Source organism: Cupressus sempervirens, chromosome 10 (assembly GCF_028749045.1).
Source record: "Cupressus sempervirens isolate cs-2001-9-10 chromosome 10, ASM2874904v1, whole genome shotgun sequence".
NCBI lineage: Eukaryota > Viridiplantae > Streptophyta > Pinopsida > Cupressales > Cupressaceae > Cupressus > Cupressus sempervirens.
The window spans coordinates 690,807,739-690,951,917 of NC_143127.1; the positions used below are offsets into that span (position 1 = coordinate 690,807,739).

The window sequence follows — 144,179 nt, forward strand, 5'->3', positions numbered from 1 at the left end:
TGTGTCCTTTTGTTTGATTGTGTTACTCGAATTGTTTAGCCATTTTGTTGATCATTGTTGTTGAGACTTGTGTGTGTGTTATTCTAATTTATGTGCCAACGGTGTGTTTTTAAGGTACCCAAGATGAAAATGTGAACTAAATGAATGCAACTAACTATCACTTTTTGTAAAGAGATGTAAATTAGATATCATCATAGAGCATGTACTAAAAAATGACCAACTACAACCACCACTAGCTCAGCTATGGTGCTGAGAAGTACCACCAAACACAAACAATGTGCATGAAAAATATGACTACTAAAAACAAAGTTATAACTACAATAAATAAATAAAGGCATGCAAATAGTCACATGGAAGATAAAGAACCTTACCTAAGATATTGTACAAAATTGGTCAAGGTACACATGGCCTTCTAGATGAGAGGAGGCACTTACAAGTGGACACCAATGATGTAGAAAATCAAAGGATCACTAGAACAAAATAATGAAAAACCAAAGGCAAATAAAATATCATGACTTCATCACAACACCTCTAATTAATTACATCATTGACGTACTAGAAGTTCATAACAATAGAAAAATAATTATTTGTGGACTAGTAGTGCTAATAGTTGTGCATAATAGCATCAAGTTTTTCCAATTCATTCTAGGTGCAACTGTTGTAGGAGTCTAGTATCAAAATGTGGGATGTGTCAGCTGTGACTCAGTAGTGAATTCTAATTGGCGATATGTGTCGGCATGAATTAGGGTTTCTGAGTGAAAAAGTTGAGTGGAAGGTGTACCTAGTACTAGTGCGGCAAGATGCAAAGATTGGATGCATGGAAAGGGTGGGGAAGTGGGAGGTGTGGCGAGTGATGGTCATAAATAGGTGAATAATATGCAAATGAAATGAAGCACGATAAAGGATAAAAACATAATTTTTGAGTTTATTAAGAAGTTTGAGGAAGTGTGTAAGTGAAAGCATGTCAGGATCACCAGATCAATCACAACAAGAGGGTGATGCTAGCTAGGAAAGGTGGGTTATGCAAGGACAAAGGGAAAAGTCCAATCCATTAACTTCTAGGGAACTAGTGTATCAGTCTAAACTTCATGTGTTATTTTAGGAGTAGAGTAAATCTAGTCATGTGAGACAGGGCAAACATAACCTGAGAATGCAGAGATCAAGGTGGAAGAAATGCCCTTGTCAATATTAATGATGTTGTTAGGGAGTGCAGTGTAACATGTATTATAGGTGGTATTGGATGATGAACCAATGATGTAGGAAAAGAAAATTCCACTTGGGGTGACAAAGAGTGTTTCACCAGTGATGATGAAGGTGGGGGAGATGAGCTCACCTGAAAGTCCATAGGAAAAGGTCAAAGAGAGGTGGAAGGCACTAGCATGGGTGAGGTGATGAGTGGAGCACATCGGTTGATTAGTCTTAGGATTCCAGGCCAAGGGGCAATGAAAGAAGGAGTTGGCAATGTGAATGTGGAGGAGCCCTAGTTAGAGGTAGGAGGTGGAGATCAATCATCAAGTGACACTGAAGAATTACAAAGAATGTTGGCCGCACAGAGAATCTGAGCAGAAAATGTGGAATAGGAAGTAACATTTTTTGCTAGGGTTGATGGACAAGGCACGAGAAGATGGAGCACAAATGGAGGAAAGACAACTCCAAGTGGTAGTGAATACAGAGCGAGCGTTGATACAACCATTAGAAGTAGAACTACAGGTGGAGCAATCGTGAATAGAAGGAAATGATGTGGGGATGTGAGCTAAGAGATTGCAATTGCAGAGGTTTTTCGAATCCCTAAAGATAGCGCAAGTGGGTTTAGAGAGTGCACAAAATGAGTTGGTGTTACTACAATCATAGTCTGGGTAGTTTAGGGAGGCAATTGCAAAATCAAACACCTTGGCATTGCAACTGTAGGAGTGGTTGGCATTGAGTGAGTCAAAGGTGAGACAATTGCAGCAGTGGTTGGGCGAGACAAAAGTTGATGTGGAGCATTAGCAAATGGTGACTAACCAGATGCAATAGGAGTGGGATGTGGCCCAACGAGCAATCACTATACTAGGAATAAACAAGTTGGTGGAGAATGTGTTTGTGGATATGCAATAGACTATGAAAGTACACTAGGAAGCCACTTATTATATGGGACTTTATCATCAAGCATTCCCAAATGATAACTAACAGGAGATGTAGTTTGTGGATAGGGAATTTATGCAACTATTGAATGTGCAATTACATGGTGGTAGATTTTTTATTTCCATGAATGTAGTGTGGATATGAAAATGATTGACACCAAGGGCCTCTTCTTCTAGAACGGGGTTAGGAGAAACACCCTTGATTGGACATCCTATCCTAGCACCTCCCTAGGAAGGCCAGAATAAATGATCTACCAAATGTTATTTGAATGTAATGTTGTTGTTGCCATAATAATAGAATAAAAGTAGTGTTTATTTTTGTGGCAAGCAAAAGGGGTGATCATGGCTCGCATTGAAAATGTTGGATAAATGTTGTTACATCTGTTCTTAATATTTTGGGAATGTATTTTGATTTTTTTTTTTTTGAAATTTTTAGGAGTACATATATATATATATATATATATATATATATATATATATATATATATATATGTGTGTGTGTGTGTGTGTGTGTGTGTGTGTGTGTGTGTGTGTGTGTGTGTGTGTGTGTGTGTGTGTGTGTGTGTGTGTGTGTGTGTGTGTGTGTGTGTTTTTGGAAGTTTGGATAAATATTTGACTATTTTTGGAATTTTAAGGAATATGTGAATGTTTTTGGAATTTTTGTAAATATTTGAATATTTTTAGGATTTTTGCAAATATTTGGAAAGGTGTCAACCTCCATAAAAGTGAGAACAATAAGATTTGTAGAGGAGGAAAGGCCTTCCCTTATGTGTGGGTAACTGAATTTTAGTGTGGGCTCTCAATAAAAGATGAGTACAAACTTGTGTAACATTCGGAGAGCCATGGTGTTTAAGGTGAAAAAAGTAGGAAATGCTAAACCATGAATCGTAAGGCACAATTCTGTATATATTGATAACCTTTATAGACAAGTTTAAGACCAAAGTTAGGATTTTTCTCTAGGTCTGTGCTGAGATGGATGCTCATGAGGCTTGTGAAAAGGAGTTGGGGCCCATGGGAGGCATTGATGGCCAAAAGAGACCCAATGGACCTTGAAAAAGGTGCTTGGGGGTTCAAGAAAGACATTTGGACTTTCAAAAAGGTGCCTAGGCCAAAAAAGGCTCTTGAGGGCCTAAGAAGTCACTTTGGCAGCATGAAAAGGAAAAATAGGGCCTTGAAAAAGATGTTTGGGCCTAAAAAGGCACTTTAGGGGCCTAAAAAGGCACTTGAGTGGGGCCTAAAAATAAAATTAGGGCCTTGAAAAAGGAATTTTTTCCTAAAAAGGCATTCAAGGGCCTAAAAAGGTGCTTGAGGGGCTTGAAAAGGGCGAAACAAGGCCTTGAAAAAGGCGTTTTGGCCTAAAAAGGCATTTAGGGGCCTAAAAAGGTGCTTAAGAGCCCAATAAGGGTGCTTGGGCCTTGAAAAAGGTGCATGGGGCCTAAAAAGGTGCTATGGGGGCCAAAAAGGCAAGGAGATCATTGCAATCTCTCAAACTTATGCTTACTTATTCTATGCCCCTTGTTAGGTGATGATGAAAGAGTCCAATGAATGTCTAGGCCTTTTGGGATAGCACTAATATATTTGTTGAAGGGGTATAGATCAATCATGGCCACTGCAACATAAATTTAGACTAAGAATTGTTGTTCTTGATAGGAATAAAGAAAAGGGGACTCTCCCAGAGCCTCTTGTGCTATTCACGTTGTGCTAGATTTTCCAAAGCCCAACGAGATGTTTCAAGACATAACTACGTTGCTTCTTAATGTCATTAGGGAACTCTTTATTGTGTTTCCAGAGGTAATAGAGTCATAAAACATGCCATAAAATATTTAAAATATTTTTCAATATAGTGGGCCTCACCATTGATTTCATATAAAACCATTTGAGGTATGCAAACGTGTCCCAAAGGAGAAACAATTATAGATGGACACTACTTAAACATGAAATCAATGGATCATCGGTTTGAAAAATACATCATTAATCCATGCATAATTAAATAGCTTATTTGAGTTGAAGTGAGCCATGTTTGATTGGAATTTTGTGGGGTTGTTAGTTTTTTTGGATTTTTGACTATTTTTGGCAATTATTACCCATTTCTGAATAGTTTTGCTGATTTTGGACAATTTTTTGGAATTTTTTTTTGAGAATTTTGGATAATATTTTACTATTTTTTAATGTTTTTGGAAAGTTTGATAATTTTTTAATGTTTTTGGCAAGTTTTGATAGTTTTTGAATGTTTTTGACAATTTTCAACAATTTTTGAATTTTTTGGAAATTTTTGATAATTTTTGATAATTTTTGAATTTTTTGGCAATTTTTGATAAGTTTTTAATGTTTTTGGAAATTTTTGACAATTTTTGAACTAGTGGGAGTGGAATGAGGATGTGAGTGAGATTTTTTGGAATAGGGAGATAACCGGGGCCATGTGGAGGCACCTAAAGAGTCAAGGAGACCAAAAATGGGCCAAAAGGTGAAAAGTGGGCTTAGAGAACTAGATTTGAGATAATGGAGGCAAAGGGAATTTTGGGACTTCAAATAGATTGAATGAAGGCGAAAATGGATATTGTGAATTACTGGCCATGGTAGATAGCTGAGATGTGCACAAATTTTCCTATAATTCATGTCTGTGGTATCTTAATACATAATCTAACTCAATGTTTCTTCTAATTTGTTGTTCTTCCCATTGTCATTGTTATGTTGACTGTCTCTACTGCTGCAAACTATGTCTAATGCTAAGAAACCACTGAACTATAACCCACATGTGTTTCTCAATTGGGTAGGTGTGAAATCAACTCAACTATACTAGGTAAGGCACAAACAAGAAAAATTTATCTTTGAGAGAGTTTCATGAGTCCTACCTTGGTTGTCTTTCTACATTAAAAGACTTTTGTTATTTAGGGAAGTCCAAAGGTGCTATCTCTCACTCCTTTTAAACCAAAGGTGGTATTTCTCATCTCTTTTCTACTGGCTTTTTTTTTTTTTTTTTTTGGGTATTTTTGGCGATGAGGTGGTTCCTCAAAGCTTTAAACATAAAACCTTTTGAGATGGATGTTGCTGATGGACTCTGCTAGGTCTTCACTATCACAATCTGAAAGTCTATAAGTACCAATCCCGAATGATTATGTGATGATGTAAGGACCAATCCAATTAGCTTCCCATTTTCCTTTCTTTTCCCTAGTAGCTTGATTCTTAGGATTTTCTCGAAGGACTAGGTCGCCAATTTCAAAAATATGTGATTTTACCTTTTGTTGTAATGTCTTGATAGCCTATTTTGATACACTTTGAGGTGTTCATGCACTGCATTGTTGATGTTCTTTTAATAGTTCTAGTTGCTCTAGATGGACCACTCTACAGTCCTCATTTGATAGGATTTCATGAAGAGTAACTCTCAAGGATGGGATCTCAACCTCTTAAGGAAGAATGGATTCACAACCATAAACCAAGGAGAAGGGTGTTTCTCCTTTGGGTGTCCTAACACTCATCCTATAATCCTAGAGGACAGGGTTTAGCTATAAATGCCAATCTCTACCAATATCATTGATTGTTCTTTTAAGAATGTAGATAATGGTCTTGTTTGTGGCCTCTGCTTGGCCATTTCCTTGGGGATAATAAATTGATGAGGAATGATGTATAATGTGGAATTTCTCACATAATTTGTCAATTATTTGATTTTTAAAGTACAAGGTGTTTTCTGTGAGAATGGCATGAGGTATGCCAAATTGGAAAATTATATGGTTTAGGATGAAGGAAGAGATTTGTTTTCCTATGCAGTTGGCCAGTGGTGTCATTTCAACCAACTTGGTGAAATATTCTATTGTGGTAATAATCCATTATGTCTGCTAGAGGAAGATGGATAGATGGCTCCAATCAAATCAAAGCCCCATTGATAAAATGGCCATGGTGTGGACAAAGGATTGAGCTCTTGGGCGGATGCACATGAATAAGGTTACCATGGATTTGACACTTTTTGCAAGTTTTAACATAGTTTATAGAATCCTTTTCCATGGTTGGCCAAAAATAACCTATCCTAAGAATTTTATTTGCTAGTGTAAACTTTCTCAAGTTTGAACCACAGATGCCTGCATGGACTTCTTGCAAAGCAACTCTTGACTTGTCCTTTTCAAGACATCTAAACAAAGTATTGTCAAGACCTTTCCTATACAATGTATCAACAACCAAATTGTAGTGTGAGGTCTATTGAATGAAATTACATATTTGGTTCCATGAGAGATCAGAGGGAGTTGTTTTATCATAGAGGTAGGTAATGATGTGGTTATACTAGAGGGAATCAGGGTTGTCTAAATGGAAAATAATAGGGAATCAGGTTGAGTAAACATGGGTTGAACCACCTCTTCTACTAAGAACTCATACCACTAATGATGCTCAGGTAACTAAAGCAAGGAGGCCAAGGTGGCCATGGCATCTACTACTTTGTTCTTATCTTTGGGAATTTATTCAAAAGTAATGTGAACAAAAAATGGCTTAAGTGTGTCAACCATATGTTTGTAAGGAAATACCTTTTCATCCTTGGCCTGCTATGTGTTGGTGACTTGATTGATGTTCAGCTAAGAATTTCCATAAACTTCTAGCGTTGTTAGTTTCTATTCTAAAGTTAGTTTGAGGCCCAAGACCAAGGCTTCATATTATGCCATGTTGTTTGTGTTGGGGAAAAGTAATTTTTAGGACTTGGGGATGGTAATGCCCAGAGGCGTAATGAACAAAATACCAGTGCCTGAACCATGGTGTGTATAAGAACCATCAAAGTAGAACTTTCAAGTTACTGTCTTTGTTTGAAGAATGTGCATATCTAGAAAATTAACTAAGATTGGATTTAAGCTTTTTTTGGGCACATCTACCAATTGGTTAAAAATTGCCTATCATTTTATTGCTTTACTATCAACATACTTAATATCAAACTTACTTAGGATCATTACCTATTTGGCCAATCTACCCGTTAATGATGTCTTGCTGAGAAGGTACTTGAGGGGATCAATCTTGGAAATGAGCTTAACCTTATATGTCAAAAGATAATGGGGTAAAATTTGGGAAGAAAAAACTCTAGCTAAACAAGCTTTTTTAATAAAGGTGTAATTGAGCTCAAGTTGACCAAGGTGCAACTGATGTAATAAATGGCCCTTTCTTTTCCCTGGTCATTTTCTTGTGCAAAAGGGATCCGATTGATTTATCTATTAGGGAAATATATAGCAAAAATGGTTTGTGTGATACTGGAGGTACCAACATAGGTGGATTCATCAAGTAGTTTTTGAGTAAATCAAAGGACATTTGACATTGATCATCCCATTTAAAAATTATGTCCTTGTGGAGTAGGTCATTGAAAGACACACACTTTTTTGCTAATTGGGAAATGAAATGACAGACTGATTGAAGTCTTCCTTGAAGAGAATGTAGCTGACTTAGGTTCTTCAGAGGTTGCATGTTGACTATAACTTGCACCTTTTCATGATCAACTTTTATTCCTTTGGCCGAGACAATATATCCTAGAAGCTTGCCAGATTTGATGCCAAAAGTGCATTTTTTTTGGATTTAGCCTAACTTTGAATGCTTCTAGGTAGGTAAATATCTTGTCCAAGATGGGGAGACGTTCTTCTGTGGTATGAGATTTGGAAAGGATATCATCAACATAGTCTTCCATAAGAATGTGCATCATGTCATGAAAGATAGTGGTCATGGCCCTTTGATAGGTGGCCCCTATGTTCTTTAGCCCAAAAGGCATTACATTCCAACAAAATGTGCCCCATGCATAGGTAAAAAAAAAATTCTCTTGAACTTCTGGTGCTATCCTAATCTGGTTGTATCCTAAAAATCCATCCATGAGTGAGAACATGGACTAACCCACTGTCAAATCTACAATTGTGTTGATGCTGGTAAGGGGGAAATTATCTTTAGGACATGCTTTGTTGACATCCCATAAATCAATGCAGATGCATATGCTACCATATTTCTTTGATATGGGTACAATGTTTGATATCCATGATGCATATGCTAAGGGTTGGATGAAGTTGGTGTTGAGAAATTTCTCTAATTCTGTTTTGACTAGCAGGGCTATGTAGGGATGCATTTTTTATTAAGTTTGTTTAACTGGCTTAGCCTCTAGAAAAATATTGACATGATGAAGGATTAGAGTTGGGTCTAACCCTGGCATGTTTGCATAAGATTATGCAAAGTCTATTTTCCTTTCTTTGAAGATGTGAATGAATATGCTTCTTTATTTTGTATTTAAAGACTATACCAAATGGATGATCCTTGGTTCCTATTCTATTCCAATGTTGATCTTTTCTATCAGTTCAATTAAGATAGATGATCTTTCTTCTGATTTCTCAAGTAAGGTATCAATCATCTCATCTGTGGGTGTTGTAGTTGGGTTTTCACCTTTGGATGCACCATTTCTATTTTTTTCTTATTTTTTTCTCAAGATCAACTACAACTTGATGTTGGTCATTAAGGACTTGATGTGTTTGACCTATTCTGGTATGACCAAGATGATTTATATCAAACCCATCTATGTGAATTTCTCCTATTCTTTGTGAATGAGATGGTTCAACCATGTTAAGATAGATGAAGACATCGTGGTCAATGTCAAAATTGGGAATATGGTGAGGTCAGTTGTCTCCCAATTGATGAGTTTGGGATGGACTAAGGAGAGTGGTTCATAGTATGGATAGGATTCGATAGGGTTTAAAGACATGACCTCATTTTATGGTTCATACGTTGTATCAATTAGGTCTATAATGTGTGATTCCTCTAAAGTATTCAAAAACATAGAGCTAGAGAGTGGCTCATAGTAGTCATCTTTGACTTCTACCAGAAAGAAGTCAGGAAATAGGGCTTGAAATTGAAACCCTTCCATAGGTTCATCATCCTCATATAATGTGATGTGACATGTTTTTTCTATATTGACCTCTAAATTAATCTGATGTGTGCTAGCTCTTGGTGTAGTAAAGTTCAGAGGAGAGGTTGATCCTTGTGCAATGAAACCATTGGATGTGGGAATGTAAACAACATCACATTCTTTTTCATGAATGGACTCTTTGAATAATGATGTGAATTCATATTTGGTAGAATCATCATCATCTTCATTATTAGAGGTGTCTATGAGTGGTTCTCTTGTGTGATGTGAATTTAGAAATGATGGATTCACATTTTTAATGTTAGCCACTTTATGGTTACTACCATACCTTTCTTTAGGTGCCCACACTAAGGTGAAGGAGGAGGAAGCACTATATTTGGGATGAAACCTAGAAGTGATATGTTCATTATCTTGTTTAGAGTAACCTACCCCTATTTTTGATCTGTTAGACCTAAACTGTGTTGCTAGGGGTTCGACAATGCCTTTCCCTTTCCCTAAAGGGCCATCTCCTATATATCCCATTTTTTTTATTAAATCAAAACCTTTTCCATATAGGTGAGGGGAGATGTCAATATTTTGTTCACTAATTTCTTCTATGGATCATGAAGGTACACCACCTGCTTTGACAACATGTGCATGGTAAGGCATGATGGTGGATGATGGTTTTCCATGAGATCTTGGAGAAAGTGGGTGACCAAATAATGAGATTGAGTACTCACCTACCCCTTTGTGTTGTAGTTTTCACTTCCTATCAAACTCTTTCATTAGTCTATATATTTCTTCACAATGTGACTATTTGGGGTCCTTTGATGATGACAGTGAAGGAAGGGAAGAACTTGAACAACTAACTTTCTCTTTACCCTTAGTTGATGTAGATAATTGGTCATTATCTCAACTGATAGAACATTAAGTGTCTATTGATGTGGACTAGTTTTTGTTATCTATCGAGGTCCCAGTTTCTTCCCTATTATGAGGAACGAGGGAGTTATAATATTGGGCAAGGATTTGATCCCTATGTATGGTCACCTCTTGACCCAGGTATGGAAATTTGAGACATTGATGGTAAGTGGAAGGAATAGCTTACATTTCATGAATCCATGACCTTCCTAACAGGATATTGTAAGTTAATTATAAGTCCAAGACTTGTCAAACAATTTCTTTTGCAACTAGACCTACCTTGATTGGCAAAATAACCATGCCCTTGGAGGATCTCTCCTCGTCATCATAAGCCTTAATGGTGATTTTATTTTTGGGGTCAACAACATCTTCTATGTATCCTAAGGCTTTTACCAAATTTAGCGTGCAAATGTTTAGTCCTTCTCTGCCATTGACCAAGGCTATTTCTAACTCTATTTCTATGAATAAACACTTCAATGTGCAATTGGGATTATGGCAATGAATGGATGACATGTCATCTTGAGTGGAAAAGGATACACAATGATGTTAGATTATGGTGACTGATCAAGAAAGTATTGCACATACTTCATAATTAGTGGGGTTCGGGGCATTGCCCCAAAAAAAAAAATTTGGTACTATTCGTAGATTCTCCATTCATAGATTTGCCACTAAACTTATGGCTAATTTATGGCTGACATGTTATAACCCTAAAGCAATTTAATACTTGTATAAAAGGGTTTAGGGTTGGGTATTTTCATTATGTGATGCGAAATTGGTTCTTGCAACGGTATTGAGTTGTAAGGGATTGCGAATTGTAATCAGGTTGTAATCACTGGATTGTAATAAGAATGGACTTTCTATTTGGTGAATGTAGCCTAGGGATTGGGTGAACCACATTAAATCTTGGTGCCTTGTGTTCATTTCTGTGTGATCTATTATTTTCTGTTATTGGTTATATTTGCATGTAGTTTTTATTTATGTCTGTGGTTTATCCTAACAAATGAGGGACAACAAGGTCGTTGACCATGTTTTGAAGTCTACTAACATCAAGGTTTTTTGGAACTAAGGCTTTGGTGAGGATTTCTTTATGCTCAGGGGAAAATCGCAGTAACTCAAAAATAGAGATATGGGTGAGAGTCTTGAGTAACTAGTTGACCAAGCTACATTTAGGTAAGGAGGAACTCATAGTTGCATGATTGGAATTTGTCATGAGCCCTAGTAAAATGACTTTAGAGGCTTGGCCTCAGGTAACAACATTTGATGATTTTTTCTTGTTTTTATCTTTAATTATGATGGCATTTAAAACATTATCAAATCCAAAGATCATTTTGATGGTGTTATCATAGTGATGAACATAATTAACCTTATCATGAGGAGGTGCATTCTGATTAGCTCTAAAGGATTCACCCTTTTCATAGCTAATGAAAGGGTTCTTGAAGGCCGTATGGTCTTCATTGTTGTCAAGGTTATTCACTTCGATAGTTCCATTATTGATTAATTTTTGTATGGCCCCTTTAAGGGAAAAAAAATTGTTTGTTAAGCATCCCCTATTCTAGTGGGAGGAAAAAAAAATGCTTGTCACTCCACCACTTTGGTTTAACTTGTGGTTCATAGGGTTTGGCCTCGGGGAGTAAAATGAGTTCATCAGCCAAGAGGGTTTGCAAAGCACTCTCATAAGACACCCCAATAGGTGTATACTCCTTGGGTTTGTCAAAAGACTAATATCTTCTTGGAGTAGGGGCTTGATTATAAGTGACTTGTTAATTAGACATCAAGGGATTTGTCGTGTTACATCAGTAAAATGGATAGGCATTATCTTATTAAGGTGTGTTTGGATTGGTGTTATTGACAATAGGATACTATTGATTTGGATGGGGTTAGGTTTGTGGTTTAACATGGTTAGCTTCAACCACCCCATCGTTGACTATATTTTTGTTGTTATTTATCCACCATGACTTTTGTTTATCAATGGACCAATTAGATGAATTGTGAATTTGTGAGGAGTTGTTTGAGAAACCCTTACCATCTTTTGATAACTTGATGATATCATTTTTTATCAGGGTCTCTTCTACTTTGAAGGAATTCTCTAGGGTAGTCTTGAAGTCTTTAGGCCCTTGGAGCTAGAGCCAATAGTTTATGGGTTTAGAGAGACTATTGATGAAGACGTCAATCTTCTCTTTGTCTAGGATGTCTCTGTGGTATTTGGAAAATGTGAGTCTCCAAATTTGTAGGAAGACTTTGAGTGACTCTCTGGGAAGTTGTTTCGTGTTACACAAATTGATCATCGTAACTTCCCTTTCAATATTATAAGAGTATTGGGCAATGAAAATGGAAGCCAATTGATCAAAGGACTTGATGTTGGAGGGTAGCTTTAAGAACCACTCCATGTCTTACCCACCAAGGCTTCTAGGAAATAGACGCATTAGGTATATTGTGTCATGAACAAACTCCATACTCAGAGTATAAAATTGTCTAAGATGATCTTGGGGCTCTTATGTACCAAAATATTTGTCATATTTTTGTATTTTCACATTCTAAGGGAAAGGTGTGAAAGTAATGCTTTTATCAAATGGAAGGGGACACACCTTTTTGAGGCTAAATTCTACGAGTTATATTTTTCCTCGCTTCATCCTTTCTATTTCCAATTGTAGGTCTTGTAGTTTATTTGTGACAATGTCTAAAGGTAATTCTTCTTCATCTCGTTTAAGGTGGGTTACATCAAAGTCGAAGGGCATCTTTGCACCTTGTTGTGCTAATGCGAGTATGTAATATTCTTTTTATTTTTCAACAATGATATCGACAAGCTTAGGATTTTGCTAAAAATCCTTAATTTTGGTTTTGATGCTTTTTTGGTCCCATGCATTGGATGAACCCATTTTGGAAAAATGTTCTAAATTTTGTTTGAATAAGGGTGACTCATGAGTAACTGTATTTAATGAGAAATCCATTGGTGTGATAGGTTCAACAAAATCCAAAGATTTTGTGTGTTTGATGGTTCTATTGGCTATTCTAGCACTCACCTATATTGGTGATCATTTTGGTTTTGTGACTACACTAGTTTTACATAGTGGCATGAGACATGGATAGGATTCCAATAAATCTTATGCATTTTCACAATATGAGGGTTTCTATTGACTGTGGTTCATTTGGAGTAACAAGCTAAATTTAAAAAAGGTGTTTGGTATTATTGATAATGGTGAGCTCACTTTCGAGAAGTCAAGTAGGGAATAGATGTTTATCTCTAGACATTTTTGGTTTGATATGTGAGGTGAAGCAACAAATATTGTTGGATAACAATCTTTGAATATAACTTGTAACTTTTCATTTTCCAAAAATGGTGAGGTCAATTTCAGAATCTCTCAGTCTTGGAAAATATCAATGAGGAAAGAGGGTCTCTGAATTTGTTGTCTGTTTGCCAGTGGCATGTATAAGGATAGCCTCTATTTAAGCTTTTTTCTCAAATGTGCTATAGGATTGCTCAAATGCACTATTTTTGTTGGTGTATGCAATATTCTTTTTTTCACCATGTGTTTTTTTGTAGGGAAAATGTGTTGCTTAAATGTTCAAATGCATTGTTTTACATATCAAATGTGCAGTACTGAAGAGTAGATGCACTATTTAAATGTTCAAAAGTGTTGTTCTACAATCAAATGCACTATAAAAGAGTTCAAATGTGTCACAAGATATGACAAATGCATTTTTTAATGTAGTAAATGCACCATTTCAAGGTCTTCACTAGCATTCTTGTATTGAACTTGATTTTTTCATATCAGTTTATAGTTATGTCTCTTGGAACATTGTGATCTTAACTAGAGTTTATTATTAAGCTTTAAAACACATAAAAGCACAATAATAGTAGAAACAAAAATAAAATATAAAACCACGCACACCTAGAAAATGGAAGAAAATGGCTTTTTTTATATCTTAAATCTCCCACTAGAATTTGTAATTTGTATTGCCCTTCCCGCCTTCGAAATACCCATATTCAAATGCATGTGAAAATATTATATTAATGCCAAAGTTCAAACCTTGTAAAAGTTCAAATGGCCCACAAAGTTCTCTGTCATTAGATCTAGGTCAGATCTATGGCTGGTGTTATCTCGCCATCGAAAGCCGCACGAACTTTATGTTCGTGACATAGCACCGGGAAAACATGTGTCCGGTGGGTCCAGTAGGGGGCTACAACGAAGGACGGGTCAAAAATTTTCTGCGGTGCCGTAGGCGTTATGTCACTATCACGCATTGCTCAAGAAATTCCCATGGCGACATAGCGCTCGTCGAAAAGGTGTGCCGACGACGGTGAGTCAGCGTGTTCGACGGCAAGGTTTGGTAGGCCGGAGAAGATAAGCGACGAGGTTTCAGGCAAGCAGTTGGGTCACGTCAGGTACTTCATTTTCCCAGTTGGCAGAGTCTGGTGTCACGACAGCAAATCAGAGGGAGCCACGTGCGCTAGATCTTCAATTCAGCCAGCACAGTCAAGAGACGAGTCCTCATGATCGTTAGATCTGCAGAGATCTATGGCTGGCGCTATCTCGCCATCAGAAACCGCTTGGGAGATAACATCAGCGACATGGTGCCCTTTCGCCAACTGTCCTGGTGTGATCGTATTTCATGCCGCCAGCGCAGTAGGGATTAAAAAATTGACGGACCAACAGGGAAGTGCCACATGTACCGCGGGCCCAGCGAATTACGAGGGAGGAAGGTCATAGGGAAGTGGGTCTTTGTGACCGTTAGATTAGAGAAGATCAACGACTGTCGCCATGTCACCATGGTGAAGATGTGTGATCTTTACCATAGCGACATGGCACCCTTTTGCCACATGTCAGTGGGGCCAGGTCTTGCCAGGGTGCAGTCGTTGAGATGTTTCCAGGTGTCATTTAGGCGTAAGTGGTTGTTGAGGTGGCACCAGATATGATGGGCCTAGGGTAAGGATAGCACAGAGCAGTACGAGGCAGTTCTGATCATCAGATTGAGACAGATTTATGATGGTCCCCATCTCGCTATGAGGAATTTCTCAGAAGATAATGTTAGCGACATCGCATCCTGATGACACGTGTCTCACTGGCCCTGTCAGGAAGGACGATCGGTGGTTGGCGATTAATGTAATCGTCACAGTTAATATTAATATATGCAAGGGTGGCGTAGTTAGTTCAATGACGGAAGGTCAACCATGAAAGACTTCCCCAGGTGGCAAAATGAAGAAAGGTGATTGGCCCACATGACCCAATTGGCTCATATAGCCTATTTGACTTGCTTCAACCCTATTGATTCATGAACCAGGAGGCAAAGATGATCAATGTTATCTTGCGATTTGATCTTTGCGATCAATTCTAACCTACCAGAAATGAATGCAAGGCATAGGGAAACACTCCACTGTCTCAGTCGATCCATCTACTGTGTTAGGATCATTCATCGACGCCGCTTATGTCTACTCAAGGCATTCCTTCAGTCGAATATCTGGTTTTGTACTTCAGAACCATGCTCAAGTGTGATCTTTGATCAGATATTTTTGGGGTTCAATGGCAGTAGTTGAGCAGTTAATGCAGAATCATTTTTTTCAGTTATGCCTGAACTATAAAGGCAATTTTGTGATCTTTTCAAAAGGAGGACCCTTCTCTGTTATTCTCTGCTACTAATCGCAGGTTTGCAGTGTAAAATTTCCTGTGTCTCTAAATTGTATAACATTCTATATCATCTCCTTCAGCCATTGATGTGCATGTGCGTTCATCTTGCCTTCTCATTAGTGTACTGTTGAGATCTGTGACTGGCATACTGTATCTATTCTTGGCCTACTAGATAATTCATAAGTGAAACTCTTTTTCCTTGTGTTATTCAGCTGGTTCTCTGATCTGTATGTGGTTATTGATTGACATAAGTCTGAGTGTGTATGTCTTTGAATGTTATTCTGGTTTTGTAGTGCATATATGGGTAGAAATTTGTCTGAACACTCTATTTTGGTGCATCACCTCTGTAGTTTAGGTAGGGTAGAGTTGTTTTCTGCATCCCCTTCTTCCCCTTTTCTTTTGAGAGTAGTTAGGTGCGCCCTGATAGTAAGAGGAAGCTGGCCTTCTCCGGAGACTCAACCTCACAGTTCAAGTCCCACAGCTTGGAGGTTGTTTCCATGTTTCACTAGGTTGTCCTTGCGCATAGGCCTTGGACAAGGGTGCAAACCTAAGTGACAACAATTTTTAGCACACCCGGTGGGACAATCCTATTGAAGATTTAAAGTCTACTGGTGTCAAAGAAGGAAGAGTTTCAGAGATTAATGCTGAAGAGGTAGTGTTGGCTTCAGTATTCAAGCCTTCAAGAGGCTGGTTCTTCAAAGTACCTGGGGACTTTGAACATCAACAAATCTGGTTCTAGGCCAAAGTTGCACTGATTCATGCCCAGAACTGAAACAAGGGCATCTTCCAAAGGTAAATTTCAATGTCAAGAGCTTTCTCTTTCGAATCCTAGAAGAAGGAGGATTAGAACTTCATTATCACCAGTTAGGGGTAGAATAACAGTTAATATACCTATAAGATCTATCTCTACTCATCCTACTGTCCGAACTCAGCCTAGATTGCCATCAACACTCATCAATAGAACACTTGTTTACATGGCACAGCCAAGAGTTCATGCTTTTGCCACCTTTAATGGTGGGAGTCCTCTATTGTTAGCCCAAAGACATGATATACCAGTATCTGCACTAAAATGTATACCTGATTTTACTGGTGAAACTTCCATCTCCCCTTTAGAGCATATCCAAGAAGTAGCAAATGTCTATAATATTCATGGTATTACAGAGGATGATGTTGTTGTTAGACTTGTAGCCTCATCTTTAAAAGGAAAAGCATTACAGTGGTATAGAGGCTTAGCTCATGGTTCTATAACTAATTGGGATGAACTAGGAGTAGGATTATGCAAACATTTTGAGGATAGAAGTGACCATCTGTCACTATTAGAGCAGTTGACTACAATAAAAAGAGCCCTCCATGAGTGTATGACTGATTTTAATTATAGATTCCAAAAGACATGGGATAGAATACCTACTGCAGTGAAACCTACCCCTGGTAATGCCTTCTTGCATTACCTTAGAGCTTTTAACAGTGATATTGCCACTACAATCCAAACTATGGGAGGAGATACCTTGCCTAATGCTTATGAGATAGCCATAAAAGCTGAGAACATCCTAATACAAGAAGGAAAATTGGCTCCAAGGCCCCCTATGCCTTTCTTTCCTGATGTTCCTAATCACCAACCAGCAATGGCCCCTCTTCCTACAACTTCTACATCACAAACCCTTACTCCAATTCCTCGAGCTTGTACATCCTCAAATGGGATAGATGAGCTCAAAGAAATGCTCCAAGGTCTAGTGCTGAATACAGATAAAAGAGACAAGACCCTGGATAAAAAATTGCAAGAGCAGGGGAGGGAGTTGAAGGACCAGGGGAAGAGATTAGAGGATAGTTTCTCTATGATACAAAAAATGAGTAACAAGGTGGTGGCCTTAGAAAGGAAGCAAGCTCAAAGTGGCAAGCCTCCCCAACTGCAATATAAAGCTCCAAGTGGTGGTAGGCTTCCTAATCAGTGGAATAGCTCCTTTGATCAGGGTAGGCAAAATAGTCATGCTTCTGCTTCAAGCTAAAATCAGAATAGAGCTATAGTCCCTCAAAATAACTTGGCCCAATATCAAGATTTTTGTCCTTCTTGCAACTATTCTTATACCTATTGCATGTGCCAGAAGGCAAAATCTTATATGGCCCTAACTGTCCAAGAACCTACAGCAAAGCAATCATACAAGGAGGATCATCCCAAGGAGGCATCATATATTCAAGGATGTGATGATTGCTCTTTCATGAATCATCAGGTTGGGGAGCATTGTAATGTAAACCAGGATTATGTTGCTCACAACACAAGAAGCAGGAAGAGAGCTATGGAACATGCTGCCCCTCCTTCTCCTAAGCAGGCCTCAACTTCAAGTGCTACACCTCATATACAAGCAGCAAATGAACAAACAAGTACTTCACAACAGCAAAAGCAAGATCCAAGAAAGAAAGATGCAGGTGATCCTTATTTTGCCCCATCTCAACCTCTTATAAGTGCAGCTCCCAAAGTTTCTACCAAAGTTCCTAATGCACCTTTCAGTGTGGTAGAGCAAATGAAGAAAACCAATGTGAATATCTCTATGTGGGATGTTGTTGCTACCATACCAATGCAAAAGAGGATGCTGCAACAAGAATTAGAAAATATTGAACTCAAGGATCAGCCATCTATCATGGAGAGTGCCACAAGTTTAGTACAACTAGCAGAAGATGTGGAAACAAGTAAAAAGGTTAGACCTCCCCCATTCTATGTTTCTCTGATCATAGGAGGCAAATTAGTCCATAATTGCATGATAGATTCAGGGGCTAGTAGCTCAGTAATGCCTAGGTGCGTTGCTGATGCTTTAGGAATGAAATATGAGCCCATTGTTAGGGATGTGTTAAAACTAGATGGTAGTACCATCAAAACCATAGGTATCCTTAGGAATGTGGAGATGGCCCTACATGCATGCCCTGGTTGCACTGTGATTCAAGATATATCTATTGCTGAAGTCAAGCCTATTTTGCCATCTATCTTTCAAGAGACTTCATTGCTCAGATTGGTGGATTCATATCTGTTGATTGGTCATATATGTCATTTAAGACCAGATATGGAGCCAATGCCTCAATTAGAGCAGAACCTCAAGCCTTTCATCACACTAAATCTTATACCCCCAACTTCATCAATATGAATTGCCCTATTCTAGAGATGGGTGAAAATGACATAGTAAATGAGCCTATCACTTCCATAGCAGAGATTCCTGATTTCTTCTTGGATGAGTGGGAAAATGCATATCAGTTTGAGCCTATGTCGGAAACTCTTGAGACGAGCCTTAGTACATATTGCATAATAGAGAAAGAGGCTCAAGTTCCTGATCTTGTTGGGACTAATGATGATATAAATGGAATATGGAGTATGTACTTTGATGGATCAAGGAATAGAAATGGATCAGGGGCCATTGTTATGTTGGTCTCTCCTACACAAATAAGATACTACTTCTCCTTTAGGCTCCAATTCAGTTGCACCAATAATGTAGCCGAGTATGAATCCTTGATTCAAGGTCTCCTACTTGCCCAAAAGAGAGGGATTCAAGCCTTGAAAGTATATGGAGATAGTGATTTGGTAGTCAATCAGGTGAGAGGCCAAAATATCACCAAAAATGGCCTGCTCAAGTCTTACAAACACAGAGTCTGGGATTTTCTTGAGGGTTTCAATGCATTTAATATTCAGAACATTCCTAGGAAAGAAAATAAACATGTTGATAGACTTGCAGCGGTGGGTGCAGCTTATGATGTACTAGGGGATCTTGAGGAGGAGAAGAAGCAACAAATTAGGGTGGTAATGAGGCCTGTCATCCCTGAAAACAACACCCATTGGCAAGTGTTTGACTCTGATGAACAAATTGTGAGTTTCTTGCAGAATGAGGCAGAATTCTCAGATAGAAACCAGTTAAGGCTGCAAGATCAGTATGGTGATCAGATCATTCACCTTAGTTCTAACAAGTTGCCCAAGGGTCTCATTACTTTGGAGAGTGTTTTTAATCCTGATGATCAAACAAGAGGCAAAGGAATGAATCTAGCTGCAGAAAAGGATGATTATGCCTCAGTTACAATTGCTGATGGAAAATCTCTAAATATGGGGAAGGTATGTTCTGAAACTAAGCAAGAAAACTTCATTCATTTATCTCAAGAATTTAATGATGTATTTTCTTGGACATATGATGACTTAAAAGGGTTTGACCCTAGTTTGTTTCAGCATACCATAGATCTAGTTGATAAGGCCAAACCAGTAAGGCAAAAACAGAGACCAGTGAATCCTAAGATTGAGCCCCTAATGAGAAAAGAATTATCCAAGTTGATAGAGGCCAATATAATATTTCCTGTCAAACACTTATCATGGGTAGCTAACCTTGTCCCTATAAGGAAGAAGAATGGGGAAATCAGATTGTGTGTGGACTTTAGGGATCTTAATTAGGCTTCTCTTAAAGATCACCATCCTCTCCCTTCCATGGAGAAAATTCTATCCAAGGTCAGTGGGTCAAGGAGATTCTCTTTTCTTGATGGATTCTCTGGTTACAACCAAGTGTTGGTTAAAGAATCTAATAGACATAAAACAGTATTTACTACTAAATGGGGCACCTATGCTTACTACAAGATGCCATTTGGACTAACAAATGCAGTTGCCACATTTCAGAAGGCAATGGAGATGGCCTTCAAAAAATTAATTGATAAGTTTTTCTTAGTATACCTTGATGATATAACTGTATATTTAAAACATGTAGAAAATCATTTTGATCATCTAAGGCAGGTATTTCTAAGATGTAGAGAGTGTGGGGTTTCCCTCAATCCAGCCAAGTGTGTCTTTGCTACAAGCCAAGGAAAATTATTGGGACACATTATATCTGAGGACGGTCTGACCATTGATCCAGAAAGAACAAAGGCAATACTTGCCCTTCCTCTTCCTAAACACAAGAAGGGGCTGCAAAGTTTCCTTGGTAGAATAAACTTTGTGAGAAGGTTTATCCCTAATCTTGCTACCATGGTGAAACCTCTTACAGCAATGCTTAAGAAAGACATGGTCTTCTCATGGACCAAGGAGGGGAAGGATAGTTTTGAAGAGATCAAGACAGCCATAGCCTTAGCCCCTACTCTCATGAACCCAAATTTTGAGAAAGATTTCATCCTCTACACTTTAGGTGGTGAGTCAAGTATCTTTGCTGTCTTGACTCAAACAAATGGCAAGGATGAGGAGCAGCCCATAGCTTTCTTTAGTGAAGGGCTCAAAGAATATGAAGATAAGTATAGCTTTGTTAAGAAGCAAGCCCTTGCAATCATTAGAGCCTTGAAGAAATTCAAGCACCTCTTATCCCACAATAGGATCCATTTGTTGGTGCCCCATGCCAGTGTAAAAGATTTTCTGTTAAGCAAGGATATCAGTGAAAAGAGAGCTGGATGGATCACTAGGGTAATGGAATATGATGTTGATATTCAGATTACCAAGCTGGTAAGAGGGAGAGGATTGTGCAAAGAAATGTTATTACGTCAAGATTCTGATGAAGAGGCTGCTATGGTATTAACAGAGCAGCAGGAGGAAGGAAATGTTAACGGCCCAAAGAGCTGGATAAATAATATGAAGAGCTTCTTATCAGGGGATGGATACCCTTAGGAATTGGACAGAGCTAAAAGAAGACAATATAGATTGTAGTCCATTCCTTATGTTGTAGTTGATGGTATCCTATTCAAGAGGGATTTTAATGGGACCCTATTGAGATGCATTGAAGAGGATCAGGCTGAAAGGATGATTAAAGAACTTCATTATGGCCCTGATGGCGGCCATTTCTCTGCAAGAAAAACTGCCATGAAGATCATGAGGGCTGGTTATTATTGGCCATCTCTATTCCATGATTGTTATAGGTATGTTAGAAAATGTGAGAAATGTGCTTTCTTTTCAGGCAAACAAAGGCTTGCAGCTCTCCCCCTTCATCCTATTCAGGTGGATCAGCCCTTTACCCAGTGGGGGTTGGATTTTATAGGCCCTATTAATCCTCCATCTAATGCATGTCATAAATGGATTTTGGCTACTACTGATTATTTCACTAGGTGGACAGAAGCAATTGCCTTGAAGGATGCCACAAAACCATCAATTGTTGAATTCCTTGATGGGATTGTGTCTAGGTTTGGTGCTCCTTCTACTATCATCTCAGATAATGCTAAATCTTTTGTTGGAACCCAAATTTGTGCATGGAAAATGAATCACAATATCTACCTAAGCACATCATCAAATTATTATCCCCAGGGAAATGGTTTGGCTGAGTCTTCCAACAAGAATCTGATCAGAATCATAAAGAGGACAATAGAAGACAATCAGAGGGTCTGGCATAAGAAATTAAGAACTGCTCTATGGGCTGATAGGATAACACCCAAGAGATCTATTGGGAATTCACCTTTTGTGCTGGTATATGGTAGGGAGGCTAGACTCCCAATTTCATTGGAATTCCCTTCCTTGGAGTTGGCTCATCAGCTGGAACTGATTGAAGATAATGCCATGTTAGTAAGAATGGCAGAGCTGATTGAACTGGAAGAAAAGAGAAACAAGGCCATGCAAGCCCTGGAGATGCATCAGCAGCAGATGAAAAGGAGTTTTGATAAGAAGGCAAGGGCCAGAACCTTTAGAGAAGGAGATTTAGTCCTCAAGTGGGACTCAAATAGAGCAAAACCAGGAAGACATTCTACTTTGACCCACTATGGAGTGGCCCCTATTTGATTGCCAGTCGCAAATAGGCTAATGCATTCCAACTGAGCAGACCCAACGGTGAAGTTCTGCCCATCCCAGTTAATGGGATTTATCTCAAAGCTTGCTTCTGATGAAGATTGTGAATCCATGTACATTAGTAGTTTAGTTCTTTCTGTTGTTTCCTGCTTTTCATGAAGTGCACGGGCACAGTCGTCTCCCTGTGAGGTAGCAGATTTTGAGGTGTCTCAGGTTGTAGAGGAAGTTTTGTTTTGTTTCAGTTACAGAGGTAGATCTAGGGTTTTTTAATGTTTCAATTTCTTTGCAGAAGGGTTAGGGTTTTGTAGTTCTTAGATTTGTACCTTTCAAACCCATTTTTGACTCCATAGCCCAATGGATTGTTTACAGGCACTGGTCATGCATTGAGCAGGCTCATGCCCCCCGCGAGTCGCCAAAAATGTTATATCTTAAATCTCCTGCCAGAATTTGTAATTCGTATTGCCCTTCCCTCCTTCGAAATACCCATATTCAAATGCCCGCGGAAATATTATATTAATGCCAAAGTCAAGAAGGATGGTTGGTGGCTGGCAGTTAATGTAATCATCATAGTTAATATTAATATCTACAAGGGTGGCACGGTTAGTTCGATGACGGAAGGTCAACCACGAAAGACTTCCCCAGGTGGCAGAACGAAGAAAGGTGATTGGCCCGCATGACCCAGTTGGCTCATATAGCCTATTTGACTTGCTTCAACCCTGTTGATTCATGAACCAGGAGGCAAAGATGATCAATGTTATCTTGCGATCTGATCTTCGCGATCAATTTTGACCTACCAGAAATGAATGCAAGGCATAGGGAAACACTCCACCGTCTCAGTCGATCCATCTACTATGTCAGGATCATTCATTGGCGCCGCTTCTGTCTACTCGAGGCATTCCTTCAGTCAAATATATGGTTTTGTACTTCAAAACCATGCTCGAGTGTGATCTTTGATCAGATATTTTTGGGGTTCAATGGCAGTAGTTGAGCAGTTAATGCAGAATCATTTTTTTTAGTTATGCATGAACTATAAAGGAAATTTTGTGATCTTTTCAAAAGGAGGACCCTTCTCTGTTATTCTCTGCTACTGCTTGCAGGTTTGCAGTGTAAAATTTCCTGTGTCTCTAAACTGTATAACATTCTGTATCATCTCCTTCAGCCATCAATGTGCATGTGCGTTCATCTTGCCTTCTCATTGGTGTACTATTGAGATTTATGACTGGCATACTACATCTATTCTTGGCCTACTAGATAATTCATAAGTGAAACTCTTTTTCCTTGTGTTATTCAACTGGTTCTCTGATCTGTATGTGGTTATTGATTGACATGAGTCTGAGTGTGTATGTCTTTGAATGCTATTCTTGTTTTGTAGTGCATATATGGGCAAAAATGGGTCTGAACACTCTATTTTGGTGCATCACCTCTGTAGCTTAGGTAGGGTAGAGTTTTTTTTTGCATCCCCTTCTTCCCCTTTTCTTCCAAGAGTAGTTAGGTGTGCCCTGATAGTAAGAGGAAGCCGGCCTTCTCCGGAGACTCAACCTTGCAGTTCAAGTCCCACAACTTGGAGGTTGTTTCCATGTTTCACTAGGTTGTCCTCGTGCATAGGCCTTGGACAAGGGTGCAAACCTAAGTAACAACAGCTTCCTAACAAGGTTGTCTAAAGCTAGTGACTAGTGGGTTTTAGATTTCTAAACCAACAATGTTCAAATTTACCTCTCTTGTAATAGAGAGCTTCCCACCAATGCTAAGGAGGTTTGGCACAATTCTTGGTGGGAATACTAGAGGAAGGCTATATTTCAAACACAAGTGGCTTGCATTTTATTGGGAATGCAAGATTGGAAGGTGTTCCCTCTCACTGGCCCTGCTAAGGAAAATCAAGTGCTCGCCTTTCTAAGGCTGACTAATCCTTCCTACTAGAAAGTAGGAAAATGGACATCAAAAATAGGTTTGGAAATTTGATCACTCTAGGAGAGTGAGAGAATATCCCTATTGTCTTGACATCCAAAACACAATAGACATAGTTGTTCAATTACAAGCCCTTATACTATAGAAGACAAGGGGCTCCTAGTTAAGCTATGTGTGGGTTCTTTCCTCATTTGATTGTAACTGATCTTTATAGAAGTTTAGGCATTCTAATCAACTCAGAGCATAGGCCTACTCCCATTTAGGTCATTGAGATCAAAAATTTCTATTAAACTAGGTTTTGAACTTAGAAATGCTACTCTTTGAATTAAAAAGGGCCGAGGTCCACTTGCCTGATTTGACGCTAGCAAAGGCTAGGCACATTTTTTAGAGTCTTCATTCTTGTCATGCACTATCGATGACCTGGGAGTTCTCATTAGCTTGGAAGAGACCTATAAATAACCAATAATTAGGTCTGCAAGTTAGATTCAACAATTTATGATTTTGATTAAATGCGCTATAGGAATAAGCATGTGTTACAGAATTGATGGGGACACGACCCAAGAACAGAATGGAACCAACAGAAAGGGAAAATTATATTAACTGAGAAAATAAGCTAGTACAAATAGTGCAGAGAAAATAAACTTCAAAACATGCCCTAAGGGCTTACAATAGCATAAATCTGGAGATAATTTCTCCTTTTAGTACCTCCTCTCAAACTCCACTCTGAACTGCCTTTTACAATGCCAAAAATCTCCTTAAATAGACCTCGGAGGGTTAAGGACTAGGAGTACATTCTAGAAAGTGCTAGTAGGCATCCACCAACCAAATAGAAGGTTTTGAAAGCTGCGTTAGAAGTCGGTGCAAATATAGAAGAATCCAGAAACGGTAACCGAACTTTCGGGAGGCATAACTTTTGAACCATAGCTCCGATTGACGAACCGTTTACATTTTTGGAAAGCTCTCGAAGTTCTCTATAGCCCTGTGGAAAAGCTTCACTTGTCCCCAATTTTTGACCCTTTTTGAGGTCATTTAGTGCCCCTAACCTGACTTCGAAGCATTCTTAGGGGGTCTCCAAAACTCAAAAAATTGCAATAACTTTCAAACCGTGGGGCCTTTTGACCTAATTCTTTTTCTGGAATGCTCTAAATCACAATTATATTCATCTGGCCAATTCACACCTTCTAGGTCACCAAAATGATGGCCAAATTGCATGCTCCTATTTTTTCAAGATTTTCAAACACACTGATAGTGGAACTGTGAGAGTTGGAACCTTTATTTGACCCAAATGGGTATCCAAAAATGAAAAGACATGAAATAGAAACTAAGTCTAAGTACAATTTTTTTTTTTTTGGGTGACACAGGATTGCCCTTATACCTCTGGATGCTCCTACATCAGACACCCAGGGTAGATTGAAAAGTGACCCTGTCACTTTATGGATGGTAGAGGAAATCCCAAATGGGAAACCTCAGCTGCTGAAATCCAAGTTGAGTCCTCGATCGGTCGTCCTTTCCATTTGACCAAATACTCTTCATACTGCTTGTTTCTGGTACTCCTACCCACACGATGATCTAGAATGTCTTCTATCTCCTCCTTCTTAGAAGCAAGAATTGGACATGGCTCTAACACCAGCTCATCATCTGCACCATCATCATGATACTCTGTTAAATCTACAATGTTAAAAATGGGAGAAATGTGAATACCATCTGGTAGCTCCACTTCATATGCATTTCCTGAGTCATGTTTCTTCAAAATTTTGCAAGGGCCAAATTTCTTCATTTTCAGTTTATTGTAAGTACCGGCTGGAAATCTTTCTTTTCGTAAGTGCACCATGACTAGATCCCCTACTTGGAATTCCTTATGTCTTCTCCTTTGATCAGCCCTAGCTTTATATTCTTGATTCATCTTGGTAATGTGTGCTTGAACCTCCTCATGTAGACGCTTGATATGTTCAGCAAATTCTTCTACTTCAACACTTGTCCTCTCCCCTTGTTCTATCTTCCTCGGGTTTGGTGGAGTCCTTGGGCTACTCCCATATACAATTTGGAATGGTGATTTTCCAGTACTCCTATTTACTGAGTTATTATAAGCAAACTTTGCCTGTGGTAGAATCAAATCCCATCCCTTGGGCTTATCCCCAACTAAACATCTCAGCAAATTGCCTAAACTTCTATTTACCACTTCTATTTGACCATCAGTCTGTGGGTGATGCGTGGAACTGAATTTTAGGTCTGTTCTCAACTTCTTCCACAATGTCCTCCAGAAATACCCCACAAATTTAGTATCTCTGTCAAAAACTATACTCCTTGGAAGACCATGTAGTCTTACCACCTCTTTGAAAAACAAGTTTGCAATATGGACAGCATCATGATTTTTGTGGCATGGAATGAAATGTGCCATTTTGGAGAACCTATTAACCACCACGAATACTGAGTCATTACCCCTTTGTGTCCTTGGCAATCCAAGAACAAAATCCATACTTATGTCCTCCCATGGCCTTGATGGAATAGGAAATGGCTGATATAGGCCAGTATTGTGACTAAACCCCTTGGCAACTTGACAAACCTGGCAACTATGTACAAACTTCTTCACATCCTGTGAAATTTGAGGCCAAAAATAATGTTCTCTAAGAATGGAAATGGTCTTATCTCGACCAAAATTTCTTGCCATTCCTCCACTATGTTTCTCCTTAATCATTTTTTCCCTCATGGAACTCCTTGGAATGCACAATTGACTACCTTTGAACAACATGCCATCCTGAATCAAATAGTCTAACTACTTGGTTCTATCTACAGCAACAGGTTCTTTACAAGCTTTCCATGCTTGAGAAAAATCAGGATCCTCGGGGTACAAATTCTTGAGTTCATCAAACCCAACTACTTCAACTTGCATTACTGTAAGTAGTGACTGTCTCCTACTTAGTGCATCTGCAACCCCGTTAGATTTTCCACTTCTATGCTTCAACACAAATGTATAAATCTGCAAGAATTCTACCCACTTCATATGCCTCTGATTCAATTTACCTTGGCTATTTAGGTACTGTAATGCCTGATGATCATGTATTGCATGTCTATCAAACTGCCATGGTCTACCCAACAATAGATGGCAAACATCCATCGAAATAATATCACAGAGAACTTCATCATGGTAACTCCCAATTTTGAATTTTACTAAACATTGTTCACTTACCAAGACCTTATGATCATCTTTTACCCAAGAAATCCAATAGGGCTGGGGATGTTTCTCCCTCTTGAGCTTCATCTTAGAGACCATCTCTTCTGATACCAAGTTATCAGTGCTACCACCATCAATGATCACGTCACAACATTTATCCTCACACTTGCATCTGGTACGAAACAAACTCCTTCGTTGTCCTGGTTCATTCTCACCACTTAGTAGGACTCTTTCATTTACCAAGGTCTCTCCTCTTTCTGCAGCCTCTGAATGTGATGATTGTGCATCCTCATCCACATGAGCAACCCTGGCTTGGCCCTCAGCTCTCCTATCTATCCTTCCTTGTTGTTGAGGGCATTCAAAGGCACGATGACCTTCATTGTAATGGAAACAGGTACCACGGAAGCCTCCTCTTCCTTGTCTACATCCTCTACCTCTTCCTCTCTGATTTCCAAAGTCTTGGTCATGGGAGTGGTTGAAACCCTCATTCCTCTAGTTTCTGCTAGTACCCACATCTTCATTTTTCTTTTGGGTTTCATTGCGGCCTCTAGATGATCTACCGCTTCCCCTTCCTCCTTGACCATGCCCTCTTTTTCTTCCTTCAAACCTTTTATTCAGCTTCTCTTCAACTCGTAGGGAAAACTGGTATGCCTCTTCAACGCTGGTCATTCTTACTAGACTTAATTCCTCTTGGATGCTTGGTCGCAACCCACTGATATAACGAGCAACCTTCTCCTTATTTGCTTCTGCATGCCCTACTCTAATCAAGAGTCGGTAAAACTCCTCTGTATAGTCTTGGATTGATCTTCTTGCTTGCTTTAGCGCATGCATCTTCTTAAACAGATCCAGCTCGTAGTCCACAGGAATGAACTGCTTCTTCAATTTGTCCACCATGCGATCCCATCTTGTGATCTTCTCCTTTCCTCTTCTATTTCTTTCCAATTGAACCTCTTGCCACTAGATTTTGGCATGGCCTTTTAGTTTGGCCTTTGCAAACTTAACCCTATCTGGGTCCCTGATATCCTCATACTCAAAGTATTCTTCCAGTTCATTGATCCAATCGATCAACTCATCTGGTTTCAGATTTCCTGAAAATACACCCACTTGAATTGTAGGTCTTTTCCCAAACTTAGTAATGGCCCTAAAAAGCCTTTCCTCTACAGGATTCAGAACTTCCCCGTCAACTTCCTCTTCTAGTCCCATTACTTCTTCTTCATTGTCATCCTCATTGTTGTCACCTACGGCAATATTTGCTCCTCTACGAAGATCCTCTTGCAATGCCTGCACCTACCTTTGGAGGGCTCTAACCTCCTTAGGATTAATAGCTATGGCCCTTCCACCACGCTCTCTTCGTGGAAGCATCTTCTAACTCAAACCCACAAGCACACAGTTCTGTTGTAAACTGTCTCATAGTCGGTGCTCTATCTACACACTCAGGAAAACCAGCTCTGATACCACTTGATGGGGACACAACCCAAGAACAGAATGGAACCAATAGAAAGGGAAAATTATATTAATAGAGAAAATAAGCTAGTACAAATAGTGCAGAGAAAATAAACTTCAAAACATGCCCTAAGGGCTTACAATAGCATAAATCTAGAGATAATTTCTCCTTTTAGTACCTCCTCTCAAACTCCACTCTGAACTGCCTTTTACAATACCAAAATTCTCCTTAAATAGACCTCGGAGGGTTAAGGACTAGGAGTACATTCTAGAAAGTGCTAGTAGGCATCCACTGACCAAATAAAAGGTTTTGGAAGCTGCATTAGAAGTTGGTGCAAATCTAGAACAATCCAGAAACGGTAACCGAACTTTTGGGAGGCATAACTTTTGAACCATAGCTCCGATTGACGAACCGTTTACATTTTTGAAAAGCTCTCGAAGTGCTCTATAGCCCTATGGACAAGCTATGCTTGTCCCCCATTTTTTGACCCTTTTCGAGGTTATTTAATGCCCGTAACCTGACTTCGAAGCATTCTTAGGGGGTCTCCAAAACCCAAAAAACTACAATAACTTTCAAACCGTGGGGCCTTTTGACCTGATTCTTTTTCTGGAATGCTCTAAATCACAATTATATTCATCTGGCCAATTCACACCTTCTAGGTCACCAAAATGATGGCCAAATTGCATGCTTCTATTTTTTCAGGATTTTCAAACACACTGATAGTGGAACTGTGAGAGTTGGGACCTTTATTTGACCCAAATGGGGTATCCAAAAATGAAAAGACATGAAACAGAAACTAAGTCTAAGTACAATTTTTTTTTTTTGGGTGACACAGGATTGCCCTTATACCTCTGGATGCTCCTGCATCAAGAATCTATCATATGTGCTACTTAAACTAGTAAATGTGCTATAGAAAATGTTAAATGTGCTATATAAATCTTTAAATGCACTAAAAAATGCCTTAGATGCACTATGGAAAGATTTAAATGCATTAAAGGATTGCTCATAAGCATTAAAATGGAGTTCAAAATTGTTGTAGCCTTAGAAAATTGTAGATCCAGCCTTTTCTATGTCTAGGAAACCTTTGATCATTTGATGTTACTATTATGAAGATTTTGAAATGTTGTAGAACCTATATCCAATCAAATCTACATAAGAAAGCAACAACAAACATAGATCTACAATAAAAATGGAAGATTAGATAGAAATATTGAAGATCAAAGAGGCTATAAGCTCAAGCCCCATGGTGGGCACCAATTTGTACACAATTGATTTGTGTATTAATGAGAATTTAATGCAAAGTGCAGATAAAATGACAATGAACTAAATTAAACCCAAGAAATTATTGTCACAATGGAAATTCTATGGACCTCTCATGTTTCCCTAACTACAACCACTAAAAATACTCTTAGACCAGCATCTCAGTGATAGTTCTAAAATGGGAGTATGTATAAAATGCAGATCTACAAGGATGTATGCAAGATCTATGACTAAATGCAATAATAACTCTAGAATTTTATTAAATGAATATGCAATGAGTTAAACATGTACTAAAATGATACTAAATAACATGAAGAGAAAGCTAAAATGCTATCAAAATGACATGAACTTGCTATGATGACAATGCTAAAAGATGATAACTCTAAATGTGCCTATAGTGTAGATGCCTAAAACTTGGGTCCTTTAGCTCTTGAATTTTACTCCTATCTATAGGATTTTGGAAGGGGTTGGCGTAAGAATCAAGATTTTTCCTTTGACAGGAGGGTGGAGGTGAAACTTTGAATATCTCATAGGAGACTAGGAGGAAGAGTCCAACAAACTTAGTTTGTGAGATAAAAGAGGATTTTTCCAATTATTTTAAATGTAAAAAGGAGGATTTTCACTTTTTTGAGGATAAATGGATTTATTGATTTAATAAATATTGCATTTATTTCAACTTTTTTCTTTTCCTTTTTTTCTTTTTCTTTTTTTTTAATTTTATTTTATGAATTCCTTTTTCTCTTTTTAAAATGATTTTAGGTACTTTTTGATTTGACATTTGATTGATTGACTAATTTAAAAGTTTATCAATTTTTCTCTGATTTAATCCCTAACCCGTGTCCTTTGATCAAAATTGTGTTGTTTATGTCTTTGCCAATTTTTGGATGTCTACATATATATACATGTACACACATACTTAAATAAGTGTATAAACACACACACACACACACACACACACACACACACACACACACACACACACACATATACATATGTATGCATGCAAACATTCATACATATATACCTAATTATATTAAATCTAAGTGCATGTATGCATACATACATGTACACATATACATACACATACACACACACATATACATACATACATAATATATACAAATACACACACACACATAGGCATACGTGTATATATACATATAGGTATGAATATATACTATATATGTGTGTGTTTATTTATGTATGTGTATGTGTGTGTAAGTTTGGGTTAATATATGTATGTACATATGTATATACTACATTTATGTTTGTATGTATGCATGCATTCACATAGATAATATTTAAGTATGTATATATAGATTGACATGGGATATATGTATGTACACACACACACACACACACACACACATAGACATATATGTTTGCATATGTGTATATTTATATATATGCATGTATGTATGTATATATGTATGTATATATATTGGTGCAAGAGCATTGAGCTTGGATTTTGTGGACTATATGTTTTTTGAGACTAGAGTTATGTTTGAGGCATATATTTGGACCTTTTCCTATGCTTTCATAATGATTGGATTGATCTTATTTGAGTTAGAACTCTTTTGGTGGCTGCTCCAGTAATTTGTTCTTCATTTCCTAGGAAGACGTTGGAGATTGTTTACATGATCTTTGATCTATGGGAGCTAGCTTATGCAATCTTAGATATGGAGCATTGGATGACATATGGACCTATGTCTAAGGCTGCATGCTTTGATTTTATCATACAAGTTAGTTATGTTTGTAAAACTTGGGGCTTGTCCTAAGTGTTTATTTAATTTAATCTGCTAGGTTGACTTGTAGTTTGCTAGGTAGAAGTATAAAGTCTTGAGATGTCTAGATTAATTAGCTATAAGCATGGAGTATCTAGGAGAATCTTTAGGAATCATAGCTTGGAGATAGATCTTCACATATGAGGATTGAGGTGTATTCTTATTTGTAATGAGTGTAGTGAAGAAGGCCTCACAACCCAAAATGTTGGATGAAAATCCTATGATCCTTCTACGAGAATATGTATTGCAATTGATCTGGATCTCTATGTAATTGTGATACTTATGTTTTGTAGTTATTTTTTGGGGGATAGGTTACCTCCAAAAGGGGTAAACCTAGCCTTGTACTGCATCAGATAGTATCAAAGAAGATTTTGATCTTGTGTTAGTTGTGTGCTAGATTGATTGCCTCTAGAGCCCTAAATATATTTGTTGTGAGGTGGTAGATTGTGGTTCTAGCTTGTAATTGTAGATGACTCACAAACGGATCATTTTGGTTATGAAATCATGATGTGAATAAATAGAATTTTCCTTCAGTGAACAGATCACCAAACTTTGGAAGGTTGTCAAGATGGAAAGAAGATTGCCAAGCATGAGGAAACTGGAGTCTTGAAATTAGATAAGTAATGTGAGGAAGACACACTTTGAGAGGAACTTGATGGATAAATTAGATTTATTTTGGGATAAGTTCTATCATATGATTGAAGATATGATGAAATCTTGTTTTAGTTGACACCTTTTGATTAGAAAGAGAGTTGTATCACCAATTAGAAGGATTGTTTAGAGAAGAAGATGTTTTTCTATTGAGGAAGAGGTAAAGGTTGATTTCACTAAAGATGATGTAGTATCTTTTGGTTTTCATGAGAAAATGGATGGATCTAACATCGAAATTATAGAGCATCTTATTGTGAGTAGTTATGGTAATGAGGATTTACATATGGTTACTGATGTTACTGTGGAGTTGATTGAGGATGTACAAGTTACTTAAGATATGGTTGATTTGGATTTACATATTTCTGCTAATGTGAATATGATTTTGGATTCACATGTTGATTATTTGGTTGGGGATTCTATTGTTGTTGATATGGATATGCATCTACATGTTTTTGATATGGATGTTTCTACAGATGTGGAGTTGTATTTACATGTTGCTAATGTGGATTCACTTATTGCTAATATGGTTGAGAGTTTACATGTTACTATTATTGTGGATTTAGGTTTGCATATTCATGATGTTACTAACAAGGATTTCATGTTTGAAGGTGTTATTATTTCTAGCTGTGATCAGTTGTAGAAATTGTTTGTAAAGCATTATGTTGGTAAATTTGTGCATTTGAGTGAGCATGTTGATTGGATAGTTGTGGCACAAAATATTTTGATGTTTGAATGGATGACGAAGAGTTGTTGGATTGTAGATTTTTTCTCTTGTCCTTAGTGGATCAAAAGCCTTTGGCCAAGATGAATTTGGGTGCAGTTATTTCCTTTTGCATCAAAGTGTGGAACATACTTTTCTATTTACCTTGGGAGTCTGATGTAGGAGCATTGAGCTTGGATTTTGTGGATCTTATATTCTGCAAGCTTAGAGTTATATTTGAGCCATGTCTATGGACCTTTTCCTATTCTCACATAGTAATTTGATTGATCATATTAGAATTAGAGATGTTTTGGTGGTTGCTAGTAAGATGTTCTTCATTTCTTGAGCAGATGTTAGAGATTATTTTTGTGACCTTCAATCTATAGGGTTTATCTATGTTAGCATGAATATTGATGATATTCTTATGGGGGAGTATCCTAGTATTGCTAGAGCATTTGGGAGATTGTTAGTGTGATTATGTATGTTGCATTTATGGAAGTGTTTTTAATTGATGTAAATATATCACGATTATCAATAAATTTGTTGAAATGTATAGAAAATAGATCCTACTTTTAAGGAAGGTCAGAATTTGGACTAACTTATCAACAAAACTTTTTTTTTGTGATAGTACATTTTTGTCATACTTATAAAAATATAGTCTATAGTAAATTTGATCTTTATTTCAACTATTTGAAATTACATAAGGAAGTTCATGTGTGTGTGTGTGTGTGTGTGTGTGTGATTTTGAATTGTGCCATAGTTTTTTGCATCGACGTGTCGGATCACACTCAATGACTTGTCATTAGGGTGAAGCAGAGTGCTTGAGATTTAAAAAAAGTGTTAGATGCATACTTAGAGCCACTCAAGAAATGTAAATGGAGAGCACATAAGCATGGAGGGGGAAGGAAGAAAAAAATTGATAAAAACAAAAAAGAAACAATTAATATACATGTAAACATACCTATAGATATCTGTGTGTATGTGTGTGTTCCTATATCTATCTATTTGCATATGCAAACACACATATATTTTTGGCATTAAGGTAATTTTTTCTATTAGTGACTCACACTTAGTCAATATATAGTTTCTACTGATCTTTAGAACCTATGTACAGTTCATGCCAAGTGTAGCAGTATCCACCGAGTTGTTCAGTGCAAGTGATGGAAACTCTAGTGTTAACCAAGCTCCACAGTGTTAACCAAGTTACACAGTGTTAACCAAGTTATTTAGTGTTAACCATGTTCTCTAGTGTCTACCAAGCTCATAATGTTAGCAACATGAATCTAGTGTTGATCGAGCCATGAAGTGTCAACTAAGTGATTCAGTATATGTTGAGTTTTGTAGTGTTCACCAAGTCACACAGTTCTGACCGAGTTTAAGCTACTTGGAAGTGATTAGTATGAACTGAGCCTCTTCATCAATTGAGTGCTAGATGATTCTAAGTGTTGACAGTGGTTATCGAGTATTAGAACATCACTGAGTTACAACAGTTGGGCCAAATTTGTGGATTTTGATGAAACTTTTATTGTAGCTAACTTCAATAAGTTATGATTTGGATTGGTATATATGTAAAGCATTTTATCATATCCAAATAAGTATTGAATAAGCAAGGAATAGGAAAAAGTGAGAATTAAGAAGGCTACAAGTAGTATAAGGGACATCAAAGATTTATCTATTACAACAAGGCAATCATTACAATTCAAGGAATCTCAAATAGAAAATCAAAGTTGCAAATCAGAGATCAGCCATTGGTTCATCCTAATAGGTGTATCAGTTAAATCCTTTAACAAGGTAGACTTAAGAATCTTATGTAAAATCTCTTTACCAAGTGCATATTTCATTGTATATTTTGTAAATCCTTTCACAAGGTGGGCCTTATAGTCCTTATTGCTCCTAATAGGGTAGATCATTAGAAGTGATCCATTATAAGCCTTAACAAGCCAACTTTATACTATTGTACTAAAGCTTGTGGGTATCATCCCCACCCTAGTTTTGCTTTCTATTTGGAAGGTTTCTATGTCTTATGTTAAGTGTTATGAATGTTTTACTACTTTCATTCTTTCATGCATGAAATTAGATCAGAATGTTATATAAAGGATTAATTGGTGAAATAAGAAATAGATTCTATTGGTTCTTGATTCACCCCTCCCCTCTTAATAACCTTCCCTACCTCATATAGAAGAAGTATTTAACAACTTGAGAAAAGATCAAAGGAAATGAAGGTATATAGGCTAGATAAGGCTATTGACAATGAAAATTTGGATCTTGAATTGGCCATTGGGAAACTTAAGAAAGCAAAGGAGAAATTCTCTCAATCATTGAAAAGAAAGAAAGATCTTGTAGTAAAAATGAATGACAATCTCTACATCGAAGAAAGAATTGAAGATATATATCCTGAAAGAAATTATGATGAAGTTGATGAAGAAATCAAAGACCTATTAAAAAAGATTTCCAATCTTCCAGAAGTTAGAAAGCTAAAAAGAGAACAAGAAATCCAATCAGTGCGATTATGTGAAGTCATGGAAGAAAAATACAAAGCCAAAGAAGAGATAGAAGAAAAGAACAATGAAATTCAACATTTATCCCTTTAGCAAGAATACTTCATTGATTAGATTACTAATGCAAATGAAGAACCTATGAATCTAAGGTTAGAAAATAAAAGACTGCAGAATGATCTAATGCCTAAAAGGAAAACAAATGAAAGGATGATGAAATATCAAGAAAGAATGAATCAATTGAATGAACAAAGTTAGTACAGACACAAAGGAAAAGTTGGAATAAGATACATAGAAGAAGGTGAATCGTCCAAGCAAGGAGCTCAAAAGAATCAAAGGCCTACTTGCAATCATTGTGGTAAGATAGGTCATACATGAAACAAATGTTGGAGTAATGGTAAAATAAAATTCAATGTCAAATGCTACAACTACAATAAGCATGGACATAGAGTGAGTGAATGCAGGGGGAAATCTAAGTTTGAAGGAAAATGTAATATTTGCAATAAACAAGGACACAAATCTTCTAAATTTAAAACCAGGAAATTGAATCTAGTAGAATAGATTGTAAAAGCAATATTTGGATAGGACTACAAAACATGGTGTAGATGCCACTACTATGGTGAATTTGGGCACATTGGAGAAAATTGTGTGAAACATCACATGAGGAAAAGAGATACCACTAAAATATGTTTCATTTGTATAGAACTTGGACATCTTGCCAAGAACTATATGAACGCAGGAAGAATTGAAGATGAAAAGAAATCCAAGGTTGACAATATTAGAAAGTAGATGAACCAGCAATGGATACCAAAATATCTTGAGAATGCAAGCCCAAGTCATGAAGTAGATGTCACTCAAGAGTTGAGCAACTCAAGAATTTCAACTTGAATCCCTATGGGAATAACTAAAACTAAGATTCTAAATCAACCATACCTCATCAGTTCTAGCCAGCAATAAAAATAGATACATATCAACATTCAAGATGCAAAAGGATCATCGAGTGGTTGTGGGAATTTAAGACCTTTCCAAGCTAGGTCAAGTCACAAGACTTTGTCGAGTAAGGTTAGGATACACTAAAGTATTATATGTGGAAACCAAGTTGTTGAAGACTCTACCAAGTGATTATTATTCTCTAGAGCATTAAAGGCTAAACTAAGTGGAAGACAATCTATCATCGATCGAGTAAACATACCAAGCATTAATAGTAATTGTAAAGAGGAAATTCATTAAAAAGGAATAATTTCAATGCATTGTTTCACTAAAAATTTCAAAAGCTATTTTATGAAGAAAAAATTTAGAGCTTAAGAATGATTTGAGTGTTTTTTGTTGAAGAAATTTTGAGTTTTCAGAAACCCTACCGAGCATGGCATCTTCGAGTAGCAAAAACAAGAAAGGGTCTGAAATGTTACTTCTAGGAGTTGATTATAAGGCACCAAACTTCAAGTTAAGTCTGAAAAATCTTCTAAATTTAAAACCAAGAAATTGAATCTAGTAGAATAGATTGTAAAAGCAATATTTGGATGGGACTACAAAACATGGTGTAGATGCCACTACTGCAGTGAATTTGGGCACATTGGAGAAAATTTTGTGAAACATCACATGAGGAAAAGAGATGCCACTAAAAGATGTTTCATTTGCATAGAACTTGGACATCTTTCCAAGAACTGTATGAACATAGGAAGAATTGAAGATGAAAACAAATCCAAGGTTGACAATATCAGAAAGTAGATGAAGCAGCAATGGATACCAAAATGTTTTGAGAATGCAAGCCCAAGTCATGAAGTAGATGTCACTCAAGAGTTGGGTGACTCAAGAATTTTAACTTGAATCCCTATGGGAATAACTAAAATTGAGATTCTGAATCAACCATCCCTCATCAGTTCCAGCCAAAAAGAAAAATAGATACATATCAGCGGTCAAGATGCACAAGGATCATCAAGTGGTTGTGGGAATTCAAGACCTTGCCAAGCTAGGTCAGGTCGCAAGACTTTGTCAAGTAAGGTTGGGATACACTAAAGTATTGTATGTGGACACTGAGTTGTTGAAGACTCTTCCAAGTGATTATGATTCTCTAGAGCATTAAAGGCTAAACTAAGTGGAAGACAATCTATCACTGAGCGATTAAACATACCAAGAATTAATAGTAATTGTAAAGAGGAAATTCATTAAAAAGGAATATGCATTATTTCACTACAAATTTCAAAAGCTATTTTATGAAGAAAATTTTTAGAGCTTAAGAATGATTTGAGTGTTTTTTGTTGAAGAAATTTTGAGTTTTTAGAAACCCTACCAAGCATGGCATCTTCTAGTAGCAAAAACAAGAAAGGGTTTGAAATGTTAGTTCTAGGAGTCAATTATTAGGCACCAAACTTCAAGTTGAGTCTAAAAATTATAGAAGCAGTTGACTCAGCTAGTGCACAATCATAAATTCCACCCAAGGTATTTCTCGTGCATAATATCCATTCATATTATCACTATTCTATTCAAGAGCTAGGCACTCATGAGATGAACGAAGCATTAAATGAGTTATGTGTGAATGACATTCTAAAACCTAAGCATCAACACTTTCAAGCCAAGGGCTTGACACACATATCACATATGCCAAGAGACCTCCAAGTCAAATGGATGACATATATTCTGAGCAATGTGCATAATGGACATTTAAGGTTAGAGCAACCTATTTAGATATTGAAGAAAATGATTCAAAGAATCACTAGTCTTCCAATATTGAACAAACCCAAAGCAACCAAAACTCTTGGTTGGGTTGAACTAGCAAAAAAAACTCTTTCCAAGTGAGATGGTAGAGGAATGAAGATAAGTAGAATCATATATATAGAACTAAAGTTTGGAATTCAAACGATCACTCATAAGATCTATAGCTCCAGTAATTTCAATAGTGTGTCATGTCTGGTAGTTGATCTAGCTCTCAAAGTAGTGAAGAATAATATGGCATTCGACCTTGCCTAGTTGTTGTTGAATTAGTTCAATAAGAACATGGAGAGCATTAGAGGTTCCAATAAAAATTCGTGTAAGTTTGGTTCACTCTTGATTTGTTTATTCTTCTTTATGAAAATATTCTTCCCTTCTAAAGGTTCAATAGTATGGAGAAAAGATGTTCGTGTTTTAAATATAAATGAGTATATAGCAAAAATGGGTGAAAAAACACCAAAGATATCATTAAGGCACTGCTAAACAAGCCTATGGATCTTAAAGAACCTTATTTTGGTACTTATGAAGAAGCCAAGGCAAGAATAGAACTTTAAATTAAGCTTCCTCAAGAAGTCAACAAAGGAAGAAGGAGGATAGAAAAACTAAGACTCACAAGTTCCCCTCTCCTGCTAATAGAAGTAAGAGGTGATGATTGTTGGAATTATTTAGAATAACTAAGAGGGGGGTTGAATTAGTTATCCAAGGTCTAGATGTAAAAATAAAACTTTTCACAGCTTAGTGAACCCATAACCATAAAACAATTTCATCATGCATGCATCCATTAAATTATGCAATCACTCAAACTTGTAGGTTACTGTCAAATCAATTTGCAGACATGTAAACATGAAACATAATAGATTCAATAACACATTTGAAACAATGATTTAATGTGGAAACCAAATTTGAAAAAAACCACTAGTAACATGCTACTCATTCTCACTCTTTTGAAGTGATGTTCAGTGAAAGGTCAACCCTGTTAAAGGTTATAATGCACACTGTTAAATGTGACCTGGTTAAACGATTTCAATCACCATGTTAAGAGTGAGCCTTGTTAGAGGACTTTAGATCATTCACTTGGAATTTCACCTAGTTAAAGCATTTACAAATGACTATTAGGTCAACCTTAATCCAAAGGATTTACCCTAGACTGATAAAATTATTAGAAGGTAACAATAAGGCTTGATCTAATAACAATTTACAACTCCATTTGTAGATTACAGATCTTTTTTTTAGTCCTCCATTCAACTTGGCTTTCACACTCTTTATCTCTAATAGTTTGTTCACCCTTCAAGCATCCATACCCTTAAGCCTTCTTGCTTAACATGTCAATACAAACTCTTCTCTTAGGTCACTAAAAGAAGAAATACCCTAGACTCTTTATTTCATAAAGATATTTTGTTTTTCATCCTCCATTTTCCATTTTAGGGTTAGGTTAGATTAGGTAGGATTCAATGAATCTACCCCTTATTTCATTTCATTCCCTTCTAGAAATTTCTCCTTCATTTCTCTTTGAATTCACCTCAAAATGGTTCATCTTGAATTATGTGCCACCAACTCATCAATCTTATCTTCCACATGGTTCACACAATCTAAAAAATCAAACTTGTCAGCTCAAATTTATCGAATTCTCAATCTTTCTCATAATCCTAACATTCAACATTAACTAGCTTATGATGCTTGGCACATACTACATTGATCAACATTCATTGTCAAAACACTCAACATGAACTAAAGTTTGTTGGTGCTCGGCATGAACTAAAATTTACTTAGCATACATTGTTCCATTTGGCTTACACTAAAATTGACTTTTCTTAGCTCCAACTAATTTTCTACTCAACTTGCACTAAATTTGCTCGGTGCATGTTGTCCACTCGGTCAAGCTTGGTAGACGAAATCTATTTAACTTGTTCTTCTAAACTTAATTAGTGTAACCAACCTTTGCAACCTTAAGTAGATTATCAATGCACTATAATATCATTTTCTTAACTAATTCTTACACTCCTTTCATATCATAACTCAACCTTACCTCTAGGTGCTATTATTACCTCATTTGATCAAATCCTCTTCATCAATCAAATAAATGATAGTACCTAAATTATATAAGCAATTTTCTTACAAGAAAGTAGCAGGTTTAACATCAGTGACAAAATAATAATTGAAACATATTTATCATACTTATATCAATTTATTTTCTATAATTTGTGGAAGAAGATAATATAGAGGATGAAGATGAGGAAACCAAATCTGAGGAAGAAGAGTCAATAAGAAAGAAATGTAAGATTATCATAACTAGGCCTACTAATTCATCCACTACTATATTCACAAGAAGGGCAACAAAGTCCAAAAATAAATTTAAGTTAGGTGAAGAGGATGTCAAGAAGATTATCTTCAAAAAGCCTACACCTACACTTCAAGAAAAGTTAAAGGAATTGGAAGAAGAAATTGGCATGACATGTTTCAAATTCCTCAAATATGAATCAAGGAAGGCAGGTGAGAAAAGACATATTAAAGACACCATTATGACCAAATTGTGAAAATTGAAGTATTCTCCCAATGAGCTTACTCAACAAATTCCTAATGAGTTTATACAAGCAATTAAGCCTAGATGGGAGCATGAAAAGAAGACTGCAAAAGACATCTTTTAATAGAATCTGAGGCAACTCATGCCAAGTCTTAGTCAAAAAGAGGTGAAAGAATATTTCAAGGATAATAAATAGAGGTTCACTCTTAAATTAAACACTTGCATGATACTTCTCAAAAACATTGAATATGTAGTGAAGGTAGCTACAAGCACATGGAAGAACATCTACAAACTGCATCAACCTAGTGATTTTATTATTCATGTTAATGACAAAGATGATGAGGAGGAGGAGGACGAGGATGTGGAAAAAAAGATGATGAAACAAATGATGTAAATCTAGATGATGAGGAAGAATAGGAAGCTATTGGAGGAAGTCTTCCAGAGATTTAAAGCATTAAGGAAACTGATGTAGAGAAGATTGCAGCAGTAGTAATGGCCTCATTTCTCATTCTCCAAGCAAAGCCTTATTGCAATCTGGCTCAAAGAAAGCTTCTACCGAGTTGGTTGTGGCTAACACTACAACACCAAGCACCAAACCAAGCTCAAGACCTATACAACCGAGTATTCCATTGACTAAAGTGACCAGCACTTCATCTACCAAGCAACAAGTGCCTCCATCATCAAGTTTAATCATACAACAACAAGGTATTTCCACTATTAGTGCCATATCTACATTTGTTGCTAGCGCATTAGTTTCTACTATTGTTTCTATTTTGCATGTATCCATAGATAGTACAATGACAGTTGAGAACAAGTCTCAACCGAGTACTGAAGTTTTAAACAAAGATAAGGGTAAAGGAGAAGAAATTGATCTAGATGGGGATATTATTATACCAAATTGGGATATCTACACCCTCACTCCTGATCAAATGAATACCCTTTGGAGAATTATTAAAAAAGAGAGATAAGCAACAGAAGCTTAGAGAAGAGAATAGAAAGAAAACCCAAGTGCTTGAAGATATAAAGGACATATTTGTAAATGCATTGAGTATTAAGGTTGATAGTACTCAACCTATTTTGGACTAGTTAGCAAAATTTGTCTAGAAATTCAATGAAGACTTGAATGGACAGGATAAGTTGCTACAAAGAGTAGAAATAAAGTTTGAGAATAAGGTATTGGAATAAGTGGCATAGAAAATTGCAATAAACCAAGTAGAATTTTCTACTATTCTTGTTTCATTGGAGACATCTATAAATAATGTCACTTCATTATTTGTTAAGTTGTTTGATACATCTATCTTCACATAAGGAATTAAAAATAAACTATCAAAGATAGACGAAGACATGAAGGCAAGTGCACACTAGTTGTCACTTGACCCAAGCTACAACTCTACTCATTATTCAAAGATCATTTTTTTGATAAATTTGCAAGAAAAATTATTAAAGGAGGAAGCCAAGATCAGGGCCACACTTTCAGAAATCCAAAGCATGATACTCGTCCATGATAATAACTTCTCCATAGCTAATCACATGATGGAGTTATTAGCAAAATTTTAGATTGCATTACATGCAACTAAGGTGTTACAAGAAAATTGGGACAAGACAATGGCATTAATCTTGTAGTGCTTTCCCTAGTTCGCATTTCTATTATCATTGTTGAACTCTTTTGGGCTAGTTTTATGCTTGATTACTAGTAGTATTGTTTTGAGATTATCAGATATTGTTTTACATTCAGTTGATTATACAATGAGACTACTTGGTACTCTATATTTCATGTATGCATGATGATTATTCAGTGATTTCAGTTATTGATGATGATTAGTTAGATGGATTATTATGTGTTTTTCTATGGATACTTACCCCATACTACATGTGTATGGTGTGTGTGTTTACTTTTTTTATGTATGACATTTTTGATGTGGTTAAGGAAGGGAGTCGTAGTCACCTACTAGTCAGGATCTACATGATGCACCACTTTCTACCATTGTATGTTTAGCTTAGAATATTGTGTTTGTACATGCGTGAATTTTATGTAGGTTGCAGGTACTCGGTATCAACTTCCCTGAATTGCCAGAATGAGTGTACCCTACGCATTATCTCAATGGTAAGAGAGGGGAGATAAATTCTTGAGTCCAAATCCTAAACCTTTAAGCCATTTGTCCTAGAAAATTAGGACAAGTATCCGAGTTGAGTAACCTCTAAATGCGTCGAATGACATTAATTCATGATTATAACCCTTTAGTTTGATTTTGTATGGGTTATTCTATGATGGGTTTCGTATTTTTTTTTATGAGTCTTTAGTGAATTTTCTATTAATTAAATATAATTAAAAGATTTAATTAATGATTTAATTTAATGGAAAATTATTATGATATTTTAATATTTAATTATATTTAATTAATTGAGAAATTAATTTTTTTTTAAAGAATTAAATTTTAAGATAAAAGTTATAAGAATAAATTTAGAACGTGATAATATTTATTTAATTTAATAATAATATATTTAGAGGTCATTTTTAAATAAATGCTAAATAATATTATTATTTAAGTTAATAAATAGTTTTAAAAATTAAGTTTTGAAAATAAATTTAAAAGTGAAAATATATTAATTTATTAAAAGTTTAAAGTTTGCATGATGTATGCATGAGTTGAAAATATAAGAAATTAATTAAAATATATTTTAATTGCATAAAGTTCCCATGAGATTAAATTTAATAAATTAATTAAAAGAGAAGTCAAGTGGAAATTTTAAAAGAAGTAATTTAATAATTCAATAAACATGCATGGAAAAGATAAAGAAAAGATTAAGAAAAGTTAATGGAGAGTTAAAGCCTGGTGAGCAAGGAGTCCTCTCGGGTGAATGCACAATTAGTGCCCCGATTTTAGGAGAAAATTCCTTGTCAACAATTGAGGGTTCCTTTTCAAGGGACGTAAATTTTGAGAGCAAATTTAGGAGAAGGAAGGAATTTTTAGAAAAGGAGAAGGCTTTGAGATGAGGAATTTCTCTACAATTGTCTTGAGCGTAGCGATTAGCATCAAAGTCCTGGTAGACACTTGTGATTAATTGCTCAATTTAATACGCTCTTTCTTTTCCTATCTTCTTTGTGTCTGTGAAATGATTATTTGTGATGAGTGTTTCAATAATAGTGAATTTCTATTATGCATGTAATCTTTTGAATACGTAGAGATTGAAACATCTTAGGATCCTTGTCTAATGATTTTGCAAATTTAAGTGTAATCAGGAAGGGTTTTGAGTTCTATGAAGGAAAATTCAAATAGAAAATTCAACTGGTTGGTCGTACTTCGTCTATCAAATTTGGGTTGAAACTTTTATTAAAAAAATAATAATTAAATTTAATTGAAATCATTTTTTTTCGAATTTAAATTATAATTTAATTTATAACAAAATGAATTTTTTAAAAAATAATAAAAATTAAATTAAATTGGGGAGGGGCCTTACCTTATAACCAACGGCCTTTATTGTCGCGGCCGCAGCAGGTACTATTGTAGTAGCCATAGTACATTGTACCACTGCTGCGGCAACAGCCTGCTACGGCAGCACTATCGTATTTCACAACGGTTGTAGCCATTTTTTTTAATATGAGGGCCAATGGGCCATAAAAGTAAACTTGTTTTTTTAATTAATAATTTAAAACTTGTATTATTTTTTTAATATAATTTAATTTTATTAAAAAATAAAATATATTTAATTAAATTATTATTTATTAATAAATTTATTAATGATATAATAATTTATTAATATTTAATTATTTAATCAGTTTTAATATAAGATTGTTTAATTGTAATTATTAACTTTAATAATGAATTTTTATTTATTAATAATTATTAATTTTAATAGATTATTAATGAATGGTAATATAGTATTCTTGTATGATTATTAATTAATTTAATTAAAAAATTAGTTTAACTGAATTTAATTAATGATTAATATTGCTTAAAAAAGATATAGTGTTATCTTATTATTATTAATAATAAAATTGATTTTTAATAAAGTGGTATTATTGAAATAGCAATGATTATTATTTTAATAATTTAATTAATAACTACCCTTAGGTTATTTGGGAGGAAATTTACTTAAAAGTTGAATAGGGGTAATGGTGCTTGTTATTTGGATATCAGGATGGGTTTAATTATTGGGGCAAACAGTGAATCTTTTTACTTTAAATATACACTAAAACGAAAACTAAAACCCTTACATTTGAATTAACAATATATTTTCAAATCAAACCGAACTATGAAACTATTATTTTTCTATGTATTGTCTATGCTTTGAGGTTTTAGGTTGTCCTAGTATTGACTAGTCTTAGGATGTTACCAGAGGCTTGAGGGTTATGAGTTTGTGATGTCATGTTCATGTTTTGATCTTGGTCTTTTTAACCCAACCATGGTAATGTGATGGTATGCTCTATGATATGTTTGTATTTAATGATCGTAATTGTTTTTCAGTGTTCTCTTGTGAAACTAAGGTGAATGTATGACCTACTTGACTTAACCATTTTTGAGTCCTCAATCAATTATATTTGGGTTGATTTCCAGTCACTTTGATAAGATTGCAGTGTTTGCTATGTTCTTGATGATGTCATGTTGATATGTTTGACTTAACCATTTTGAGTAGTTGATCAGTATTATTGGGATACTTTCTAGTTGCTCATTGAGAACCGATGGATATTGTGATTTATCATTGATGCTTTCCAGTTGCTCACAGAGAACTGATGTGATTATTATGAGTATCTTTATGATGCTTTCTAGTCACTTGTATAGGAATGAGGTGATTTTACTATGATTCTTTGATCTATGATTTCATGAGCTTAGGGTAGGTAATCTATATGCAGTGTCAAGAAGTGGCTTGCAATGGGGGTCAGGGCCCTAAGTGATTCCCAGGGTAACTCATTGTAAGTTGTTTAATAAGTGAAAACATTACACTAAATGGGGATTAAAATGAACCTAATAAGATTCTTGTATGTTCTCGCCCATGCCTCAAGTGCTAGTACAAACTAAGATGGGAGTAGAGAGAATGCTTGGTTGCGACTTTGCATTCCATAGTATGCCTTATCAGTACAAGAGGATACTACTGGCTGCATAGGGATCACTAGGGACCTTGGGGTCCTAAGGGATTGCCAGGGTAACTCCAACATGATTTGTGCGATGACACTTGCCCGCTTACATAGTAAGTTTCCTACGTGTCTTTGTGTGCCTTTGAGATTAGATGTGGACCTATCTTGTAACCCTTTAAGTTAGAATACTTTTAGGATTTCTTGGACTTAGAGAGTATCTTGATATTTGGTTTGATATCCTATTTGGGACTTGAGACTATCTCCTCATCATGGTGGGAGTGAGCCATTTAGGTTCCACGTGATCAGGTGGTAGTGCTTTTTCACTCTTATCATTGAGATTTGTCCATAGTCACCATGGTTGGAGCTTCCTTGGCTACATTTACTTTCATTCTGTTCATGTATCATTATGATGGATTGTTATGTTTTATGATGGATGTTTATATCTTTTATGATGGATGGATGTATCATGTATGGTGGATGCTTTCATTTATGGTATTATACTTCGTATCATGGATCTGACGAGGATGATGTATTTATATTTCTACATATGTATATTCTTTTAGCCTTTCATACCCTATGACATGTATAGTGGATGATTGAGCATTATGAATTTCATTTGCCAAGAGGCATTCAAAACAAATGTATATTATGGACATTAGACTTTATTATTATTCTTTCATATGGATGTGGTATTTGATGGACTTAGTATTAATTTAAATTTAAATGTGACTCAATGTCTTAGGATCCTTAAGGAATTTAACATGTTATGTATGCTTATGGATTATTGTATGTTATTCCTTCCGCCACTATTTGTTTGATGTATATGTATTATCTTTCTTGTTTTAAAAAAAAATGTTTGGCAAACTTAGTGAAACTTTAGGTTATTTCTTTTGGATCCCTTTGTGGGGCATTACAAATCTTGAAGGTACACTCTAAATTCTTGTCACATTTTGGTATTAACATATAGTATACACCTTTGGCATTTATGTCAAGAAGGGGGCGAAGTATAGATGAATGTATATATGTATAAAGAGGGAGAAGTATATGTAAAAACATGTAAAGAATATATGTATGGAGGAGCAGTACTCTAGATATATAAGGTTTATGTATGGGGGAGTAGTATAGTATTATACAAATACATGAATATATAAGCTAAAAACGTGTTCTACAAAAGCAATTTTGAAATATCTAAAAAATAGAGTATGTTACCAAGTTGTAGACACATAATGGTGATAAAAGAATGTTTTGACATGTAATTTTGAGTATTCAATTTTTGGGATGATAAGTTTTTTTATCACTAATACCAAAGGGGGAGATTGTTGACATTAAGGTCAATTTGTCTATGAGTGACCCACACTTAGTCAATATACAGTTGCTACTGAGCTTTAGTACCCATGTACAGTTCATGCCAAGTGTAGCAGTGTCTATCGAGTTGTTCAATGCAAGTGATGGAACTCTAGCATTAATCGAGCTCCATAGTGTCAAACGAGTTACACAGTGTTAACCAAGTTCTTTTGTGTTAACCATGTTCTCTAGTTTCTATTGATCTTGTAGTGTTAGCAATGTGAATCTAGTGTTGACCGAGCCATGGAATGTTAACTAAGTGATTTGGTATATGCCAAGTTTCACAGTATTCACATAGTCACATAGTGCTAACTGAGTTTAAGCTACTTGGAAGTGATTAGTATGAACTAACCCTCTTCATCAAATAAGTGCCATATGATGCCAATTATTGATAGTGGTTTCCAAGTATCAAAACATCACTGAGTTTGTCTTCAGAACCTAGGCTACATTAGTTGGGCTGACTTTGTGGATTTTGATGAAACTTGTATTATAGCCATCTTCAATAAGTTATGATTTGGATCGGTATATATGTAAAGCATTGTATCATATCCAAATAAGTATTACATGAGCAAGGAATAATAAAAAGTGCAAATTAAGAAGGCTACAAGCAGTATAAGGGAGAACAAAGATTTATATATCACAACAAGGTGATCATTACAATTCAAGGAATCTCAACCAATAAATTAGAGTTGCAAATCAGAGATCATCCACTAGTTCATCCTAATAGGTGTATTAGTTAAATCCTTTAGCAGGGTCAGTACAAGAAGTTGGGTCTCACTTTTGGCCAAAAAGTGGAAGTTTTTTTCCTATTTTTGAAAAAAAAATTCAATTGATGTCAAAATTTGAGTTATTTAGAGATTGAATATTAAAAAACTCCAGAAATAAAAATTTTAGTGTTCAGAATCTAGTTTTGAATATGTAATTTATTTGTGTACCCATATGATAGATTATTTTTTTAGTATGGATCTTTAAAAACCACTTTTTCAAAATGCATGTTTCAAGACCATACCAGGCTCGTGTACGGACACCATAATTTGACACAAATAAATGACTTTTTGCAAATGCTTTTAAAGGGAGTTACCTAATACACCTAAGATTGATGAAAATATTTTTTCTTAATTTTTTATTGAATAATTTTTTTATTATTAATTATTAATTGGCTATAAAGGTAAATTTTAAAACCTCTCATGTACAGACCACATAATTTGATCAAAATCTCACTTTTTTCAAAAAAAAAATTTTCACATCAAAACAATTGTATGTAGATTGATGACATATAAATTAGTTTAAGAAAAATTATAAAATAAAAAAGTTATTAAAGTTTTAGTGAATGTCACTTTTCAACATTTAGGAGATAGTTTTTATTAATAAATAATGGAAAAATAGAAAATAAACTAATAACACTATAAAATTTACATTTTTGAAATCAAAACAGTAAGACCTATAATGGATTTTTGTCTCGTCAAAAAATTCAATGGGAATTACTATAAAAAAATTACGACAATACCAAAAATTGTTGATTAAATGCCTTAGAAAAAAAAGATCATAAAGGCATGGCTTGGTGGGACCAAGCCTATGCCATGCCTTTCCCCAAGGCAAAACCCAATGCAAAAGTTGGGAGCCATACCAAATTCTCACTCGTGTCTCAAGAATTGGGCACCCGATTTGTAATTCAAAAATTGGGTGCCCGATTGCTTTAAACTGTTGTACCTGACTGTCTGAAAATCAGGTACCTGATTCTTTTTAAAATCGGGTACCTGATTCTTTTTAAAATCGGGTACCTAATTTATAAATGGGTACCCGATCTCTAAATAATTGGGTGCCTAATTTTCAAGTAATCGGGTACCTGTTGGGCCCCAAAAGCTGCCCCACCGACCCAATTTCAATGATTGAAATGATTGAATAATAGTTTTGATCTGCAACACCGAATTATGTCATGCTTATTCTATTTTCTTGTCCTATTATACAATTTGCAAGCTACTGATTCAAATTCAAAATTGGTACAAACATGGGATCAAAACAACAAAGAAAGAAGAAAGCAAAAGTTTTGACAGATGACGAGATCATAGCAAATAAAGAGAATGAAGCACAACATCAATGAGAGAGAAGACAGAGAATTAGAGACTTGAACAATGTTTCAAAGGAGAAAGACATTGAGGATACCATGATGGATGAAGAGGTCAAAGAAGAGAACCCAATACAAGAAAATTTAGGTGCACATTCTAATCATGCATTCAATACAGGTGTGTCTCCAAACCCTCGAATTTTCTCTCGTGATGAAATTGGTGATTTTTTAGAAGCAGGTTACGATTTAAACAATTTAGATTTTCTTCATGAGAAGCAATTGTCATACGATCATGCACAAAGCACTCCAATTGAAATGCCTGCCCCAAAAGAAATACCAAGAAAATTTGAAAATGATATTCAAATACCAAATAATAGTGAAAATAGTAAAGTTTCTAAAAATAAAAATTGCCTGAATGTAGACATATAAACACCAACTACTGAACAAACATGTCAGGATGATAGTAAAGTGTCTAAACATAATTTTCATATTCCTAATGATGTGTTAGATAATCTTGAGGGATTGGTTTCATGGAGACAAATTAGGACACATGCTAATAGATTGTATAGGCATTTTTTTTATAATAAGAAATTTGGGTTTCAATGTCAGCTAATGTTGCAACTAATTAAAATGTCTAAAATATGAAAATTAATGAGAAAGTTGGGAATGTATGCAAAACCTAAGAATAAAAATGAGTCTTTAAAACAAGTTGTATCCACTATTGCTAGTGTCTTTAATGTTATCGGAAAGAGAAGTCGGTCTAAAGATAAGAATGCAGCATGACGAGCAATAACAATAGCTTTAGTTAACAAATCAACATCTAACAAAAGATTGATTAGCAACATAAGTGGATATCTTAATGTGAATAGTAAGACTTTAGAAAGAGCTGTAAAGAGAAGGGTTAATTTTGAATGTGATCTAGCAAATATTTTATGGACTTCTAGTGGTAGACTCTCGAGATGTGATATAAAACTTACTAGTGAAATCAAAAGTTTGATTGAAAATTTTTGGCATGATAATACAAGAGTATCACCTAATTCAAGAGATGTTCTTAAATTGAGAATTGGGTAAAAAATATGTGATCCACATCATAAACACCTTTTGGACTTGACTCAAACTGAATTGTTCAAAAAATTTGTAGATGGTAAGGTATTAAATATTACCATTAGTCAAAGATCTTTTGAAAAGTGTAAACCATGGTATGTAAAGATTAACAAGGAAAGAATCACATGTTGTTGTAAAACTAATATTCAATTTCATTACCATTATGATGTATTTCGATCTATACATGGTACCATGCATAGTAAAGAAATGTTGCAAGAATGTGGTATAAAAATACCACCTCAAACTATAAAAGATTTCATATCAGGTTTTTTTTGTAAGCCACCTAATGATCAATACTTTCTTTTCAATGCATGTCTTTCTAGTACATGTGATATGTGCGGCAATCTTTCTTTGTTAGATGAATGTTTGCATGAAAATGCCTTGACTACTTTTGGACAATAATTAGTTGAGGTAAAAAGATTCAAAACTATTGAATATCCATTGAAGGATGGGAAGATTGGAAGAAGGTGTGATCTAGTTATAGATAAAGTTAGTTGTCATGCATTTATGGATGAGTTTAAGAGTGTGATCATACCAAAATATGTTAAACACTCTCAATATTCTAGATGACTTGATGGACAATTTCGCATTTGTAAGAATACATTTCCAATTGGTACTATACTTTCAGTTGTTGACTTTGCAGAGAACTACATGCTTGCATTGTAAAAAGAGGTACAACCGCAATATTACAATTCAGTGCAAGTAACAATTTATGTTCATATAGTTTATAGGCATGCACCTGATAGTACAAAGGAGGATCAAAAAATATTGAGAGAGTACCATTTTTATTTAATTGATAATAAACTCCATTCATCTAAGTTTGTCCAATATTGTTTCAAGGTCTTTTATAATAATTTAAAAGAGAGACAAATTCAAATGACACAACATTGGATATGGTCAAATAATTGTACAGGACAATTCAAGAATGCTAGAATGTTCTATTCATTGAGTAGGACACATAGGAAAACTAACATCCAACATGTGTGGAGTTTTTTTGAGGCTGGACATGGTAAAGGAGAACATGATGGTGCTGGTGCATGTGTGAAGAGAGCCCTTAGTAGAGAGCAATTAAAATTTGAGGAAAAAGCTAAATTCAAAAATGCACATGAGATTGTCGAATGGTGTAATAAATATTTATACACGGGATCAAGTTAGAACTCTACAATCAAACATTTCTTCTACCTAGTTGAAGAAAATAATATCCCTTCAAGATATGATTGTGATACGGTTAGTGGGTCAGCTAAATGGCATTCATTTAGGAGTTCAGATTCTAACATTTGGAATATGTGGACTAGGGAGCTTGCTTGTTTTTGTCAATTTTGTCTTGCAAGTGAATGGGAAGAATGTGAGAATACAAAATGGGTTGAAGATTGGAAACAAAGATCATTAGCACCTACTGACATGCATTTTGAAGACGATATAGTAAATGAAGGCCAGAATGTTACTTTTGCATCAAAAGACTATGATCATATTTCAGACCTCATAGAACCTGGTATGCACAATTTAATTAGATTTTTTTGCGATCTCATGCTTCAATTTATATAATTTTCATATGTACACTCATGTGATTAAAGTGTTTTTATACTTTATCTTATCTTGTAGGACATGTTTATGTTGTTATTACACCTAGTGATAATGATGAACAGACTGAGTATTGGCTAGCTAGATGTGTGGAACCTAAGAAAAAATTGACATGTCATCAAGTAGACGATGATGGTTTTTAGTATCCAATCGGGTCTGTCATTGTAGCTGGCACCTGGCTACATAGATACCTAACAAGAAGAAATGGTTTGCTAGCATTTGAAGACTACCAAACTGAAAAGAATATTTTACACTATTCTCATTTGGTTGTGGCAACAAATATCAAATTAGAAAGATACAAACGGAGACCTGCCAATAAGGTATTATGGACAATTTCAATGGATGAGCACGAGACAATCATAGATGCATTGTGAAAGAGAGAGGATGTAGATGGTACAGTGGGATGACTACATTTAAATCAAACACATGTAAGTTTTTTCATTATTGTATTATTTTTATATATATGTACTTATATAATTTAATTACATGTATGTTTTTGTTGTCAATACCAATTTAGAGAACTTATATACCTCTTATTCAGGTCTCAATTACAATTTATGCAAATTTAAATGTTAAAGTGGATCAAACATCAACATCTTGTACAATTTCACATAGTAAGTACATACAAATTACACATATTTACATAGTTTAGATACCTTGAATATTAATTTATGTGTTTATTAACAGGTGTGTGTTTTTTTTACATTTTTATTTTATAGGACCTCATTTGAAGAGATGTGTTCAACCAATTTTATGTTTCAAATGAGTTCATTGAACTATAAATATATCATTGAAATTGTCTTACATATATTGTGAAATATGTTGTACAAACTAATTCAAAAATGAGAGTTTACTTCTATTTGAAAGTTAAAGGTATGCACTTGATAAATTATAAATTAATTGTCAATTTAAGTAATGACCTCCTATTTTGTTATATTACTTTTACATTCAAGCATGTTTAAATTAATGTTTGTTTGAAGTTTCAAATTACTATTGATTGTAATATTAAAAACAAGTCACTTGCACATGATAATAATTTTAAAGATCATTACTCATTGTATTGATTATATGTTAGATCATTACTCATTGTATTCATTGTATTGATTATATCTTACATTACCAAACAACACATTAAGATCACTTATGATACATTGTTAGGTACGTTATCCATACATGTGTGTCTTAAGGGGACATGGAAGTCCTAATAGGTCATTATATCTATTATAGGTTATGATAGGTATTCATATGTTTACTACCACATAATAGGTCTTATTAGGTGATAATGAGTCTTACATTACCAAACAACACATTAAGATCACTTATGATACATTGTTAGGTACGTTATCAATACATTTTTTAATCTAGTAGGTCAATTTTATTTTTATGAATCTCAATGCATAAATTTGATGTGATATTTATCCAATAATGCTCTATAGATAGTTAAAATTATTGTTCATCTTGCATATATACTTACAAAATGTGTCATATGTTCATGAATAAAATATGTCAAAATAAAAAAAATGGTTTTAAAATACTTAAAACATGGTGAAATATAATAATATATACTACATACACAAGCATGATAAGAAGTTGTAAAAAAATAGTACATGGTTTAACATATATCATAACATGATCTATGAAGTGAAAAAATACATGGTCTAACATACAATTTTAACTATCCTAACACAAAGTGTATACATCATAAATAATATACATCATAAAAACACAATCTATAGGTGCCAACAAGACCTAATCTATCTGATCGAATGTCCTCTTTACTCCATGCGAAAAGGACTTAGATGGATCATCATGTGTAATATGAGTCGTCTCATCATGTTGGACACCCTGTGAGGTAGATGTATCACCCTATGTAACATGAGGCACGTCTCATCATGTACATGCTTAATTGAAATAGGTCTTAAAATCTAGCTTGCAAATTAATTAAATATTCACTACATAATAAAATAAATTATGCCACATGAGATGGGTGTCCCTTAGTAATGGGAGGAGGTGCACTGTCAAAACTACCAAATGCAGCAGTGGTGAGGTCCTATAATTTACAATACATACATTTTTTAAATTTGATTTTAGAGCATAATGAACTATACATTATGTACATAAATCACAATACTGACCTCAAATGATGATGTAGGTACCTCCATCTGGCTAAGTCTTATGCTCTCAGCAACACTCACGGTGACGTACTCCTAAAATTATGGATACATAAACATTTAGTCAAAACTAAATATATATTAATAATTACAAAGTACATAATTTGTACACTACATTTTTTATACACTATAAATTTAACATGTATATATAATATATATATGATACCTGAGTGGTATCCAATGTCACAAATGTGTCTATAGGTATGCCAGCACGATAATCATAAGATGGAGTCAAAAATAGACTATATCGAGGCTTGTATGGATGTGTATGATATGGCTCCTGTTCGTAAAATCAAAACACATAAAATTTATATACATGTGAGTCAAAATTGTTCAAATTATAAGTTAATAATAATGTGCATACATAAAAATAATACAAATTATTTGCCTTCAATCAAAAGTTCATACTGCATGTATTTGAGGTTGTGCCTCAGTGGTAACTGGAGTAGGACTTGTACTAACATCAATCTATGTAGATGCAGACAATCCCTACAAAATCAAATAAAAAGAACATATGAGCACATGTTATTAAATTCAAATTTGAATGTACATTTTTACAGTGTAATTCAAAGTGCATACCGTATAAGGGACACCAACATCTGTAGGTCTCGAAAAAAAACTATACTGCCTCCTAGGAGGAATAGTATCATCCATCCTCTGTTATTTGAAAAGTACAAATTAATATAGTTAATACAATTACACATGTATGTAGAAAGTAAATAATTATGTGTACTTTCTATTTATATTGAAATTAAAATTTTACCTACTGCTCTTGACTCTCTCCAGGCTTTCCCTACTGCATGAGGTCAACAAATGATGACATGTCTATATCGTCACTACCATCACCATGGGTGGCGTATACATCATCATCAAAATCTGCACCCTCACCATAATGGCCATCATGTACTGCACCAAGATCGCTTTGGGGGCCTATGCATATGCCTCCATAGCTAGTACAAACATGTCCAAGTGGAGGAGCATGTACTGCCTGTGTCCACTACTATACTAAATTTCTCGAAAGGGCACTCAAATGGGTAAGAGTAGATGAAACTGCTTGATGATGGTGAGGAGCAAGCACAATAGGTGTAGGAAGAAGTACAAGGGGCTCATCTCACCTGCAATTTCTCATTCCATCACTCAGCTTTGCCCCAGGCCTTTCTTGAGGCATCCCTCTACCAACCCCCTAAAATGCTTTCATATCAAAATAGTTGGGTTTCAAACCCAACTCAAACTCAGCCCATAAATTCCTAAGGAAGTACATGGGCACCTCATGGTTAGCGTGTGGTGGATGGTCAAATACCATCCACCACCACTCTCAAAAATGTGCTGCTATACGTGGATGTGTACACCACCTAATGGAAATGTGAGGCTTCTTATCACTAATTTCTTCACCCGTCTTAGGGTTTACAAAATAATGTTGAAAATTCCCTTTACCTATATGCAGGTTATAAACCTCTCTATATGATAAGTTGTCAGAGTAGAAGGCACGCATGCTTTCCCTCCATGATCTAAATGAATCAATGTCTAAATCAAAATGATGGATGGAGTCAACCACACCTTGCATGCTATCTGCAAGATGTAGTAGGTGAGGGGGGGTTCCTCTCATGTCAGATAGCCTCTATATCATGCATGAGGTCATTGAGGTTACGCCTCATGGTCTCATGGAGCTCATCTATGGTGGGTGGTGGAGGTGTGGGTGGAGGTGGAGGTGGATGTGGAGATGGAGGTGGAGATGGAGGGGGTGGAGGTGAGGATATGAGAGGGGGAGGGGGTGGCGATGGGTCCATCAAATATAATCTGCATATATGTTTAAACAACATAAAACATAAAACATGACAAAAATACATCACAACATAAAACATGACGAAATTACTATATAATAAAATTCAAATCTAAAATTTATCAACTAGATCTATATAAATGCGCATATCTTTATTAAAATCATATCAATTAAATAAATAAAGTTAAACACTTAAGTCAAATTAAACATTAAATACCAAATTTTTAAGTCTAATCATAAAATAATAGTCTAGAAAAAAATATATCTAGGTTAGTTAAAGGTTTCTTTTCTTAAAATAGTAGCCACCAAGCTAATTTTGCTTTCATGTACACTTATTTTGTGACACTGGAGGATTGTATGAATTCATTATGGATTATACATGTTCATCTCAGGATGAAACAAAGTTAAGATTATGACAAGGTTATGGTTTACAATTTTGTTATGTTAACGGTTTTCATGATGGCTAAGCTTAAGATTATTATAATGATTATGGTCCTTTAATGTTAGGGAACTTACCTAGGATTATGGTTTTTGTTAGAATTATATTTAGGTTTCAGATATTTATTATGGTCCTATTGTTTATAGGATATATAATAGATGGCATTAGGACGAGAGTTAAGGTTACAATTATCTAATTAAATCTTAGAGATAGAATTATGATTTGATTAAAAAATATTTATGATTGTAGTTTGAATCCTAACTATTATCTGCTTTTTAATGCAAACTATAAGTGTAGATCATGTCAGGTAATGAACTAATACATGTGAACCCTATCCCTAACCATATAATAATCCTAATTCTAATCATAATCCATAATTCATTACCTTATGAATCTTTGGCTATCCATTTTATTGCCAGAGTAATCCCTTCGCTATCCACAAAATGTTTCTAATAGATTTATATAGAAGACCAAACTGATTTAAATAAAATGAGTAGGAAGAAGAGAAACTTACGCCCAATATGAGGAGAGAATCTTTTAACATACTTGAATTCTACCAACCAAAGTAAGATAATTAGAGTTCCAGTTGTTGAGTTTTCCAAAGATTTTCTTGTTGATATAAAGACACATTTCATTTATATGTTAGGGTTTACTAAAAATGGAATCCCTAGGTACCTAACCACTTAATTATGAAATCTCCATCCAATACCATATTTACTACACAATATAGGGGACTCAATATTTAGCCCCAATATTAATAGATGTAGAGACATAAATCTTACTACCCGATACAAAGAAAAGATGTCCAATTTGATCATTAAATGACTCATGTTGCACTCTTCTAGCTTAAAAAGAATACAAATATTATCAACAAACTATGTACATTAGATACTTATTAATTATTTAGAGAGTAGATCCTCTAACTTTTAGAGACAACTGGTTATCTCTAAGGAGATAATGTAATGAGTCAATGTTCAACAATAAAAAATAAAGAGGATGCAAGAGGACATCCTTTCATAATTGATCTAGAGAGTCCGAAAAATTATGATCTAACCCCATTAATTTCTTTACTAAAACCCTAACATCAATCATAAGAGAGGACACCATTTGACATAATATTGGATGGAGGGCTTGCAACATCATCATAGTGAAACTCCATTCCACCCTTTTGTAGACATTTTCATAATCAATTAGTTGAGCATGCCTACACTCTATCCTAGAAATGTTCCTCAATCCAAAGTCTTCCAATAGGTTATCAAGTTCTCCAATATGCATAAATATCCTTAACAAAACACTTTTGTGTAGGGTTAATGATCTTGGTTAGGATATCTTCTAGTCTAGAGGCTAAGACCTTGGCAATAATTTTTTTTGATATGTATTTAGGAGTGTCCTGTCTCTAATTTTGAATAAGATTCTTATCTCCCCTTGGGGATCAATTTATTACTTGACCTAGGGATTTTATGAGCCCTCCGTTGATCACTTGATCAATTTTATGAGCCCTCCATTGATTACTTGACGTAGGGATTTCTCATTACTAATTTTTTGGATGGAGGAGCTGATTTATGATAGAAATGGGTTTATCACTTGGAATAATGCATCTTCATTCTAGGAATGATGGTTCTCATTTTATCCCTATCTTCTAAATCATTTTGAACTATCATCGTCTTCTAACCAAAAAAATTGATAGTAAAATTAGGAAAAATATCTTACTATATATATCACTAGGGGGTGGGTATTTCTTTTTATAGAATAAGGCAATATTTTGTTATGTGGCCTTCCATTCTGCAAAGGCAATAAACATTTAGGCTACCCATATAGGAAAATAGGAAACAAATAGGGGAATCTCTAGTCTCCAAAAAAAACTTTTAGCCACTTCCAACCCAAGATAAGTAGAAATTAGTCCACTCTAACATAATTATCTAGTTATGGATTGAGGTGTTAGAGTGCTTCAATACCCTCCTAATTAGATATTACATGATGAATACTCACTCAGGTTATAAAGGTTTAGGCATCCAGTGGAAAGACAAGTTATTCACTTCTTTAGATATATTCTTAGGCATCCAAGGGTGTAGTTCGGGCTCCTACTTGCATTGATGTGGACACGTCCACCTCTTGATAGTGAGGGAGGGTTACTTAATTAGATGCCTAATTCGTTCAAGTCTCTTCTAATTTTTTTATGATGTATCATTTTGAGACCTTGATATCAATGTTTAATTAGTTTTAGGATCAGGGTTCAATTTGGTGTGTACTGTTTGATTAGGTTTACATGCTTAGGTTTCAATTAGGACAAGAGTTAATAAATTGAATTAAGTTTTAAAGTGCTAAATTTGGTTTTAGATATAGAATTATAGTTAGAGCTTTTAGATTAAAAACAAACATTAATTCAAAAAAGTTAGGTTTGAATCTTGTTTTAAAGTTTTCAATATATTATTGAGTTCTAGTTTAGGGTGATCTGGTTTAACTTCTTAAGGTCAATGTTTAACTTGGTTCAATCTTAGGGTAACGGTTCAATTTGGTTAATGGTTGGGGAAAGGATTTAAGGTTAAATTCAAGGTTTCTACTGTTAAGTTGGGATATATAATTAGGTTTATGATCATGGTTTAATTCAATGTGGTTTATAAGTATAATATTAATTAGTTAAGGGCCAGGGTTACCTTTCAATCTAGTTTGATATATTCAATTTGGATTAGGGTTAACCCAGGGGTTAGTTTATTTTAGTGTTAAATATTAAGATATAATGCTTTGATATCACTCATTTTTTGATATTTTGATTATATCACCCCTATACATGTTGATAACTTATATGCAATGAATCTTACAAATATTATTTGATCTCATTACATGTGTTATGGTAATTTTTTTTAGTTTATGTACATGAGATGTTCCTATATATCCAGTGTTTTTCTTTTCTTATAATATAGAGTGTTCAATATATATATATATATATATATATATATATATATATTTTATTTTTTTTTTTTTTTTTTTACCTAAGTACCCTTCTTGATTATCTATGATGGACATGTCGTAAATGATATATCTCTATATGATTCTTTTGATATGATATGCATGGATAATATATATAATGAAAATTTTTAATCTTTCCTATGCAATAAATGATGTAATTAGATATGTGTACAAATATTTTTAGATTCACATGTACATGGCATGTAGATGTAGATATGATGCTCCTCTAGGATAATTTAGTTTAAATCATAAATAAGGTTACAATTTTAGGGTTTGACATTTATAAAATTAGTACTCAAGGTAAGATAGGAAAGTTATTTAATTATTTATATATTACCTGGTGTAGGTTTTAGCAAATTAAGATTAAGGTTAGGATGATAGTAAGGGTTATGATTAGAGTTAAATTCAATACAAATTGACATTATAGTTAATCCTAAATGACGCCCAGTCAAGGGATCCAAAGAACTAATCAAAAGTTTTACTAAGCAAGCAATAGCATACATACAATAATTTACATTTATAAAAAACATAAGAGATTGCATTCCTTAATGAGCACATTTACATTTCATTTTTAAACAATTATAAGTACTAAAAGTAAAATAAATTTAACACATCCACATGAAAGAATATTAACTACTTTAGTTCAATCCATTTAAATAATTTATATACATTTGTTCTGAATGCCACTTGGCAAATTAATTTGGAATGCACAATCATCCATTGTACATGTCACAGGGTATGAAAGGTTGAAAGAATATACATTTATAAAATAGTATACATCATCCATTTTTGATCCATGAAACAAAGTACAATACAATTTAAGTAAAATTATTTTAAATACTAGAAGTTTTTTGTTTGGATCCCTTGGTGGGTTGTTATGTGATTAAGTAATTAGTTATATATGTTTAGGGTTTTATTTATATAGTTAGGTCAAAATTATAGTTTGAAGAATGATTTTAGGTCAAGGTTATAGTTAAAACAAGGTCGAGGTTATATGGTTCTAGGTCGAGGTTATATTTATTTGTAAAATTACATGTTTAAACAATGAATTTACATCTAATCTAATCATTCAACATTGTGATAAATACATAAATTAAATACATTTCGAAACATCTAAAATAATTTTTTTTAAATAAACATTTACGAAACTATATTTTAATTAACAAATACAAAAATTTAAACATCTACTCATTAACAATGTAAATTTATAATTTTACGTATATTAAAAATGAAAAAACAATAAATTAAAATACATATTAAATTGAAAATTGAAAAAAATAAAGTAAAATAGTATAAAACATATTAAAATACCTGGTGTATCGAAAACTAGCAGTAAGGGGGTAGTCGGTAGGGCTGAAAATCGGGCTCCCATATGTGTCTCTAATTGGGCTCCCATTTTTGAGGTCATGAAAATGACCTCAAAAATGCCCAAAAAGAGGTTAAATAAATTTTTACAAATTGGGTACCCAATTTGTAAGTAATCGGGTACTCGATTTATAAGAAATTGGGTACCCGATTTTTAAAAAGTCAAGCACCCTATATTTGAGCGCCTCGGGCACCCGATCCACTTTTAAATATTGAGTACCCAATTTTTGAAATTTGGATCAGGTGCTCAAAGCTTAATTTTAGAAATGAGTACCCAATTTTTTAAAAATCGGTTACCCATTTCTGACAAGTACAATTTCGCGGATCTAACTTCCGTGGAATTGCGACCCAACTTCTTGTGGTCACCCAAAAAGGTAGACTTAACTGTCTTATGTAAAATCTCTTTACCGAGTGCATACTTCATTGTATGTTTTGTAAATCCTTTCACAAGGTGGACCTCATAGTCCTTATTGCTCCTAACATGGTAGATCATCAAAAGTTATCAATTGTAAGCCTTAATAGGCCAACTTTATACTGCAGTACTAAAGCTTTTGGGTATCATCTCCACCCCAATTTTACTTTCTATTTGGAAGGTTTCTAGGTTATCATATCTTGTGTTAAGTGTTATGAATATTTTACTACTTTCATTCTTCATGCATACAATTAGATCAGAATATTATATGAAGGATTAATTGGTGAAATAAGAAACAAATTTTATTGGTTCCTAATTCACCCCTCCCCTCTCAATAACCTTTCCTGCCTCATATTTCCAACATATATATCTATACATATTTTATCTATCTATATACAATACATATACATACATACATACATACATACATATATATATGTATATATAAACACACATATGTATGTATGTAGGCATGTGTGTGTGTGTGTGTGTTTTGGGGGGGGGGGGGGGAGAGAGAGAGAGAGGGAGAGGAAGATGTATGTTATATATCATATAGTTATATATGTCTTATGTGTGTCTGTAGAATATTTCTAGATATGCATGTCTGTGTGTATATATAAATATATAGATGCATGGACACAGATAAATACATATCTATATGTATTTCTCCATGTATATACACACCAATATAAATATATATGTATATATACATATACACATATAAATATGTGTATACATATGTGTGTGTACTCACACACATGTACACATACACATACACATATGCACGCACACATACATTCATACATATATACATAATTATATTATATAATTGCATGTATGTATACATAAATGTACACATATACATACACATACACATACATACACACACAAACATATATACATACATACATGTGTGTGTGTGTGTATCTCTATGAATATATACTATATATATGTATGTGTATTTTTATGTATGGATTTATGTATATGTATGTATGTGCTTGGTGTAGGTGAATATATGTATGTACATAAGTATATGCTACATTTATGTTTTTATGCATGCATGTACGTGAACGAATATGTATATGTATGTGTATGTATGAATACATTCATATAGATAATATTTAAGTTTGTGAATAGGAATAAAATAAGACCTCTTCTCAACTTTAATTCCCAAAAGGAATGATCCAAATTGATTAATTAGAAGAAAGTGATGCACAAATGGATCAAGCAATGCAAAATAGGGAGAAAGGAGATCCTATGGTCTTTCTATTTGAGAAGTGAGTACTTGAAATCTAAAATGAATAGAAGAAGACAAATACTTACCTTGAAATAGGTTAAATATGGAAAATGTTGATTTCTAGTGTCTATGTACAGTTTCGGCAATCTCAACAAAGTGTTCCAGAGTGGAAATGTTGAGATAGAGAAAACCCAAAAAAATTTAGTCATTTTGAAGGAAGGTTGACCTTGACCTTGATAGTAGGGTATAATATTACCCTGAGGCACAATTGTACCATGGAAAGCTGACCTTGACCTGCACTAATCTAACAAAATTTATGTTCGTGGATCTTGTAAGTTTGACGAAAAGGGTATCCAAATCCACTCTTCAATTCATTGTTTCACACTTGTATCTATAAGAAAATAGTTTTTGATGCTTGGATGAGGGGTTTGCCTTGGTCAAGCCCTAGTTTGGAATCAACCTTAATAATGGAATTGAAATACAAAATGATAGCAAGTAGTAGAAGTAAATCTAATAAGGACTATGATATTCAATAGATATGCAATTGTATTCAGTATGTAAACAAGTATATTGATATAAAAGCTTGAACATAACATTAACAAATGTAAATCAAAACCTCCATGATTGTATAATTTGAATCACCTTGAAGATGAACAAAGGATCTATAAGAAAAATTGCAACAGAGAATGTAACCATTTCCACATAACCCATAATAGATTTGAAATAAATATGTAATTGAAATCCACATGCAAGAGAATAGACAACATACCCACAAAAATTGTGACACAAGATATGCCCTGGGAAACCCTCATTAAGGGAAAAACCTAGCCTCCAAAAACATCCATCACCATGTATTATTCAACAAAAATACCATTACAATACAACCATGGAAGCCTTCAAAGCCATAGCTACCGTCAACCAATGTATGTGAAGAAGCATGAACCACACATCTCATGCCATGCTTCCAACCTTCACAAATGCTCCCTTGGCTAACCTATCAAGCCTTGTCCTACTTGACTTTTGCCTTTTTTTTTCCTTTTGTCTTGTCGCACCAACAACTACCCTTGTGGTTGCTTATATAGTACCAAGTCCCACAAAACCACCAAGTAGTATTACATAAATCATGTGCTAAAACCATGTGCTACCTAACCCATTGACCCCACATTTAATATTGGAATTTTAATTGGTTTTCCCACTATTAAATAATTACATGAAATATTATCACAATGTTACAATACAACTCATCAATTTTATCCCATGGGAATCTTTACATGTTGCATGTCCATCTATGTGCAACATTACATAACAAAATAAAATAATACAATATAAAAATATTATGCAATGTGTGCAACACCCATTATCTTAACAATCTCCCACTTGTTGTATACATTGCATAGGGTCAATGTGTAGCCACATAAATTAACAAGGGAACAATCCCTCCCAACATATCCACCATCATGGATCAAACTACACAAAGTGCTCCATCTTGTTACTTACAACAAAATCAAAGTATCCAACATCTCAAACATGAATGATGTCACCTCCTATTATGCCACTGCCACCGAACATACATAGAATCCATCCAAAGAGAAAGCCACCCAACCTGTCGCATTAAAAGATCATAAAATTCTATACCAACTGAAATGCCAAGCACAAAAATCTGATCCAAAGGTAATCACATGTATCCATAGTTGTCAAAATATCCATAGCTGAAATAGCACCCATAGCAAATGCCAAACCCATCCAACTATCCATACCTCCAAAGGTATACCAAGTGAATTACACATCATCAACATATCCAATCTATAACTTGAAATCATAAGCCTCAAGAGTAATACCTGCCACATATATACCATGAAACTTCCACTACAAAAGATAATGTCAAATCTATAACAAATTCACTCACAACATCTCAAAGAAGTGAATCCATGTAGTAATAAGGACATCTAGAATACATAAACCAATAACCTACAAGAACAACTCTCATAAAAAATCTTCAATAGTCTCCCAAGCTCTCCAAAACCAACATGGGAAAGAGATAAAGGAATAACCATGTCATCTCTCACATGACATACATGAGCACAAACCAGTGATCACAATCTCTAGCCAATCTCAAATCCAGTGTAAGTGAAACCAAACATCCAAGAAGATGACCAAGACCAAAGAGAAACCATGCAAATCATAACCTGTATCATGTCCTTCTATACACACCCCTAGATGTAAACTATGCAAGTATGATATCCTCCATAAAACCCCAACAAGAAGCCATAATAACACCCAAACCATACCATAGAACTAATCATTGATGTAAGCCTTTCACAAGAAGATCAAACTCATAAACCATTCCTAATCCAAAGAATATGCCTGATATAAAACCATCTCCCAAACTTAACAAGCATAACAACAAATGAAAATGGAGATAACCAATACTAAACCATCTCTTAAATGAACCCTCTAGAACTAACTTATGTACCATAGCTCAAGATCCATATCCATGAAAGACAATCATAAATATAATGCACCTAAGAAAAAATGATGGGCTATACCTCTCAAGTAATAAAACTGTCAAGTAGACCAAGAGTGAGGAATGAGAATGCTCATCAAGGTATCCAAGCCTCCAACAAAGACTCATCTAAGAACAATCTCCTCTCAAGTTCATATCAAGCAAATGCCCCTCGGACTTCCTAGCTGAAACCCTCAACCATCCCAACAAATACTTCTATAATCCAAGAGAAATCAACATCACCACTATCTCTAACTATCCATGAGCACATGTAACCAATCAATCCATGCCAACTCCAAATGAAACATAGCAATATCATAAAGTATCCAGCTTATGATCAATGTACTCAATACCAAGAAGATAAACCATGATCAATATCAAAGTTCCAACCATGTCCTTAGGAACATAAACATGACAACATGATCTTACCATCTCAACCAAAGAGATATCATGCTCCAAATGAACATACCATAACATGTCACAACTCTAAACATGTATCAAGAGTATACCATGAAATAAAAATAAAATCATCCTCACACCAAGGATAACATGCCAAATGAAAGCATAAACCACACCTTTGCCAAGAACACCATTAGTCCTCAAGATGAAACCATCTCCACACACCATGAAGAAAACCATCTCCACATACCATGAAGAACCATCTCCAAACACCATGAAGGTAACCAAGTGCACCATGCAAATGTCAAAAGCGCTTTTTAAGCAATAGGATCTAAGACAAACCTCCAACATCTACAAATACTCAATAAATATATCAATGCCAAAAAAACTCCCACTCAACCATGGTACCAATATACCCATGGCATCATAAAATCCATCTCCTACATGAAGATCCTCTAGGTTGACACTCACATAGCCAAAGTGGCAATACCAAGTGAAACCAAGATCTCCAAACCAAGAAGCTACAAACCAAACTAGGAACTAATCATGTATTTTCACCTCATCACTGTCACAAGCTCCTACTAAACCATGTATCCAAGATATCCATGACATCATGATAAAAAATTATCCTCTAACGATGAGAATCAACCAAGGAATCGAACCATCAAAGGACTCAAAGTGCACATCATGAGCTCCTCAAAAGAAACCAAATAACCATGATCTTCAACCAAGAAGATATACTGCCATAACCAAATCAAGAATCCAAACCATTGAACATTAAGGATGTACCTATATATCCAATCATGTCATGCCAAAATTTATGGCACCATGATTACATCCATGAACTAAGCATATGGCTCTCAATATGTCCAACCTATCAGCATAAAATGGTCAACCACATTCTTCCCCAATGACTATAACTGGTAACAACATCTCATCCCTTCTACATGAAGAAAAATCAGCAAATCATGTGACTTAGGGCATAGAAAACCCATATCCAAGCCACCAATCTGAATACACATCAATAATAAAAGATCAATGGGCAAAGACAACCCATATCCAAGCCATAAATGCAACCTGTAAGTATAGACCACTCACAACATTGTACAACTTCTAGACCCAACAAGTCATCATGCATATCCAAACCAAATACTAATAACCATATCATCATGAGATCAATCTGAAATATAAACTAAGTATACAATGACATCAAATCTTAAATCTCCAAACATACAATATCATAAACTCACCATAGTCAATATATACCATGAACTATTTAGATTAATATATCACCAAATAAATCATGTCAAGCCTACACCAAATCTAAACCAATGTGTAGAGCTCTCTAAGAGCTTTTTATTGACTACTCAAAGTCCAAAATCTGACTTTGTATGCCCAAGTTATGCCCTAATCTATGCTCAAAATAAAAATATCTGAATTTTTGGGCTCTTAGAACCTAACAAAATTTGAAAATCACATAACAAAACCTACACCAAGTTGTAGTGCTCTGAATTAGCTTTCCAATTCCTATAAGAAGTCTAAAGTCCAATATCCTAAGAGAAAGTTATGGTCATTTTACTAAGACGGTCTTTTTACCATTTTCATTGTGATTTTTTTTTTGTGACAAAAATTCTGATGGGATTAAATTTTACAGCCATCACAAGCTAAAACTAAAAAACCTTTGCATTTCCTCTAAACATGGCCAAACTAAGGCATATTATATATCAAAATTTATGAAAATGTTCACCCAGATCCAATGGTGAGGTCTGTTTGTACCTAGGAGGTCATTTCTGCAAGCTCCCCCTAAAAACCCTCATTTAAATTAAACATGCCAAAAACCCCTTTGTCCAACAATTTCACATGCCCAAAATCTACCAACATCCCATCATAACAGCAAACCCAAAACCCTCAAATCTGCAATAAATAACTCATATATCTTGCCCTCTCTTTTATCCTCTCATGCATTCCTATGGATTCAATCTAAGGTTAAAATAATAAAACCATAGCTCTTATACCAATTGTAAGGAAACTTACAACAAAGAATGTAACAGTTTCCAAAAGCATCCATCACCATGTATTATTCAACAAAAATACCATTGTAATACAAGCATGGAAGCTTTTAAAGCCATAGCCACCACCGAGAAATCTATGTGAATAAGCATGAATTCACACATCTCATGCCATACTTCCAACATTCACAAATGCTCCCTTGGCTAACCTATCAAGCCTTGTCCTGCTAGACTCTTCCCTTTTTTTTTCCTTTTGTCTTGTTACACCAACAACTACCCTTGTGGCTACTTATATAGTAGAAAGTCCCACAAAACCACCAAGTGGTATTACATAAACCATGTGCTACCTAACCCATTGACTCCATATTTAATATTAGAATTTTAATTGTTTTCCACAATATTAAATAATTATATGAAATATTATCACAATGTTACAACACAACTCATCAAGTATATCCCACAGAAATCTTTACATGTTGCACATCCATCTATGTACAACATTACATAACAAAATAGAATAATACAATATAACAATATTATGTAATTTGTGCAACACCCATTATGTCAATAGGATCTTGAAGGAAGATCACACCACCATGATGGCTAGATCTAGGGTTTGAATGATGAATCTTGAATACTTGAACCAAATCCCTTCAAAGGCTTGAGTGCTTCAATCCTTGATCTTCAATGGAAAACTTGAATGCTTGAATGATGAAATGCTTGATAATATCACCTTATGAAAATTAGGTAGTTGCTCATAAATTTTCTCATAGTCCGTAGATGGTTCATAGAAAGTGCATGAATCATAGATGTCCAAATGAGGGAAGAAGGCTTCCTTATATACAGACCTAGGGCACAAACTCCTAGAGAAGGATGACATGGGTGCATTAAATACCAATGAACATTAACCCCTAGAAATTCACTTAGATTAAATGTAATTTAAGAGTATACCATTCTAAAACCTAAAATGGCTGATGCGGAAGTGGGAAAATGAAACTTTCCAAAGCCTGATATCTCAAAACCTCCAAAAATTGAAAAATGTACTTGGGTTCAGGGATGAGTTTGACCCTACCCTAGGTTAGGGTTGAGATCATCCACAACCTAGGTTAGGGTTGAGGTTGACCTTGACCTAAAAGGATGTCCTTGACCTAGAAAGTCAAAGTCCTCAGTTTCGCAAAGAAAGTTGTTAGCAATAAGCTAGAAATAGAGAGAGAGAGAGAGAGAGAGAGAGAGAGAGAGAGAGAGAGAGAGAGAGAGAGAGAAGCATAATATGGAAAAAACTACCAAATCCATGCAAAGACCTATTTAAGGAACTTGACATGACCCCAAACTACTTAGTCGATGGGATAGACACTCTTAACATGGAAGTTCTTCCATTTTAAGATGATACATTTAGCCCCCACTTTAGCAAGAGTGTGAACTCAATGCAAACTCTTGGTAAAGTAGAAGAAAGAAGAGATCCATGTGGATTCGTAATGAAATAAAATAACACTTAGCTAAAGACACAAGCCCCTAGGCTAAGGATTCTAATTCAACATACATGCACAAGGGTGTAAAAACAAACAAACCAAAAAACATAAAAGAAAAGGGTTAGTACTAAACAAACCCAAATCAACTAGCACAAGAAACCCTTGCTAATAAATATTTCTCATACTAATATCATATTTGGAATGATATCATAAAAACATAAAGGATTACATAAGAAAGACAAGATAAACACTATCAATAACATAGCTTCATGATCTAGTCCTACTAACATGAAAGAGAAAAATAATGAAAAGAAGTAATTACCTTGCCTAGTAAGATGCCCACCTTACCGTGAATCACCAAAAGAGAGGGAGAGCCCAATAGGTAGCCAAACCTAATAGTTCACCCATAAATTGTGCTTGCAATTATAAATGCATCTTTTGATAGCTTCTATAATACCCATAGATCCACCTTCTTGTATCATTATGAATATGAAATGTGTGTCTTCTTGGGATTTAGAAACTTATGTGTGTTACCTTCGAAAGATTTAGCATATTAAAAAATGTGTATCTCTTCAGGATTTAGCAACTTATGTGTGTTAGCTTCAAAGGATTTAGAAATGCATGTCCCTTCAAGATTTATCAACTTATGTGTGTTACCTTTAGAGGATTTACCATATATATATAATTGAAAAATTTGTGTCTCTTCAAGATTTAACAACTTATGTGTGTTACCTTCTGAGATTTAGCATATAAATAAATGCTAAAATATAAGGGAGACCCTATATATGCCCCCTTCCTTATTATGGTTGTCTACAAGACATGATAAGGAAAAGGAAGAGGATACCTACTTCACAAGGCAATGAGATATCTTGTTTAACAATAATGTATACCATATTCTTAACAAGGAATATTGACCCCTACATCCAACAATATAGATGATCATGAAAAGGATATGTTACTTATGGAAAAAGGATCCTCAAAGAAAGAGATATTATCAACAAGACCTCCACTATAGAGGAGAACTTTTAGATAAAATATCTTCTTTCAAAGATAAACCAAACAAGAACAAAGAAAAATTATCAAGCTCCCTATAAAAAAGAGGAAGAAGAATCTTCAGATTAAGGAAAATAACTCTAACACCAAAGCAAGGGTAAGAGTTTATAAAGAACTTAATTTGCAACATAAAGAAGAGATGATGAGTAAGGACAACAACATCTCATAGAAAATATTATCCATAGTCAAAACATCTATTAGTATGATGAAATAATATTGTAATATAAATAAGTACTACTAAGCTAAGGAAAGTAGCTCCCTAGAAAAAGAGAAAGAAGAAATAATCTTGCCCCTAGGGAGGAAGACAAGGGACATCCTTTGTATTGCCATGCTTTTTGATACCCACATTCTAAACTTCCAAGGTAACTCTATAAAGTAAATTTTGGTTGGTTTTTAATTGATCATGATAGTTTATGAACTATGATCTGTGAAAAAGATAGAGTTGTGAAGATATGTTGAAGTTGAACCATCAAATTTAGAACTTCAAATTCTTCTTCGACTTCAAGATCGGGTCTCCAGACAGCTGAATTGTTAATACATTCCAAGGTGCAAAATACCCATGTGAAGTTGAACTCAAACTTGAAAAAAAGATTTCAAACTTCAACTTCAACTTCAAGTTTGAATCCAACTTCAAGACCAAGTTTCAATTTTTAGAAGCCTCAGTTTGAACTCAACATGCAAGATCACAAATGCAGATTCAAGTACCTAGTCTAAAGTTTAGCTTCAGATTCAAAGTTATGTTCAGAGAAATGATTATGGATGCAGTTCAATGGTTCAAAGATACAGGGGATTAGTGGCTCAAGTTCAAAACTAAGCTTAGATCCTATTCAAGGTTCCAAGTTCAAGATAAATGGCTCAAAGTTTTAAAGTGTGGACCTATAGATTATAGATCCAAGTGCAAGTTCGGGTTCAAGATTTAGTTTCACCAAAATTAAAGGACATTAGAAGGTAATAATCTAATAGGTGGAATACCACCTAAACTTGGAAACATGAGTAGCCTGTAGAACTTGAATTTAGCAAACAATGAACTTACAAGAGATATACCAAGTTCTTTGGGCAAGCTTTCTGAACTTAAATACCTTACATTACAGAACAAGAATCTTAGTGGAGCGATTCCACACTCTCTATTAGCACTTCAAAATTTAATTGAAATGTTAGGACCTTTATAATAATAACCTCAAAGGAGAAATACCATAATCCTTATTTAAAGTCCATAAGTATGATTTCACCAAAAATCTCTTTAATTGTTCTAATTTCCCACATAAGCACACTTGTGCCTCAATGTTCTCCTCAAGATCAAGTTCCTCAAAGATGTTAAAGATTGGAATCCTAGCTAGAAGTATTGGAGAAATTGTTATAATTCTAGTTGTAGTTGTAGTTTTCCTTTTATTCTGGGGCTGACACTAAGAAGTTTTTGTAGATGTCTCAGGTGAGGATGATCGAAAGATTGGTTTTGGGCAGAACTTTAAATAGATTTTCTTGGTGTGAGATGCAACTAGCAACATATAACTTTAGTGAGAAGAGTGTGCTTGGATAGGGAGGCTTTGAAAAAGTCTATAAAGTGGTCCTGAGGGACAACACAAAGGTTGCAGTAAAATGGATGATTGACTATCATAGCCCTGGTGGAGAGGTAGCATTTTTGCGTGAAGTTGAGATGATAAGTGTGGCAGTGCACCGCAATCTTTTGTGCTTGATAGGGTTTTGTGTTGCACTATCAGAATGGCTTCTTTTTTATTCTTATATGCAAAACTTTACTATTGTACATAGGCTGAGGGAACTAAGGCAAGGGGAATTTTTTTTGGATTGGCGTACTAGGAAATGCATTGCTTTAGGTGCAGCCTATAATTTGGAGTATCTTTATGAACATTGCAATCCTAAAATAATTCATAGGGATGTCAAAGCCACAAATGTTTTACTGGATGAGAACTTTGAAGCTATTGTTGGTGATTTCTACTTAGCAAAGTTGGTTGATACTAGGAAGACTCATTTGTCAACCCAAGTTTGTGGGACCATAGGTCATATTTCTCCAGAGTATTTGTCAACTGGAAGGTCATTAGAAAGAATGGATGTTTTTGGATATGGAATCATACTTTTTGAGCTTGTCATGGGACAACATGCTATCGACTTCTCATGATAAAGAGAAGACAATGTTCTATTACTTGATCATGTCAAAAAGTTGGAAAGAGAAAAATGTTTGGATACAATTGTAGATGATAACCTAAAGAAGAACTATGATGCAAGAGAACTTGAAGCCATTTTTTAGGTGGCATTGCTATGTACAAAAATCTCACCAGAAGGTCGGCCCACTATGAGTGAAGAGAAAATACACGATAAGTATCAGTGTCATGGTATGTCAAGGTAATAAAGATAATAAAGATTTGAAACCAACAAAATTATCAAGTATCGAGATTGAATAGATATCAAGCATTATGCTATGTTTCTTGAGATAATGAAAAGAAAACATGAAATCCATGTGGCAGAAGTAAACCATAAGGTGCTCAGTGATGACCAACAATAAAAACCACCATGGATGATCTAAGGAGTTGACACTCTTGGTCAAGGTGCATAAATGTATGGGAATTCTGACTTCGCATGCTATCTATTGATAGAATAAACTAATGTTGAAAGAATTAATGTTTTGCATGAGCACAACCCAAAGTAAAGACCATTAGGATGCTAGTCACACGATATGTGAATTCACATAAAATGAGTCATCACCAACATATTGCCACCTACAAAAAAGACATATGGGCTTCTTTTCTAATCGATTATATCTTTGTCCTTATCACTAAAACTATAACATGTGTGAAACATTAAAGTTTTATAAAGTAATGTTAGGAATAATAATGAAAAGAATATGAAGAATTAGTTATTATAACTGAAAAAGAGCATCAATTGAAAGGAAAGAAAAGGATAAATATGTGAACAAGGGAATGTGCAGGGGTTCTTCTTTTTTGGAGTGGGAGTTCTACAACTGCTGCTATAGGGAGAAGACCAGTCTAGTTTGTAATAGGGGAAGTAGTTTTATTTTAGGCATGTTGATTGTAATAGGAGGATAGAGCAATACTATTATTGTTTTATCATGTTTCTTAAATAAAGAGGAACATAAGTTTGTTTGGTCTTGTGGTCATGTACATTTATATTTCTGATTTGGAAGGATTTTGAGTTCTTTTAAATCTATTTTAGATGTAGTCCTCTATTACTATGCAAGATGTGATATACATAGTCTTGTGGTTATGTATTCATGTTTTTGCATAAAGATATTTATAGCTTCCTCTCTCTCTCAGTTTTCTATGTAATATGAAAGACTTGGTAGATAGTAATATGGTTGTTTGCTTCTTCTTTTTTATTCATTACCAACTTATTAATTTGATAATCACATTTATTCCATGTTGATGGATAAATGTCAAAAAATCCTCCATGTCTTCAGGTTAAAGACATAATCAATTTATCGCATTCATTGTATATATTTTACGAGTGAGTTGTACCTCTCAATTCAGAGGAAGATTATTAGTGAAATGATAATCTATCCAATTGTTAGTATATTTTGTTCTTCTTTGAAGCATATTGATTCATTGTTTACATTTCTATCTGAAGGACAAAATTGTTTACTAACACTTTGGAAAACAAATTTCTTAGAAAAGATATCTTGAATATAGTCTATGGATGAGTATAAACATAATACAAAATCATAGAAAATGAGGAAGAAGGAATACCAATTAAACCTAATAAAAAACCTAATGGATCCTAGGAGACTGGATGAAAATACAAATCTTTCCCCCTAGTCTAGAGGCAAGAGGAGAAGAGATCTATATTATAGTAGTAGGAGGGATATCTCCTATATCAAAATTATGAAGGAATTGTAAAACTACATGAAAGTGTGATATAATTCCTAAAGTAGCTCATTCACAAACATACAATTTAAAATGTCTACAATCAAAAAGTATGTATGTATTACAATAATGAAAAAGACATTTGTACTTAGATAAGGCATGCTTCAGTATAGGTTTAAAGATTAATTTTTTAGAATTCATTAATTCAACATACACGTAATTAGTCACCTCTTGACAAATATCAGAGTTATCCAAGGTAGGTGTAGGGAGAATTTTATCAAGAGGAGGACAATGATTATCATCACCTTCCTTAACTTGAGATTTTGAAGAACTAACACCATAAAAATTCAGTTATAAGGGTTTACGAAATGGATACTTAATACCATGTTCATTAACTCTAAGCCCTAAACCTTTATAACCTTGTTTATTTATCAAATTATATCATGTAGTGTACATATCATATAAATATTCTAAAGAGGTGATTTCTTATCATGCTCATGACAAAAAGTTGTATAAGATGGAATAATAGGTTTGGAAGAAGTATGTTTTCCCTTTCCTTTAATATCATCATGAATCAAAGGAGAAGGTAAATCAAAGCAATGTTACACATTTGCATCTTGAACTATAGCTTGAATGTTATCATAAGTATGGGAAGAACAAGGATTAACAAATGGAGAACTAGGCATTAGATTAGGAATAATAAGAATTGGATTAAGAAGATTAAGAGATGGTGTATCTATTGACATTATAGTCAAGTCTATTTTTTAGTGACACACACTTATTAGAACAATTAACAATTACCTAGCACATTATATAGTTAACAATATTAACCAAGAAATTCATACTCTACCTAGTTCTATAGTTGCTACCAAGTTTCAGGAATAGTATTTTGTTTCCACCAAGCATTTACTACCAAGTTGGTGATTATTAGTGTAAACCAAGTTTCATAAGGTTTACCAAGTTTCTTAGTGAAAATCAAGTACTATAGTGGTTACCAAGTTTACAGTTTTAGTGGTTTAAATCCAGTGTAGATCAAGCTATTTAATGTCAACCAAGTGATTCAATTTGTACCGAGCTCATAGTAATAGCATTGACTGAGCTATGCAGTGTGAATCAAGTAATTCAATTTATATGCCAAGTTTTATAGTCTTCACCAAGTTCAAACTACTTGGAAGTGATCAGTATGGACCAAGCTTCTATGTCTACCAAATGTATGAAAATTCCAAGCATTAATAATGGATGTCGAATATTAGAACCTCACTGAGTTAGTCTTCATAACCTAAGTCCCTACAGTTGGGTTGACTTTGTGTATTTTGGTGAAACTTGTATTGTAGCTAACTTTTTTTATTTTTAAATTGGATTGGTATATATGTAATGTATTGTATTAGATCCAAAGATATATAGAAGATATGACTATGATGTGAATTTGAAGAGCAGAAGTGTAAAGTAAAAGGCTACAGCAGTATAAAGAGTAGCATAGATTTATCTATCATAGCGAGGTGATCATTACAAAGGAATCTCAATCAGAAAAATCAAGTTGTAGACCAGAGATCAGCCACTGGTTCATCCTAATAGGTGGAATAGTTAAATCCTTTCACAAGGAAGACTTAACAGTCTTTTGTAAATCTCCTTATCGAGTGCATACTTCATTGTATGTTTTGTAAATCCTTTCAAAAGGTGGATCTAGCAATCGTTATTGCTCCTAATAGGGTAGATCATCAGAAGTGATCATTGTAAGCCTTAACAGACCAAATTTACACTACATTACTAAAGCTTGTGGATATCATCCCCACCTCAATTTTACTTTCTATTTGGGAGGTTTTTGGGTCACCATATTGTGTATCAAAGTATTATGAATGTTTTAATGCTTTTAGTTTTTCATGTATGCAATTAGATCATAATACACATGAAGGATTAATTGGTGAAATAAGATTAAGTTTTATACATTATTGATTCACCCCTCCCCTCTCAATAACTTAGCCTATCATATATTTTCAAATTTTGGTATTAGATCTTTGTGGTTCTCAAAGAAAATTTTGATAGCTTGAGCAAAGATTAAGAGGTGATAGAGTTATTCAGACTTGATAAGGCTATTGACAATGAAAAGCTAGATTTGGAATTGGCTATTGGGAAACTTAAGAAAGAAAAGGAGAAAATATCTCAATCCTTGAAAAGAAGAAAAGATCTCACAATACAGATGAATGACTAATCTACATTGAAGAAAGAATTGAATATATCCATTTAGATGAAGCTAATGAAGCAATCAGAGAACTGTTAGAAAAGAATGGTACACTTCAAGAAGTAAGAAAGATGAAAAGAGATAAAGAAATTCAATCAGTAAGATTATGTGAAGTCATGGAAGAGAAAAAAAAGATGAAAGAAGAGTTAGAAGGAAAGAATAATGAAATTCATCATCTATCCCTTCAATAGGCAGACTTCACTAATCATCTTACTAATGAAAATGAAGAAATCATGAATATAAGATCAAAGAATGAAATATTGGAGAATGATCTAAACACTCAAAGGAAAACCAATGAGAGGATGATGAAATCTCAAGCAAACATCAATCAATTGAATGACCAAGGCCAATATAGATAGAAATGCAAAGCAAGAATTTGATATACAAAAGAAGGTGAATCAGCCAAGTAAGGAGCTCAAAAGAATCAAAGACCTACTTGCAGTCACTATGGTTAGATAGGTCATACATCAAACAAATTTTGGTGCAATGGGAAAGCTAAATTCAATAGAAAATGCTACAATTTTAATCAACATGGTCGTAGAGCTAATGAATGCAAAGAGAAACCTAAATTTGAGGGCAAATGTCACAAATGCAAGAAGCATGGGCAGAAATCTTTAGAGTGCAAAACTAAGATATTAAATCCAGCATAATAGATTCTAAAAGCTATATTTGGTTGGGACTACAACACTTGGTGCAGATCTCACTACTGTGGAGAATTCGGACAAATTGAAATAAATTGTGTAAAACATCACATGAGGACAAGAAACACCACTAGAAGATGTTTCATTTGTATAGAACTTGGTCATCTTGGCGAGAATTGTATGAATAATAGAAGAATTGAAGATGAAAAGAAAGCCAAGGTTGATAACATCAAAAAGTAGATTAGATAGTAGTAGATTCCAAAATCTCCTAAAAATACTAGTCTAAGCAATGAAGAAAATGTCACTCAAGAATTGGGTGACTCAAGCATTTCCACTTGATCTCCCTCAAGGATAAATGGAACTAAGATTCTAAAGTAGACATCCTACATCAGTTCCAGTTAGTAGAAAAGGAAGATCCGTATTATTATTCAAGATGCAAAGGGATAACTAAGTGTCCAAGGAATTATGGACCTTACCGAGCGAAGTCGGGTTGCAAGACCCTACGGAGCAAGGTCGGGAGTAACCAAAATTTATTGTGAACACTGATTCATGAATATTCCTACTGAGCATCCAATTCAAGCTGAGTGGAAGATAGTCTTTCATCAACCAAGTGATCATACCAGGCATTTATGGAAATTGAAAGGAAAATTTTGATAAAATGGGCGAAATCGAATTCATTTGTCACTATGAATTTTTAAGAGCTATTTGTGAAGAGTGATTTATGTGCATCTGAGAAATTAGTGTGATTTATTGTTAAAGTTTTTCATATTTTATAAAATCCTACTAAGCAATGGCATCCTCTAGCAGCAAGACAAAGAAAGGGTTAGAAACATTGGTTTGAGGTGTTGAATGGAAGGCACCTAATTTCAAGCTCAGTCTAGCTGTTACAGAAACCCTTGATCCCACTGGAGCACAATATCAAATTCCATTGAAGGTACTTTTGGTTAATGTTATTCGTTCACATCTTTTAAGTTTGATTCAAGATATAGGAACCCTAGAAATGGATGAATCTTTGAAAGAATTGTGTGAATAGTTTTTTAAAATTGGAGCATCAACACCTAGAAGTGAAGGGTTTGACTCACATTCCACACATGCCCCGAGATTTTTAGATTAAGTGGATAAGATTTATTCTCAATCATGTGCATAATAGGAAATTATAGTTGGAGCAACCTATTTTGATAATAAAGAAAATGATCCATCAGATTATAAAGCTTCCAATGTTGGTAAAGTCTAAAACCACCAAAACCCCAAGTGGGTGGAACTAGAGAAGAAAACCCTTCCTAAATGGGATCGAAGGGGTATGAAGATTAGTTGTGTCATTGATATGGAGTTGAAGTTTGGGATACTTGTACTTGCACATAAGATATACAACTCAAGTAGACTCAATAGTGTATCATGTGAAGAAGTGGATCTCACATTCAAAGTGGTCAAGAACAATATGTCCTTTGACCCTACCAAGTCGATGTTGAACCAGTTCAACAAAAATATGGAAAGCATCAAAAATTCAAAGAATAATCCTTGTAAGTTTGGTTCACTCTTAACCTATTTATTTTTCTTTGTACAAAATTTCTTCTCATCAAAAGGTATAGTTGTATGAAGAAAAGATATACTTGTTCTCTATCAAATCAATGAGTATATAGCAGAAATGGGAGAAAATTATGTCAGTATCATGGATAACTATTTTGATGCATTCAAGGACAAGATGAATAATAGATTCAGGATACCTAATAAACTAGTAGAATACTACAAAGATGATATTTGTTTTATGGTTGATTGTGATAAAGTGTATATACAAGCAATCAGATTGAGAATTGTATGGGGCAAGCCTCTAGGTTATGATCTTAACATTGAAACCAAGGACATCATTGAAGCATTGTTAAATGAACCTATTGATCCAAAGTCCACATATTTTGGAACATATGATGAAGAAAAAACTAGAATAGAACTAGAGATATAACTCCCTCAGGTGATCAACAAAAGGAAGAAAAGAATAGCGAAATTGAATCAAACTAGTACTCCTCTCCTATTGACAAAAGGTAAAGGAGATGACATACAAGAAGATGAAATAGAAGATGAAGAAAAATGAAAAAAAAGAAGAGCCAATAAAGAAGAAAGGTAAGGTTTTTATAACCAAACATACCAAACCATCTACTTTAGTGTTTACAAGAAGGGCATCAAGGAAGAAACTTGGTAAAGAAGGAGGAGATGTGATATTCAAATGACCACCACCCACATTTCAAGAAAAGTTGAAGGAAATTGACTATGGAGCTGGCATGTAAAACTTCAAATCATTGAGGTATGAAATAAGAACTGCTAAAGAGCATAAGAAAGTTGAAGACATGGTTATGTCTAAGATGGGTAAATAGAAATATTCTCCTAACCACCTTGCACAGCAAATTCTCAGTGAATTATTGGAGAAAATCAAACCAAGATGGGAATAGGCCAAGAAAATTGCTAAACACATATATGAGCAGACCATGAGGCAACTCATGCCAAGCTTGAGTGACAAAGGAGTTAATGAGTCCATCAAGCATAATGAAGAGAAACTTACCTTGAAGTTTAACACTTCTCTAATATTGATCAATGACATTGAATGAGTAAAGAATGCTACCAACACATGGAAGAATATATATAATCTTCATAAGAAGAGTGATCTTGTTATTAATGTCAGTGATAAGGATGATGATGGAAAAGATGACAAGGGAGAAGAGGACAAAGATGATGAAGAAGAAACCAATGATGAGAGTATAGATGATGAGGGACAAGAATGGGAAGCTACTGAGGAGAATCTCCCTGAGATTCAGAGCATTGAGGAGACCAACCCTGAGAAGATTTTAGCAGCATTTATTGCCTCACTTCCTCATTCTCTGAGTAAAGTGTCAAATCTATCCAACTCAGAGAAGGCTATTTCCAAGTTGGTTGTGTCAAACACTACTAATCCAAGCACTCAACCAATCTTCACACCTGTTTAGCTTAGTATCTCATTGACAAAAGTGACTAGCACTTCATCTACCAAGTAGTCAGTGATTCCTCCCTCTTCAATTTTGGTTACTCAATAGCAAGGTATTCCTTCAATTAGTGCCATATCTACTTTCACTTCCAATCCTTCTATTTCTATCATTGTTTCTATTCTCAGCATGCAAATAATAAGTACAAGGACAATTGAGACCAAGCCTCAACCGAGTACAAAAGTTTTGAGCAAAGGCAAAGATAAGGAAGAAGACATTGATCTTGATGAGGAGATAGTTATCCCGAATTGGGATATCTCCAATCTTAATCCTGATCAAATGCATCTAGTAGGAGAACTATTGTAGAAGAAAGTTAAGAAATAGAGTGTTGGCGCTAAAAATTGCATGGTTAATTTTTGAGCCCTGTTAAGAATTTTGAGCCCTATAAAAGCTTTTAAATGAGATTGTACCCAGCTATTAGTTTGAGTCCCAAAAGGTGTTCAATGCTTCTAGAACCTTTCATTCAGTGCGTCTAAGTGTTTCATGAAGATCAATTTTCATCCCAAGTCATTTGGCGAAGTTTTGTTTCAAGCATTTGTCAAAATTGCAATTTTCACCGAAGTGTCAAACAGCGACAGGAGGCTTTGTTTGTAAATGAATATCTCGCACCCAGAAATGGTTTGTGATTCACCGCTTTGGGAGTATCTAATATCCATACCTCAAAACTTGTTTTTCAGATTTTGAGTCGTTTCGAGTCCGTTTGAATAGGTTTTGAATCCCTCAAAGTTGGTCAATTACTGTTTTCATGCTTTTGCACTTTGCACCTAATTCTGGGAAGCCCTGTTTGACGTGCAATAACTTTTGACCAGTTGACCCAAATGAGAAAATTCCTTTTGTGTTGTATTGTAGACGTCAGAGACTTGTTATGTTCCAAGTTTCAACTTATGACGAATCCGTTTGGTCAGTTTTTCAAGCATGATTCCAAACGCAATTTATAAGTTTTAACTGGTGTCAGTAATTGCAAATTGATTGTAACCCCTGTTTGGGACGTCATATCTCCTGATCTGTGGTAGGTGTGATCAAATGGTTGGTTTCCCTATGTTCTATACTTAAAGTACTTTAAGTGTGCCAGTTTTCAAGTTATGACGAATCCATTTGCACACTTTTCCAGGTCAATTCCATTCGCAAAAAATGCTTTCTGTTAGCATGTCCAGTTCTACAAAATTCTGAGTAGCCCACTTTGACTGATCGCTATTCGCACCCTGTGATTCATCATGAGCCTAAATCATAGATCCATAATTTCCTCATGATAGAGAATGAGTGTCCCAATTTTCATTTCCCCATATGCTCATTTGCCTAGTTTTCCAAGCCAATTCCGAACCCAGTTTATTGTTTTCTGACATGTTTTCATGCAGGTAATTCTAAGAAGGCAACTTTGACAGAAAATATCTTTTGACTGGGAATTTTTCATAAGACAAGATTTGACGAGGTTTAAGAATGTATAACAAAGATTTAGTGTGCCAGTTTTTAGAGCTTGATCAGAGGTTTGGTTTAGTTTTCAAAGGCAGTCAACAGACCTCCTGGCACTAGATTCACAGTTTGTAGAAAAGTGACAAATTGAGTTTTTAATGATCATTCTATGATCAAAAAATTGATTCTAATGAGTCTAAGAAGGTCAGTGGATCAATTTAAGGATTCAGTTGTTCAAAAACAAAAAAAAAATTAGTCAGACCCACTTTGGGCCCGACTGATTCCATCAAGTGAATTCAAGTTTTGTAGAATCTTGAAGGTGCCTTGACGATGTAAAGATGGGGAACTAAGTGAAAAGAGCATCAAAATGAAGGAGAACGAAAAATAAGAGAAATTGAGGAAATATAAAATGATTACTCTGTTTTATTATATGATATTAATGACTGTTGTAGGCTTAAAGGCTCTGGGCATGCTATAGTTAAGTTGGAATGATCAATATAAACCAACCAAGTGTTTTTGAAATTGGTGAAGAAGGGTTTGGTAGTGAATGGACAACACCTTTTTCTTTTGAGTATAGTAGCAAGCCAACTAGAGGTCTAGGAGCAACTCAAGGAGGACAGGTACATTCTATGAATGAATCAATGCAAGGAGTTTCTAAAGGTGCAACTCCTACAATTGATTGGATGTGTGCCATATGCGGATGTCTCATCTTTGCCTGTAGTGTCTCATGTTTTCAGTGCAGTGAAAGCCAAAATGAAGACTCCACCCCTTCACATGCAGTTGCTTTTAACACACCTTCAACATTAAAGAGAGCTTCTTAATCTACACTAACTCATGTATTAATGGTTCGAGGGCTAGATGAACATGTTGGTAAAGAAACATTATGCTATGAGTTTTCTAAACATGCTCCAATCAAGGATCTTTGTCTTGTTCATGACAAATTCACTCTTTTTGCAAGGGGATTTTTATTTGTACATTTCCATTCAATTGAGACCACGCAGGTCAAAGGAGCTCTCGTGCATTGAAAGGAATGAACATATGCAGTCAAAGCCAAATCTTGCGTCCGTGATGGCAAATGAAATTAGGAAGCATCTTAATCTGACTGCAGCCATTTAACATGAAAACTGAGAGACCAGCATTAAAGGGGTCAATCCGCTACAAAAGAAGATCACTCAGGATATTAAAAGGCTCGTCTACGTTTAAAAACAAAATAGAGCATATCAATTTAGAATGCCCACGGACAAGAAAAGGCACAGAGCACCCCAAGGTGGGTTTTAGTAAGGAATAGCCCAAGATTATGAGCAGTCCCATGCAAGAGGAGAGTGCAGCAAGCAAATGGGGCAGCTAGGCACATTTAAAAGCAGCCACGGCTTGAAAAAACAAGCAGCACAAACCGAGGTGTAGTCCACATCCAAAGACAACCCGCATTAAAAAAGGAGGAAGCTGCCAGTGAAGGAGAAGTGGTAGGGAGTAGGGTGTGCATCCAGCAACTTCACGCAAATGAAATAAGAAACCGCAGCATCAAAGTTCAAAGGAAAGTTCATGTGAAGGGCAAGTTAAGCCCGTCCAAGCTGCAGTCAAAACATAAGAAAAATAGAGTAAAGAGTTTCAAGGGAAACTGATCTGCAAGGAGAGTTTAGGGCAGGTGAAAGAGTTTAACAACATTAAGATCACGCCTTGATAATTAAGAGGAGAGTCACAAATTTGGAAGCTGTTTCAGAGGCCCACGCTGGAGGTAAGGAGCGGCAGCAACATGTGAAAAGCATAGGGATTGCTTAATCCCACATTGACTGCGGGGGAAGATTTTAAGGTTTTTAAGTACAATCTCACACCCGTTATCAAATGTCTTTAAGACAAATGACTCTGGCAAGTTGCTCACCAATGCATGAGGGCCCCATTGGAAGCTGACCTGGCCGTGGCAGTTGAGTTGATGACGTTAGCAGCTGGACATAACACCATAAAATTTTAACTAAAAATGCAAATAAAATCCGATGACATCTTCAGAATGAAGGCGACCGAAAAAGTCAAAAATCCGGTGCATCGCTACTTCACTAGCTGAATTTCAAAAAATCTGGCTAGCAAGGTAGTGAGTTGCCAGAAAATCTCCAAAATTCAATGAAAGTCGAATAAGCCCGTGGGACCCGCATAGTGCTATAAGCGAATGATTAAAGGATAAGTGGCAGCCAAGCAATGACTAAAATGCTGATGTGGAACTCGGTGCATGAGATTGCGACACTTGGCGAATCGAGCGGCCCTCGCTATCTTGCCAAGCGGAAGATGCACGAGAGCTAACATGGCGAGATAGCGATGCTGATGTGGCAGGTTGAAATGGATTGGTGATGTGGCACCCAGCTGCATAGTCTTCAACCAATCAGAAGATGACACGTCTCAAGCTCGGTCAAACCTAGTTTGACCCGGGTAGAAAATGAGAGGAATTTGAGAAATTTTAAATTTTAAATTTTCCTAGACTCACGTTCATCTCTTTTAAATAAAATTTGAAACTTTAGTATAGTTCAAACTTTTTTTTTAAAGTTCAAATTTTTACAAAATGCCATGGAAGCCATGAACAGAGGCCTGATTTTCAAATGGCCATATTTGGGGCAATTTTTAACCAAATTGTGCACTCCAATATACCGTTGGAACCGGGAGATCCTGAACTTTCCAGATCTAGAGTTTTTTTTTTGCACAAGTGCTTCCTAGTTCAATTTATAGGACAATTTGTGAAATCAGAGGCATTGGTGATAGAATAGGCTGAGTTCTTCAGTGATGATTAAGATTGGTTAGAGGACAGTTTTAAAGTTGTAGAGAGAAGGGGGAGAGAGGTTTTTTCATCTTCTTGAAGTGGAATTCTGAAGGGACACTTTTCGACTACAAATTCAATCCGAGAATTGCCCTCTTCATATTTATTCTTTCTTCTCCTCTGAAAAAAAGGTTGTTGGTTGGTTTTCTATTTTTCAATTCTTGGAGCTCTGCTCAGGCTGTGAAAACCACACACCTAGCATTTCTCTTTTGTATTGAGTAGCATTCATGTTTTATGCAGATAGTTCTGGTTTGTTAGGTGATTTATGAGTTGTTTTCTATACATTTCATGTATTTGGTTTCAAGAAAAGCAAATAAAGAGCAGCAAAGGTTTTAAGTTCAGTCTGAATCTTGTCTCCTGATTATGGCTCTATTATTTCTTCTAATTTGTGATCAAAGAGCATGAATTAGGTTGCATATCATTTTTGAAATGTATGTGGTTAAAATGTCTTGCTTATGGAACAAAGAACCATGTAATTGCTTGATATTTGTCACAGGGTTTGCAGATTTCGTGATAGGATGTTCTGAGTATGAGATTCATTCTGTAGTAGATGTCAGTTCATAAGGTGAAAGATAGATCAGGGATCTTGATGTAGAGATACGTCTGAGGTTTCCAGGAGATGTATGGTTATGATTCATTTAATTTCCCAATAGATAAGGCACTGGTCAGAGATAGAATCATTAAGTTCTGTTGCTCATACTTGGGTCTTGCTGTTATCAACATATTAAATCAATTTTTGATTTTATGTTGAAAGCTATTCAATGTTAACCCGCACTTAGCTTTCCAGTTTTATGAGTCATGTCCTTAGCTATTTCATGTTTGTGATCTCCTGGTTAAGCATACAAGAATTAGGGGTTTCATCTGCTTTTATAGATCCTGAATATGGTTATTGCACTGGTCACATAGTCAGATCTAAAGAGGTTCACCCGCCTAGGTTTTGCAGAGCCTGAAGAAGAAGAAGGGTCATGCCTTATAGTTGGCCTGGTGTCTAAATGGATGTGTTGATAATGGGAGTTAGCTGCCCCTAGATATGTTTTGTTCTCATCAGGGTAATTGGAAACGGGTAATATTTTCAAACACCAACATAGAGGCTTAGAGAAGAAAGGAACAAATAATTCTAAGTGCTTAAAGATGCAAAGAACATTCTTGAAAAGGCAATTAGCAATGAGGTTGACACTTCTCAACCTATTTTGGCACAACTAGCAAAAGTGGTCCAAAAATTCAATGAAGATTTGAATGGACGAGAGAAATTGTTGCAGAGAGCAGAGAATAAATTTTAAAATAAAGTATTGGAGCTAGTAGAACAAAATATTGCAATACAACAAGTAGACTTGTCTACTAATCTGGGCTCATTGGAAACCTCTAACAACAATTTGACTTCTCTATTTTCACATAGAAAATTAAAGAAAATTTCTCCAAGATAGATGAAGATCTGAAGGCAAGTGCACACCAGTTGTCACTTGACCCAAGTTATAGTTCTTCTCACTATACAAAGATCAGATTTCTAACTAATATGCAGGCATAATTACTAACGGAGGAAGCCAGGATAAGAGCTACACTAGTAGACATAAAGGGCATGATACTCCTTAACATGGATGCATTGTAGAAACATATTGCACATGCTAAAACCCTCATCCATGATAGCAACTTCTCCATTGTTGACCACATGATAGAATTATCAGTAGAAGTGTAGATTGCATTTCATACATGCAAGGTGTTGCAAGAAAATTGGGACTAGACATTGTCATTGATTCTAAAGGTATATTCTGATTTCTTGTCACATTTTGGAATAATCATGTAAAATACACCTTTGGCATTTATGTCAAAAAGGGGGAGAAGATGTATATAACATATTGTAAAGGGGGAGAAGATATAATATAAGATGTAATTACAAAGGGGGAGAAGATGTGATATAAAAGGGGACAAGATTGGAAGATGTATATAATGTATAAAGTATATATATGTATAGGAGAGAATCATAATATCATATTATATACATGTATACATATTCAGAGAAACATCTCTTACAAAAGCAATTTTGAAAAATCTCAAAAATAGAGTATGCTACCGAGTTGAAGACACTAGATGAAGAATAAAGATTGTTTGGATTTTTATTTTTTAAATTCAGTTTTGGTTGATAAGTGTTTTTGTCACTAATGTCAAAGGGGGAGATTGTTGACATTATAGCCAAGTTTGTTTATTAATGATACACACTTATTCAGATAGCCAATAGTTACCGAGTGTATTGTATAGTTAACAATATTAACCAAGTAATTCAAGCTCTACTAAGTTCCACAGTTGCTACTAAGTTTCAGGAACAGTATTCTATTTGTGTTGAGCAATTACTACCAAGTTGGTGATTATCAATGTAAACTGAGTTTCATAAGGTTTACTGAGTTTCTTATTGCAAATTGATTTCTACAGTGGTTACTAAGTTCACAGTTTAAGTGATGTGAATCCAGTGTTGACTGAGCTATGCAATGTCAACCAAGTGATTTAGTTTATACTGAGATCATAGCAATAGCATTAACTAAGTTATGCAGTGTGAATCAAGTAATTTAGTTTATATGCCAAGTTTTGTAGTATTCACTGAGTCACTAGTGCAGACTAAGTTCAGAGTACTTGGAAGTGATCAGTATGGACCAAGCTTCTATGACTAATAAATGAATGATGATGTCAAGTATCAAAACCTCACCAAGTTAGTCTTCAAAACCTAAGTTCCTACAATTAGGTTGACTTTGTGTATTTTGGTGAAACTTGTATTGTAGTTGACTTTGTAATTTGTAAATTGGATTGGTATATATGAAATTGGTATATATGAAATGTATTGTATCACATCCAAATATATATAGAACATATGAGTATGATTTGAATTTGAAGAGTAGAAGTGTGAAGTAAAAGGCTATAGTAGTATAAGGAGCAGCAGAGATTTATCTATCATAGCAAGGTGATCATTACAAAGGAATCTTGTTCAGAAAAATCAAGTTATAGATCAAAAATCAGCCACTAGTTCATCTTAATAGGTGGAATAGTTAAATCCTTTCACAAGTAGACTTAACATTCTTTTGTAAATATCCTTACCAAGAGTATACTTCATTGTATGTTTTGTAAATCCTTTCACAAGGTGGACCTAGCAGTCTATATTGCTCTTAATAGGGCAGATCATTAGAAGTGTTCATTGTAAGCCTTAACAGGCCAACTTTATACTACAATACTAAAGCTTGTGGGTATCATCCCCACCCTAGTTTTACTTTCTATTTCGAAGATTTATGGGTCACCATATTGTGTGTCAAAGTGTTATGAATGTTTTAATGCTTTTAGTTTTTCATGTATGCAATTAGATCAAAATACACATGAAGGATTAATTGGTGAAATAAGATTAAGTTTTATACGTTACTAATTCACCCCTCCCCTCTTAATAACTTAGCCTATCATATATTTCCAATAGTATCATCTACCAAATCCTTCACATAATCCAAAAGAATAATAAGTCTACCGCATGAATCCTTAATGAAAGTTTTGAATGTAGGAAGACTAGTATCAGTTAAATTCACAAAAGCACAAGTGAGAATAAAATGATAGATCATGAACATAATAAAATGAATGATACTCTCATAAACCTCATAATTATGGTAAAGAGATGCCAAAATAAAAGTAATAAATAACATAACCACACACCAAAGTATCTTCATAATCTTCATAGTAAATGAAATGCAAGAAATGTTTTTGTATTTTATTGAATATATAGATTTTTTGTATTTTTGAATTTAAAATACAAGAGCATAAACTAAATCTAAACTTAATGCAAGAAAACACCTAACAAATATGAAATTTAACACCATAAAACACAATAGGTCATTTAATTCCACAAACAAGAAGTGGGTAAGTGTGTCAGGTTCACCAAAATGAATAGGAAGAAAATATGACCTCTTCTCAACCTAAATTCACAAAAGGAATGATCCAAACTGATTAAGCACAAGAAAGTGATCAATGGACTAATGGATCAAGCAATGGAGAATAGGGAGAAAGGATATCCTATGGTCTTTCTATTTGAGAAGTAAGTGCTTCAAATAAAAAATGAATAGAAGACAAATACTTACCTTGAAATAGGTATGTTGATTTCTAGTGTCTGTAAATAGTTTTTGGGATCTCTGCAACCTGATCTAGACTAGAAATGTCAAGACAGAGAAAACCCAAAAAAAAATTATTCTTTTGAAGGGAGGTCAACCTTGATCCTAATATCAAGGCACAATCTTACCTCGGGGCATAATTGTACCCTAAAAAGTTGACCTTGATCTGCAATATTCTAACAAAAAATTTGTTCATGGATTCCGCAAGTTCGACAAAAAGGGTATCCAAATATTCTCTTCAATTCACTGTTGCACACTTGTATCTACAAGAAAAATGGTTTTTTTTTGGAGGAGTGATTTACCTTGGTCAAACCCTGGTTTGGAATCAAGCTTAATAATAGAATTGAAATAAAGAATGCTAGCAAGTAGTAGAAGTAAATCTAACAATGAAGCTATGATATTCAATAGATATGCAATTGTATTCAAAATATAAACAAGTCTATTGATATGAAAGCTTGAACATAAAATTAAGAAATGTAAATCAAAACCTCCATGATTGTATGCATGGGATCCAAATTGATAGAAGAATGAATAGATCTTGAAGATGAACAAAGGATCTTGAAGGAAGAGCACACCACCATGATGGCTAGATCTAGCATTTGAATGATGAATCTTGAATACTTTAACCAAATCCCTTCAAAGGCTTGAATACTTCAATCCTTGATCATCAATGGAAAACTTGAATGCTTGAATGATAGGATTCTTGATAATATTTCCTTATGCAAAGTAGGTAGTCACTCATAAATTTGCTCATAGTTCGTAGATGGTTCATCAAAAGTGCATAGATCGTAGATGTCCAAATGAGGGAAGAAGGCTTCCTTATATTAGGGAAGAAGGCTTTCTTATATAGAGATGTCACTTAAAAGGTCATCCATGACCTAGAAAGTCAAAGCTCGTCGTTTCATAGAGAAAGTTATTAGCGATAAGCTAGAAATAGAGAGAGAAGCAAAACAGGGGGAAAACTACTAGATCCATACAAAGACCTATTCAAGGAGCTTGACATGACCCTAGACCACTTACTTGAAGAGATAAACACTCTTAACATGGAAGTTCTTACATTTTAAGATGATACAGTATGTCTATATATTGAAATTTGTATATATATATATATATATATATATATATATACACACACACACAAAACACACACATATATGTTTGCATATGTGTATATTTATATATATGTATGTATGTACACACACACACACACACACACACACACATATACAAGAGCATCGAGCTTGAATTTTGTTGACCCTATGCTTTACAAGCTTAGGGTTATGTTTGAGACATATGTGTGGACCTTTTCCTATATTTGAAAAATGATTGGATTGATCACATTGGAGTTAGAGCTCTTTTGGTGGCTGCCCTGATAACATGGTCTTCATTTACTAGGTAGGTATTAGAGATTGTTTCCATGGTCTTTGATTCATGGTATTTAGCTAATGCAATCTTATATATAGATCATTGAATGTCATGTGGGCTTATGTATAAGTTTGCAAGCTTTAATTTTATCATATGAATTAGTTGTGTTTGTAAAAATTGGGGCCTGCCCTAAGTGTTTATTTAATTTCACTTGCCAAACCAACTTGTAGCTTGCTAGGTATAAGTATAAAGTCTTGAGATGTCTAGAGATAATCTTGAGGGATGATATATTGGAGATGGATCTTCACATGGTATTATTGAGTTTTATTCTTATTTGTAATGATTGTAACCAAGAAGGCCTTACAACATGACATGTTGGACGCAAATCTTATGATTATATTATGAGAATAAGTGTTGCAATTGATCTGAATCTCTATGTAATTGTGATATCTTAATTTTATTATTATTTATTGGGGGTGAGGTCACCCCCAATAGGGGTAAAACTGTCCTTACACTACATCAAATGGTATCAAAGAAGATTTTGATCTTGTGCTAGTTATGCATTCGATTGATTGTTTGTGGATCCCTAGATACCTTTGTTGCAAAGTGGAACATCATGGTTTTGGCTTGCAATTACAAACTCACAAATAGATCATTTTGGTTATGAAACCCCAATGTGAAGAGATGAATTTTTCCTTGCGTGAATATATCACCGAACTTTGTTAGGTTGCAAATATGGAAAGAATATTTCCAAATGTGAGGTAGCTAGAGTCTTGAAACTAGATCATTGATGTGAGGAAGTCACACTTTGACAAGAACCTAATGAATGAGCTTGATCACTTTTGGGATAAGATCAATGATATGATTAAAGAAATGGTGAAGTCTTGTTTGAGTTAGAACCTTTTAATTAGCAAAAGAGTTCTATGACCAATTAGAAGGATTGTTTAGAGAAGAAGATGCTTTTATGTTGAGGAAGAGGTAAAGGTTGACTTTAGATAAGATGATGAGGTATCATTTTGTTTTCATGAGAAAATTCATGTATCTGGCATGGAAATTGCAAAGCATATTATTGTGAGTAATTATTGTAATAAGGATTTACATATGGTTACTGATGTTACTATTTTGATGATTGAGGATGTACAAGTTACTTAGGCTATGGTTGATTTAGATTTACATATTTCTACTAATGTGAATATGATTTTGGATTCACATGTTTCTTATTTGGCTTGGGATTCTATTGTTGTTGATATAGATGTTGCTGCATATGTAGTTATATTTACATGTTGGTGATTTCAATTTACTTATTTCTAGTATGGTTGAGGGTTTAAATGTTACTAGTATAGTAGATTCAGGTTTGCATATTCATGATGTTACTGATATGGATTTCAAGCTTGAAGATTTTATTATCTTTGGTCATGATCAATTGTAGAAATTGTTTGTGGAGAATTATGTTGTTCAATTTGTGCCAATGAGTGAGCATGTTGATTGGACAATTGTGGCACATAAGATTTTGATGTTTGAATGGATGAAGTAATGTTGTTGGATTTGCATATTTTTTCACTTGTTCTTGATGAATTGGAAGCGTTTGGCCAACATGAATTTGGGTGCAATTATTTCCTTTTGCATTAGAGTGTGGGACACACTTATCTATTTACCTTGGGAGTCTGATGTAGGAGCATCAATCTTGGACTTTGTGCACCTTATATTCTATGAGCTTAGAATTATTTTTGAGGAATATCCATTGACCTTTTCCTATGCTCACATATTGATTGGATTGATTGTATTGGACTTAGAGAACTTTTGGTTGATGCTAGTAATATGTTCTTCATTTCCTTGATAGAGGTTAGAGATTATTTCTATGACCTTCAATATTTGGGAGTTATCTTTGTTATCATGAATATCAATGATATTCCTATGGGGGAGTATCCTAGAATTGTTGGATTATTTGGGAGATTGTTAATATGATTATAAGTTGCATTCATGGAAGTGTTTGTCATTTATATCAATATACTGGTTGTTCTATCAAGAATGATAGAGCGGCAAATAGAGGTTGAGATCATGAGGTTTGAGGATTGAAGAAAAGGTCAAGCGTAGTTGAGGACATGTTCTAAAAAATTTCCTAATGACAAGGTTAAGTGCACATGCAAAAAGTCAAAGACTTGTGTTCAAGATTTATTGAAGATAGAATTTAGACAGAGTTCTTGAGAACTAGTTTTTGTTACTTGAATTATATTTTGTAATAGAGATAGATATTGGTGAGGTACAATTAGATAGAGGAAGAAGACATCATGATGATGGCATGGCTGATTGTATGAAGTCTGAGGTTGCATGTGTGAATATTTGAGAATACTATAAGCTGATAGTGTTATATTGTAATTGTGAAAAGATGTATTGTAATGTGTATTATATTATCTTAACGAGGTCCTATTGTAATTGTAAATTGAGAAATCCTCAAGGCCAAATAAATTAATTAATTTGAGAACTTGGTGTTGTTAGTGTAGTTTTTTATTTTTTCCTATTTTGCTAGGTTTTTCTTACACTTTTAATAATCTCGCTTAGGTTAATAAAGCATGTCTTATTAGGTGAATGGTTGTGAGGTGTCACCTTCCTACATGTGAGCATCCATTAGCTATCTTGGGAAGATACTTTGCTATCTTTAGTCTAATAGATGGTTGCTCCTCATTGGTTGGTGTTGCCACCTCCTCTCTCTTCCTTGCCTATATAAGCATGCTACCTGGCTTGTATTTGTATCTCTTATTTTTGCATCCTCTTAATGCTATTTTGCTTCCAGCATTTGCATTACTCTCTTGGAGACTAACTCTATGATGCTATTTTGATTTTGTATCATTTGCATTCATAGTTTAGATATTTACTCTTTGCACTAGTTTTCTGGGTTATTAATCTTTTCAGATTCTAACATGGTATCAGAGCTTTTCTATGTGCAAGAGTAGATTTTAGTTTCCTTATTTGAGAGATTCGGGGGGGGGCAAATAAACTTTATTTTACTTTTTTGAAAAACGAAGTATGCTCTTCTCTTGCATCTTTGGATGACCTTGAGAATCAGAAAAGTTTTGATAAAAACAGTTTTTCTCTGGGGTTTCAATCTCAAATCTGACAACCAACTTGCATATTTGGAGTTTTCAATCAGTTTTGCAGGTTCCAGCATGCCATTGATGGACTTGAGAAGCTGATCCAGCATTTGCATGTCAAATTTTGGTTGTTGGGGTCGTTTTCTGATTTTTGGAGCCGTTTTTTTCTATTAAAGGCGTCTGATTTACACTACAGCAACATCTTATGTTCATCAGGAAGAAAAATGCTTTCTGGGTTTTGTTCGCAGCCCTGAAAAACCATCTGGGTATCTTTTAGATTTTGCATGCAAGCTATATATTTTTCATAATCGAGCATGCAAAGCTACAGCCATACCCCTCTCCGTTGGCAGCCGCAGATTTGAATGCAGTTTTCAAATGTCTCGTTCTTGCTCATACGGACTTCGATTTTGATGATTCTTGTTATGAACTTGGCTATTTTTTTGTGCTCTATCCACTATTAGAGTTATTTTTTGATTTTCATGCATGAATTCTTCAGAAATTGTAGATTCTCAGCCGTGACTGTGCACAGTTCTTGTTTTGGAAACTTCGGAGGATCATAACTTTCTCATACGACCTCATATCAAGGCGATTCTTTTTTTGAAAGTGCATGATTTTTCGAATAGATCGCAGTGGTGCTATTCATTTCCTTGATTATTGTGCCCAAGTTTCACTTTTAACATATGCTCTTCATGAGGGTTTGTAATGCATTGAAATCAAGACCTACTTGTGGTTTTTTGGCCATAACTTTTGCATATGGAGGTATTTTTCCGATCCAAAAGAAGCGTCGAAAAGCTGGTTCTGAGACAGAGATACTGGTATAGTTTTTTTTGAGTTTTGATATATTTTGGTTGCCTATTATGGCAATCAAAGTCAGATGTTCTATTTTGCACTCCGGGAGGCGTATCTTGAGCTTTCGATCTCCATTTTTGGACTTCTTTATATTGCTGGAAAGCTCTTTCTGTGCTCTTTCTAGTGATGTTGGTTGTTGTTCCAGATTCTGTTCCAGACACATCCTATTCAATCTTTTTCATTTTAGCATTCTAGTGGATATTCTGTTTATTTCAGGTCCGAAGATCGATTTTGTTGCTTCAGTTGCTTCGTTTTGGGCTTTACCTTCTGTTGTTTCAGCCTTATGTTTTTTCTGATCATTGTTGATATTCACTGTAAGCATCTTTATGCAACGCACTGAGATAAAGTGCCACTCTTGCGATTCGGGATCCTTTTCATCATTGTGATTCGTTGTACTCGCACTATTATATAAAGTGCCATGGGGGGGATAGTTGTTTGCCGCTTATAGGCTCTCTTTCTCTAATTCCTCATGTAGTGTCGACGACACATGCCTTTATTTGTGTTTGTACCTCACTCTCGATGAGTTTGGCTCCTGTGTTGTAGAAGATTTTTTGGCCCATCTTTTTAGCTGCCTGTCACCTCACCTACCTTAAGGGGAGGTTATATTTTTGTTCTATGCTCCTTTGGTTGATGGTTCGTGCCTTCTATTTCCATGGAGGTTCCTTTGGTTGATGGTTCGTGCCTTCTATTTCCATCGAGGTTCCTTTGGTTGATGGTTCGTGCCTTCTATTTCCATGGAGGTTCTTTTGGTTGATGGTTCGTGCCTTCTATTTCCATGGGGGTTCTACAGATCAGCATTTTGACAGAGTTTTGCGGTTCTTCATGCTTCAGTGATGCTGCTTCTTCATGATCACTCATTGTTCCTATTTTAGGGGACAATTTCCCTAGCGGGAGACTTCTTCAATTCTTCACTAGGTTCTTACCTCTTTTTGGGGGAGGGTTTTTCCCTTGTCATTTTCTCTCTTTCCCCGCTTTCAGAGGTTGCATCTTCTTGCATTGTACTTGGGTACCTAACATGGCCTCGTTGCCGAGACCCATTTCTACATCCACCTAAGCTTCGCTTATGGGGGGGTGTTAGTGTAGTTTTTTATTTTTTCCTATTTTGCTAGGTTTTTCCTACACTTTTAATAATCTCGCTTAGGTTAATAAAGCATGTCTTATTAGGTGAATGGTTGTGAGGTGTCACCTTCCTACATGTGAGCATCCATTAGCTATCTTGGGAAGATACTTTGCTATCTTTAGTCTGATAGATGGTTGCTCCTCATTGGTTGGTGTTGCCACCTCCTCTCTCTTCCTTGCCTATATAAGCATGCTACCTGGCTTGTATTTGTATCTCTTATTTTTGCATCCTCTTAATGCTATTTTGCTTCCAGCATTTGCATTACTCTCTTGGAGACTAACTCTATGATGCTATTTTGATTTTGTATCATTTGCATTCATAGTTTAGATATTTACTCTTTGCACTAGTTTTCTGGGTTATTAATCTTTTCAGATTCTAACAGGTGTAAAGGAAATATTTTTTCCTTGGATGAAAAACTATATCGAGTGTGAATTGCAAATTATAAGTGAGTAAGCAATTTAATGGATTTTATGTGATGTGAGTATATAGATCTAGTATTAAGATCAGAGAAGTGTTTGGTATAATATAGGTCTAGTGAAAGAGTGAAGTAATTATATTTGATAGAGAGTGCTAGTGAATAGTTGATCATTTGGTATTGTTCTAAAAAGAATAATACTAAGGCCAATTGGACATTGAGTTCAATGGTCTTACCCCTGTAGCTATTTCGAAAGTGGGTCCTTCTACCTTCCACAACTCCTAATAGGGTTTGCACAACTCCTAATAGACTTGGAATCTCCTCATAGTGATTCAAAGTCTCCTAATAGGGACTATTATGTACTAAATTTTTTTCATTGACTCCTAGCAAGTTTCATCCTCTTGCAAGGAATTTATGTATTAGTACATCATTTTGTGGGTACCATCCCCATTGGGGTTTTCCCTCAGATCAAGGGTTTCCCTAGTTAACAAATTTAATGTTTTTATGTATTGTTATCTTCTTGTGTCTATTGCACTTGTTGATTACATGTTTCAAATTCAATAAGCTTAATAAGAGTTATTTTAATTCAATAACTGATTCATGCCCCCTCCCCCTCTCATTTATCTTGGTGGACTTTACTTTCTAACAATTGGTATCAAAGCATCAGGTCCTAGAAGGAACTTCTGAACAACTTAAGGAGATCTATGACAAGTGTAACGCCCCGCCATGGAACCCAAAAAAAAATTAACCTATAGTTTCACTAAGTTTGTCAAAAAGAAATTTGAAAAGATAATAATTAAACAACGGAAGCAATAACTCACATACATACAACCATCATAAATAGATGATCTCAAAATAAAGATAAATGAAATCTACAACAAGGGTTTCTACCCAATTGAAAATTCTAAAAATAATCTCACAATCAACACGGAGAAGACAAAGAAATCGAAGAACAAAAATTACTGCTCAAAACTCATGAGATCCTACTTGGATCTGATGCTAAAACAATGAATGCATAGAGCTCACAAGTGAATCCTTCTTTCTTTTGGGAACCCTCTTCTCAAAAATTGGCTCCTCCAAACCTCAGTATAGAGAAATGAACTCTAATTTCCTAATAGAGAGTTTTTCCCCAAATTAGGGCTTCGATTGTGCAATAACGCGAAACCCCTTTTCCTTAATTACTTTATTATATTTTTATTTTCATGTCCAACCTTTTTTCAATTAAATTAACATAATATTTATTAAATATTTTATTTTCTCTCTCTTATTAAATTACAAGACATTTTTAATCAAATATTTATTAATTAGCTAATATCATTATTTAGAGTTTATTATTAAAATAAAACTCCTAAATAATAATTATTAAATTAAATAAATATAATTACGCCAAAATTAGACTTAATTAAATATTTTAAAAGTTAATTATTTTATTTAATTAATTTCTCAATTAATCAAATATAATTAAATATGAAATTTTCTTTATAAAATTTTCATTAATTAAATCATTAAGTTATCTTTTTATTTTATTTAATTATAACTAAAAATCACAATAAACCCACAAAACCAAATACAACTTAACTAAAGGAAAATAACATATTCAAACTCAAGGGTTAAAATCATGAATTCATGTCACATGATGAATTTAGACAAGTAAACAACTCAAATACTTGTCCTACTTTCTAGGACAATTGTCTTAGTTTAGGATGTGGACTTAAGAATTATTTTACCATTGAGATACTGCGATAAGGTACGCTCATCCTGGTAATTCAGGGAAGTTGATACCTGGTACCTACAATCTACATAAAATCTAAGCATGTACATACACATATAATCTAAACTAAATAGGCAATAACAGGGAGTGGTGCATCATGTAGATCTCGATTAGCAGGTGACTATGACTCCCTCCCTCAACCACACCAATAATGTCAAACATAACGTAAAACATTAATTTCTTTTGGGTTCCCTAGTGGGGTGTTAGCAAATCTAATGTTATTATGTATTGTTATCTTATTGTGGCTATTGCACTTGCTGATTACTTGTTTCACATTTAATAAGGTTAATAAGAGTTGTTTTAATTCAATAACTTATTCGTGCGCCCCCCCCCCTCTCATTTATCTTGGTGGACTTTACTTTCTAACAATTGGTATCAGAGCATCAGGTCCTTGAAGGAACATCTTAACAACTTAAGGAGATCTATGATGATTCATTTCAGAAAGGGCAATCTAGAGTTTGATAAAGCCAACTATGAGAGGTGTAAAGAGAAGATGAAGACACATTTTCTATGCATGGGTCTAGAATATTGGCTAATTACTAAGAACTAGAAATAAATAATTGAAGAAGATAAACTTAAAGGATGTTGTAAAGTACAAAAAGATCTATTCATTTGTAATATGCTTACGAGGGAAGCACTTTTGAAAAATCCTCTTGAAAATGAGCAACCAGGTAAAATTTTTAGTTTTGGAAAATGAAATTTGGAAAAATTTGTAATCTACTTATGAAGGTGAAATATTAGATTGCAAAATGTGATAAGTTTGTTTCAAGAAGCTAAATTATGGAAGATTAATCTATAAGAAGTTATTTTGGTAGAATATCAAAGATTGTTGTAGGAATTAAAGCTTGCAATGGGAAGAAGGATGAAGATGAGATTGTATGGAAGATCTTGAAAACTTTGACACTTGCATATAAGAGGATAGCACAGAAGATTTAACAAGTTATACCTTGCATAGAGAAGTTTACAAGAGAGACTCTTCTTGGAAGATTGGAATCAACTAAGATAAGTTTAAGACAAAGTGTAGATCTACCTAGAGTGGAGACTACATTCAATACATTTAGTGTTCGACCTACATTATCAAGGAGTGAGAGTACTAGTGGAGATTATGCTAGCACCAATAGAGGAAGATCACAGGAAGATAGAAATATTGAAGAACAAATTTTCTTACTTGTGAGAAGATAAACTAAATGTAAGAAAATCTTTAAATGTTGGACTTGTAATTAATTTGGGCATTATGCTTCTAAGTTTCCTAAGAGAGTAAACAAGTATAAGAGAAATTTCAAGCCTAGGAGACATAGAGAATGTCTTTATGCAAAAGATGAAGATCTAGAAGCTAGTGTGGAAAGATTCTTGAGTGAAAGTGAAAATGAAAGTGATGAACTAGGATTTGTTGCAATTAAAGAGGAAAGTCCTAAAAAAGAAGAATTTAGAGAAGAAAAGCAGTTAGTATCACAAGTTGAAAAGAAGAAATTTGATTGGATTATAGACAGTAGTTTTTCACATCATATGACTGGTAATATGAATAAATTTGTTTGAGTTCAACAATTATAATGGAGGAATTGTCAAAGTTGGATATAATTCAACCTATCATATAAAGGGAACATGATCTATGAATCTTGATGGTAAAACTAGCATTGATGATGTTTATTTTTTTGGTGGTCTAAAACATAATCTTCTAAGTGTTGGATAGTTAGTTGACAAGGCATATCAGTTGTAGTCCATAGAGAGAACATATATTAGCAAGGAGAAAGATGATTGGTACTTGCACACGATCAAGAGGTAATTTTTTTTAGTTGAATAATATAGAGATGATATGATTGGTTGCTAAAGTTGAAAAAAATTGGTTACAAGACAAGAGGTTTTGCCATATAAATTTTTATAACATTGCAAAGGTGAGAACTACACTTGTTGTTAGATATTTTCTTAAAATAGTGAAGACTACTAACATGGTATGCAAGGAATTTATTATAGAAAACAATATGAAATGTTCTTTTCCAAGCAATAAGTTTACTACATTAGTAAAGTTGGAGATAGTACACACAGACTTGGATAGTCCTACGAAGACAAGTGTGTTCTATGGTAAAAATTACTCCATGATTCTTGTTGATGATTTTACTAGGATGATGTGGGTAGAATTTCTTAGAGAGAAATCTAAATCATTTCAGAAGTTTAAGGTGTTTAAGAAAAAAGTTAAATATAAGATTAAATATTAAGTGTGAAGATGCACATTCTGGATTCGATTGTGTGCCATTTTTTTGCATCAAAAAAATATTAAGTGTTTAAGATCTGATAGAGGTGCAGAATTTACTTCAAATGAGTTTAATAGTTTTTGTGAAGTAAATTGCATTAAAAGAAATCTTTCATCCCCTGAGACACCTGAGTAGAATGGTATAGCAGAGAGGAGAAACAAGACACTAACAAAGACAACAAGAGCTATGATTTTTTAGAACAATGTCTTAAAGAAATTTTGGCAAGAAGTAGTTAATACAATAGTATACGCAATGAATAGATTATGTACTAGTAAGACCCATTATGAGCTTTGGTTTGGACATGTACCCTTAGTTGTATTTCAAAAAATTTGGAAGTAAGTGTTACATTAAGAGAGAAGATGACATTGGTAAATTTGATGTAAGAAGTGATGAAGGTATGTTTCTTGGTTATTTATTGAAAATTAAATAATATAAATGTTTGAATCAAATAACTAAGACTATTTTTGAGAGAGAAAATGTTAGAGTTGATGAGAAGTTTGGAATTTGAGAAAGAATACTTGATTATGATTCTGATGAATAGACTAATCCAAAGGCTAACCAAGATAATGTTGATGAGCCTTTTGATTATGATGAGCCTTCTAATACTGATGAGCCTTTTGATTATAATTCAAAGGTATGTTTCTCATTTTAATTAAAGGTTACAAAATACCCTATTAGGTGTGACCCCGTTAAAGAGTTTAGTTCACCCTATTAGGAGTGGCCTTGTTAGTAGTCTTTAAAAGCTTAAATCTAGAAATGCTACCTTATTAAAGGATTTGGAAAATAGCTATTAAGCTAACTCTATTAGGAGATTTGATTCACTACTACAATTATAAGAGAGTAACAATGATATGACCTTATTGTTGACGCAATTGTATTTGTTGATTTCAGATCTCTATTCTAGCTTGAATACTTGATCCTCCTTGATCGTAATGTTCTTTTCAGCTTGGTCAACTCAGATACTCTGATATCCTTCCAATTTGCCTCCTTGATTTATCTTTTCAATCCCATACTTCTTCTCCAATTCAATCCTCAACTTGACATTATATTTATATGTTTTACCTTGTCAAGTCAACTTGCATACAATTTCAAACAAATGAAATTCATCATGTTTTGGTTTCACAATGCACACCCCATTGTACCTAGAAATGGGGCCCCCTAGTAAGTTTTTGTCTCCCAAACCCCTAGCCCAAGGCCTAGGTCATTTTGGAACTCCACCTAGAGTCTAGATCCATCTTTTGTCTCTAACTAAGATGTTCAGGGTGCCAAAAACTAAGAAAATTTAAATATTTTAAGTTTTTTTAGAGCAAATGAGAACACATGTGCATTTAGTACATATGTGCACCTATCCTAGGTGTGCAAGTGTGCTAAATGGACATGTGTGCACCATTTTCCTTTGGAGATGTGCACATGTGCACCTACGCATGTGCGTACTCTACCCGTGCCTATAAATACCTATGACCCCCTCTCCTTCTCCTCATTATTCTCACATCTCCATCATTGACTGCACCTCTGCACATCTAGAGGTGCACTAAACCTTCACTAAATTTGCACACAAACATAAAACCTAAGTCATCAAAGATGGGCACATGTACACCTATTCAAGGTGTACACATGTGCCCCTATTCAAGGTGTGCATCTTTGCACCTTCATTCATGTTAAAAAACTAATAAAACACCTAAGTCAAAGGTGCGTACATGCACACCTATCCAAGGTGCACATCTGTGCACCTTTGAAACTGCAAACCAAGGAAACACAAAGGAAAGGTGCACATGTGCATACCTCCCCAAGGTGTGCAAATGTGCACCTTTTTTACATTAAGTCCCCTTTACACATAGAACATAAGGGTGGGCACATGCACACCCCTTAAGGTGCACATGTGCACACCCTTAGCACATCCAAATTTTAAGTGAAGTTCCCCCCATATTGCACTTGCACAAAAGCACATGTGAACAATTGTACACCTATTCATGTGTGGACCTCACCAGGGTGCACACATGCACAGGTGTGCAACTATGCTAAAAAAATTTTGACAAGGCTATTTAGCACACCTGGTAAACCTATAAATCTGTGCGAGGTGCATTATTTTGCATATCAAGACACAAAAGGAGGATTGAAGCTTTTTTTTCACTATTGGTGTTTTGGGTTAGGTTTTCTAACAATTAGAGTTTGTTTTGATTTAGATTTTTGACTCTCTAGACTAAGGTTTTTTCTTTTCTGTAGACAAAATGGTGTCCTCATCATCCTTTCTTGCAAAAAGGATTGCTCCAAAACCTATAGTGTTCAAATTTTAAGCCTGTAGTTATCTACTATTGCTAGAAATATTTGAAAATCTGAGAAGAATTGAGACCAAATCTACTTTTTAAGGGATGTATATTATCTTAAAAAGTCATGAAATGAACAAACTATGTATATGTCATAAATAGGAGATGAGAATCAGAATGAAACTAAGAGATTCTTGCTCAGTAGCATTCATTTGAACCATCCCTTAGGTATACCTACCTTGGTTCTACAGAGCCTAAAGAGTAGGAAATCTATTTTGATTTTGTTGCAGTTGGGTCTCGATAAGAAATATATTCAATTGCTTATAGGACGTAGTTGATCCTTAGATTGTTTGTGCTCTCATTATCTTGGTATTGAGTATCTTATTACTTAATGGTTGAAAAACATCAACAAAATGGTGACTCTGTTGGGGAAACTCTTAACACAGATGTGTGTGTAAAATGTACTACAGTTTCTATCATCCTATTGTGTATGTATGTGTTAGATCATTTTGCAGCACTATTTGTGGTTGTAGTAGGCTTGTTTTCAGTGACAAACCTTGAGAATTTAAACAAAGAGAGAAATAACCCTCGTACCATAAGTGTACATTGACATACATAGCCTCTATGAAGTGTCTTATCTATCAAGCAAGAGTTGCAGTCATGTGTTTTTTGTGATTGGTCCTTTATGTTATAAAGATATTTGGTATTTTCCTATAATTTTTCCTTTAAATTCAAAAGCTATGTTACTGTCATATTCTCCCTAAAATAGGGTGGTGACTTAGTCAAGGTTTTGAAGCTAGTGCTTATTTAATAAGAAATTCCCTCTTAATGGTTGATAAAAGGAAGAATACAAGAGCTTGCACAAGGGCCAATCTTGATATACCATTATATACTAATTTTCCCCAAGGTGGTAGAAAGAATCAAGGAAAAAAGAAGCAGATCCAAAATCCCACATGGAAACCAAGGGGTAATACATCAATTTACCCTCAATACCAACCAGTGGTAGGAAGGGAATCCTCCTCACTAAGTTCTGAGTCAGAAACTATGAGGTTTTTGGGAGGGATATTTAGTACTCCACTACAAGAAGACCAAGTTTATCATGATAAGAATGTTTCCTCAGTAGGAGATACATTTCATAGATTAGATATGAATCATAAGTTAGGATATGGGAATGTAATGAAGGATACAGGAACAATTCCATTTATGGAGACCAATCTTATAGATCTTGATGATCTTGCTAATTCAGAAGCAACTTCTGTAGATCCTAAGGAAGTATGTCTAGAAATAGAAGTTATGAAGAAATGGGTCATAGAAGAGGAGGCCAAAAATATCCATTTGGAGAAGGAAAGAGAGCAAGCCACCTTGATGGCCATTATTGAAAGAGATAACCTACTTAGAAGGATGGTTTCCTTGAAAGAACAAAACAAGAAGTTGGAAGAAAGGACCTTAGTCCTTCATGCTGATTGTAAGGAAGCAAAGGTGCACGGAATTGCTTCCTATGCTAATCTTTGAGAGGACGATTATGCAAATCAAAGTAACTATTGCAAAGATCTCAAGAAATGCATAATAACATAATCAAAATAACAAAGAACACACAACACAGTGATTACCGTGGGGAAACCCTTCTGGGAGAAAAACCCCACCCTCCAAAACTTGCACAATGTATTATCAAACCAAGATGATTACAATACACTTGCAATGCAAGTTCTTATAGGAGCACATCACCACAACTCGAACTTGGAGAGACTCCTTCTAGCACCAGTCTTGCAAACTAAACTCAATTACACAAACACCTCCCCAAGCCCTCCTTTTATAGTGATTTTACAAATTGGAAACCACTTATGGTTTTACAAAACCATGGGCAAAACTACCATGCCACATGTTACCCATTTTTGACATTTACATTTCCAATATGGAAAAACAACAAGGTTAAAATAGTAATCCCGTCCACAATTTTGTTTCTTAGTCTAGACCCCCATAAAAGTCACAAAATGAGTCATCAAGGTTCTAAAAATGACCTACCTATATTCTACAATGGACAAGACTCATTTTAACAACTCACTAACCATTTTCCAATGCATAAACAAGTGGAAAACTTCCACAAACAAATTCTGGAATTTTCCAAGAAAGGATTGCAAGGTTGAGACACATGTTTCTCAACATTCTCCCACTTGTCGAACACCTTGCAAGAGTCAGGGGATCTGAAATATCATGGACTTAATTGCTAGGGGCCAAGAGGCCCATAGACTCTGAACACCATCTGAATTTTTTCTGTGCTCACAGGCTTAGTTAATGCATCAGTAACATTCACCAAAGTCTCTACCTTTTCTAGCTTCACCTTGTCGTCCTTGATCATAACTCTAACAAAATGATATTGTACATCAATGTGCTTGGTCCTTGCATGAAAATTTGGGTTCTTCGCTAGGCAGATTGCACTTTGGTTGTCACTATAAATTGTCACTGCACCCTATTTGAACTCTATATCTTAACATAATCTCTTTAGCCAAATGGCTTCTTTGCAGGCATGAGTAGCTGCCATATACTCTGCCTCAGTAGTGGACAAAGCAACCACAACCTGTCACTTACTCATCCAACTGATTGCACCACCAAATAACGTAAACACATATGCACTGGTGGATCTTCTTCTATCAACATCACCAGCCCAGTCTGAATCCACATAGCCTCGAATATCCAAGGAATGCTCACTTCCTGTTCCATGAAAACATATTGAGTACTCTAAGGTACCCCACAAGTATTTGAAAACTCTTTTTACTGCATCCCAATGTGCTCTTCCTGGATTAGACATATAACGAGAAAGTACTCCCACTGCTTGGGCAATGTCTGGTCTTGTACAAACCATAGCATACATCAAACTTCCAACAACACTCTAATATGGTACTTGACTCATCTCTTCCATCTCCAATGGGGATGTAGGACACTGTGAGCTAGAAATCTTTGTTCCCATAGTATTAGGAACACTCAATGGTCTTGCATCCTGCATATTGAATCTTTTCAAAATATTACCAACATACTTACTTTGGCCTAGCCAATGCTTTATGTTTCGTTTATCTCGTATAATCTCCATTCCTATAATGTGCCTAGTTGCACCAAGATCTTTCATTTCAAACTTTATTGAGAGTTGATATTTTAACTCTACAATCAAACCTTTTCCTTTGCCAATAAACAACATGTCATCGACATACAAGGCAATAACCAGGAAACCATCACCATCAGATTTGAAATATATACAGTGATCAGATTTAGATCACACAAATCCAAAACTCAACACATATGTATCAAACTTCTGGTACCACATCCTAGGACTCTATTTTAAACCATACAAGGATTTCTTCAATTTACAGACCAAATGACTTTTATCTTTCACCACATAGTGCTCTGGCTGTGACATGTAAATTTCTTCCTCCAAATTTCCATGAAGGAAAGCAGTTTTCACATCCATTTGCTTGATCTCTAGATCATAAGCTACTGCAATAGAAAGAAAAAATCTAATGGATGTCATTTTGGCTACTAGAGAAAAAATCTCACCATAATCTACTCCCTCAACTTGAGAGTAACCTTTTGCAACCAAATGTGCTTTATACTTCTCAATGCTTCCATCTAAACCCATCTTCCTTTTGAACACCCATTTACAACCAATAGGCTTCCATCCTTCAGGCGATGGTACAAGGTCCCATGTTCGATTCCTCTTCAAAGCTGCCATTTCTTCATCCATCGCTATTTTCCAAGACTCTGAATCATTCATACCAAGAGCCTCTTCTACAAATCTCGGTTCATCAACATTAGCATTCAATGCAAATATGCAACTCCAATCATCAGGAGAGTACCCATACCTTTCAGGTGGTTTCCTTTGTCTAGTAGATCTTCAAACAAGATCTGGTTCAAGTTCCCGAGGTTCAGGTTCATGATTAGGTTCTCCCTCTTCCTCTAATGATTCAGAACTCGTAGAGCTTTCTTCAACATCTCATCTTTCTAAGGGCCTTGTTTCAACTTTCTCAAGTGTAGCAGGAAGTTGAATCACTTCTTTCTTTTCTTTAATTTGTTGTGGCTACACTATAATAGAAGAAGGCTTAGTTTCTCTAAAAATAACACTTCTAGAATAAAATACCTTTTGTGCAACAGGATCCCAAAGCTTGTATCCTTTCACACCATAACTATATCCAATGAAGATACATTTGACAGCTTTGTTGTCCAATTTTTTTCGCTTCTCCTTTGGCACATGAGCATATGCCTCACAACCAAACACTCTTAGATGTCTAAGTGAATGCTTGTGGCCCGACCACACTTCCATTAGCATCTTATCAACAAGAGCTGATGTAGGAGACCTGTTTATAAAGTAGCAGGCAGTGGCTACAGCTTCAGCCCAAAACTTTTGTTCTAGTCCAACACCACTCAGCATACTCCTAGCCTTCTCCATTAAGGTCCTATTCATTCTTTTTGCAACTTCATTCTGCTGTGGAGAATACGGAGTTGTCTTCTCTCTTTTAATACCACAATCTTTACAAAATGTGTCAAAAATATTGGAGCAAAATTCACCACCAATATCAGTTCTCAAGCATTTTATTTTCTTTCCAGTCTGCAATTTAACCATTGCTTTAAATTCTTTGAAACGATTGAAAACTTCAGCTTTACTCCTAAGGAAATAAACCCATGTTCTTCTACTAAAATCATCAATGAAAGAAACATAATAAACTAATCTACCAATAGAAGGAACATCAACTGGACCAAATACATCCAAATGAATTAGATCCAAAATACATGAAGACTTATGAGAACTCAAGTAAAACTGAATGTGGTTTTGTTTACCATAGATACAATGCTCACAAAAATCAAACTCAAGATTGCAGTCATTCAACCCATCAACAAGGTTCTTATTTTTCAAGGTCCGTAGGTCCTTCTCACCTATGTGGCCAAGTCTCTGGTGCCATAACATAGTCTTCTCTATAGGCAACTTTGATTTGGTAGACAGAGCACCCTTGGGTACCCAAAAACCACGACCATCTGTTGAAAGAGAAACTCTCTCCTTCTCCAACTGAGTAGTCTTTTTCACAATCTTATCAGAAGTACTATTGCACTCAACTGTGTGTGCATCAAGTTGGTACAATGTACCCAATCTACTTCCTCTTGCTATTACCATAGTGCCTCTCACCATTTTTACACCTACTTCAAAAAATTGTACATGCACACCCGCATCTATTAGCTTACTAATAGATAACAAATTCCTTTCTAGTCCAGGGATATGTAAGACACCATCAAATCTTCTAATTCTACCATCAAAAAATTTCACACGAATACTTCCACGACCAACAATATCAAGTACTGAATTATCACCCAAATACATCTTACCACCATCAAAATTTTCATACTTACTAAACCAGTTCCTATTAGGAGTCATGTGGAAAGATGCACCTGAATCTATTAACCATGCATTTTCACCTGCATGAGTGGCCAAGGCTGCAATGAAAGCATCTCCATCTTCCTTCTCAAAATCAGAATCAGAATCTTGCTTCTTCTTCTTCTTCTTTTTCTTCTCCTCTTTGCAGTCCTTTCGGAAGTGTCCAAGTTTGCCGCAATTCCAGCAGATTGCCTTGGACTTACTAGGGGATTTTGATCTCTCCTTATTTTTGGACTTAGAATGGCCATGCTACTTTTCCTTCTTGCCTCTTTCTTTTGGTCTTTCGTGAACACTCAAAGCCTCTTTGGCATTCAGAGAGACCTTCCTTCTCATCTCCTCAGAAAGTAGAGAACCAACAACGTCCTCCATCTTCAAGACAACTAAAGTGCTCCCTATAGCCATCACAAGACTATCCCATGAGTCTGGCAACGAACATAATAAGATTTGACATCTTCTTCCCTTCTCAAGGAATACAACTTCTTCCTCAAGAAAATCTTATTCACAAGTGATTTCGCTTGATAGATCTCACTAAGCTTTTTCCAAAGCTTCTTCGCGGTAGGTTCTTCATGGACATTAATCAAAATTGATTCTGCAAGACACAATCTGATGAGACCTTTAGCTTTTCTATCAATCACATCATATTGTGTAGCTAATGTCAGATCTATGGGTCTCAGCTTGTTCTCATCAATTGCATCCCATAGATCTCGATCAGACAACAGATCTTCCATCTTCAGCTTCCACATCTCAAAGTGTGTGCCAAAAAAATTTTCAACATCAATTCTCCCTGACATGCTTGCCATCTTTTCAATCCTACAACACAGAAATGAAATGCTCTGCATAAGCTCCCACTCAAACCTTGATTAGCTCAAAAAACCCTGTACCCAACAAATAGAACCAAAATTGGCCAGGCTCTAATACCACTTGTAGGGCCCATTTTTCGTTGCACCAAAAGCCATGACGGTTAGTGAACATGGAACACCACATAATTAACCACCTGTGGGTAGGGGAGCGCGTTGCATCACCCAACAATCTCCCCCTCGATGCGCATACCAAGTGCTTACATGGGTTGGGAAGGCACCGAGGAGATTTGAACCCATGACTAGGCCAAAACCAGGCTCTAATACCACTTGTAAGGAAGAAAAGGTGCATGGAATCGCTTCCTACGCTAATCTTTGAGAGGATGATTATGCAAATCAAAGTAACTATTGCAAAGATCTCAAGAAATGCAACACAGTGATTACCATGGGGAAACCCTTCTGGGAGAAAAATCCCACCCTCCAAAACTTGCACAATGTATTATCAAACCAAGATGATTACAATACACTTGCAATGCAAGTTCTTACAGGAGCACATCACCACAACTCGAACTTGGAGAGACTCCTTCTAGCACCAGTCTTGCAAACTAAACTCAATTACACAAACACCTCCCCAAGCCCTCCTTTTATAGTGATTTTACAAATTGGAAACCACTTATGGTTTTATAAAACCATGGGAAAAACTACCATGCCACATGTTACCCATTTTTGACATTTACATTTCCAATATGGAAAAACAACCAGGTTAAAATAGTAATCCCGTCCACAATTTTGTTTCTTAGTCTAGACCCCATAAAAGTCACAAAATGAGTCATCAAGGTTCTAAAAATTACCTACCTATATTCTACAATGGACAAGACTCATTTTAACAACTCACTAACCATTTTCCAATGGATAAACAAGTGGAAAACTTCCACAAACAAATTCTGGAATTTTCCAAGAAACGATTGCAAGGTTGAGACACATGTTTCTCAGCACTAATGTGTTTGGGGATATAAATAGTTTAAGGTCTAAAGTGTTAGAGTAAATAATTTATTATTTATTAATTATTTATTCTATTTACTTAAGCTTACTCAGGTTAATGCATTTATTTAATATTTAGTATTTAATAGTTGTAGTGGTTAGTTGTTGACAACACGGGAGTTTGTTCCCTTCTAGCATGTTCCACCTTTTTGTGGATGCTTGGTTGTCAACCTTATCTTCTACCAATTTCCATCTTGTTCTACAAGCTTCCATGAGGCCTTTATAGTTGATCTCTCTCTCATTGTAAAATCATCCATTCACATAGCGATTTCATTTTCCTATTGTGAAATATTTTCTCTTGCATTGTTTGCTTCAAGCTCTTGCTCCTTTGGTTTCTCTTCAACAAGCTATTTGCATGTAAGTGATATTGGTGATTTTGGAGTTGGATTTCATCAACTCCTACATGGTATCAGAGCCTCCGTGTTGCTTCTTGTTCGAAGGATTTTTTTGAAGCTGCTATTCACAAACACAAACCCTAGTTTGTTTGTGATTTTTTCTTCAATAAGGAGGAAGAGCATTTTTTTAAGTATTTGTAGAAAAAGGAGAAAGAGGATTTGATATAATAGATCTAATATTTTTTGGGCTTTTTTCTTCTTTTTTTTAGAGGTGCGACGACAGCGATTCAAAAAAAATAACTACGTTGGTGATTTTCAAACAGCAATATCTCCCTCATACAGACTCATTTTTACGAGAAATTTTTTTTGTTTTGGGGTAGGATTTCATGATCTACACATTGGTGTATGTGGTTTGAGATATTTGTTTCTATATTTTTCTACAACTCGCAATTTTTGATTTTTGCCACTTCAAATGCTTAGTACGGGCTCATCTGGACACATAATCAAGTTCTATTTTTTTTGAAAGTGTATTTTTTTTGTCTACTTTTCAAATCTGAAATTAGATTATAGGTTCTATGGACAAAAATATTACTTTCAAAAATAGGTCCTAAATTGGCTATTATAATCACACTAAGAGTGCCCAATTTATACATTGTGGGGGGGGAGCATTTTCTTTTCTATAATTTACTTTAGAATAAGAACCTTCTATTTCTATATTCATCTTTCTCTCAATGGCAGATCCATTTGTGACCTGTCTCACACCACACAACTATCACACCTAGAAGGCACAAATGACACAGCTTCTCATGTTAAGGGGCTTATGGTCATGTCTGGATGAGAATTAACATATTCTTACACAATTTTTTGAGGTTCTTCAGCATAGGAACAAAATGGATGAGGCCATGGGATTGATTGCACTGAACATTTCAGACAATCTACTATTTCATTTGGATGTTTTGACTACTCCATGAGCTTATTGGCTCAAATTTTAGACTTTGTTCAACCAAGTAAATGAGTTATGGGCACTTCAACTAGATGCAAAGTTGACTTCTTTGACACTTGACAGTTTTCCCACCATTGAGGACTTCTTGATGAAGTTCAAATCTTTGCGTACACTTTTGCAGGGATGTGGAAAAACCAAGATAGATGATGAGTGTATCTTTTTTATACTCTCAAAGTTGAGAGGACAATATCAAATCTTCTCTTCCACTTTCTAATCCACTATGGATGCCTTGGGTGATAGACACAGGATGCCTTCATTCAAGATAGTTTGTGATTGGTTAACCTGTGAACAGTCCAAGATCACTCAAATGGATTCACTTTCAGGTTCACAGTCATAGGCATTGCTTGCCACGGATACACTGGAGCGAAAGTCAAAGTAGATATCAGATCCCTCTTCTACTGGTTCATCATCTTCTAAGAAGAAGGAGAAAAAGAAGACTGAGACTCCTACCTATTCCTATTGTGGGAAACAATCTCATGATGAGGCACATTATTTTTAGAAGAGATTTGATGGCTATGAGAAACAAATTGTAGATTTGCAAGCTCTTCTTTAGAAGAAAATTGTTTCTTCTCAATCCTCTTCTACCTCATAGGGGTCTGCCTTTTAGTCTTTTTCCACATCTTCACCATCTACATTGGATCTTGGAAAGGGTCATGCATTACAGGCTACCATTACATCTCCTTCATAGGTTCCTTGGATACTGAATTTAGGTGCTTCTCACCATATGACATCTTCTCAAAGTGTCTTCTCTACTCTTGGGGCTTCTCCTATTCCTCATATTCTCATGGGGAATAACACTGCACTACCAGTCTATAAGAAAGGTTCAGTTCACATCCAAGATGGTATATTGAATGATGTATTATATGTTCCATCTTTGTCTACCAAGCTTCTCTAAATTTCTCAGATTACACATAGTGGATCAGGGAAGATAGTTGAGTTCTCTGTTGATTTAGTCTTCATTCGAGATCGTGTAACAGGAGGTCTTATTGCTATAGGGGCCATTGATCCTTCCACTCATCTCTACATCTTCTCACACTTTGGTCCACCATCTCCATTGTTGGAGCACAACTCTTCTCTTTCATAGAAGCATCATGTGGTGTAGTCAGGATACTTGAACCTTTGTATTGTTCCTAAGATCCCTATTTTGACTCCACACCACATCGAGTTGAGGGCTTTTCTACTCTACCTAATCCTCCAGCTTCATTCATTGAGCCTCCAGGTACACCTGTTGCAGATTCTATAGTGGACATTCATGACAGTGTCATCACACCTGCCTTAGGGATTCCCTTTCTGATTCCTCGTACATTCTCCTCTGGGCATCAACTAGGCTTTCCAATTTTGCCTCTCATTCAGGGATTCCCTTGTTATGTACCCTTGTTTCTTCCACATTGGATTTGCATTGGTTCAATCCCTCCTTCAGGGGCTCCTTTATTCTAGGGAGGCTTTAGTATCTCTCATGGGGGGCTAGTTGTACTTATGGTTTTGAGTGGGTCTCTTCACTCTTTTTCGGCAGAAGTTGCCCTTGGGGGGATTGGTTGAGGCCTTCCTTCCTTCGCGTCATGTTTTTTTCTCTTTGCATTGTACATGGGTACCTAACATGGCCTCTTTGCCAGGACCCATTCTACATTTCATCTTAGTTTTGTGAGCTTAAGGAATTCTCCTAAGTTGCACTTAAGGGGGGGTGTTAGAGTAAATAATTAATTATTTATTAATTATTTATTCTATTTACTTAAGCTTACTTAGAATAATGCATTTATTTAATATTTAGTATTTAATAGTTGTAGTGGTTAGTTGTTGACAACACGGGAGTTTGTTCCCTTCTAGCATTTTTTGCCTTTTTGTGGATGCTTGGTTGTCAACCTTATCTTCTACCACTTTCCATCTTGTTCTACAAGCTTCCATGAGGCCTTTATATTTGGTCTCTCTCTCATTGTAAAATCATCCATTCACATAGCAATTTCATTTTCCTATTGTGAAATATTTTCTCTTGCATTGTTTTCTTCAAGCTCTTGCTCCTTCAATTTCTCTTCAACAAGCTATTTGCATGTAGGTGATCTTGGCAACTATGGAATTGGATTTCATCAACTCCTGCATAAAGTTCTAGAACAAGAAAAATTCGTGAGCCCTATCATTCCTCAAGTCCAAGCCTACAAGCTTGTCTAAGAAAATCTTGTAGAACCTACTGTGAAACCCATAGATAAGGGAAAGGGAAAAGCTATAGGAATTCAAATAAATGAACCCCTAGTTGCACTATACAAATCAGTAAACCCTCCCATGTCTAAACTGGACCTTGATCTAAAAAAGGCAAGAAAAGAGAAAGAGGATCTGGCGAAAGAACTTGAGAAGGTTGAGAATGAAGCTCAAGCAATAGAAACTAGGAGAAAGATTCAATTCATTAACTCTAACTCTACTTTAGCTTCTTGGCGCAATTTGTCTACTCAAACTACAATTTCTTGCCTACTTATGGACCAGTAATATCTAGTCAGGCTATGTCTCAGTTTGCCCCTATCTCTTCATCCACTACTAGTATCTCGATCCCTACTATCTAAATACAAAAATCTCAAGCCAATATTGCCAAAAATTAGGCCAATATAACAAGCACATCCAATGCTGCTAGTTTTCAAAAGAAGTCTATATATATGGAAAAATTTAGACAAATATCATTCTTAGGGATTCCTAGTTTCCCTCATCCCATATCTTTTGATCTAAGAGATAAAGTTGTTAAATTCTTAGGAACAATTTTGTAACTAGAGAGGAAGATTTGAGAGTCTTTGTAGACATGTCAAATGGCTTTGAAGTTGAGAATGAAGATGTGGTGATGAAACTATTTGTGTGTTCATTAATAGAAGATGCAAGGGATTATTTTAGGATATTACCAGATGATTGCATTAGTTCCTAGAGTGATATGGAAAAATTGTTCAAAGAACAATATGGTGACAATACTAACACTGGTTTTATGTTGAATGATTTTGATGATATTAAGAAGAACCCTAATGAATCTACATTTGATTTCAATGTAAGATTCTAGAAAGGAATGTACAATTTGTTTTAGGTTATGAGATGTTTATCTTACAACATATTTGAATGCTTTTGATAGCAAGATGGCTTAACAATTGTGGGATAAGGAACCTAAGACTTTGAGGGATGCTTTCAGAATTACAGTAAATAATGAAAATAATAGAAAAGCATCTAGTAAGCTTGGGAGGAGAGATGATCCAAAGCTATTCAAACCCAAGAATAACAACAAAAGGGAAGTTGATAAAACTCTTGCAGGTAAGAAACCTGAAGAACCCTCAATAGGTCAAGTACTGGATTTATTAAAAAAGATGAATCCATCAACTTTCAGTTCAAATAAACCCATTGTTGGTGAGAAGGCGCTATCAAATAATAACCATTTCAATAGACAACCAAGAATGCAAAATTACCCCTACACCACTCAATGGAAGGATGGTAAACCAATTCCCAACCAAACCCAGAATGTAAAAGATAAGGGTACATCAGATCCTCTACAGAGAAGTTTTATTAATATGAATGATGATGTGCCATGGTGCATCATATTTTAGTCACCCCACTCTATAGATTATTGTGCATTTGCTCAGTCATTTTCTTCAGATCAAAGTACACAACATGAAGAAGAAGAAGAAGGAAAGAGCCATGATGATGTGAGTTGTACTATGGTAGGTATGTTTGATGATTGTGTAGATTCTGATTTATAGGAACATGGAGATGATGTCACTAGTCAAAGAATTTCTTTCCAACTACATCATCAACAAGTATTCTCAGATGATGAAAATTATGATAAAGACAAGGTATGTAATGTGTCTTTAAATATTGAAAATATAAATTTGAGAATGCCTTCCAAAGAAGAGATTGACAAAAATATTGCAAAAATGATCTCTCAAGTGCACAGTAACTATAATTTGAGGAATAGGATAATTGGAAATGATATTGACAAATCTTATGGTATATTCATCAAGGATATTACACACAAGATGAAGGATGATAGCAAGAAAACTCAAGCAGACATAGCAAAGGCTAAAGATAGTAAGGCCAAGAAGTGGAAACCTAAAAAGAAAGTGCAATTTCAAAAAAATGATATCCTTAAAACAATAGTGCAAGAAAAGAATTTAGAATCTGATTTAGCCAAGCAGGTTGTAGTGCCTGCTACTCAAAGGACTTCAACTCTAGGTATGCTTGTAAAGCCTACTGTATCTAAGCCTATTGATATGATATCCATGTTGTCACAAATTATTGTTAAAGTACCTTTGTCTGAATTATTTAGAATTGATGAGCACAAGAGAAAGGCCTTGTCATGGTTGGGTGGGATAGGAAATAATGGTAGTGTGGTTGAACCAAGCACCACTCAGCAATCCCCAGTAGTGGTAGAAGACAATGGTATTATATCCCAAATCCCTCCAATGTTTTTGGATGATTCATCAGTAGCCTACATAGAAGATATCAACCCATTTTTCCTTAGTTTAATCATAAAAGGAAAAACCCTAAAAAACTACATGATAGACTCAGGAGCCTCTAACACCATCATGCCCTTTAAAGTTATGGAAGCTTTAGGTCTGAAGGTAGATACTAAGAAAGGTATATGTAGGGGTATGGATGCTAGAGAATCCTCTATCATAGGTACTATTAATGCATTGTCATTCAAGTTAATGGCATATCTTGAGGTAGAATTCCTTGTGGTTGACATTCCTCCACATTATGGCATGCTACTTTCTAGGAAATGGAGTGCTGCTATGGGAGGTAGCTTGCAGTGTGGTTTGTCTTATGCAACTTTCCATATAGGTAATAAGGCAGTTAGGGTTGATAGGGAGCCAAGGGTTAATAAGATTCTAGGAGAAGGAATTGATAAGGATTCAACTTTCTTTTTGGACACTGGTGTAAATGCTTTTAGGGTAGAATTGATTATTCAAGAAGTAGAAAAATTGCCTGATGTGACTGAACATGAAGTGGAATGTTGTATGGACTCACCAATTCTGTGGACTATGTACTTTGATGGGGCTAGTTCAAAAGAAGGTTCAGGGGCAGGAGTAGTCTTTGTTTCTCCTGAAAAGAATACCTTTAGATATTCTTTCACTCTAAAGTTCTCTTGTATGAATAATATAGAAAAGTATAAAGCCCTTCTGTTAGGATTGAAAGTTACCACTCATCATGGAATCAAAAAGTTTCATGTCATAAGTGATTCTAAGTTGGCTATATCATAGATTAAGGAAACTTATGCTTCAAAAAATAAAAGGTTAAAACAATATAGAAATGCAATCTGAGATTAGATAGAGTCTTTCGATGCATTTGGTATTTCATGGAGAGACAGAAGTCAAAATAAAATGGCAGATTTACTAGCAAATATGGCAATCAAGCCTAAGGAAATGTCATTTTCAGGAATCTCACAAATAGAAGTTCAAAATAGACCTTCAATACCTGACAATATTGAAATTTGGCAAGTCTTTGAAGATGATAAAGATATTTTAAACTTCATGTTAAGTGAGGAAAAATACTATGGTCAAGAAATGGATTATGGTGATTGAATTGAAACCATTGATGATAAGGAAACTATTTTTGGCCAAGAGATTATGCAGTTGAAATCCAACAAGGTACCTAAGGGGTTAGTGGTTCTGGAGAATATTTTTTATAATCAAGATAGAGTAAAACCTAGAACTATGGACCCTAAGCCTCAAAAATTAGAAGAAGTAAATCTTGGTACTGTTGAGGCTCCCAAGAAGATCTATATTAGCCAAAATCTTCCTATTGAAATTAGAAAACCACTGATTTATTTACTAAGGAAGTACAGACATGTTTTTGCATGGTCATATGATGACCTTAAGGCTTATAGGGAAGATTTGTTCCAACATGTCATACCACTAAAAGATAATGTAAAACCCTTCAAATAGAAACAAAGACCAGTAAATCCCACTTTAGCCCCCAAAATGCAAGAGGAGTTGATGAAGCTAAGGGATGGAGGGATAATTAAGCCAATTACACATTCTACGTGGGTTTCAAATTTGGTTCCTATCCAAAAGAAGAATGGGGACATAAGATTATGTGTAGACTTCAAAAATTTGAATATTGCATCCTTGAAGGATAACTATGGGTTACCAAATATGGAAGATATGTTGCAACAAGTAACTGGTTCTAAGTTAATGTCTATGATGGATGGGTTTTTAGGATACAATCAGGTCCTTGTGAAAGAAAGTGAACAATTTAAAATAGCTTTTACAACTCCATGGGGAACCTATGTATATGTAAGGATGTCATTTGGTTTGATCAATACAGGTGCCACTTTTCAAAGAGCTATGGATGTAGCATTCCATGAGTATATTAATAAATTTATGGTGGTATACCAAGATGACCTTACAACATATTCTAAGAAAGCTAGTGATCATTGCAGTCATCTGGAAAAGATCTTTATCAAAGCCTTGGAATATGGGGTATCTTTAAATACAAAGAAATGTACATTTGGGCTAACTGAAGGAAAATTATTGGAACACATAGTATCAAAGCATGGAGTAAAGGTAGATCCTGAAAGAGTAGTAGCTATTGACAAGGTACCTAAGCAAAGAAATGTAAAAGGAATACAATCTTTCTTTGGGAAAGTAAACTTCCTAAGGAGATTTGTTACAAATTTTCCCGAGATTAGTAAGCATATTTCAAAAATGCTCAAGAAAGGAGCCAATATTAATAAGGATGGTGAACCTTCATAGGCATTTCAACACATTAAAACTACTATAAAAAAATGCTCCAGTCCTTAGAACCCCATATTACACCAAACCAATGCACATTATCTCTTTTGCATCTTTCCATACTGTAGCTGTAGTCTTGTTACAAAAGAATGAGGAAGGATTTGAACAACCTATTTCTCTCTTCAGTAAGTCATTACAGCCGATTGAACTGAAATATGAGATAAATGAAAAGCAAGCATATGCTTTGGTGAAGGTTGTTAAGGATTTTAGGTGTTATTTGGTAGGTGCTATTGTTATTGCTTTTGTACCTAGTGTAGCTATCAAGGACATATTTTCTTAGCAAGAGGTCTCAGGTAGAAGATGCAGGTGGATCAACAGGATCCAAGAATTTAATATTGAAATTTGGATCACCAAATTGGTAAGAGGTCAAGGACTAGCCAAGCTTATGGCTCAATCCAACTTACATGCCAATTATATCAACATAGCAGATAACCCAAGATTAGGCTTATGTGATATGGACCATTGTGAATGGTATACTAATATTATTTATTATCTACAACATATGGAAGCCCCTTCCCATTTGATTGAGAATGAAAAATGGAGTACTAAGTTACAAGCCATTAGGTATATTATTGTCCAAAATGATTTATGGTGGAGAAACTTTAAAAGAGTATTGCAAAAATATGTTGATCAAGAAAAATCAAAAGAAATATTGAAGGAAATGCATTCTAGAGTCTATGGAGGAAATTATATGGCCAAGACCACTACACACAAGGTGATGAGAGATGGATTCTAGTGGCCTTCTCTTTTTAAAGATGCTCAGGTAATGATTTGGAAATGTGATGTCTATTAGAGATTTGTAGGTAAATTGAAATTTTTAGGAAGCACTCCATTAAAACCAGTGGAAGTTTAAGCATCATTTCAACAATGGGGAATTGATTTTATAGGTGAGATTTCTCCTAAGTCTAGTACTGGTTATTTGTGGATACTGGTTACAACTAATTACTTCACAAAATGGGCTGAGGAAATTCCTACAAGAAATGCAACTAGCAAGATTGTCAACAATTTTTTGCTAAATAACATCATTTCTAGATTTTCTTTCCCTTAGAGAATTGTGACAGATGATGCAATGTGCTTTAGATCTAAGGAATTCATAAAATTTTGTGACAAATATGGAATCACAAGATCAACGTCTTCTCCCTATCATCCTTAAGGGAATGGACAAGCTAAGTCCACAAAGAGCTTGTTGAAAATAATAAAAAGGCCATTGGATGATAATAAGAATGCCTAGGATTCTAAATTGAAATTAACAATATGGGCTGACAAGGTGACTGTAAAAAAGGCTATAGGAGTAGCACCCTTTGATATTGTGTATGGAATCTAGGCAAGGATGCCTCAGAACAACCTAATGGGACTTTATAATTATATTCAAAAATATGATGAAGATGTTATTGATGACATGTAGGAAAGACTAGATGATCTGGTAGGATTGACTGAGACTAGGAGAGAAGCATCTCTCAGAAATCAAAAGTTGCAACTACAAGTTAAGACTCTTTATGATAAAAGAACAGTGAGTAAGATATTTGAATTTGAAGATTTAGTCCTCATGTGGAATGCCAGGATTGAAGATAACGGAAAACATGGAAAATTTGACCCTATATGGTTGGGTAATTATCTAATTGAAGCCTCATGGGGAGAGGATTCTTATTTACTAAAAGATCTATCAAGTAACATTATTGAGCTGCCAGTTCATGAACAATTCTTGAAGAAGTATTTTTGCTAAAATACTTATTTTCTCCATAAACAGTAGTTTTTAGGGTTTTCTATATATTTTTATATCCTTTGTGTCTCATGTGTAGTTCTTGTACATTTTTTTCCTACTATTGTTGCTCTCTCAGAGTTTTCAAGTTAGAAGGTAAGTTAGGTTTGTGGTCTACTTCTCCTAGGGATTTTGAGCCCTCATATGAATTCAATATATTCATTGTCCCCAGATAGAGCCACTATTGGCCTGGTTTTTTTCTCTTTCCATATGTTGTACCCCACAATAAAAACCTAGGGTCATTTTGAAAAATTTGTAGTTCTTAGTCAAAACCCTTTTTCAAAATTCCTAAAAGATAAAATAAAACCCTCATTTTGTGCCCTAGTTTTCAAAGAGGTTTTCAATTTCAAAATAGTGCGGGATATTTTTTACCCTAAGTTTTCTTTTTTATAAAGATCACTTCATTTTTATTTTCCATGATTAAACCTCTTATTTTCTAAGCTTACCTTAACAATGGTCATGTCTCCTAAGCATTAATGTGAAACTTTTTAAGCTTTAGATGAGCATTTTTGGCCAGCTATCAATCTTGGTAAGATCTATGGATGGCGCTTACCCACTTTTAGAAGTTGCAAGGTCTTTAAATAATTTTCAAATTTTTCAGTACCAAACCACACAATCACAAAGAATTCTTAGAGTGCAAGGGTTTAAGGCGCTAGGGAAACAAAATTCTGCAATGTTTTTAGGAAATTACAGCATAATTTACAAAGAAAAGGAAGCATAATTTAGCAGGTAAGTGGTTTGTAACTATTGAAAATCAAGGAATTAGATTTGTGCTAAGTTGAATTTTTTTTTAAATGCCTCCATGAATGGAATTCTCTGGTCTCACTGATTATCTAAAAAGGTCTATTCATGATGATTTCCTTGAACAATTTATGTCATCTATACATGAAATAACAATAGGTAGGGAGTTTATTCCAAAAAACCCTAGGTTGGTTGTGGGTGAGGGTTTTTATGATGAAGCCAATTGGTTGAGAGATGCCCAAGTTTTTGTAGGAGGGTTAGAATTGTTTTAAAAATGGTTTGTTGAATGTAACCTAGACACCTCTCTAAGTAATGTTTGGGAATTTGATATTAGTAAATTGGTGGTCCCTAGGGTTTTCTTTGATAGTGATATATCATATTATATAGCCAAAAAATATGATCATATCACTAGAATTGTAAAGAATTATGCTAGAGATAATCTTTTTAGGGTTTCCCCTCAATTGATCATGAGGTTTTTAAGCTCAACCCTAACCATGTAGCTCATGAACCTATTGATATGGATGATTAATAAGCAAGGTATGATGCACAGAGAATATATTTGAGAGCAGAGCCATTGCAACGGCATATTACTAAGATTGGGTTGCTACCCTTGGTTATACCAAGCACCCGAGAGCCATTGATGAAGAAATACTTCAATCCTAGAGCCCAAGCTTTACATTTCACTCTCTATCAAATATTTGGGATGGATGAGGAGGAATACATCCAAGGTTCTATTGTTCTTATTATGGCTTAGACATTATATTTTGGAATGAGCACCATTCTTGATTTTGCTACCTTCCTTCCAGAAGAGATTCATAATGGTCTTATTGGAATATCTCAAGGTAAGGTGAATAGACCTTTTTTTTGGTACTCCTTGTTGATGCACATATGTCTCTATAAGGGACTTACTTTTTTCTCTAAGGGAATGGAGTTGGAGCTAGAAAAGGATGGTGAGAAGCTACTAGTCCATCTATGGAGTGCTGACATGACTTGGGAAGCCAGGGATGCTAGCTATGTTAGATTTGATAGATATTTTTCATCAAGGCTCAGATTGCTCTTAAGAGGGGATAGCCTAAGAATTCCATAGCCTCTACTAGAATTAATCAGACCTAAGGACCATGCTAAAGGACTTCTATTCAATCATAATTGGGGGGATATAGTCCCATATAATGTTTCTACTATGATCAGAGTTTATGGTTTTTTGGGAAAACCTCATGTTTTACCTTTTCACGTACCTCTAAAGATAGGAATTGTAAAATTGTTGTGGCAAATTGGAACCATTGAAGAAAGGGATATGATCAGCAAAGGTAAAGGCACTTTCTTTCCTGTTGTCACTGTGGCTCATGATTTTGTCTTTGTAAGAAAAGGATGGAGAAATCTCAGTTTATTTTTGAATAGATATCACATGGTAGAATCCCATGCAAGGGATATTTATCTAGAAGGATTCTATGACCTTCTAAGGGAGAGGACAAAATCTAAGGTTATTACACATGTATACTTCCCTGAAGACATTATTAGAAATATCTTTTCATTATAGGAACAGGAAGTTAGAAAAGAAAAATGGATAGTCTTCAATAAAGTCTTAGAATTCATTAATGCTTTTGACCTTGATTATAATCCTTTGAAAGATAAGAAGTATTGGAGGGCCAGAATGAATGTATTAATGAATAATTTTGCTATAATAATGCAAACTATGAATGAAAAGAAGGCTACCTTTGTTAAGACATATCTTGATAAAGCAGCAGAGGTTGAGAGAAGGATAAATAGTCAAACGATAGTTGCTCCAAGCCAATATACATTACAGAGGAGGGCAAGATATATTGTGGTTTAGAATATATAGCATGTTCCCCCTTATAGAAGACCAAGACCAAAGAGTCCACCTATCACCAGTGCACCCAAAAGATAGAAACTAGAACAAGGATCCTCTTCTCATGTGGAAGAGTATTCACTGACTCAAACCCCACTCCGAATAGAAGATGAAGCATCTTTAAGAGAACAATTAAGAAAAATGGGTGGGGAAGGAGATATAGTTGTTACTACTATTAATATGGAAAGAGGAGTGCCTCAGGAGGCTCCTATGCCCTCCTTTGACCTCATTGTTGTTGATTACAGAGGTAAGGAGATACATCTTATTATTGCTCAAGCCTCTTAGAAGTTCATAGATGATGAGAATTTTGTTAAATCTAGGGATTTTTCATAATTTTTGTGGAGAAAGAATATAGGAAATTTTGAGGAAAAATATAAGAAAATAAAGGCAGAACAGCCAAATAAATCAAACTTTGACATTCAGGAAGAGTTGAAGGCTAAATTTTTTGAGGATTTTTCCCAATTAACACTTGAGGCTAGAAGACTTTTGGTTAGGGAGTCAGGAGTTTTGGTTTTTCCTGAGTGGGACACAGCTAATGCTATGATTTTTTATTCTATCAAAAAAGAAAAAGGTGTGCAGTATAAAATAGAGGAAGAGATATTACAAGCACATAGGGGGATTAAATTTAGTAATGATCATCAAGCCCTAATCATATGGTTAATTGAATAAAGAAATAAGACCATAATGCAAGAAATTTCAAGTGCAAAACATATTGGTGCTCTTACAGTATATAGGGCTGATGAAGTGGGTAGTCAACAAGTTACAAGAATGGCTAAAGAAATGTTAGAGTTTGGGGATGTGGTGGCTAGAAAAGAACAAAGTAGATTCCTAGAACTCAATGCCAAGTTTGAAGAAATACTTAAGGCATATGAGTAATGAAGAAAAAAGATACAATTACTTGAAAATCAAATATCCCAAATGGATAAAAAATTAGGAGAGAGGAAAATGGGAGAATCCAGTAGACTAAGAATTATATATCCTTGCCCCCCACTTGAGCCATTTAAATCCACCCCCATTATTGAGTTACCAGATACCCCATAGAAGCCTGAGTTCTATATTGTTGAAGAGTTTGAAGAAGAAAAAACCAAGTTATATGAATTCTAGATTGAATTGAATAATCAGTATGAAGAGAAGCTTAGGCAAACAATTTTGTACTTAGTAGATAAAATTGAGTGGCCAACATTTTATGACCAAATCGCAAGATTACTAGAAATATGGGATGAAATAAAGAGGGATGAAGACAACTTGAAGCCCATTGTGCAGAAATGGAGTGAAAGAAATGATGATATTACTGTTATGTGTATTTCTATCATCCAATTACCTTGGCATCAAATAGAGAAGATTTTTGATATACTTAGTAATTTGAAGGACTTTGATGAGAAATGGATTTCTATTTAGAAGAGAATAACAATTTGTCTTTCCAAGTACATAGCAGAGAAGTTTGACATTTTTTACAGTGCCCTTAAAAAGGTTGGCAGAATAAAAGAAAAAGAAGAATGGGGAAAGGAATTAGATGAACTACTATGTAATAGAATGAATATTGTTATAAATGAAAAGGAGCATATATTATCGGCAATGACCAATGAAGAGCTGGTCAAAGTGAAATTATTTTACAATGTTATCAGAAAAGATCTTGTTGGAAGAGAAAAAGTTGGAAATTTTGTAATAAAAGTGCAGTGAGAAATCCTAAATTTTGATTGTTCTAAAAATATTATTTTTAACTAGTGGAAAGAAGAATTTGTGTCTTCAGAATAGGTGGCAGAAGATGATGGGGTAGATGAGGACAGAGAAGTAACTATTACCTTAACAATTCATGATGAAGACAATGAAAAACCCCAAGTTGAGATTAACTTGTAGGTACCAGAATAAGACACATCATTAGCAAGCTTGATAGCCACATAGCCACATACTCCAAGGAGTCAAAATAACCAAAGAATAAATTGTGGAATTCATAGTTTTTGAAATGTAACAGAAAAGTGGCCCACCTAAAGAATATTTTGATGTAAAGATTTTTGTTACACATAATTTTGTCTTTTTTGTGATGGCTATAAAATTTAAATACCTTTTATCAAAAGGATAGCTATCAGTTCTCTATGCCTAAATCTTGTTGCATCTCACACTATATAAGTGAGATTCCAGGGCTAGAGAATGGGTCCGAATAGTGGTATCACTTTTAGCTTTCGTTAAGTCTTCCTTTTAAGTCTATTTAGTCCAATGTCTTGATGTGAATACTTTGTGATATGTTTTCTCAATAAATTTTAGGAGAATACATCAATTTGATAGGATTTGGATGTTTTTTCTTGAGTCGTTCTGAGTCTTGTTCAATTGTATACATTTTTCTTCAAAACTAAATTGATACAAAGATGAATTGTCATCACATCTTTTCTGGCTAAATCTTGTCTCCATTTCTTTTACCTGGTTATTTTAAAGTTGTATAAGTAAAGCTTGTCCAATTGAATGCAATTGAATAAATTTGTATATCAATTCACCATTGCTATTAGTTCAATGAATTAAATAAATGCTTTAGTGGTATTGATAGGGTCTCCATGGTAATAGGAAGGATGTTTGTAAGTATGATTTTTAGTAAGAATTGTTGATAATGTTGATTGTAAAGCAATCAATCAAATCTAGCAAATGAATGGATTTTGAGTCCCAATGGATGAGGCACTGATCTATTAATTGCAATTTGTATGAGAAGAAATCATAGACAAGCATCAAACACAAACTCAAAATCAATTTTTACTTCACTGTTTGAAAGATCTCAAATGTTGGTCAACACTTGTTTGCATTTAATCTCTAAGCCTTAGTTAGCTACTATTGCCAGAAATATTTGCAAATCTGAGAAGAATTGTGACCAAATCTACTTATAAGGGATGTATATTATCTTAAATTTTCATGGAATGAAAAAACTATGTATATATAAGAAATAGGAGACGAGAATCAAAATGAAACTATGAGATTCTTGTTCAGTAGCATTCATTTGAACCATCCCTCAAGTATACCCACCTTGGTTCTACAGAGCCTAAAGAGTAGGAAATCTATTTTGATTTCATTGTAGTTGGGTCTAGATAAGAAACATATTCAATTTTTTATAGGAAGTAGTTGATCCTTAGATTGTTTGTGCTTTCATTATCTTGGTATTGAGTATCTTGTTACTTAACAATTGAAAAACACCAACATGTTGGAGCATAATAATTTGTCTTAGATTACAATTACAGGTAGAAGCCTTGGTTTCCTAGCTCTAAAGTGTGTGATGATAGGAAGAACAAGCCCTAAATCAGATGTTTATAGTTTTGGGGTTGTGGCCTTGGAAATTGCTACAGGAAAGAGAGCAGTAGATGTGAGCTTGCAAGAGCATTATATGAGGCTTTTGGAGTGGGTTTGGGGTCTCTATGGTCAACCAAAAGTGTTGGATGTTTCAGATATAAAGTTAAATGGGGAGTTTGAGAAGGCTGAAGTGGAACAATTGGTAGGGATAGGGTTGTAGTGGTCCCATCTAGATCCAACTGCAAGACCCAAAATGAGGTAAGTAGTAAAGTTGTTGAACCTGGAAGATCAATTATCTAATCTTCCTCTATAGATTCATACCTATACCATATATTTTCATCCCATCATTCTAGACCTACAATGAATGAAACTGATTAATTAATAAAGGTATGTTAGCTTGAGTTTCACTTGGTTTCCATAATACTTTAATATTCTCTACTTAACAAGGTCAACCACATGAGAATGGAATCTCATATAGCCTCAACCCCCCTTCCCCTAACATCAATTTAAATTCCCCAATAACATCTAATTACATACTTCATTCATTCATCCATCCATTTATGAACTATAACATGCAATCAATACAATCACATAACATTCATTAATATGATATAAAATTCATTAATATGCAATACTAATCAAGACTTCATTAACATATAACAATATTCATTAACATGACATAAAAATCAATATTAATGTGCAACATTCATAGATAATTACTTTAAAAAACATTCTTTCATTTTGCAACAAAGTTTATCAAACAAGGTTTATTAAAGAACATTTTTTAAAAATCATTTCTTCTTCTTGTTTTTCTTAGCTTTCTTAAGGAAAATGCTGATCAAAGCATCATTATCTTCCTCATTCTCCTCCTATTGTGGCACACGTAATGTCAAATTATGATGCATCCTCCTATTTTGAGGAGCACAAGGTTGTTACACTAAAGCGGGCTCTATTGCAATAACAAGTAAATGGGTTAAATTGGCATACTCTTTTTCTTATTCTTTTTTACTGCTACAAGTATTTCATTAACCAGTAGAATATACATGTATTTTTCTTACCTAACAATGCCACATCATGTACAATAACATTTTGATCTGCTACCACCTCAACATGTTGAACACTTTGAACATGCTCCACTTGTTCACCATGAAGTTCAACATGTTCTAAACTATTACACAAAAGGTTACACATCAAATTGCAATTGAAGATGTTAAATTTTATTCATAATTATGTAATTAATTTCTAATAGCAAATCAATACCTCCACCACTATGATGCACATCATGGCCTTCATCATGTGCAAGTTCTATGATAGGATTTGAAGGCTACAATGAAATGATATGTGCATTGTTATCATTGTTTGATATATAAAATATAAATAGTCAATTTATGTTGGAAACTAACACCAAAAATGAAATTTCTCAACTATTCAATTTGATTTACTTTTCATTTGACCAATTTACTTGTGTCTCATTTTGGGCACCAGATTCTTGGGTATGGCTTTCAGATTCTTGGTGTAGGCATGCAACCTCGACTTTATAACCTTCCTTCAAGGAAATTTTTTTATCTTCATCCATGGGCTCTACATTGAATTTTGTGCCCTGTATTTTTTGCTTAGTATCATCAATTTTCCATGTATGATTTTATTGAGCAAAATTGTTTACAACATTATCTTTAAAAAAATTATATGAAATTCCATTGCTGCTACTTACAAGTTGAGAGTGAAGATTCACATAGCTACCAGAGCCAAGTTTGTGTTGGCCAACCTTTTGTAGCCTCACTTCAGTAGCTTTTGATGTGTCCTGTAGTCTATGAAAATTTTGAAACATGTTAGATTATATAAATAAAATGATCACTAATTATTGCATGATTACATTCTACCTAATACTATCATCACATACCTTCTTTTGTCATCTACTAGTTGAATTCATCTACCATGTAGCCTTTTCTCTTTTGCATCTTCCATTATTTCATTCCACTCCATCGGTGGAATCGTAGGAGGATGCTTGTACTTTTGGTTAACCTTTAGAGCCCTTCTATATTGGTCCCTCACAGTTTTTATAAGTTTGAATGCTCTTTTAAGAAGTATGGCACTGTCAAAAAAAAAATTCCAAAGAGGTCCTCAAAAGATGTAATGAGCTGATTTTTTAATTCAGAACCCTGTTCATTCCACCTTTTTTGAAAAAAAAAAAATTGTTAGATCAATAACTTTAATATAGTACAATAAATGGAAGAAAATAAAAATATTATAACAATGATATGAAACTACGTACCTTTGACATATGGATGTGGGTCCAAATAGCTTCAATGTCATTTCAAAAAGAGTATTATAGAAAACATCATTTCCTACAAAAATATCATGCGATTATCAGTCCAAAATGAGTTATATACATAAGTAAACTATAATTACACTATAAATAATAATAATTTTAAAGCACCTGAAAGCTTTGGTAATTTTAACAGAAACATATTTTTCTTGTTCAACAATAATGTCCCCACAAATGAACCAATACTAGTCACACAAGCTACTCTAGGAAATGGTTGAGACTCACAAGTAGTGGTCTCTTTTGTTGTATCAACTATAGGTGTATCTATTAGTGCACAAAATAGGTCCATGAGTATAAAATCCACCCAATAAAAAAAACAATGCATGATTAGCACATAGCAAAATATAGTAAAACAAGGTTTTATCAGTTGTACTTGGTATAGAAGATGTATGCAAGCTCCTCATTGCTGACAATGCACTTAGCAATATCAGAGTGGTGATCGAAGGAGGCATTTGTACTTCATCATGAGCTGAAGAATACATTGTTATCAAAGACATTTACAATGGATAAAGATAAAATGGGATACTAGCTAGAAGCATCCCAAAGGTTAAATGAATGGTTAAAGGTTTGAGGATTATTTATATGAAGGTTGTGCACTACAACCCTCTCCATATTGACCATGCAGTCTCATAGGTGTCACAAAATCCTATAAGAACACATAATATTTTAGATGAAGATCCATAATATAGTATAAAATATAAACATCTGTTGAACTTTTATTATTTCTTAAGATTAATTATTGTTTACCTTCAAAGAATTGACTCTACATATAAATTCATCTTTGAGTGACTCTGTCTCCTTGGTTTTGTTTCATTTGAGGACAAGGTAAGAATTTCATTACTATATGTTTTTATAAGCTGACTAGCCATGAAGATGAGGTTAGCACTACATGCGATGTCATCTAAAAATGGTACCTCAATTTTAGATTGCATTTGATCTACTCTCATTTGCAATTTTCCCTATCAATAAGTATCAAGTTGTGACATCAATATTAGTAAAATTCCATCAAAATAACTCCAAATCCATAAAGAAAACAAAAAATAATTGTTGGAATTAATAATTGGAAATTATCTCTGAGCGAGGGGGGGTGGCGTTTGAATCAACACTTCAAAACTTTAATCATAAAAACATTCACCACACATCCATCTCATAATTTGCATGTAAGTTGAAATAGCTAGCTACACATGTCAATCCATCCATAGCATGAAATAAATAACACATGACATGATAAATTTGTTAGCTAGAAACCCTTAAATGAGAAGGCAAAACTGGGGTGGGGATGACACCCACAAATCTTCACTACTATAGTTGTAAAGTGTATCCAATGAAGGTTGCAATGGTTTGATCATAAACTATGATCTACCCTATGAAAGGTTTTCCCTATTAAAGGCTTACAAAGATTGTTAAATCTTACCCTGTTAAAATATTTCAACCCCTTACTAAAAGTGTGCATGGTTAGAGGAATTCAACTTACAATAAAGTAAACAACTTGTTAAAGGATTTACAAAAGTCTGCTAGGATTACTCGATTAAGAGATTTTTACTGATTCACCTATTAAAATGTTTTAGCCTTGTTCCTTTGGTTAGCACCTCTCTGCTAAGTATAAAATATCCTCTTTCCTAATGTGTACTTGATCCTCTTGATTGGATGTATCACTTCTGCCCTCTCTCCACTTTCCTCTATTCTCTCTAACTGATTCTGAAATTCATAACATGATCATAACCTCCATAGTCACCATGAATGCTCTCTCTGTACTTGGCATTCACCCTTCTCTTCTTATCTGTGCATACAAAATCTTTAGGGTTTTTCTTCCTTAAGAAGATTTAGGTGATCTAGGGTTAGGTAGGAATAAATGATTGTGATTCACCCATTTTGTCGCTTAGATGCTACACCCTTAATATTATTGTATATAAGGTTATGAATAGTCAACTTGTAGCTATCTTAATCCTTAATTAAGTCATGTTATCATTATTATATTATAATTTAGGTAGGTAGGTTGGCCTAGGTGTTATGAAGGGTTGTGTCTATTCAACCTAAGCATAATTAGGTATATATAGGAGGTTGTGAGTCTTATTTCATCATTAGAATGTGAAGTGTGTTCTCATTAGAGATATTTGGAGGTTGCCCCCTTGAAGTGGCCTATTACTCTCAACTATTATCAAGTATTTATATAATATTTCATATTATTTCTTCTATTGTGCAAGTTATTTCATTACAAGTGGTATCAAAGTAGATTCTTGGCACCATAGAGGCAAGATTTTTTCTCAACATTGGGGCAATTTTGGGAAGAGCATAACATTTAGATTTTACCAATTTTTTCAAAGATTTTTAAATGGTTTTTGAAGAACATACTAAAGAAGCTATAGTCCAAAATTTAGAGGAATTGGAGCAAATTTGAGGAAATTATTGCATAATTACTATTTCTACACAATTTTTTGAGATCTTCATATCTCTCACATCCTACCGAATTGGAGTATAACTTGTATTAGGTTTTTTAGTAAATAGTAGAGGAGCCTAAATTCAAAGCTTGGAGAAATTAGAAAAAAAAATTAAGCAAGATATTGTAAAATTAGGAAAATTCTCTCTCAAGATAGAAAATTTGCTAATTTTCTTAGGGATTTTTTTCAAGGATTTATTGGCCCAAGTAAGTTACAGTAAAAAATTAATAAATAAATCAGATAATTTACATTTCATTTGTATGATTTATTTGAAAAATATTGGTTTCCATCATGAGGGGGCCTCCAACAAGAGTCAAAAAGAATTCTACCACACTTGGGAAATCCTCTGATCAAGATTGGGAAGCAACAGAGGATGGTAAGCCCAATGAGGAACTTAGTAAGTTCAAGGAAGAGCTTAAGAAGGATATGTGTGACATATGAAGAGATATATCAGATATAAGAAGCATGTTAAGAACCTATATGAATGAAACAAGGAAGGAGCTCTCAAGAAATCAAGGTGAAACCTTTAAGTTGACTAATAATGACACAAATTTTATTAATCCTATGGGATCTAGGAATTGTTCTCCAAAGGTGGATATGCGCAAATTCGATGGCAAGGATCTTCTAACATGGATAAATCAAATGGAGAATTTTTTTGAAATACATCAAATCCCATATAGAAAAAAGGTTACGATACCTTCCCTATATCTAGAACTAGATCAATTCACTTGGTATCATTGGCTTTGTACTCATAGGAGGAAAAGGGTCTAACTAAATCATGGTCAATTTTTACAGAAGAACTCCAAGCACAATATAGCAATAGTGTGATAGAAAACTTCTTTCACCAACTTGCTAAGCTTCAAAAAATAGGACCAGTTAAGATTATATTCAACAATTCCAAAATCTATCCTTAAGAGTGGATACAATTACAGAGGAGAACTTGAATGATTTATTCTTGGGTGGTCTCAAGGATCACATTCAACATGAGGTGTGCATGTTTTGTCCCAGTTTAGTAAATGAGTCTTTTATATTGGCACATAGGGTAGAGGAGAATTTCTTGATTTCTAGAAAGCAAGGGGCTAATGTGACAAGAGACAAAGGATATTCAACACCTTATCTTCCTCAACCTACTAGGTTGACTCCACAAAAAATTGAGGAGAAAAGAGCAAAAGGGTTGTGGTTCAATTGTGATAGAAAATATAGTCGAGGACATAAATGTAGTGAAAAGAAATGGTTCTATATTAAAGGTCCAACTGAGGAAGAAGATGATAAGCCCATATCAAAGGAGGATAGGGAGTCAGGTGAGGAATCACATGATTCTCAACCAATCATTTCTTTTCATGCACTTTTAGGTTTCAGTGCACCACAAACTCTCATGGTAGTGGGTTTCTTCAAGAAGCAAAGAGTAAAGGTGTTGATCGATTCAGGAAGTACTCATAATTTCATCAACAAAAAGTTGGCAACTCTTCTAAATTTTTTTATATATCCAACCCTAGAGTTTCAAGTTTTGATTGCAGATGGGGGCACAGTTAGTTGTTTAGGGAAGTTTCATAGCATCAAATTATCCATGGGAGATCATCAACTTGATACCCCAATGTATGTGATATCCATGGGTGTAGTAGATATTTTTTTGGGAGTACAATGGCTTAATACATTGGGAATAATTGAGATGATCTTCCAAGAACTATTAACATGATTTAAATCACAAGGAAAGGTGGTGGATCTAAGGGGATTGAAAGAAAAATCCCCACAGATGATAAGCTCTCATCAAATGCAAAAACTTTTTAAGAAAGGAGCGGATGGATTTGTGCCCCAGCTATGTTCATTAGAAGTCTCTCAATCTAATTCTCTTACTCATCTAGATTTATAAGCAATAATTAATTGTCACTTAGTGATTCTTGGAGATATGCCTAAAGGACTTCCTCCTAAGAGGGATCATGACCATGCCATACAACTAATTCCAGGGAGTCAACCACCAAACATTATGCCTTATAGGTACCCAGACATACAAAAAAGTGAGATAGAAAAAATTGTGCAGGAAATGCTAGAGGCATGAATTGTCAAGCATAGCCAAAGTGCTTATTCCTCGCCTGTTATGCCAGTGTGTAAGAAGGATAAAACTTGGCACATGTGTCCATATTATAGAGTGCTCAAAAATTACACCATTAAAGATAAGTTTCCTATTCCAGTCATTGATGATCTTCTAGATGAATTAAACAAAGCTATGTATTTTATCAAATTAGATCTTAGATCATGTTATCACCAAATTTGGATTAAGGAGGAAGATATTTTCAAGACAACATTTTGAACTCATGAAGGTCATTATGAATTTTTGGTGATGTCATTCGCTCTTACCAATGCACTATTAGATTGTGGTGACTAATCAAGAAAGTATTGTACATACTTCATAAATTCTTTAGGGTTTGTGGTATCATCCCAAAAAAAAAAATTGGGTCATGGCTGACATTGTAGCCATGTTGTAACCCTAAAATGACATAAAATACTTATATAAAAGGGTTTAGGGTTAGGTATTTTTCATTATGTTGTGATGCAAAATTACTTCTTGTGGCGATATTGAGCTGTAAGGGATTACAAATTGTAATCAGCTTGTAATCACTGGATTGTAATGAAATTGGACTTGCAATTTGGTGGACATAGCCCAGGGATTGGGTGAACCATGTTAAAGCTTGGTGCCTTGTGTTCTTTTCTGTGTGATCTATTATTTTCTATTATTGGTTATATTTGCATGTAATTTTTATTTATGTCTGTGGTTTAATCCTAACAAGTGGTATCAGAGTGAGGTTGTCTTTTAGTTATCCTTTGCAGGAAAGTCTCATGGTTGAGTGGGAGTCTCATGGTTGAGTGGGAGCAATGGCAGACGAGGGTAAGCTGAGGGTTGATAGGTTTAATGGGCAGAACTTCTAGTTATGAAAGATGTAAATGGAAGACTATCTTTATCAAAAGGATTTATGGAAGTCGTTGGAAGGCAAACCCAATAATCAAGGATCTATGTCAAATAATGAATGGGATCTTTTGGATAGAAAAGCACTTGGAAGCATTTGATTATGCCTATCACCATCGGTGGCATTTAATATTACAAAAGCGAAGATGACAGAAGATTTGATGAAAACCCTAGCAACACTATATGAAAAGCTCTCGACTTCAAACAAGGTATTTCTCATGAAGTGTTTATTTAATATGAAAATGGCAGAAGGTGGATCTGGTGTAGATCATTTAAATGAGTTTAATACTATTACTAGTCAGTTATCTTCTATGGGTATCAATTTTGATGAAAAAATTATGGCTCTCTTGATTTTGTGTTCTTTACCTAAAAGCTGGAATGGCTTGGTAATGGTGGTGAGTAATTCTATTCCTGGATCTAGTACCCTAAAATATGATGATGTGATCAGTGTTTTTTTGAGTGAGGAAACTCATAGGAAATCCTCACGTGGATCTACATCAGGAAGTGCTTTGAATGCACAAAGCAGGGGTAGAATGACTGAGAGAGGAAGTAACTCTAGAAATCATGGGAAATCAAGAGGAAAGTCAAAGGGGAAGAGGTCTCAATCGAGAGGATCGAATGACTACTAGTAATATGGGAAACCAGGTCATAAAAAGAAAGATTGTTGGAATCGAAAGAAAAATGAAGGAGATAAATCAGATGGAGACAAGGAAGAAAATGTGGTAAGTAAAAAATTTGAAGAGGATGCTTTGCTTCTATCTTTAGAAAGTGTTAATGATTCATGGGTTTTAGATTCTGGTGCTTCATTTCATGCTACATCTCATAGAGGTTATTTCATTGATTATGTCCAAGGGGATTTTGGGCTTGTTTATTTGGGGGATAATGAACCCTGTCAGATTGTTGGAAAGGGAAAAATTAAGATTAAGTTGCAAAAGTGGAATCATTGGCTACTACATGAGGTAAGACATGTTCCAAGGCTGAGTAGGAATTTAATTTCAGTAGGGCAACTCGGTGATGAGGGTTGTGTAGTTACTTTTAATGATAAAAATTGGAAGGTTTCAAAAGGTTCCCTTGCAGTAGCAAAAGGTGTGAAAGTAGGCACCTTGTATCTTTGTAAAGGTCATATTTTTCCTTCTACTTTAATTATTTCAGAGAAAAATGAATTTTCAGGAACAATTGCTACAATTGAGTAGGGAGAACAAATAGCTGATGTAGATTCTGATACAGTGTTGTGGCACAACAGACTTGGGCACATGAGTGAGAAAGGTATGAAATTACTTCATTCAAAGAAAGTTTTGCCAGGTCTAAAATGTGTTAATATGGATTTCTGTGAAAGTTGTGTGTATGGAAAAAAAAAAAGAGTGAGCTTTGTGAAGACTAGGAAGGAAAACAAAAAGGAGAAATTAGAGCTTGTGCATACTGATGTATGGGGACTAGCTCAGGTATCTTCCCTTGGTGGCTCTCATTATTATGTTACATTTATTGATGACGCAACTAGAAAAGTATGGGTTTATTTCCTTAGATAGAAATCTAATGTATTTCAAACTTTTAAGAAATGGAAATGCTTGGTTGAAAATAAGACAAGTAAGAAATTAAAATGTCTCGGATCTAATAATGGTGGTGAGTATTGTAGTCATGAATTTGAATATCATTGCTCCACTAATGGTATTCATGGACAGAAAATTTTTCCAAGGACTCCATAGAAAAATGGAGTGACTGAATGCATGAATAGGACTATAATGGAGCGTGCAAGGAGCATGAGGTTGCATGTTGGGTTGCCCTTACGCATGTGGGTAGAGGCTATCAATACTATTGTATATTTGATTAAGAGAGGTCCCTCTACTCCTTTGGGTTGTGGTATTCCAGAGGAAGCATGGACTAGTAAGAAGGTGAGTTATTCTTTTCTCAAAACTTTTGGCTGTGAAGCATTTGCTCACATAGATTTTGAAAATAGAACCAAGCTAGAAGCTAAGTCAAAGAAATGTGTATTTGTTGGATATGGCATTAATGAATTTGGTTATAGGCTTTGGGATTTTGAAAATCAAAAAATTGTAAGAAGCAGGGATGTCATATTCAATGAGAAAGTGTTGTACAAAGATCTATTGCAGCAACATGAGAAGAAAGAAGATGATTATGTAGTGTTGGATGATACTCCAAAAGCTAATGTTGTAGCCATTCCTCATGATGTGCAACAACTACAACAACAAATACCACACACACCGGTGAATGTTTGATAGTCGACAAGAAAAATTAGACCTCCACAAAGATTTTCACCCTCTTTATATTCAATTTTGCTTATTGATGTTGGTGAACCTAAATGTTATGATGAAGCTGTGTAGGAGGATATTAAGATTCAGTGGGAGTTTGCAATGAAAGATGAAATGGACTCTTTGTTGAAGAATAAGACATGGGATTTGTGCAAGTTGCCTACAATTAAAAAGGCTTTATAGAATAAGTGGGTTTATAGGCTGAAAGAAGAGGAAGCGGATCAAAAAATATTTAAAGCCAGGTTAGTTGTAAAAGAGTTTGCACAGAAAAAGGGAATTGATTTTGATGAGATATTTTCTCCTGTTGTTAAAATGACTTCTATCTGTATTGTTTTAAGTCTTGTGGCTACTGAAGATTTGCATTTAGAGCAGCTTGATGTTAAAATAGCCTTTCTTCATGGTGATTTGGATGAAGAAATATATATGGCTTAACCATAGGGTTTTGAGGTCAAAGGTAAGGAGAACTTAGTGTGCAAATCAAAGAAAAGTTTATATGGCTTGAAGCAAGCACCTCGGTAATGGTATCTAAAATTTGACAATTTTATGCATGAGCATGGATATAATAGGTGTCATTTAGAAACTGTTTTTATTTTAAGAGGTTGGATGATGATAGCTACATTATTTTATGTTTACATGTTGATGATATGCTTGTAGTTGGGTCTAACATGGATCATATTAAGGGGCTAAACTGCCAATTAGCACATGCATTTTCTATGAAGGATTTGGGGGCAGAAAAATAAAACCTTGGTATGAAGATTTGTAGAGATAGGAAGAAAAAAACATTGATGCTATCTTAGGCTAATTATATTGGGAAGGTGTTGCAATGTTTCTTTATGGAGAATGCTAAAGCTGTCAGCACACCTTTACCTGATCATTTGAAGTTGACTAAGGAGATGTGTCCCAAGACATAGGAAGAAAAGGGTAAGATGTCCAAGGTACCCTATGTTTCCATTGTAGAAAGTTTGATGTATGCTATGGTATGTACCAGGTTAGATATTGTACATGCAGTGAGAGTTGTTAGTAGGTGTATGAGTCATCCAAGAATTGAGCATTGGAATGCAGTCAAATGGATTCTCAAATATTTGAGAGGAACATCCAATAAGTGTTTACACTTTAGGGGCTCTACTACTAATTTATAGGGCTATGTTGACTCAGATTTGGTAGGGGATATTGATACTAGGTAGAGTACTATAGGTTATGTCTTTACTGTTGATGGGGCAATCTTGAGTTGGGTTTCTAGGTTACAGAAGATTAATGCTCTATCCACTACAGAGGCAGAGTATGTTGCTACTACAGAGGCAGCCAAGGAGATGATATGGCTTCAATTCTTCTTGGAAGAATTGGGACATCCTCAAAAGGATAATTATTTTTTCATAGATAGTTGGAGTGCCATTCATCTTACAAAGAATTCAGCTCTGCATTCTAAGACCAAACACATATAGTTGCAGTACCATTTCATTCAGTTAGTTTTGGAGGATGGACAGTTAAAGCTGGAGAAGATACATACAAATGACAATCTGGTAGATATGTTGACAAAGGTCATAACAAGGGAGAATTTGAAATCCTCTTCAGCTTCAGTTGGTCTTCTAGACTAAACATGAATAAAAGAATAGCAAAGTCCAAGGTGGTTCAATCCATTGGGAGCCCCATGTGGTAGCGGTATTGTCATAGGATTAGTCTCCAAGTGGGAGATTGTTGTTTAGTGTGGAGCCTGATCTGTCCCCAAGTGGGAGATTGTTAGATTGTGGTGACTGATCAGAAAAGTAATGTACATACTTCATAAATCTTTGGGGTTCGAGGCATCGCCTTGGAAAAAAAATTTGGGTTGTGGCCGACATTGTAGCCGACATATGGATGACATGTTGTAACCCTAAAATGACATAAAATACTTGTATAAAAGGGTTTAGGGTTAGGTATTTTTTATTATGTTGTGATGCAAAATTTCTTCTTGCGACAGTATTGAGCTGTAAGGGATTACAAATTTTAATTAGCTTGTAATCACTGGATTGTAATAATATAGGACTTGCAATTTGGTGGACGTAGCCCAGGGATTGGGTGAACCACGTTAAAGCTTGGTGCCTTGTGTTCTTTTCTTTGTGATCTATTATTTTTTGTTATTGGTTATATTTGCATGTAATTGTTATTTCTATCTGTGGTTTAATCCTAGCATGCACCATCTACAATCCAAAGTTTGATAAATTCCATTTTTAAGAAGTTCTTGAGAATGTTTGTGTTAGTGTTTTTTGATGATATATTAATTTATAGCAACACTTGGAAAGAACATTTTCAGCATGTAGATCAAGCATTACAAATATTCAAAGATCATCAACTCTATGCTAAGCCATCCAAGTGTGCTTTTGGTCTTAAGGAGGTGGAGTATTTGGGAGACATAGTTTCACATGAATGAGTAAAGGTGGACCCTAACAAAATTAAGGCTATCATGGAATGGCCTATTCCAAAAACTATTAAGAAGTTGAGGGCTTTGTTGGGATTGACAAGATACTATAGACGATTTGTGAATAATTATGGTCATATAGCAGCACCCCTTATTGAAGAAGGATTCTTTTCATTGGAATGAATCTACTAATGTATCATTTGAGCAATTGAAGAAGGCTATGTGTACAACTCTAGTGCTTACCACTCCAGACTTCACCAAGGAATTCATTGTGGAATGTGATACTTTTGGAAATGGGATAGAAGTAGTTCTCATACAAGAAGGTCAACCACTTGCTTTTGAGATTCATCAATTAAAAGTTAGAAAAACAACTCAAACCTATTTACGAGAAGGAAATGTTAGCAATCCTTCATGCAGTTAAAAAATGGAGGCCTTATTTAATGGGTTGAAACGTCAAGGTTAAGACAGATCATGATAGCCTTAAACATTTTTTGGAACAAAGACTATCATCAGAAGAGCAACAAAAATGGGTTACTAAGATGTTGGGACTTTGAAATTGTATACTAGAAAGGGAATGAAAATATTGTGGTTGATGCACTTTCTAGGAAGGATATAAAAGATGAAGCCTTATTGTGTGCCCTTTCAATATTACAAGAAAATTGGGTGGTAGAAGCCAAAGAAGAGTGGAAAAATGATGTTGCAACAAGTAATCTCATCCAACAAATAAAAAGTGACCCTAGTAGTTCAGATAAGCTTTTTTTAAAGGGGGATATTCTTTGGTATAAAGAGTGCTTTTATCTCTACAAGAATTCCACTCTTAAATGCAAGATTCTCAAAGAACTACATGAGTCCCCATTTGGTGGTCATTCAAGATTTTTGAAGACATATCATAGGGTCAAGTAAGATTTTTTTTGGGAAGGGCTAAAAGGTGATGTCAAAAGTTTGTGGTTGAATGTTTGGTTTGTCAAAGAAATAAGGGGGAAACAATTAAGACACTAGGTCTCTTGCTGCCCTTATCTATTCATAGCCAATGTTGGGAAGAGGCATCCATGGACTTCATATCTAAAGGTCATAATGTCATCATGGTAGTAGTTGATCACCTCACTAAATATGCACATTTTATTGCGTTATCACATCCTTTTACAGCAAGTATAGTGGCAAAAGTTTTCTTGGAGAATATCCAAAAGCTACATGGTACACCTAAGATTATTGTTATTGATCATGATCCTATCTTTACTAGTCACTTTTGGAAAAGATTTGTTCTCTTTTTTGGGTACTCAATTGGCTCATAGTTCTTCATATCATCCATAATCAGATGGGAAAACTGAGGTGGTTAATAAATGTTTGGAAGGATATCTTCGTTGTTTCACTTTAGAAAAACAATCTCAATGGGTAGATTGGCTACCTCTTGTAGAATGGTGGTACAATACTTCTTTTCATATCTCATCAAAAATGTCCCCATTTTTGAAACTTTATGAATATCATCCTCCTTCCATCACATAATCATTAAAGGTGTCACCAAAAGTTCAAGTAGTAGAGGATCACTTGCTTCATCAACAATAGGTACTTTCAAGACCCAAGGAGAATTTAGCTATGGCACGAAATTGAATGAAACAACAAGCAGACCAACATCATAGGGAAAGAAATTTTGAAGTTGGGGACTCCGTCTTCTTGAGATTACAACCTTATCAAAAAATCTCAATGAAGCAACAAAAAAGAATAATAAGTTTTCTCCATGATATTATGGACCATACCAAATTATGCAAAAGATTGGTAGTGTTTCCTACAAGCTTGAGTTGCCACCAACAACAAAGATACATCCAATTTTTTATGTTTCTTGTTTGAAGAAGGTAATTGGGTAGAATATTCCTACTCAAACAATACTACTAGAACATGATGAAGAATAAAGAATAATTTTGGAACCAGAGTGCATTCTTCAAACATGCACAAAGAAGCTGAGGAACAAAAATCTGACTAAGTATCTCATCCAAAGGAAGAATTTATTAGTTGAAGAGGCCACATGGGAGGAGGATGAGTTCATTCAAAAGAATCTAATCTTGGATAGCATTGAGGAAAATGCTTCTTTCAAGAGAGGGCGCATGCTATGCCCTTAATATTATTATGTATAGGGTTATGAATAGTCAACTTGTGGCTATCTTAATCCTTAATTAAGTCATGTGATCATTATTATATTATAATTTAGGTAGGTAGGTCAGCCTAGGTGTTATGAAGGGTTGTTTCTATTCAACCTAAGCATAGGTATATATAGGAGGTTGTCAGTCTTATTTTATCATTAGATTGTAAAGAGTGTTCTCATTGGAGGTATTTGGAGGTTGCCCCCTCGAATTGGCCTATTACTCTTAGCTATTATCAAGTATTTATATAACATTTTATATTATTTCTTCTATCATGCAAGTTATTTCATTACATTAGAACATTCCTAATACTGATTAGTTGTATCTACTGCATAGGGATTCTCAATATACCTTTGTATATATCTTCTAGAATTGTAAGACAATCCTTAAGTTAGCCCAAAAATGGTTTACATAGGAGTTTGTGCTATTACAAACAACTATGTCCAAAACTATTTACTTGGCACTTGAAAGCTCTAATCTTGACATTCGCTACATCTTCAATGTTGTAACTTGTCACCTGAATGACTTGGCATCCACTAGTTTACTCGACATATGAATACCTCATCATATATGTATTTCTTGTCACTTCAATGACTTGGCACATACCATCTTCTCAAAACATACTGGTGCTCAGCACTAACTACATATATTTCTCAACATGTACTACTTACTCAGCACATACAGAGTTATGTTAAGTAATGACTTAAGTTTTTTGTTAATGCCTTTTCAAAACCAAAATGAGATCAACAAATAATATGACATTTTTTCCTATATAATTTGTAGAATTGCACTAATTAAGGTTTACCTTGGATGAAGAAGGTGTGTGAGGAATATCCCCACTTATGTCTTATAGTGGATCCATGTCACCATATGACAAAGATTGGTAATTCTTAGTAGTCAAAAACAAAATGAAAGTGATAAACTTACCAAAAAAAAAAAAATTAATAAAATAGTAGATTGTATATTGGAGTCAATACTACTTGGAGGAAATTGGTTTAAATGTTATACTTACCAATCTCATGATAGGGAATTTTTTTGTATGTACACAATTCAAATTGTAATCTATCAGAAGCTCTTTCCCTACACTTATTGATTTTATCGCACATACAAAAACACATTTTCCCTCATGTGCCTCAAATATGAAATTCGGCCACTTATTAGTTGACACTGGTTGAGAACTATTTATAAATATTGCAATATACCCTATTGCTTTTGGCCTTCCATCAATATACATAGTGAGCCTTTTACTTTGATCATTTTCTTTGAATTGTACATAATTTGGCGACAATGCATACCTACTCATACTTTTTTATATTGCACAATCTGCATCTAGTTATTGTAATTATAACAAGGTCCTATGTATTCCATCAATTTGACAACTTTATTATAACTAACCTTTATGCCATCCATGGAAAATAGGTGCAAACCATGTAATGAAGATGGAGCTATGTGATATATCCTTTCGTTAATAGAAAAATTAGTGTTGACTAGAGGTAGTTCCTTGGGTATCCATTCTTTCTAAAGATGTGTGTACCCATTGATCTCCCTATTTTAGACTTACTAGATGTCTCACTTTTGTCTTCTATCCCCATATTTTCCTCACTTGAGGAAGACAAATCAAATAAATACCTATTTGATGGTACCTACAATCCATAAAATGAGAGACATACTAAGAATAAAGTTGATGTCGATAGTAAAGAGAAGATATGCAAATAAAAATTGGTATCTATAAGGTCTATTGACTTATACCTGTTGATCCATGTCATTGTGCATGATCGTGGTCAAAGTTATTAAATAGCCTGCATATGTAAATCATTTATCTTAAGTTAGCCAAAAATTACATGATATATATGCTACAAATTATATAGAAGAAAAAAATTACATGATACATTCATTGAAATCATTGTATATTTTTTAATTCCTTACTTCTACTTTATGTTTGGTAGCTATGTAATATCATTGTATATACTCCATGAGAATAGAGTTCAACACATAATAACTTAATTATAAAGACATACAAGTTATACAAATTTCTATGAATAAATCACTCCATCATAATTGGCATTGATCATATGTCGACATACATTTCATTGATTATCTATGTCATCATCATCATCACCATCATCGTACTTGTCACTTTGATCATCGTCATCACTGCCACTATCTTCATCACCATCATCATCATCTTCATCACCATTATCATGACCATCATCATCATGATCGTCATGGCCTTGACCATCACCATCTTCATCACCATGATCATGATCCTCATTATCATCACCATCATCATCAACATCACCAAAATCATCATCTTCTTCTTCTTCATCATCACTGTGAAATAGTCATTCATGGTTATCATTTACTTCATCTTGTGATTCTTCTATATCTTCTTCTTCTATCACATTATACTTTACCAACCTTGCTCTTGGATCATTTCTAACAACAAATGACCAACCCAATTTATGTGGAATGCCAAAGTAAAACACTTTCTCACATTGGATTGGAAGAACCTAGGGCTCATCTCCAATTGGTTCAAATAATATTGTATTAATCATAGTAAATCCATTATTATGTTCAATAACAGTTCTATTAAGATCATTTTGATTCTTCCATAGCCTGTACCATTTGACAACAATTAGAACTAATTTGAATAAATTAAAGTCACACTCAGTTATATCATCCAAAATGCCATAGTATCGATTTTCAAATTGTTGAGGATGTATGTCATTTCTAGATGAAACATTTGTGATCTCGAAGACTACACTTATCCCAGAATGACAAGTTCCCTTCATGTTGTCTAATTTTTTATGCAAAATTTATAGCCATGGTAGTACATAGATTTTTGGTATTTGATCTAAAATTATTCAAACATGTCAAGATTATTTGCATTGATATATGAGTTGATATTAAACTTATGGGCCATGATTATTAATCTTATATGCACCTTTCTATCTCTTAAGACATATGCTAGATCAAGTACCATTTGCATAATATTGGGATCTCTATTACGATGTGTTTCTTTAACTAATGATGCAACATCATCCCATGTTAATGAGTGACCATTTTCTTGAGGCTATTGAATCCATACCTTCAGACAATCAAGATTGTTTGCAATATACAAATGTAGTGCATCCCACTTATGACCAACTATAAAGAAAACAACTAGACTAGTTAGAAACGACTTGTATTGATGATGGATAAGAATTAATTAACTACAATAACATCTTATAATTACCTCTCACTTTCCTCAATCTACCTTTCCCTATCAAGTACTCCCCTTCAAATCTATTAATCGAGTGGAATCCCAAATGTGATCTACATGGATCTATGATACAAACTTGGGAAGATATTCACTAATGTATACCACGATCTAGTATACCATATATCCCTCTACCATAGAACCCTAGCACAAGCCCTTCATAAATTTCAAGTGCCTCTCAACCATCTACATTGACCTAGTTTGTACAGGTCCACACAACTCAATCTCCTCAACTTGATGTATGAGGTAGTGTTCTTGAGCATTGAAAACAATTGAAGGTAGACACTTTTTTATTTCATACATAAGCTATGGAATTTTTATCTTCCAATATTTTAAATCTTTTGTTATCAATTTCTTTAGATGATAACCACCTAAAAGAGATTCAACACACAAGAACATATAAATGAGATTTAAGATAAAAATATATAATAAATTACATAAAAAAGTAAAGCAAGCCATAAATGTAATATATGTACAAAAAATATAAGAAATAACACTTCTAACCTCATGTATTTTCCAAGATCATATATAACTTATTTAATATTGTTGTGAAACTGGTGTGGGAGGGATAGAAGTAGGACGTACTACAATAATTTAAAATTGATCTTTTCAATGTTATATGAAATAATACAGTAAGTAATACATGCAATTTTACAAATATATTGTAAATAGAGAACATGACTTACCTTGACAAAGGTATGCCAATCATGTGTTTTCAACCCTGGCCCAAAATTTCCTTTTATTGATACAAGACTAATTATAATTGTAGCAAATCATGTGGGAAATTTTGTTTTTTTATGATTTCTTTTAATGCATCACTTCACTGCTCAATTAATAACCAAAGAAGGGCACTCGTATTTATGTGATCTCCATCGCTATTTGATTCAATAAAATTTTTCAGTGCATGATTGGATTCATGAATGTCATTACAAATTTTGGCAATTTTTTTTGTATCACACCTTCCATCCAATATTTTCCATAGTGTCTCTATTACATTCTTTCTAGTATGCATAGCATCAAACAAATATATAATTGGGAGATCCTTGTAGTATGGTAACCTACTAAATTGAGTAGGATAACTATTTATTCCTCTAGGAAGTTGGTCATTGATGCCTTAGTGACCTTTATGAGAATCAATTACATTAATATAAGTCATTTTGTCAATCCAAAAGACAATACCAAAGGAAGAAATAATGGTATTGTAAACACATAATAAACAATATCAAGAATTCAATTTACTCATAATATTAAATAAAATTTCATACAATTGTGGACAATCTCGTAAGTGAGATGTATGCCTACAAATCAATCAAATTTGGACAAACTCATGAAGGATTTGTGTGTTTGAGCTCATAAAAGTTTGGCTATCTCATGAATGATATGTATGCCCATGAACTCTATAGGAATTGATCAATCCCATGGTTGAGATGTCTGCCCATGAACTTCATATATAATATTTGATACAAATTGGCAATCTCAACAAACTAGATGTATGTCCATATCATTCTACCTTGTTGACTTTGACTTGAGCCTCTTTATACGTCTTCATGGAAGTTGAAGATTGCTTCATTTACATCTTCATTAGGAATTGAATGGACAATTCAAAATTGAAGAGTCATACTAATTTATTAGAGGCAAGAATTAATTAAAACATATGACTTAATATAATATGCTAGTTCAATTTTGATCATTCCTCCCCTCTTATGAGGCAATGGGCCCATTTCCTTATCACCTTCTAAATGATATACACTAAATTATAATTCTGCCATGTAGCTTGAAATATAGATATACTGAGATAAGTTCATGCATGGTGATACCCTCTAAGTTATCATGATCTCGATCACTTTAAGAAGAAATAATGGTAAACTCATCTTCCCTTAATGTATTCTCTCACATCTACAGATAAATTCTAACCACAAGCATGTTGAGATATATCTAATCAATATATAGCACCAAAGTCCATAATAGATCTACTATGCAACTTTAAAGTTATGTTGATACCATATCCTTATCAAGATACCTTAAAGTTGTAGATAGAACAAATTTCAATGAGATTTAATTCATAATAACAAAAAAAATCTCATATTAGGCTATCAAACTTTTCATCTTTACTGAAATCATTTATGATGTGACATCCAAAGGTCACAATAAATAAATTGTCTTTGATATGCATGCCCTAAATGCTGAAGAATAGACCCTTAAGCTATTTGTAATATAGTTTGGCATAGAAGATGCATTGTGAGAATGAAGATAGACAAGGGAGATTTTGGAAGTTGAAGTATCATAGGATCATGAAGGTCTACTATTGCACAATGAACTGATGTATAGTTTCACTGCACTAATATCTCTTGGTTGTACAAATAAATTCACAACATGCTTATAAATATAACACTTTTCTCCTCCAATCAAACTGG

The 144,179-nt window shown here is 34.8% G+C and overlaps 1 pseudogene; it reads left to right on the plus strand.

Annotated features, from left to right (window-relative positions):
* Positions 1 to 14,906: 14,906 nt before the first annotated feature.
* LOC149535723 (LRR receptor kinase SERK2 pseudogene) lies at positions 14,907 to 72,190 on the plus strand (annotated as a pseudogene).
* The last annotated feature ends 71,989 nt before the right edge of the window (positions 72,191 to 144,179 follow it).